This window comes from Embiotoca jacksoni, unplaced genomic scaffold (genome assembly GCF_022577435.1).
Source record: "Embiotoca jacksoni isolate LCO1_2020_lvr unplaced genomic scaffold, fEmbJac1.0.p SCAF_17, whole genome shotgun sequence".
In the NCBI taxonomy this organism is placed as follows: domain Eukaryota; kingdom Metazoa; phylum Chordata; class Actinopteri; family Embiotocidae; genus Embiotoca; species Embiotoca jacksoni.
The window spans coordinates 1,452,086-1,565,886 of record NW_027185307.1 but is presented as its reverse complement, the minus strand read 5'-3'; the positions used below and the strand labels follow the sequence as shown (position 1 = coordinate 1,565,886).

Below are 113,801 nucleotides of genomic sequence, written 5' to 3'. Positions count from 1 at the left end.
TATGTCTGTTCAACAGACTGAATAGAAAAGAGGACGTAGCTTACATGTCTGAAAAACGAGGCAGAAGTGCTTTAAAGTGCAATACTGCTGCTGGCCACTGGGGGCTGGCTCCAAAAAACCTCCGGCTCCATAGTCTCTCATTCAAACGTTCTCATGGAATACAAAGTCAGTACATTTTTTCAGGTGTTTTCAGACTGCAGGAACTATTTCATAGTTGTAAGAACAGTTGGCGGAGTTCCTCTTTTTGTGTGTCCGAACTTAGACCCTTCTGTTCCTATAACTCTGTTTTGTGGTTCTTTTTTAGCCCCTCCCCCTGGGTAGGTACTTTTCCCATTACAAAAGGACCTGCGGTGGTTGAACACAATCAACCGCCATGTTTACAACACCAAACAAACAGTTAGCTGACAGTAAACTACAGTCAGAGGAAAGAGTTTCAAATGGAGGCACACCATACTGAGAAATGAACGGACGACGAGGTCCCGGCTTCATTAAGCCCACAGATCTTATGTGGTGTCTGTTTACTGAGCAGCAGGAGGAAGACTTGATGAGGAGGCAGAGTTGAGATGATGAACTGTGATGACAGCTACTCTCATCACAACAACACACGCTGGAAATGACCTTCATGCTCCACAATACTTTAATAGTTTATTATCAGTTAGGCATTCGTCATATTTATTCCACCTTGTTGGTGTGAATGCTGATTAAGTAATTCCACTTTATGTTGTTCTCGGCTAAAAGATTTGTTATACTTCCAGATTTTTTGACGTGTAAGTAGTTCAACTTTAACCTGTTGCTTTGTGCACAATTTGTTACTTTACAGCCGTATTGTTTTGCATACAAGCATTGGAAAATGTGTCTTATATGATATTAAGCCAGCCCACCACTTTGAAGTATGTTTTTTATATTTATTTCTTTTTAGCTCCCCAGTCGTTCTGATACCGCTGGAGCTGCAGGTGAAAGAATAAGACTAATAAATGTCATCCATGTCATGAGAGGACATCGAAGAATACATTGATTTAATGTAATAAACACATTAATTGAAGTTGGGGAAGGTGAGAGATTAATCCTTTAAATTTAGAGTGCAGATTCACAGTCTGATTGTTTTCCCAGAACATCCTTCCTTCATGGTTGTACACCTGCACATGTCTGTGATTGGTCCGAGGCTGCAACACCTCCTCTTTTAATGTGAACTGCTCTCAGCTGGACTGAGTATCCCTCGGTTGACATGGCAACTGAGTTAACCAGCTTCACGTGACCGCTTCACGTGGCCTCCTTTATGAGGTTTAGGGAAGCCAGACAACAGAAAGATATGCTGAGTACGTCGAACCACCTGCTTCGTAGTGAAGACGTCAGACGTCAGGACGACATGCAGAAGGACACAAATGACAAGTGAAACGAGCTGACAGAAGTAAAGTTCAAAGCTTAAGCAGAAGCCCACAGTGACGTCACCCGTCGGTTTGTGAACTGCTATTATGATTCCTCGAGTTTGAATTTTGGCTGTCGCCATCGTTCTAGTATGATGACCATATTTGGACGAGTTGGGAGGAGCGAACGAGGATCTGACTCGATCTGATTAGGAACCCAATAACAGGTTAAACAGAAAAAAATCCTCAACAATTCTTTAAGCCTCTCTCTGTCATGTCTTGTGACTCTGCTGTTCTGAACATTCAATGAAACACACACCCATTATAAACTGAAACATTTCATACAGGATCATGAGGAAATTAGGATTGTAGAGTAAAAATTGTGCACTGAACAACAAGTTAAAGTTACTTACAGGTCAAGAAACGTGGAACAATAATAAATCCTTCAGCGGAGAAGAACATACAATGAGATTACTTACTCAGCAATCACTCCAGTAAGGTGGAATAAATATGACAAACACTTATAGTGTTCCTTCATCGGCACACTAACGAACTATTAAAGCATTGTGGAGCATGAAGGTCATTTCCATCGTGTGTTGTTGTGATGAGAGTAGCTGTGATCACACAGCCTCTGGTACGGTTCATCATCTCAGCTCTGACTCCTGCTGCTCAGTGAAAAGACACCACATGCACTGGAAGTTCACCTGACTGCTGCTGGAACTGATACACTTGAGGTGATGCTGCCTTCAGGGCACACACTTCGCTCCGACATCTGAAACCTCACCCTGTGTTCAGATTACAGATCATAAACTGTATATAATATATCGTTTTTCCAGTGTATTGTAAATTAACATTTAACTTATTTAATCCATGACTGGAAATTAACAACCCAAAATCCTCTGGTCAGTGGGATGTGAGGATCAAAACGTTCAGAGACTGCTCCTGCTGTGCGTGAACAGTGTGCAGCAGCGGGACGGAGGAGGAGGAGGAAGCTTTAACCTCAGTGAGGAAGTATTCAAAGGTTCATCGCTGATTCAAAATCAGCAGCAAAGTTACACGTTGTACTCAAGAGGCAACCAACGGTGATGTCATCAACCAACGGTGATGTCATCGTCCATCAGTGATGTCATCGTTGGTTTGTGAACGTTATGAATCCTCCAGTTCAGATTCTGTCCGTCACCATCTTGCTAGTTCGGAGCGGTTTGGAGCAGGAAGTGACCATATTTGGACGAGCTGGGGGAGGAGCCAGAGGTGAACCTGACTGATCTGATTGGAAACCTGACGATACTACGTCCCGCATTATCATGTTATTCATTCAAATGAAGGATATACTGTCGTAACCAGTTTGAGTGCTTATAGTATTTATTTTTACCATGTACACCTGTTGCCAGGTAGGACCACCTGTCTAAAACTAATTCAGTCTAAAACAACAGTCCTGTGATACATCCTGACATGATGAAGGTATAATTTTAAGTTTTTAATGAAACTGTGGTTTTCAACAGAACATAGAACTTGTCCATTAAAATGTGTTGTCAATTTTATATATTTAACATAAACTATATTTGTAATTGTTGTGCTTTTTTTTTTTGCAAGTTTATTATAATGGTGTTGCTGTTATTTTGTTTCAAGTGATTTGTATTAAAAAAACAAACATTATACCTCAGTTTCAAATGTATTGTTTCTATCGAATAATTTTTGTATATGCCAAATTACATTTAAATAAGGTAAAAAATAAATAAAAATAAAGCTAGTGTATATCTTTTGATCTTTTCCCGTGTTTCCGACACTTCTTGAAGGTATCATTCACCTGACCCCGTCAGAGACCGACCTGAGCTGCGCATGCGTCGTAGCAGCGGAACCCCCGTGCTTGGACCACAGAGGATCCGACAATTAGAAAAGGAAAACCCGGAAGAGTGCGAGGAGAAGCCGGAGGCTGCCCGCGTGTTGTGACAGCTGCGTACCGGACACCGGACACCGGAGGTCGGTGAACCGGGTCCTGTTGTTACCGCCGACTGAGACTCCACCGGGGCGGTATAAAGTCCGGGAGCTGTCCGAGGTAGGAGTCCTCTCCGTCGGCTGTCCTTCAGCTCTGTGACACCTTCAGGGAGCTTCAGCAAATACACGTGAAGCTTTTCACGTCTGGAACTATCACTGAGTCTCACAAGGTGATCAGCTGTTTTATTGGCATCGTTTCCATGGCAACAGAGACGGACATGTGTCAAGGAAAGTCTCAAAGGTTGTCCAATGCTCCTGTTCTAGTTATATATTACTTACATATATTAAGAGCCTTAAAGAGAAGATGATATATATATAAATAAATATGAATCATTGACCCAGAAGCCCGTGTGTTATCACTCTTTTTAAATTGATAGTTACAACTGTTCAGTGAGTTGTTTGGTGAGGTGAGGAGGTCTGATCAGAGTGAGACAGAAAGTGAGGAAACCTTTTCCTCTTCTCACCTTTAAACACGTGAGAGCGGAAGTGGGCGGAGCCTGTCTGGTTGTTGGACTTTGTTTGTTTGTTTGTTTGTTTGTTGTTGGACCTTCTTTCCTGTGAACTCTGACAATGTTTGCATCTTTTCTGTCTTTTGTGTTTTATAAGCAGATGTTTTATAGTTTCTGGCTTCATGTTCGTGATCTCTTCATTGCTTCTGTTTCATTTATTTCTCCCTCTTAACAAAACACAACTCTCTTAAATAGCTTCTACAAACTGCTGAAATAAAAACCACATTTCACTCAGTCTGTCACTAAAATATGAAAATGAGAAAATGTGTCAGTAAACATGAACACACTTAAGATTTGTAATGATTCTGAAACGTGTCGTGTCAGAGAAGAGCAAGTTTATCTGTGTGTCATGTTCACCAACACTGTGATGTGTGAGACCTTTTCTCAGACTGGAGCTAAAAGTGGGCGAGAAAGACCCAGATATGAGTAGTGATCAATAGATTGATCTTCATGAGTCCTCATTGACAGTTCTGAGGACAGCTGTTCTGAGGACAGCTGTTCTGAGGACAAAAATACCTCTTGAAGGTATGTCTGACTGCTGCGCTGCAGATTGTTTTTATGGTTGCAAATAAAATCTTGTCTTTAACAAGCAGGTTATTGCAGACAGGCTCCATTTACCTCTGGAGTCCTTGAAGATGGACCTTTCAAATCTTCACAGGAATATTGCACCTGTATAATCCACAGCACTTTTTTATGTATTTCTTGCAGCCACTTTTAATCACAAACGTTGATTTATTTAGTCATTGGTTGATTTTTTTTTTTTTTTTTTTTTTTTTTCTTCTTCCTTTGGTCGTCCTTCTGTTCCTGCTTTTTGGCCCACAATCAACTTTTTATTTTATTTTATTTTATTTTATTTTATTTTATTTTATTTTATTTTATTTATCTGTCTTTCAGTTTTTTTTCAATTTGTTTCTGTGTGAGTTGCGAGACATGTTAGTGTGTTAGGATGAATGAAGTGTCTGTCTGTCTGTCTGTCTGTCTGTCTGTCTGTCTGTCTGTTTGTCTGTTTGTTTGTCTGTCTGTGTTTATCTGTCTGTCTGTCTGTCTGTCTGTCTGTGTCTGTCTGTTTGTTTGTCTGTTTGTTTGTCTGTTTGTTTGTCTGTCTGTGTTTATCTGTCTGTCTGTCTGTCTGTCTGTCTGTCTGTCTGTCTGTCTGTGTCTGTCTGTCTGTTTGTCTGTTTGTTTGTCTGTCTGTTTGTGTCTGTCTGTCTGTGTCTGTCTGTCTGTCTGTCTGTCTGTCTTCTCTTCAGCAGGGTACTGTCCAGTACAGCTGGTCTATTATTGACTCCTTTCAGCTGAACCTCTGTATACATGTGATGTTGTTGTGAGTTTCATCTTGATCCATTTAATTTGACCAGATCAACAAAACTGTTGAGATTTATTCAGGTGTTTCTTGAGATTTATTCAGGTGTTTCTTGAGATTTATTCAGGTGTTTCTTGAGATTTATTCAGGTGTTTCTTGAGATTTATTCAGGTGTTTCTTGAGATTTATTCAGGTGTTTCTTGAGATTTATTCAGGTGTTTCTTGAGATTTATTCAGGTGTTTCTTGAGATTTATTCAGGTGTTTCTTGTTCAGGTCGGTTTCATCAGATTCTTTTCTTTCTTCCTATTTTCAACCTTTCGTCTTTACAAGGTTAACGAGTGTTTGACCAAATATACTCTCATTCATTCCAGCACACTTCTTCACCTTTCTGATGAATCACATTCACTCTCCTTCATCTTGTTGTTTCTTTTCTTTTGCAGTTTGTGCAGATAACAACGAGTCAACATGTTTCCAAAACGACTGAGTAGGAAAGAAGGAAGGAAACTGTACGTGTCCCTGGCAGCAGAGGTAAGATGGGCTTCATCACCACATGTGAACATGTTCACACGCTCACATGTTCACACGCTCACATGTTCACACGTTCACACGCTCACATGTTCACACGCTCACACGCTCACATGTTCACACGCTCACACGCTCACATGTTCACACGCTCACATGTTCACACGCTCACATGCTCACACGTTCACATGTTCACACGCTCACATGTTCACACGCTCACACGCTCACATGTTCACACGCTCACATGTTCACACGCTCACACGCTCCCATGTTCACACGCTCACACGCTCACATGTTCACACGCTCACACGCTCACACGTTCACACGCTCACATGTTCACACGCTCACATGTTCGCACGTTCACACGCTCACATGTTCACACGCTCACATGTTCACACGTTCACACGCTCACATGTTCACACGCTCACAGGTTCACATGTTCACACGTTCACACGCTCACATGTTCACACGCTCACATGTTCACACGCTCACATGTTCACACGCTCACACGTTCACACGTTCACACGCTCACATGTTCACACGCTCACATGTTCACATGTTCACACGCTCACATGCTCACACGTTCACATGTTCACACGTTCACATGTTCACATGTTCACACGCTCACATGTTCACATGTTCACACGTTCACACGTTCACATGTTCACACGTTCACACGCTCACACGTTCACATGTTCACACGCTCACATGCTCACACGTTCACACGTTCACACGTTCACACGCTCACATGTTCACACGCTCACATGCTCACACGTTCACATGTTCACACGTTCACATGTTCACATGTTCACACGTTCACACGCTCACACGCTCACATGTTCACACGTTCACATGTTCACACGTTCACACGCTCACACGTTCACACGCTCACATGTTCACACGCTCACATGTTCACACGTTCACATGTTCACATGGTTCATCTTTACAGATGACTTTGACTTTTCTAACTTTGAGAGAAACTTCTTTTCTAAAACTGTCACTGTGTTGTAACACAAGTACATCAGACAGATGATGGGTGGGGGGGGCATGGGGGGTAAAGAGGGGGGGGGGGGTCATCCAGAGCTCTAACTGTGATTTACAAGAATCCACCTGAATCAAGACCGCCAATCAGAGCATCGACGAGTGTCTGACGGACTGTCAATCAATGTTGACTGGACTCCTGAACCTGAAATGAAACGAGGAGAAACAAACACGGGAGAGGAACTACAGCACACTGCTGCTCACAGGTGAAGGACACTGTGTGTGTGTGTGTGTGTGTGTGTGTGTGTGTGTGGTGTGTGTGTGTGGTGTGTGTGTGTGTGTGTGTTACTTGTCTGTGTGTGTGTGTGTTGTGTGTGTGTGTGTGTTGTGTGTGTGTGTGTGTGTGTGTGTGTGTGTGGTGTGGTGTGTGTGTGTGTGTGTGTGTGTGTGTGTGTGTGTGTGTGTGTGTGGTGTGGTGTGTGTGTGTGTGTGTGTGTGTGTGTGTGTGGTGTGTGTGTGTGTGTGTGTGTGTGTGTGTGTGTGTGTGTTACTTGTCTGTGTGTGTGTGTGTTGTGTGTGTGTGTGTGTGTGTTGTGTGTGTGTGTGTGGTGTGGTGTGTGTGTGTGTGTGTGTGTGTGGTGTGGTGTGTGTGTGTGTTGTGTGTGTGTGTGTGTGTGTGTGTGTGTGTGTGTGTGTGTGTGTGTGTGGTGTGGTGTGTGTGTGTGTGTGTGTGTGTGTGTGTGTGTGTGTGTGTGTGGTGTGTGTGTGTGTGTGTGTCTGTGTGTGTGTATGTAAGTGTGTGTGTGTGTGTGTGTGTGTGTGTGTGTGTGTGTGTGTGTGTGGTGTGTGTGTGGTGTGGTGTGTGTGTGTGTGTGTGTGTGTGTGTGTGTGTGTGTGGTGTGGTGTGTGTGTGTGTGTGTGTGTGTGTGTGTGGTGTGTGTGTGTGTGTGTGTGTGTGTGTGTTACTTGTCTGTGTGTGTGTGTGTTGTGTGTGTGTGTGTGTGTGTGTTGTGTGTGTGTGTGTGTGTGTGTGTGTGTGGTGTGTGTGTGTGTGTGTGTGTGTGTGTGTGTGTGTGGTGTGTGTGTGTGTGTGTGTGTGTGTGTGTGTGTTTACAGTAGCACTACACTCTGATGTAGCAGTCAGCTGACGTTAGCTTGTTTACATGCTGAAGCTACTAGTTAGCTTTGTGTTGTTAAAAACATATTTATGTGAACATCTCAGGTTTTATCAGTTGATGTTTGTCCTGATATTTATGTGTCACAGATACATGTTCTCATTCGTGGTTAACTTAAGTAAACCTGTTTGACTTATTTTACAGAATAGATGTTTTCTTTCATGACTTTTCACGTTGAAAAGATTCATTTCTGAAGTGTTGACATTAACAAACAGTCATTTCAGCTCTGGTCACTTTCACAGTGGAAATCACTGCAGCTCCTTCAGATGCAGTCTGTTGTTTTATCATTTGTATTTCTACACTTTTTAAAATGTTGTCATCGCTGGACCTTCATGATGTTCAGACTTTACCTTGAATAGTAGAACTTAAAATAGAACTTACTGATAGAACTTTGAAGTTTGGCTGTCTGAAGAAAATATACTTTCTTGATTGTTGTTGTTCTGGTTTGAACCCTCATGGTTGAAATGAACTTATTGTAAGTCGCTTTGGATAAAAGAGTCAGATAAATGAAATGTAATAATGTAATGTGATGTAATGGTGATGAAGACACTTCAGTAGTGATTTAGGGAGTTGTAATTCCTCATGATCACTACTCAGCAGTGGACCGGTTAAGAACTTATAATTGTACAAATAAAATGTTGCATCACTTGATAAAAATGACCATTATTACCTTTTCCATTGTTAGCGCTTTATATTTTAGACTGTGGTCAGTTGTGGTGCAACTTTCCGGCCACAAGTTGTCTTCATCATCGTTACTGAAAGCTGGAAAAGGCACAACAATCAAATTACAAATCTGACAAGCCTGAATTCTAGTTTTAATTAGGTTTATTCTTAAAACAAATGAGTATCATTATGCTCATTCATGAATGGACTGATCACACCCCCTCATCTGGGTGCTCTCTCCACAGGTCAGACAGCACCACAGAGGAAGAAGAAAACATCCCGTCTTCCTGCACAAATCACAGTTTAAGTTCAATTTAAATACAGTAATTGACACATTCATACCTGTGAATTATTACTCTGCAACCAACTTTGTGTTTTATTCCTGTGAACAATATAGTTTGACAAAATGTCTTCAATGTTATTGAAACTATAATTCTGTTTATTCTGTAATTGCTTCATCTGTTTTCTCCTGTTTTAAATCGGTCAAAAAGGTGTTCTGATTTCATACTATAGTAAAGTCTTGCATTTGTTTTTACGTTTATACACTTAGGAACCAATCACTTTAAAAATCACACTTTATTTAAAAATAAGTAATAAAGTTACATACATATTTTAAAATATAAATATTGGAAAATATGAAAATATAAACCTATTCACAGTATTAAACAGGATTCAAACTGTTTCCAGTATTCAAGAGCATCGTCCCAGAAACTACGTAAATCCAAGTGTTGACTCTGAGTAGTAACAAGGTGCACTGTAAAAAGTGGTGTTTACTGAGGCTCCTCCTCCTGCTCCGTCCTCCCCGGTCCGGTCCGATACACCGCGTCCACGCGTCCGTCCTCCTGCTCCGTCCTCCTCGGTCCGGTCCGGTCCGATACACCTCGCCCACGCGTCCGTCCTCCTGCTCCGTCCTCCTCGGTCCGGTCCGGTCCGATACACCTCGCCCACGCGTCCGTCCTCCTGCTCCGTCCTCCTCGGTCCGGTCCGGTCCGATACACCTCGCCCACGCGTCCGTCCTCCTGCTCCGTCCTCCCCGGTCCGGTCCGATACACCGCGTCCACGCGTCCGTCCTCCTGCTCCGTCCTCCTCGGTCCGGTCCGGTCCGATACACCTCGCCCACGCGTCCGTCCTCCTGCTCCGTCCTCCTCGGTCCGGTCCGGTCCGATACACCTCGCCCACGCGTCCGTCCTCCTGCTCCTCGGAGAAGCAGCTGTTGGCACAAATCATTCGTCTGAGTTGCAAAACTCGATCAAAATATAAAACATTCTACAAAGTGACCATAGTAATAAGCTGCTCCTTTCCTGTTTGGTCATCTGTTATTGCAATAATGTGGAAGCAAACTTTATATTATGTCACGAACTTACTGAAACACTGACATGACTTTATCACAAAGTTTGAGGACTAGTTGTGAAATAAAACACTAAAGAACTGAGGAACGTGTCTCGAGGAGTTTAGTTCATGTTTCTTCCCAGTGTGGCTTCCATGTTGTTTACCTGGCCTCTTCAGTTGCTGTGGTTACCAGCTGTACATGCATGTCGGCCAACTCTGCAGGAAGGTGTTGTCTTTTAAAAAAATGACCTGAAACTGTAACAAAAGTATTCAGAGATTTTGAGAATAGACCTCTTACTTCTTGGTATCCGTGGTCCTGTAGCTGCATGGTTCTAGTTCTGTAGCTGCATGGTTCTGGTTCTGTAGCTGCATGGTTCTGGTCCTGTAGCTGCATGGTTCTAGTTCTGTAGCTGCATGGGTCTGGTCCTGTAACTGCATGGGTCTGGTCCTGGAGCTGCATGGTTCTGGTCCTGCAACTGCATGGTTCTGGTCCTGTAGCTGCATGGTTCTGGTCCTGTAGCTGCATGGGTCCTGTAGCTGCATGATTCTGGTCCTCTAGCTGCATGGTTCCTATAGCTACATGGTTCTGGTCCTGTAACTACATGGTTCTGGTCCTGTAGCTGCATGGGTCCTGTAGCTGCATGATTCTGGTCCTCTAGCTGCATGGTTCCTATAGCTACATGGTTCTGGTCCTGCAACTGCATGGTTCTGGTCCTGTAGCTGCATGGGTCCTGTAGCTGCATGATTCTGGTCCTCTAGCTGCATGGTTCCTATAGGTACATGGTTCTGGTCCTGCAACTGCATGGTTCTGGTCCTGTAGCTGCATGGGTCCTGTAGCTGCATGATTCTGGTCCTCTAGCTGCATGGTTCCTATAGCTACATGGTTCTGGTCCTGTAACTACATGGTTCTGGACCTGTAGCTCAATGGTTCTGGTTTTGTAGCTGCATGGTTCTGGTTCTGTAGCTGCATTGCTCTGGGCCTGTAGCTGCATGGTTCTGGTCCTGCAACTGCATGGTTCTGGTCCTGTAACTGCATAGTTCTGGTCCTGTAGCTGCATGGTTCTGGTCTCGTAGCTGCATGGTTCTGGTTCTGTAGCTGCATGGTTCTGGTCCTGCAACTGCATGGTTCTGGTCCTGTAGCTGCATGGGTCTTGTAGCTGCATGGTTCTGGTCCTCTAGCTGCATGGTTCCTATAGCTACATGATTCTGGTCCTGTAACTACATGGTTCTGGACCTGTAGCTCAATGGTTCTGGTTTTGTAGCTGCATGGTTCTGGTTCTGTAGCTGCATTGCTCTGGGCCTGTAGCTGCATGGTTCTGGTCCTGCAACTGCATGGTTCTGGTCCTGTAACTGCATGGTTCTGGTCCTGTAGCTGCATGGGTCCTGTAGCTGCATGGTTCTGGTTCTGTAGCGACATGGTTCTGGTTCTGTAGCTGCATGGTTCTGGTTCTGGTCCTGTAGCTGCATGGTTCTGGTCCTGTTGCTGCATGGTTCTGGTTCTGTAGCTGCATGGTTCTGGTTCTGTAGCTGCATTGCTCTGGGCCTGTAGCTGCATGGTTCTGGTCCTGCAACTGCATGGTTCTGGTCCTGTAACTGCATAGTTCTGGTCCTGTAGCTGCATGGTTCTGGTCTTGTAGCTGCATGGTTCTGGTTCTGTAGCTGCATGGTTCTGGTCCTGCAACTGCATGGTTCTGGTCCTGTAGCTGCATGGGTCCTGTAGCTGCATGGTTCTGGTCCTCTAGCTGCATGGTTCCTATAGCTACATGGTTCTGGTCCTGTAACTACATGGTTCTGGACCTGTAGCTCAATGGTTCTGATTTTGTAGCTGCATGGTTCTGGTTCTGTAGCTGCATTGCTCTGGGCCTGTAGCTACATGGTTCTGGTCCTGCAACTGCATGGTTCTGGTCCTGTAGCTGCATGGTTCTGGTCCTGTAGCTGCATGGTTCCTGTAGCTGCATGGTTCTGGTTCTGTAGCGACATGGTTCTGGTTCTGTAGCTGCATGGTTCTGGTTCTGGTCCTGTAGCTGCATGGTTCTGGTCCTGTAGCTGCATGGTTCTGGTTCTATTTGAAGGACTATTATTATGTTACATGAGATAACTTGTGTTGTGATTTGGTTCTCTATATAAGTTAACATGATCCATTATTCTGGATCACCTTTGAGACTCAAACCTTCTCTCGTCCACAGCTGGACGTCATTCAGAACTTTCTTTGTCTTAATGGTCCAAAAGTCTCATTTTTTAGAAACATGTTTTACGTGAAATTAATTGAACGTTGAGATCATTGAGTGCAGCAGCGGATCAGCTGATGTCCTTTCTGAAGGTCTTTCAGGCTTCTGTTAGATGTTGGACCTGCAGTGAGGAAGATTATTCTGCGTTTCTTGATCATTTTGAATTACATCAAATGTCTGGAACAGCTGAATTTAAATCCAGATGTGAGTTCTGGTCCATAAACTGTCCTCAGCGCCGTGTGTGTGTTTTAGTGTTTAGTGTATGAAGTGATGCAGAGCTCCTGTTGTTCCAGGTTTCACCACTGGAGGGCGCAGCCTGTACATGCAGTTGAGGGCAGGATGGACGGAGGGTTCTAATCATAGTCTGTATGAGCTTCATCAACGTGGAACATCTCACTGACCTCTTGAACACAGTTCAGAAGGATGAACTCTTTACAACTAACATTTATGTTCTCCATCGCAGGACTACAGTGGATTTATTTTGTTTTTGTGAAGAACAGAAATACGACTTTTCTTTTTGTTCCTATTTTAACGGCCTCTTGCTTCTCCCTTTCATCACTGTGCCTGAGGACCCCCGACCTCACATGGGAGGGAGGAAGGTTTGATATCTGGGCTGATAGAGTTAGAAACCTTGTTGTGAATGTTAAAATTGTATGTTCTCTGTTTGAACTATTGTTTTTTAAATGATACCTCATGTTTGAGCACCACTCCTGATGTTCTCATGTTGTGATAAAGTCGGTAGGGTTTTGAAAGTATTGTAACGCTGCCTTCACCTTGTTCATGCGGTCTGGTTCAGTTTCAGAGGCAAGACAATATTTACCACACAGACAGATCGCTGACTTCACTGGGAAATAGCAATTTAATTAAAACCGCATTTAACATGATCACAAAAAAGTGCAGAAGTCGACTTCAGGTAGGAGCAGGTGGTCACGTGTGATCCTGAAACACACACACACACACACACACACACACACACACACACACACACACACACACACACACACACACACACACCCTGGGAGCAACACTGCACACAGTACCAGCTGCACATCAGTGGTGTTTCTATGTTTCAACACGTACTGCTGTGGACAGGTATGCTACAGGTGTAGCATACCTGTAGCTTTCAAAATAAAAGCATCCTGCCGGTTCATCAGTGGGAGGATTCAACCCAGATGAACATACAAGTTCACAGTATCAGTCTGACTGGACGACATGCTGTGACAGTTTGAAAGGTTGAAATGTGATTGTAGACCTTTGATTACTTTCACTGTTCACAGTTAGCACTGTTTAACAGACATTTAGTGACTCCTAATTTTTGTTCACATTGGTTTGATAAATTATGTACAACACCGTTTCCTAAAAAGTTGGAACACTGTAAAATCTAAATTAAAACTGAATGCCATAATTTGGAGATCACATAAACCCATATTTAATTGAAAATAGACCAAAGACAACATATCAAATGTTGAAAGATGGGGAGAGGTTCACCACTCTGAAAGACTGTTGGGAAAATATTCCAACAATCTAAGAATAATGTTCCTCAACGTAAAACTCCAAAGAATTAGTGGATTTCATCGTCTACGGTTCATAATATCATTAAAAGATTCAGAGAATCTGGAGAAATCTCTGAACACAAGGGACAAGGCTGGAAACCAATATTGGATGGTGGTGATCTTCGGGCCCTCAGGCAGCACTGCATTAAAAACACACTATTCTGGAGTGGAAATCACTGCATGGGCTCAGGAACACACTGTGATGGTACAGGATGCATTAGTGCACATGGCATGGGTAGCTTGAACATCTGGAAGGAAGCATTAATGCTGAATGATATATTCAGGTTTTGGAGCAACATATGCTGCCATCCAGACAACGTCTCTTTCAGGGAAGGTCTTGTTTATTTCAGCAGAACAACGTCCAACCACATTCTGCACGTATTCCAACAGCATGTATTCATGACCATTGGACAGAATCCCATTCATTAAATTTGAACAAATACATGCATGTTAGCATGTTGATGTTTGCATTTAGCACTTAAACCTACTTAAAGCACCGATGTGAAACCTCACAGGGCTGCTGGCTCGGCATACAGACCAGATTCATATCGCTAGAGAGGTGCAGGGATTTAAACATACGTGTAACTTTTCAGAGATCCATTGTGATAATTATGGCCAAACCTGTTGGTCCTGCTGGGATTTAAATTCTCCACAAAGCTTTATCCTTGTAGTTGTATTTACATTTTCCTGCCTTTTATGAGATCACATGGAAGTCAAAAATATTTTGGTAAATTGGATAAAAACGTGTTTTAAACTGACATATTTATGAATCTATGAACCAGTAAAATGACAGAAAGAAGCCATGAGGAGAGATCCACGTTCATCAATGGTTATAATGTCTGTTTAAGTTACTGCTATTCTCTTTAGGCCCCTTATAGGCTGTTTGTTTCCATATGCATGTACAGACAACCATCAATGGATTACTTAGCAGTATTTCTAGATTTATGTACATTTGCTGCTCTTTATTTTGTGTTTTGTAGCTGAATCCTTATCTGTTACAGATCCTATCTTACAATTTTGTGGAATAATCAGTTAAAAACCAGAGTCCATAGAGAATATTTGATCCCCCGCTACCCTGTGATGTTAACTCCATCTGAAAGGAGCTTTAATTTCAAAGCGCACCTCGGTTTAACTTCACAATTTGTATTGCGAATTATAAATGTATTCTTAAATTCGGTGTCACAGGAGATTAACGTCTGTCTAAATCCATCCATCTTGAAATCAGCGGCTGTTGTAACTAAATCTAAATGTAAAAGACTTCCTGCTCCTGGATGTGAGCTGGTGTCTCCGGTGTACGGGGGGAACACAGTGCAGCAGCGCTGCCTCTCCGCAGCCTTCGGACGCGCTGCCTCCCTGCCTCATACTATTATTTTCATTCATGAACACGGTCCTGTAGGAACTGCTGTCACATCTGAGGGTTACGAGAAAGACATTGCATGAATTCCTTATGAACTGGGAGATGGCAGATAAGCAGAGGCTGCTTGAAGCCGGCTACTTTGAAGGTTTGTCCTCTGACACTTGGCCTTTTAATAACAGCTGCTAATTCACAAGATGATGATGAAACCATAATTTGTGTGCTACACTTGACTCGCCTGCAGAAATCAGAGCCATACTTTTTTTTGCTATATTTGTGATAACCCACTTATTATTATAATTTGTTTTAAATCCCTGTCTGGTTCATTGGTTTTTCCTGGATTCTGTGTAGGAAATCTCTGTGTGGTCATTTGAGTGGATGAAGAGAGAGATTGACATACATTTCATATTGGAGCGTGTGCCTGTTAGCGGATGCATTTGTGCATGCCTAGATTTGTTGTGTATTAGCTTTTTCTGGGTCGCACTTCTGCCTGAGGCATGATGGCGTAATGAAACACAATGCAAGCATTTCTCATATCTCATCCACAACTTGCCTATTTTTAGATCCGCAGTCAGTTCGAAGAACGTCGTCTTACATGTCAGTTTATTTTGAGTGGTTTCATGTCACATTGAGATTGAAGGCAGATTTCATTCAACAGTAAAACACATTTCTCTTCTGTACATTATGTCGCCTTATGACTCTTTGAAAGGGCCACTTAATTGTTAATGTTGGATGAATTATTCTCTCATACCAGTTCCTACCTAGAATATATATATTGTTTCAGTATTGTATTGAGTACCAGGACAATACTTGTGTTTCTGTCACCATTAAATTTGCCATGGCGGCTGACTCAGAGCCCAGAGTCACACACCCCACTTCTGTTTCATTTTTTTAAGAATAAATACAATTTTCAACAATTTAACTGATTTTAAATATTTACTGCAGTATTCTGAAAGTAAAAATATCATGCAGTGGGCTGTGCATCATCCTTTTTTCTTGCCCTGGTGGGGCCAGTAATCGCTCAGAGACTTGCAGCTCTGAAGTGATAACTGGAGGAAGATGAAGGGAGCAGGGAGAGAGGACAGAGAGTAAAAAAAGAGAAGACAAAAAGTTCACCGAGTTCAGGATTATGATTTTCTTGTTGCTAGCTGTACAGGATGAAGTCAGGTGCATACTGTGAAGTTCTGTTGCTATGGCATGCATTGTTGTTTTGCATTGCCTATAGTTTCATGGTGGAAAAACAACAAGCAAGGCTGGATAACCAAACCGGGCTAATTGATCAGCTGTCTTTGGGCTCCAAAGGTCCAGGATCACTCCACATTTGTTGGTCCTACAGAATCTGATTAAAAACAAATATACATTGTAGAAAATCATCACATCACATCATAGAAGTTGGCCTGCAAGGCAGAACCAACAATTATTTTCAGTGTCAATGTGCATGACAGTCTTTAAAAGTTATTTAACATATTTAAATTGCCCACATTTAGTAACCCAATGACAAAGTGAAAACAGGTTTTTGAAAATGCTGTTAATTCATTTAGAATTAAGAAGTAAAATCCTTGATTTTCAGAAGCAGGGCTGGACTGGTAATCTGGTGGGTCACCAACAACCAGCCCATAAATTAGAGATGACGGCCTGTCTCTTGCTTGGCCCCCCTCCCCCTTCTGCTCCCCCTCCCACTCTGTTTCTCATGTTAGATGCTTTGGTCGAGAGAGGGAAGGAAAACTCAGCATTAATAAACTGTTCTCTGTGATCTGATCATAACTGGCCAGCTCTCTCACACATGACATTATTATGTGACCCATCTGTGATCAGATTCCCCACTCTGTATACAAATGATCACATATACATCACGAAAAAAATGTACAAGTAAATAATCCATAAACACGTACAGAAATGGGAGGAGTTGAAACAGCAGTACAGAGTCACTGAAGCGTTTCAATACGTCGACTATTAAACATTCAAGACTCATTTCATGTTCGTAAATTTCTGAACACCAGATGAACCGTGCTTTGTGTTCGGAGTGAAATGTTCATTTACAACACCTGCACACAGCCCGCTCTTTAAAATGACAAGAAAGATATGAAAATACAATAAAAATACAGGTGTGTTTATCCAAGGATATTAGGTCTGACAGCAATATTATTTCTGTTTTAGCCACTATTTAAAGATGCTGTAAAGTAGAAATGAAAATGAGTTTTAAGTTCATCACACCACAGAAGTATGGGTTGTTAACTACCCATCCAAATATGAATGAAAAAAAACAGACAAGTTTGTTAAATTAGGGTTTGAAATAGTGAGAAAATCATCAGTCTTCTCTGCTCTGAGACTGGGGGGGGGGGGGCGTGTCCTGAAGGAGCTGAAGCTCCGCCCCCTCGCTGGAAGGTGTTCAGTGTCCTGTAAGACAGTCCTGTGGCTGCAGTTCTTTTCCCCACTAAGCGGTCCGTCTGACATTCAACCTCTCGGTGACTTTATGCATGATGTCCCACTGGTCCTCTGTCTCTCTGGTGGACGGAGCAGCCTGCTTTGGGAAAACAGAATAGAATCAGAATTCATTTGTCCAATGACTGAAACATACAGATGCAATCAAATCCAGCTTGTCCCCCTGATCTGTAACACAGGAGTCAAACTGGACACCAGAGACAGAAGACAGTGAGTCTCCAACTACTTCTAACGACCTGCATTACAATAGTGGAGATAATAAGAGAGGAGGAGTTGATTTAGTTCTGTAACGACTGCAACATGAACAACGTTGCATTACATCACACGTCAATTCATTACATCACATGTCAATTCATTATATCACATGTCAATTCATTACATCACATGTTAATTCATTATATCACATGTCAATTCATTACATCACATGTTAATTCATTACATCACATCAATTCATTACATCACATGTCAATTCATTACATCACATGTTAATTCATTACATCACATCAATTCATTACATCACATGTCAATTCATTACATCACATGCTAATTCATTACATCACCAATTCATTACATCACATGTTAATTCATTACATCACATCAATTCATTACATCACATGTCAATTCATTACATCACGTCAATTCATTATATCACATGTTAATTCATTATATCACATGTCAATTCATTACATCACATGTCAATTCATTACATCACATGTTAATTCATTATATCACATGTCAATTCATTACATCACATGTCAATTCATTACATCACATGTTAATTCATTACATCACATGTCAATTCATTATATCACATGTTAATTCATTATATCACATGTCAATTCATTACATCACATGTCAATTCATTACATCACATGTTAATTCATTATATCACATGCTAATTCATTACATCACATCAATTCATTATATCACATGTTAATTCATTATATCACGTCAATTCATTACATCACATGTCAATGCATTACATCACATGTTAATTCATTACATCACATCAATTCATTACATCACATGTTAATTCATTACATCACATCAATTCATTACATCACATGTTAATTCATTATATCACATCAATTCATTACATCACATGTCAATTCAAACTTTGAACCTGCTCAGGTCGAGCTGACAGTCTTTCTCTTTCACTGATGTCCCTCCACCTCCTCCCTCCATCTCCTCCTTCACCTCCACCTCCTCCACCTCCACCTGCTCTCTGCAGCCTCCTGCACATGTAGTCGGGCTCGTTTATCCGGACCGGTACCGGTACATGTAACCGAGAGGTTCGCTGAATGTAACGTTACACCGGAGTACAAAAACAACAACGCGCATTATGGGCTATCGGTGGGCGGGACGTAGTATCGTCAGGTTTCCAATCAGATCAGTCAGATCTACTGCTGGCTCTTCCAACGGGTGACCTCACTGATGGTTGATGACCTCACTGATGGTTGATGACCTCATTGATGGTTGCTGCTTGCTTCCAACACATATACATCCAAAATGGACTCTTCTTTTGCTACCTAATGTATCCCACCTCTTGGCAGGCGCCACGGTAACAAGATAATCAATGTTCTTCACTTCCTCTGTCAGTGGTTTTAATGTTACGGCTGATCGGTTTATAAAGCTGAACTGTACGAAAGACAGATGATTTTTTAATAAGTATGAAGCAGCAGAGATTTCATTCAATTTGAAATTTTACAAGTCAAAGTTGATTCTCAAGTAGTTGATGTTGTCAACCTCACTGATGACATCACTTTTTTAAAATGAATGTTGTATTTTAGGGTCATATATATATATAAAAACAGATTGAAAGTTAGAGGACAATATAGCGTGTACGACTTCATTTCACCGAAGGCTCCTCCTAGTTTTCTTTTCTAGTTTCCATCATCTGTAATTTCTGACCCACATTGAACCCACAACTGTGAAATATCCCAAAACTGTGAAATATCCCTCAACTTCAGGTTCCTTCACCCACCACAGCGCCGAGCCCGACACCGTCTAACCCTCTAGAATAATTCAATAATTCAAGCCTGAACCGAGATGATTGGATGGAGCCTGACAGGGTTGAGATTTAAAAAAAAACAACTCTCCTGGACTCCTGTTGAGGAAATAAAACTTCAGCAGGGCGGGAAGTCTTCGGGTTCTACAAAACACACCTGTTCAAACAACGTGAGACAAAAAATAGACTGAGGCTGCCAGAGTTCAGTGCAATGTGAGATTTAATGTCTAAAAAGACACAGAAAAGAAGTCTGGGAGCTGTTCAATGGAAAAACACCTCATTCAAAGTCTCATTTGCCTAAACTGGCCCTCCTTCATGCCCACCACGTTTATTTGATTCATAATTTTTGAGAATTCCTCACCGTCATTAATTGATGATGATCTTGTACCTTGAGCGTCCACACGTGATCTGACGTACATAGAGCGTCCACATGTGATCACATCACCCAGGAAAGTCTTTCATGAATTTCCTCAGATTTGGCACAAACATTCACTTTGACTAAAAGGACAATCTGATAAGATTTTGGTGATCAAAGATCAAAGGTCACTGAGTTTTTCACTGTGAATGAGATATCTCAGGAACGCCTTGCCACTTAGAGGTCAAAGGTAACTGTGACTTCACAAAACACCTTTGTTAACATAACTGTAATTCATACATCAATACAATATTCACTCAAATATCTAGGATAAAATATATATTTTTTTCTGTCCACTATTCAGCACCATAACTGAGAAGTAGAAAGAGAGATTGTGACCATATTTCACATTTATGATTTATGATACTGTATTGGTGACATCATCCCGGTGTGTCCATCTCGAAATTGTGGTGTTTTTTTTATAGATCTGTTGTGCTGTCAGGATTGAAGTTTTATGTGAAACATCCACGTCTTATAATTTATATCTTTATTTCAGACATGTAAACTACAACATAAGTGGTCAGCGGAGGCGTGCAACCATCAGGCAGTAATTCTAGTTAGTGGTCAGCGCTTCTGGCAGCCTGATAGCAGCTGAAGGTTGCCTTAGTGTTTTTAAAATTCTCTCTGGGAACATCCAGTAATCCAGAACCACTTGACCTCAGACCTGCAGATCTGTTCGGTACCTTGGACCTAAATCTAGAATTTTGAAGTTTAATCTCAGAAACTGGAAGTCAGTGCAGGAGTTACAGTATATGCTCTCATATTGTACTCCTGTGTATAACCCCGCAGCAGCGTTTTGGATCAGCTGGATTTGTCTGATTGCTGCTTTAAATGTTTCTCTAAGTCCTCTTTTGTGAAAAAGTCTTATAATTGATTTGATTGCAATTTAGTTTGAATCCAGGATACTGCGAAGGATTTCCACTTGATCTGTACTTAGTAACAGTTTAAGGTGGCAGAGACTTTGAGTCTTTTTTCATTGGTCCTAAAGAAAACAACTTAAGTTTAAGTGAAGAAAATTCTGGAGCCTCCAGCTACTGATCGAGTCAATTACAAAGCAAAAAAAAAGAAAAACAGTAGTTGACTGACTGAGTTGAGGTTGTACCACAGTTTATCTAATAAATAACCATTCAACTGTCAGATGAGGGAAGATTAACCCGAAGGATACATTTAAATCTACAAAAATATTAAATAAGAAGGTTATACAAGAATCCTTAAAATATAATGTCGGTAGTTCGAATAGATTAAACAGAGTAAAATACACTTATGTAAAACAAGTGCAGGTTTGGAGATTTAAAATCAAGCTTCAGAAATGTGTAAATGGAATAAGTGAATTGATTTTAAGGTGATGCTGTATTTCGTTTCAGGAGTCACCTGTGCCAAAGTTAAAAGTAGACTTTCCCAGTTGAGTCGTAACACGTGGAACATGTTAAAGCTACACTGGTCCAACAAATAACGGCCACGCAAAACACTGATGTCTTTGGTTGATTTTTATTGGCGCTCTCTCTCTCTTTTGTCACGGCCGACCCCTTGTACACCTTAAACACAGAGAAAACTACCATTAAAAACATAAATGTTTTAGCTCTTTTTGGAGTCTCGAGCAAATGTCTGTCACGAAACAGGCTCACACATGATCATATCAGCAATGTCGTAACACTACAAACTTCAATCAAGCAATATTACACTCTCGTGTAATGTGCATTAGGTGAGCGCCTCGGTCCTGATCACATCACTATTGTACCAATAATGACGTTAAAGCACACACCGAGTGTAAAATTGCGATTATACAACAAGTCACCAACTAAATGTAATCAAAATGTTTTCATATTGTGGGACAATTCACTCTCAAAATATTACACTTTTTGCAATTACCGTTTCCATGGCAACACATGGGTTATGACTAACAACTGGAGAACAATCAGTCACGTCAGTAGACTCTTATGTAACGTACATAATGTTTACTACTCCAAGAAGTAGTCTGACCCTTAGCAACCACCTAGCAACAGAGAGGATTTCTAGTCTCCAACTGAATAAATACAGAACATAGAAACACTAAACTGATCAGCTAGCTCAGTCTGGTTGGAACAAAGATATCTGATGAACAAAGATATCTGATGAACTAAGATATCCATAGACTTGTGTTTTTAACATTTTAGCACCATGTCGTGTGTTAAAATAAAACCGGTCCAGCTGGCCTCCGTTAGGATTTGAAGTGCGTGACTATCCGGGTGCTGTGAGCGACCAAAAAGGACCAAAAGAGACCTGATATTATATAAATTCAATTCTAATTCTATATTCCCATTGAGAAGGTGGAGTGATATTTCTAGTGATGAGCAGGGTGTGTTGTCATGGTGATTTGAGCACGTTTCAAATGTTCAGTTGACCGATCAGATCTCTGGGGCGAAGAGAGAAGTTAGGTGTGTGGAGGAGTGGTTCCCCACAGGAAGCCTGTTTAACCCTCTCAAACGCCCACTGGCACTGCTCCGTCCACTGGACCGGATCTGAGGCACCTTTCCAGGTCAGGTCGGTCAAGGGACTGGTCAGATCAGCATAGCTCGGGATGAACCGTCTATAATAACCCGCCAGCCCCAAAAAACGCCTCACCTCTTTTTTAGTCTTGGAGCAGGTTGCAATAGCAGCAGTCTTGTCCACATGAGTGCGCACCTGCCCGCCGACCAAGTGGTACCCCAGATACGGTACCTCCCTCCGTCCAACTGCACACTTCCCTGGGTTGGCGGTGAGCCCAGCCTGCCTCAGGGACTCCAGCACCGCACCCACCCGCTGCACATGCTCCGTGGGGCTGTGGATGATGACATCATCCAGGTAGGCGGCCGCATATGCAGCGTGCGGATGCAGCACCCGGTCCATGAGGCGTTGGAAAGTGGCCGGGGCACCGAACAACCCAAAGGGAAGTGTGGTAAATTGGTACAATCCAAACGGAGTAGAGAAGGCCGTTTTCTCCTTGGACTCTGGCAAGAGAGGAATCTGCCAGTAGCCCTTGGTTAAATCCAGTGTTGTGAAGAAGCGCGCAGTGCCCAGTCGTTCCAGGAGTTCGTTCCCGGGGGGCATTGGGTACGCATCAAATCGTGACACATCATTCACCCTGTGATAGTCCACACAGAACCGTATAGATCCATCCTTCTTGACAACAAGAACAATGCACCAGGCACTGTTGGACTCTTCTATTACCCACATCTCCAGCATAGCAGCCAATTCCCTCTGAACCACTTTCCTCTTGTGTTCAGGTAGCCTGTAGGGTCGCGACCACACCGTCACACCCGGAGACGTCTCAATGTGATGCACTATGAGGTTCGTGCGTCCTGGCAGGAGGGAGAACACATCAGAAAACTGCTTCTGCAACTGGGCAACGTCTGTTCTCTGAGTCCCGGAGAGATGGGCGTCGAAAGGGAGCGACGCAGGATTGGTGGACTTTGGAACCTCTGGCCCCAGCTCCTCTCTCAGATACCGAGGACACCAGAGAAACAGACTCCGCCTCTCTCCATGCTTTTAAGAGGTTGAGGTGGTAGAGCTGTGTAGCTCCGCCCCTGTCAGACCGCACCACCTCATAGTCGACATCCCCTACTCGCCGTGTGACCACAAAGGGCCCTTGCCACTTGGCGAGGAGTTTCGAGCTGGAAGAAGGAAGCAATACAAGTACCTTTTCTCCCGGTGTGAATTGCCTCAGCTTGGCCCCTCTGTTGTACAGCCGTTGTTGACGTTCCTGGGCCTGAAGCAAATTCTCCCGTGACATCTGACCCAGTGTGTGGAGTTTTGCTCGCAGGTCCAGGACGTATTGAATTTCGTTTTTTCCGGGGCTCGGACCTTCCTCCCAGTTTTCTTTAAGCAGGTCGAAGCCCCCTCGTGGTTTCCTGCCAAACAGCAGTTCAAAGGGAGAAAATCCCATCGAGGCCTGGGGGACCTCCCGCACTGCAAACAACAGAGGATCAAACCATTTATTCCAATTACGTTCATCTTCGTGAATTAACTCTCTGAGTTCTCTGTTCGTGACATGAACGAGGTGCCCTGGTCAGTCAGAATCTCTTTCGGGATTCCGACTCGGGAGATGACCTGAAACAGAGCCTGCGCGACACTCTTTGCAGAAATGCTGCGCAATGGAACTGCCTCGGGATATCGTGTTGCGTAATCCACCAGAACTAACACAAAGTGATATCCGCGTTCACTCCGGTGAAATGACCCGATGAGGTCCATGCAAATCCACTCAAATAGGACCTCCATCAATGGTAGAGGATGTAAAGGCGCCCTCGGAATGGCCGGCTGGTTTACCAGTTGAAACTCCGGGCAGGACGCACACCAACAGCGCACATCCCCCCGGATACCCGGCCAATAAAATCGGGTCATTATCCGGTCCAGTGTCACCGCTGAGCACAGCACACATACCGCATGACCCTGTCTGTCGTAAACACCCCCCCGCACACTGCCCCATTAATTTTTGAAACCCGGGCCAATCTGTTCCCAAGATTGGGGGATGCGTAAGGCGGGAGCTAACCGCAACCTTTACTCTATGTTTTTTCCCATGTATCTAATTTCCACTGACACAATGGGATAATCTTGAACATCCCCATGCACACACCTGATCTTCACCCACAATGCCTCCACCAATGCCCTGGGCCGAACCAGGCTCTGGTGAATCATGACGTCTTGACTGGCAGACCCTTCACAAACTATTCGATCGCCACCTTCTCCAGCAAGGGCTGCTCCCCCACCGAGTTCCTCGGTTGCAACTACCTGGTTGCGATATCCCTCAGCTGCTGGGCATGAGTGGAGGTCCGGTTCTCAGGCTCCAGCCTGGCCTCGCGGAACCTGTTGGTGCTCCTCCGGTGAGAGGCTCAACCGGTCCAAGATGGCATTTCTCACGTCGACGTAGACGTGTCTGGCTGCCGGTGGAAGCCCCAAAGCTGCCGTTTGTGCCTCCCCCGGAGAGGCAAGAGCCGGACCGCCCGCTCCGCCGCGGGCCAACCACACTCCCCCGCCACTGTCTCGTACATTTCGAGGAATGACTGTGGGTCATCCGCTGCAGTCATTTTATGCAGCACCACCGCCGCCAGCGTGGAAGAGGCCGGCAATGGCAGAGCTGCAGCAGACCGCGCCGCCAGCTGCTCGATGACCCGAGCTTGCCTCTCCGCTTGGGCCTGGAGCACCCACGAACTACCTGTTGGATTCAGCGTGATCCAACCGAATGGCCACAATCTCACCCAGCATCTGTCCCAAAGCAATGACCGGCTGTGCCGGGATGTGCTGTTGCTGTGGGTCTCCCTTCGTGCTGAGGTACCTTTGGGCGCCAGTGTAACACTTGTCTGTTACTCTTGTGGGTTCCCTCAGCATAGAGACACATAGAGAGTGTGCTCTCCTGCCGAGCCTCTGAAGCCACCCTGCTGCTCAGCGTCTCCGGGAGCGAGAGACGTCCGGTGTCCTGATAGTGGCTTTTATGGGGAGAGAGAGACAATCAGTGATTCCCTGCAGCTGATGAAGCCTCTTCATAGCACCGTTCTCTGAACCAACCCTCCAATCAGTCCCTCCTGCAGCTGAGCCAAACCATGCACCACTACCACAATCATTTAAACTTATGATATTTCAGTTACATTTTTATCAGTCTTTCCTGTTGAACATGTTATTTATTGCCCTTTTGATAATGACAAACAAAGAATACTTATGAATGTATACCTGAACAGTGGTGCGGTCTGATGAGGCCTGTCTGTGTGTACAAACATTTCAGAGAGGTAACGGGTCAGTTTTCCAATCAGAGCTTTATAGATGAAGAGACGGCAGTGAGCATCACGTCACGCTGAAGAGAGGACCGTATCGCACGGGAGGCAGCGATGGTATTGTAGTCATCACATGTAATACATCTTAAGAGGGAATGGTAGACAGCGTCCAGAGGTTTCAGTGTTGAGGTGTGTCTGTAAATCATAGACTGCCTCAACAAGCCTTTTCAAACATGAGAAACATGGTTTTATTTCTGCAGAGGTATCAATGTGAAATTTGAATGAGTTTTTCATCATTAAAAGGAGGTGACCATGTGATAACTACGTTGGGATAAACTCTCACCGTGTCACTGAGGCTTTGTTGTAGGTCGTGTTTTACTTTAGTGTAGGAGCATGTTAGCTTAGCATACAGTGAATTAGTGAGGCGTTTGGTAGAGGAAGGTAATATAGAGTCAGCTGACGCCTGTGGTGTTATTCTGCATGAATATGACACTTTGTGTGTGTTTTAAAACACGGGGGGATTTGATATATGAGAATTCACCGATGGGGTCTAATCAATGCATTTCCTCATCTACTTTAAGAGGCTGGTTGTGAATTGCTTTGTGAAATACCTGTTGGATGTCCCTTGACCAAAACAGCTATTTCATAAACATATTAAACATGATGTTGCATGTGTTTTTTGTGTTGTCTTTATGCACTTTCTGCTAACAAGAGTGCAAAGACTACTGCTGTGTTCCAGATGACGTTTCACACTTCTTTTTTGGGGCGCTTTGAGTGCATCATCCTGGTACTTGCAGTATATAGTGAGAGTTCGAACCACAGACTGGATATAAAAGAGTTCGTAGCTTCAGGTCTGTAAAATGGTTCTGATCCAGAAGTGTCTTCAGCTGCAATACCAGCGAGTGCCACTAGAGGTCGGCTCCAAAAAGCCTCCGGCTCCATAGACTCCCATTCAACTTCTCTCATCAAATCCAAAGTGAATAAAATGTGTCCATCAGTTATCTCGGTGTTGTTAGCTAAAGTCACTCCTTCTTAGTAGTTTTCTGGAGGTCCATCTGAAAATAATCCCTCATTCATTAGAAACACCTGGAACACATCATATGTCTCCCATTAGCAGGTATCTTCACTCTGAGCGACAACTTTCCTCCTCTTCACACTGAGGCGTCTTCAACACAATCTGTCAGACATCTGCAGGAACAACGAACGATGACGAGCAGAAACTGTTTCGGTGTTCATATAAACACCTGATGGTTGTTTTCAGACACACATCAGTGTGAACATGTGTTACACAGCTCAGAGATACCAGGATGACATGATGTTCTGTGCTCTCCTGTCAATTCAATGTGCACATTTATGTAATATGCAGGAATACTGAACTTCGCCAGCAGCACTGAAAACTACAAAGGGCATCAAACGACTGAAAAATAACATCTCGGAAATGTTTTTTTTCTGTCATCACTGCCTGCAAGCAATGATCTGCAACACGTTAGCTGCCAGGCGTCCCTGTCAGAGGATGCAACATCACTGTTGTGTTTATGGACTCACTTCTGTGATGAAATATGAACTGAATTTAGCAGAAGTGATGATGACATTAAATCCACCTCTCCTGTCTGCCCCTCTATTTCTGCTCCATCTCCTCTTCTTCATTCTGCTCTGCAGCTTGTTAAATATGGCAATGCATATGTCTTGATCCAGTTTACACACACACACACACACACACACACACACACACACACACACACCAAAACGTGGATCACGTGAAGCTAAGCCAAGCCTTCTTATCTCTTTCACGTTTACACACCCACGCACACCCGCGGTCTCTCCCTCTCTTTCCCTTCTCGCTCTCCCACTCCCACACACACACACACACACACACCGATGCAGCAGTGAGCAGCAGCAGAAACCGGGGCGAGCGATCAGACAGCGGCTCGTCGCGTGCAGCCGAGCCGTCATGAGCGCACGCGGCTGCGGGGAAGGAGGAGGCTGGGCAGGAGACACGCGCAAGGATTTGTTCTAATTAAATGTCTCCTGCTCTCCGTCTGCATCATGCTGTACTTCCAGCTGGTGATCATGGCCGGGACCGTCATGCTGGCCTACTACTTCGAGTACACCGATACGTTCACCGTGCACGTGCAGGGCTTCTTCTGCTACGACACCGCCTACACCAAGCCGTACCTGGGACCGGAGGACAGCAGCGCCGTCCCGCCCGTGCTGCTGTACGCCGCCGTGGCCGGGCTGCCCACGCTGCTGGTGAGTCCCTCCTCATCATTAAAGTTCAACCTGCTCTGACACACCTGAGAGCAGACAATCCCACTGGAAGGATGAAACTGCTGCTGTCGGTTTCTACCTGATCAATCTGGACATGGATGAATCTGTTGGTTTTTAAATTCTCTGCTGTTTGGATTGTGAATTAATTATTCAGTCAAAGAAGACCCAGCTTCTGCTACTTTTCCATTTTAAATACTCAAACCAACCATATCTCCATCTGATGCATCCTGATTTGATTTGGCTCCAACTGATCTAATATTAGCTGTGATTATGGAGGGAACTGTTGCAGCAGATTTCTTCTTCTCAGCAGTATGATGGGAGCTGTGGCCCTATCATACTGCGCTGGTTTGGTCCCAGTCATAATGCAAACACTGACAAGATCAAATTCAAAATGTCAGAGACAGACTGCTTCCATAATCCAGATCACAAGAGCCAACGTGAAACCTGCTTCATATGTTTATTGTGATGAATTATTAGCAGTTATTCCAATATTAACCCCAGTTTGATTTTCCTGATATGATTTCTTTCATTAATATTATTTTTGGAGAGACTTTGACCTGATATTCTCTGCTAGAAATAAAGAGATCAATTTAAAGTTGCATATAGAGACTTAACTAAGTCTGTGATGCTAATTAAGCCAGATTAGATGTTGAACTCTCCTTTTTATCTGTGCTGACATCATGTTTTCAAGAATAAAGATAAGTAATAATTAATTTGGAAGATTAAAATCTGTTGTCTCAAAGGGAATAATAATCCTGATTGATTTGAACCATGATGTTTTTTTAATCATTCATCATTTTCTATAGGTTTCATTTTCTTTAAGTTTGATTTTTTTTTTGGCCACTTGGAGGCGTCACACAAGCTGTCAATGCATGCTGTCGTTGGAGCAGCTTGTGTCATTGTTGTTGTTGATGTGTTGTCTTCACTGTGTCCAACAGCTTGTATAGTTATTGATGTGTTGTGTCTCCACTGTGTCCAGCAGCTTGTGTAGTTGTTGTTGTTGATGTGTTGTCTCCACTGTGTCCAACAGCTTGTGTAGTTGTTGTTGTTGATGTCTCCACTGTGTCCAGCAGCTTGTGTAGTTGTTGTTGTGAATGTATTGTGTCTTCACTGTGTCCAACTGCTTGTGTAGTTGTTGTTGTTGATGTGTTGTGTCTCCACTGTGTCCCGCAGCTTGTGTAGTTGTTGTTGATGTTTTGTGTCTCCACTGTGTCCAGCAGCTTGTGTAGTTGTTCTTGTTGATGTGTTGTCTCCACGGTGTCCAGCAGCTTGTGTAGTTGTTCTTGTTGATGTGTTGTCTCCACTGTGTTCAGCAACTTGTGTAGTTGTTGTTGATGTGTTGTGTCTCCACTGTGTCCAGCAGCTTGTGTAGTTGTTGTTGTTGTTGTTGTTGATGTGTTGTCTCCACTGTGTCCAGAAGCTGTGCAGTTGTTGTTGATGTGTTGTGTCTCCACTGTGTCCAGCAGCTTGTGTAGTTGTTGTTGTTGTTGATGTGTTGTCTCCACTGTGTCCAGCAGCTTGTGTAGTTGTTGTTGTTGATGTGTTGTGTCTCCACTGTGTCCAGCAGCTTGTGTAAGTTGTTGTTGTTGTTGTTGTTGATGTGTTGTCTCCACTGTGTCCAGAAGCTGTGTAGTTGTTGTTGATGTGTTCTGTCTCCACTGTGTCCAACTGCTTGTGTAGTTGTTGTTGTTGATATGTTGTGTCTCCACTGTGTCCAGCAGCTTGTGTAGTTGTTGTTGTTGATGTGTTGTGTCTCCACTGTGTCCAGCAGCTTGTGTAGTTGTTGTTGTTGATGTGTTGTGTCTCCACTGTGTCCAGCAGCTTGTGTAGTTGTTGTTGTTGATGTGTTGTGTCTCCGCTGTGTCCAGCAGCTTGTGTAAGTTGTTGTTGTTGTTGTTGATGTGTTGTCTCCACTGTGTCCAGAAGCTGTGTAGTTGTTGTTGATGTGTTGTGTCTCCACTGTGTCCAACTGCTTGTGTAGTTGTTGTTGTTGATGTGTTGTGTCTCCACGGTGTCCAGCAGCTTGTGTAGTTGTTGTTGTTGATGTGTTGTGTCTCCACTGTGTCCAGCAGCTTGTGTAGTTGTTGTTGTTGATATGTTGTGTCTCCACTGTGTCCTGCAGCTTGTGTAGTTGTTGTTGTTGATGTGTTGTGTCTCCACGGTGTCCAGCAGCTTGTGTAGTTGTTGTTGTTGATGTGTTGTGTCTCCACTGTGTCCAGCAGCTTGTGTAGTTGTTGTTGTTGATGTGTTGTGTCTCCACGGTGTCCAGCAGCTTGTGTGGTTGTTGTTGTTGATGTGTTGTGTCTCCACTGTGTCCAGCAGCTTGTGTAGTTGTTGTTGTTGATGTGTTGTGTCTCCACGGTGTCCAGCAGCTTGTGTAGTTGTTGTTGTTGATGTGTTGTGTCTCCACTGTGTCCAGCAGCTTGTGTAGTTGTTGTTGTTGATGTGTTGTGTCTCCACTGTGTCCAGCAGCTTGTGTAGTTGTTGTTGTTGATGTGTTGTGTCTCCACTGTGTCCAGCAGCTTGTGTAGTTGTTGTTGTTGATGTGTTGTGTCTCCACTGTGTCCTGCAGCTTGTGTAGTTGTTGTTGTTGATGTGTTGTGTCTCCACTGTGTCCTGCAGCTTGTGTAGTTGTTGTTGTTGATGTGTTGTGTCTCCACTGTGTCCTGCAGCTTGTGTAGTTGTTGTTGTTGATGTGTTGTGTCTCCACGGTGTCCAGCAGCTTGTGTAGTTGTTGTTGTTGATGTGTTGTGTCTCCACTGTGTCCAGCAGCTCGTTGAACGGTGTGTGTCTGCTGTTTGCTGCTTGGCAGGTTTCATCACAGCGTTGGCACTGAGAACAGTCACAGTTACTAAGAGCTGAGTTTGTGGGCATGAAAACCAAAACAATGAGCTAAAAAAGGCTCATCAGTATGAGCGTCATCTTTAATAGTTTACAGTCATTTAATCTTATGTTGATGTTAAATTATTAATTGGCTTTAGGACGCAGCGTCCTTGTACATTACAGGTGACGTTTGCCGAATCTGTTTCATGCAAGAAAATTGTAGGAATTAGAACAGGGAAAAAAAGTACTACCAGATAAACAATGATATGTAGTCAATTCCTGTGATAATAATCATGAAGCACATCACAGAAATATTTTATCTCAAAAAAAAATTTCCGTAGAGAACCATGAGGCTAAGAGTTCCTAAAACCTCCTAAAACCTCCTGTAATCTCCTAAAAGTTCCTAAAAGATCCTAAAAGGTCCTAAAAGCTGCATATGTTTCCAGAACAGAGCGTCTGTGACTGGAATATAGAAACAAGGACTACATCAGCCTTTCAAAATAAGAGCTTTAGATGCTGTTTAATTCATGTTCATTCACGGGCGGCACGGTGGTGCAGTGGTTAGCACTGTCGCCTCACAGCAAAAAGGTTCTGGGTTCGAATCCGGTCCTGGGCCTTTCTGTGAGGAGTTTGCATGTTCTCCCTGTGCTTGCGTGGGTTCTCTCCGGGTTCTCCGGCTTCCTCCCATCATCCAAAAACATGCACCTCAGGACTGTGCTGACAGGTCATCATTGTAAATGAGAATTGGTTCTCAATTGATATTACCTGGTTAAATAAAGGTCAAATAAATAAAAATTCAACACATAGACCTGCTGGATGAAACAAACAAAGAGACGTCTCTGACAGCTGGACGTGTGGAGAAAACTCATTTAACATCCAGTAATATGGAATCACTTCCTGTGATCACAAACATTTAATCATCATTTTAATGTGAAGACCACATTTCCCACAAACCCCGTCACTTCCTGTTTCTCCTCTCGTTCCTGTTTCTCCGGTGAACAGTTTTATTTGGGGATGAAAACTGAGACATTCAGAATGTAAATGAGGATTTGTTTTTATTAATAAAGTGAGTTTTGTTTAAAAATATTTACTTCATGTTATTAATACTTTCAGCACAGATTCTGATGATGACATTTTTTGCGGAAAAATCACGAGAATTTAAAATAATTGCAACCTCCTGCAAGTATTGCGGAGATGCTTGAAGCTGTGTTAATTATTGCGATTGCAAGATTTCCTGGAGGGACTGATGAACACTGACATAATTTCATAGCTCAGTCAGAGAGATCAAATATGAATCCTGTCTATATTGATTTGTTCTCTTCAAAAGAGCTGAAATGACCTCTGACTGTTTTCATGTGATCAGTCTGATGAGTTTCGTTCCTCTGTTCTCATCCATGGATTATTTGTTTTTTACACCGATGCTTTCATTCTAATCACAAACTACCAGAACCGGACCGACAGCGGACCTCGTTATAACGTTATAACATCTCTGTGCCGATAACAAGCTGATGCAGTGGAGCTGTGAAATGCAGCTCAGATGGTGCAGTGATGCTGCAGTCGTTTACCTCGCCAACCCCACTGCATGCAGGACTGTCTGTCTGAGGCACACACACACACACACACACACTCACACACACACACACACACACACTCACACACACACACACACACACACACACACTCACACACACACACACACACACACACACACACACACTCACACACACACACACACACACACACACACACACACACACACACACACACACACACACACACACCTACCTGCATACTATTTTTTGATGCAGTCGTTAATGTTCAGACAGGCTGGTTTCAGTGTGCAGATAGACGAAAAATTATAGATTCAAATCCTGCAAAACAGACAGCGTGTCTATTTGTTTATTTCTCAGAGAATTCCAGCAGCGCAGGAGAAAATAACAAGGTTTATTGTGAGAGGACATTTTTAATTTTTTTTTCGTTTGAGTTTTATCAATAATGTTTGGAAGTTGTCTATAGATGTATGTACAAGTGTCTCTATGCTGAAAGGCTCCAGCTCAGCTCCTACTCGGATGGATTACAGGTTCCCTCCCTTCTACCCGTTCAGACGGGTCCGTTTGCCCTGAGCAGAGTACTCGTTATGCTGTATTACAAAGTGGAAAGTTTAAAGTTTGAAGTTTAAAGAAATATTACCAAGCAGGATTCTCTGATGAAACCACAAATCTTTCTTAAGGGAAGTAAAAGGTAACTTTTTCTGCAGATTTGAAGCTTTGTTTATTACGTGTTATGATGTGAACTTCAGTTTTGGCATCACAGTTTGGTGCATCCAGAGACTGGATATTAAAGAGTTCGTAGCTTCAGGTCTGTAAAATGGTTCTGATCCAGAAGTGTCTTCAGCTGCAATACCAGCGAGTGCCACTAGAGGTCGGCTCCAAAAAGCCTCCGGCTCCATAGACTCCCATTCAACTTCTCTCATCAAATCCAAAGTGAATAAAATGTGTCCATCAGTTATCTCGGTGTTGTTAGCTAAAGTCACTCCTTCTTCTTAGTTTTCTGGAGGTCCATCTGAAAATAATCCCTCATTCATTAGAAAAGAAGATTCAAGAAGACCTGTTTTTGGGGGCGTGTCTGTTTGATTGACAGGCCTGTGGTGCAGTCAGGTTACAGCTATCGGTGGGCGGGACGTAGTATCGTCAGGTTTCCGATCTCATCATTGCTGGTTGCTGCTTGCTTGCTGTCATCGATGTGTTAATGTGTGTGAATGGGAGGAGAAGTCTGAAGCACGATGAGACTGCTGAAGTAATGAAACGCTTTATAAGTGTTGAAGATGACTATTTCCATAGTAAGATCAAGACCTCACAACGTTACAGAGAGACACCAAACAATTTAACAAGAGGTGGGACGAAAACTCAAATCTAGTTTATTGTCATTTTACCAAACATCTGTGTGTGAGGATAAATGAGAGTTTCTCTGGGATTAAGTGTAATGAAAATACAAAAACATGTAACACAACACAGTCCCTGAGCCTGCATATGTATGGAGGACAGTTACAGGACCAAAATCAACAGTCATGTAAAATCCAAATAAAACAGAATAATGTGAAAGTTCAGTAGCAGCTCTCAGCGTGGGAGGGCTGACTGGGTTGAGATGTGTCTGACGATGGTGGTTATCTTATGAAGGCATCAGCTCTGCTACAGCGGGTCAGAACCTCCAACGGACCTCTCAGCTCCGACACTAACACGACATCCAGCGTGTGCAGAGGCTTCAGCCGCCGGAGCGATGGAACGAGTCTCCCGCAGCCGTCCTCAATGTCCACAGTCTGTTTTTTGAACTGCTTTAACTTCTCCATAATTGAACTGGACTGTAGAGCACATATTACATGGCTGTATGACACAGATGTACTTCAGCAATCTGGTACAAGTAGTCAGTGGGTGACAAAGGAGGACAAAGGGTCCATTTAGAGATCAGATCGGATTGTCTGTGATTTAGCCACATTGAATTATTATTTCCATACGTTTAATAATCACATTTCTGAGACTTACAATAGTATTAATAATGGTTGTACTGGTGAGGCAATGAGTGGTGTCCCTTGTCCTTGCTTTAGGATTCTAAGCCCCACCCCTTCTAGTTCCATTCTGAATGGCCAGTAGAGGGCGCTCCTAAATGAGGGGTAGCGCCACAGGATGGGACATGGGATTGGGCCTGAGTCCTTTTGGGAGGTAGTCCCTGAGTCCTGGATGGATTTGACCTGTTGGATCACCGTCCTGAAAAACAGCCAGAACAGAGTCCAATCAGGGGTTTTTAATCAACACAGGTTCACCCCATTAACACATGCACTGTTTTAGCCTTTTAAAGACTCTGGACATCAACAGCCAAAACTCCAAAAATGAACCATAACCTCATTCAGTTTGGTTTTACTCTGAAGTCACCAGATGAAACCAGTCCTCCACTAATGAAGCTCTCGCAGTCAGAATACGTACAATCATACAGACTTTAATTTGTTTCACAACTACACTGTAGGGCACAAATCTATCATCGTACATTTCATTAGCTACATTTTTTGTAACATTGTTCCCGTCGGCCCTTTAGATGCTTGTTTTTCATACTGACATATTACACTAGTAGTTTAAAGGAACTGCTTTGGGACAATTTATTTTCCTTTTTTAAATCCTAAGATCTAATTTGTCTGTTTCATCTTTGTATAATAGCTGTAAGGCAGTTTTTCAGAGTGGATTCAGGCTCTCTATTCTTCTCTGTATTACAACTGGCAGATTAACAGCATTTAGTTGAGGTAGGATTATTGTAGCTTTCCTTTTTCACCATCCCAAACATCGTTCCTGCAGCACATGCAACAATACCGTTTGAATGACACCATGTCTGATGTTTCCAGCGAAGCAATGTGACATGAAATGAAACTGTTTGTGCGTTTTTCTACAGTTTCTCTGAACCTTTCAGATCCAACATCACAGCTTCTGTTTCTTTCTTCTGTCTCATGTCGCTCTTTCCTGCAGGACTCCACGGTGGCAACAGAGCAGACTGATGTTTATGTCTTAAATCTTTTAGCGTCCTGTCCTGAATTCCTCACTGATTGGCTCTTTGTTTCTGCTTTGGACTGATTACATATATATTCATATATATTTCATTTCAGGATGAGGACACACTCACAACACAGATCTTTGCAGCACCGAGACCTTGAATAAAATAATCTGCTGTCTCAGCACATCTCCTGAAGGAGTGCACCTCCCTGCTTGGTCTTTCCTGTGTTGAACAGAGTTTAAAGCTCCCACTGACACCGATTTACATGATCCAGTTTGGCTTTTAGATCAGTTCTTAACGCCTTCAATTAATCTTGTTCAACCCTGACGATCTGATCCGATTCCCACCTGTTCTGTTGGGTTGGATAGCGCAGCGGGTTTCCACCTCAGAGACGATCTGATGCGAAGCGTTGCAGAGATAATCGAAGGTTAAGTTGCGTCGTTGTTACACTCTGCGAATTGAAGAAATTCTCTTGAGGCCTTCCTGAGATATTTTATTCACGAGAACAAATAGAGGGACGACGTGAAAACATGATGGCCGTCCACAAAGTGATAGAATGAGAGATGCCGCATGTTTTTTAGATTGAAACAAATTTTCGTCTTTGTTCTGCCTGTTCATACAGTCAGTGTTTTTATTTGTTTTCTTAATTTGTTGAACCCACAGTCCAAAAAACAAAACCCAATAGTCTGAAAATTGCAATGACATAATTAAGGAAAGCAGGAATTCCTTCCAAATGAGAAAATATGTGACGGTAACATCCAACAGTACAAAACAGGTGACTGATGGCTTAAAGCGCTCCGATTACTGATCAAAAGTGACATCAAATCAACAGAGATTAGTAGTCATATAATTTAAGTTGGATAGAAATACAGTTTCAGTGTAGAACCTCACCATAATTATTTCTGATCAATCAAATGTATGTTTAATCACTAAAGACGATCCCTGTTGACTGAGAGTTCACTGGACACCTTCGCTGTGGCCTCTCCTTTAATATACGATCTGTAGAGGTTCAGTTTATACACAGCACTGCACTGTTGTCATCAACATTTTATTATTTTATTGTTATTTTGTTTTTGTAATGGCATCTGATTTCTTTATCAGTGTCAGGATGGATTAAGTCCATTGCTTAAATCAGTTAGAAATCGTTTGTAACTTTCACCACTGCTGTTTTTTGTGCTGTGATGTCCTTTTAATCCTGACTGAAAATCTTCAAATAGAGCATTCCTCTGTAAATTGTTGCATAATTGATGTGCAACAGCTTATTCAAGGATTTTAGAAATATAGGGCAGGTTGGAAATGTGTTTGTAGTTTCTGCAAACGGCTGGATCAAAGGTAGACTTTTTAAGTACAGAACCTGTTGAAAGAGATGAATTCATCTGATCTAATGTGGAAGTGCTAATTAAAGGAAAATATCCTTAAGTCTTGTTGGGATGGGATCTAAGAGACAGGTTGATGTTTAGATGAACTAATTATTGCAGATAGTTCAGAGAGATCAACAGGAGAGAAGTGGTCTAAATATAAATCCAGTCCCACGGTTTCTGAGGCCGTTTGCTTGATAACACATGGTGGTAAGAAGGATATCAGTAATTATCTTATTAGTAAAGAAGTTCATGAAGTGATTTCTGCTGAGACATAAAGGAATTAAATACTCTTTGTCAGCCTGCCACAGTGCTGAAAAGAATCCTGGGGTTGTTCTTGTTTTCTCTATTAATACCTGGTTGGATGGTAAAATAGATAGTATAAGATGTCTATTTTGTCCCTCCAATACCTGTTTTTCACTGTCGTTATTACAGACAGTATACAAAAGTGGACGTAGCTTCCAGTCTGATGAATGAGGCTGATGCAGAAGTGTCTTCAGCTGCAATACCAGCGAGTGCCACTAGAGGTCGGCTCCAAAAAGCCTCCGGCTCCATAGACTCCCATTCAACTTCTCTCATCAAATCCAAAGTGAATAAAATGTGTCCATCAGTTATCTCGGTGTTGTTAGCTAAAGTCACTCCTTCTTCTTAGTTTTCTGGAGGTCCATCTGAAAATAATCCCTCATTCATTAGAAAAGAAGATTCAACAAGACCTGTTTTTGGGGGCGTGTCTGTTTGATTGACAGGCCTGTGGTGCAGTCAGGTTACAGCTATCGGTGGGCGGGACGTAGTATCGTCAGGTTTCCGATCTCATCATTGCTGGTTGCTGCTTGCTTGCTGTCATCGATGTGTTAATGTGTGTGAATGGGAGGAGAAGTCTGAAGCACGATGAGACTGCTGAAGTAATGAAACGCTTTATAAGTGTTGAAGATGACTATTTCCATAGTAAGATCAAGACCTCACAACGTTACAGAGAGACACCAAACAATTTAACAAGAGGTGGGACGAAAACTCAAATCTAGTTTATTGTCATTTTACCAAACATCTGTGTGTGAGGATAAATGAGAGTTTCTCTGGGATTAAGTGTAATGAAAATACAAAAACATGTAACACAACACAGTCCCTGAGCCTGCATATGTATGGAGGACAGTTACAGGACCAAAATCAACAGTCATGTAAAATCCAAATAAAACAGAATAATGTGAAAGTTCAGTAGCAGCTCTCAGCGTGGGAGGGCTGACTGGGTTGAGATGTGTCTGACGATGGTGGTTATCTTATGAAGGCATCAGCTCTGCTACAGCGGGTCAGAACCTCCAACGGACCTCTCAGCTCCGACACTAACACGACATCCAGCGTGTGCAGAGGCTTCAGCCGCCGGAGCGATGGAACGAGTCTCCCGCAGCTGGCTCCTCCCCCAGCTCGTCCAAATATGGTCACTTCCTGCTCCAAACCGCTCCGAACTAGCAAAGATGGTGACGGACAGAATCTGAACTGGAGGATTCATAACGTTCACAAACCAACGATGACGTCACTGATGGTTGCTGATTGGTTGCTGTACACTAATCACAGCCTAATAATGGTCAAAATCGTATCTTATTATTTCATTGTACCTTACAAGTTGATCACTCTGGTTTTTATGTAATAAGCATACGAGAAAACAACACAAAATCCACAGTAAAGAGCAACAGTGTGTTTAATTCAGACCAAATGTGCTGAAACAAGTTTGAATTCACCCATGAATCCACTGACTGAACTGATACACATTGATCATTAATTAAACTAGTTTACCAGGAGCCAGTTCCTTAAGAGAAACCTAAGACTATTCAGTGTGTTTGACCAGTTGTCACTTTGCTCTTTGATTAGTCTGACAACAACTAAGTCTAAACCAACAACCCTGTTTTTAAAAACATTGGGATGCTGTTTTAAAATGGAAATAAAAACAGAATGTGATGATTTCTAAACCATGTAAACTCGTATTTAATTAAAAATAGACCAAAACATATCAAATGTTGAAACATAAATTATATTGTTTTATGAATGATTTTTGCTCATTTAAAAATTTGCTGACAGCAACACATAGAGTGGAGTCGTGGCTTCAAAATGATGTTGTTGTTTTTTTTTTTTTTTTACTATTTTTAACCACATAAAGCTGTTTTTAGATTTGCAGCATACAGGTTTTTTCTCTTGTTTCCAGTCAAGCTGTTGGTGCTGCATAACGAAGCTCTGTGGAATAAATTCATGCAACTACAATGGTGAAGGTGTTTTGATAGGAATGTCAGAGTGGTGTGTATGTGTGTATTGAGAAATGTGTGGACTGAACACACACCACCCAGTGGTCCCAACGGGTTTTCACCACTTCACTACACTACATATCTGGATCTTGTATTTATAAAAAAAGAGATCATAATTACGAGATAAGCTGCCTATTTGTTTTGTATGTGAATGCAACGTGCTTCCGTACACTCACCTGTTACTAATTATCATATTTATTTGAGTAATGTTCCATCAGGTGTTTCTTTCAGTGTTACACAACTTTTCTGTCCAATGTTCCTGGCATGAAAAATGTTGTCTTTGTTTTACTTTCAATTAAATATAGGTTTATATGAGTTGGACATCATTGCATTTTGTTTTTATTTCCATTTTAAATGGCATCCCAACTTTTTTGGGAAACGGGGTTGTGTGTAAACTTTTTTTCAAGACAGCATATCTTGTCTTACCATACCTCAGGGTGACCGTGCTCGTACACAACTCCTGTCCATTCATGTCTAACAGGTTATTCGACGTTGCATCGGCGATGTGCTGTGTGAGCCTTTTTTCATGAACCCCAACGCTGCAGTGGAACCTGGATCAGTTGTCATTGAAAAAGAAGCTAAATTTAGAAAAGAAATCTAACAAATGCTCCCGAAACCCTTAAACATCATTTCTAATTTCTCTTTGTTTGTGTTCAGTAAACTTTTGGTCAGGACTTAGCTGTAGATAATCAGGTACTTGTTACTTGTCATCTTTAATAAAGTTAATTTTGTGTCTTGTTCCTTAACACTCAAAACTCAACAATATGCTCCGTGTTTATCTGCTTTCTTAATAAATTGTATAACAAATAAATGTCCACAGCACTAATTCCTTAAGTGTAATTTACTTACAATTCGTCTGCTTCAAACACAAATTAATTCTATGCACTTTGATAATCTTCCACAAAATGCCATGAATAAAACTAAAGTAAAATACAAGCAACCTTTCAAACTGAGAACTCGAATGACGAATAAATACTAAACAGTTGTATGACATTTTTTTTTAATTTTTTGTCATTTTGATTGGTGGAATCATCCGCTGTATCGCCCGATAAGTGAAGCAGGATCTTCTTTGCATTTTGGTTGAGCCGCTTGTTTTTACGAAGTTCATAAGAAGCCTCTGGTATTCAGCAGTGTTGTGTTTATATTGTTTTCTCGATCTGCATCACGGCATCCATAAAGCCTGAATGTTAAACTATTTACATGCAGATGAGATATTTGCAAAGGGAAGGTTGCATAGCTCTGAGTTTTCTGCTGTTTCAGTCCTCTCCTTCCTCGTTTGGCCTTTTCACCAGTCCACCTGAATAAATCACTGTTGCGTTGCCGGAGCGCGCGGCAGCTCGGAGGGTTTCGGCTTCGGGGCCCCAGGACCCATCAGGACCCTTCAGGACCCTTCAGGACCCTTCAGGACCCTTCAGGACCCATCATGACCCATCATGACCCTTCAGGACCCTTCAGGACCCATCAGAACCCATCAGGACCCAAAAGCACTGTTTTACTGCATGAGCAAGCTGAGCACACTCAGACACCCAGTTTTCATTGGTCAGTCCAATGTTCTGGTTCTGAATCAGGTTCATAGTTTCATAGTGCCGTTGTGTACAGATCAGCATGTCGGAGGGCGGAGCAGTAAGACTGCGTTCAGACTGCAGCGCAAATCCGATGTTTGTTATGTCTTGTATCCAGATTGATTTTAAAAGATTTTAGAAAGTCTGAACAGCAAAAAAACACAAGATGTGATGTTGGCAGTCTGGATCCAAACCACATGTGGACGCAGTTAGAAATGGGATTCCAATCAGGTTTCTGCAGATGCATCTCAGCGCTAACAGGAAGTGTCGATGTTCGTACTGTAAAAGACGACGATAACAATCCAGACAGAAGATAAGATACGCCGTCTGGTGACACTTCTGTGTTAGAAAGCCACGTCATCGCTGTAGCAGCGCGTACGTCGTTACCATAGCAACCCACGCAGATAGGTTGGTGATGTCTGGACACACCAAATCTGATCTGTTCACTTGTCTGATTTGCCTTCAGTCTGAACAAAGTCAAAGTTCCCAAACTGCTCCTGTCGCGTAGCAGGAGAAGCTATGATCCTGTTGCGTTATTAAAATCAGAACCCAAGTTGTTCACGTTGGACATGACTAGAAAGGACACTTCAGATTTAGTGTCAAACTCTGGAAATCTGCAACGGAGACCCTTAAAATCCTTCAGGGAGCCTTTGGCAATGAAGACGAGCCTGAAGACGTGTTTTAAGTGACATTGGTGTTTCCGAGGGACCGAACGTTCAAAACGTCACTGTTCAAAACTGAAAGAGGCACATTTAGGTCAGGGGTGCAACCGGGTGGGTTTTCTTTGACCTTTGCGGGGTTGTGTCACCTTGAATTCGTCTCCCAGCGTCAGACTTCCAACACGTGATGTTCTGTAGCATCTGAGGAAAAACATTCATAGAACTGTACGACATACAGAATACGACGGTTACCTCCTGCCCAGTTTTGGTAGTAAGGTTACTTTATTAGAGAAGGTACGCTCTCATCATTACCTGGGTTTGTCATTAATCTGACCTCTTACAGACGCAGGGAAGTTTTATTTTTCACCTGTCTGTGAGGTTTGTGGACCGGTGTTGGTGCTGAGATGAGAGCGAGCCTGATGGCCTCACTGGCCTGTGTGCAGAAAACATCCTGTTTAGCATAGAGAGCTGTGTTTATGTTTTTGCTTTAAATGAGGTTTTTGAGGCTTCGTTCTGTTTGGCAGCGTGGCGGCAGCGTGAGGTTCTGGCCTCGCACACCACAGGCTGGAAATGTCACGTTTAGTTGAGAAGCCTGAATTAAGTCTTGCATGGTTCAGGTCGTCTCCCTCTTCGGTTATTTTGATGTTTGCATGTTATTTAAGTTGCTCTAAATTACAGCAGATTCGTGGCATCCGACACGTTTTGGGCTTCAGGTTCTGTATCCAGTCTACATCAGAAAATCATGGAAGGATCGGACTGGAGTTAAAATCCCATTTTTAATTAAAACATGCCAGTACACACACACACACACACACACACACACACACACACACACACACACACACACACACACCCTCCTTGTCTTGCGGTCCGTGAGCTGTTTTCTTCTCTGCCATATGTTTTTCGGAGTATTTCGCGGCTCCGACTGCTCACTGAGGAAACAGTCCGCTCACTGCCAACAAAATCAGCTCCAGCTCACAAATAAATATCCAACATAACGCTGTTTCCATTATGTTTGTCTCTTGTTTCTACCAGATCACAATAACGGAGACGGTGCTGTTCGTGGTCCACTACACGTCCAAAGAGTTCGACCAATCAGAGCGCACGCTGGCCACCGGGGACTGCTGCTACCTCAACCCGCTGGTGCGCAGGACCTTCCGCTTCCTCGGTGAGTCGCTGCATGCATTTAATAACATGGCAAAGACGACAGCTGATGCTTTCATTATGTTTTTATGAGGGGAAGAGAGGCGGGTGGAGGAGGATGAGGAGGGCGGAGGATGGAGCAGGGCGGAGGCGGGTGGAGGGCGGAGGAGGGCGGATGAGGTTGGAGGATGGAGGAGGGCGGAGGAGGCCGGAGGAGGGCAGAAGAGGGTGGAGGAGGGCGGAGGAGGATGGAAGAGGACGGAGGAGGGTGGAGGAGGGGAGAAACATGGACTGTATATAAAAGTGGACGTATACGGAGGCCATAGACACAAAAACCATTGAAACCATTCGCACCAAACACTAAATCTTGCTCACTAAATAGCATTTCGTTCCCACGTTTTAATGCATTTGTGCATAAGAGATAAATAAAGTTATACGTTTATATAAAGACAGAACAGAACAACAGGCTTTCTCCTCTCAGTCCATAGTATGATCAAAGTTATCAAATATCCAACGATATAACCCACAAACTCCTTCACAGCTTGTGTTACAGCCGTCATCAGTTAGGTGTAGTTAGCGCAGCCACCACAGCCAGACACAAAATATAAAAATCATGCACATGAAGCAACAGATAGAGAACACGACATGCTGACTGGACCCGTCAATCACCACGTTTTAATCAATGTGAGGAACTAAATGCTGGTTCGTACTCACGATTTAGTAATTTGGCCTTTTATGTGAATGAATGAACCCATGAATGTCCACGTCATCACCGCCATCATGCAATCAAAAAATCAAGGTTGTAAGTAAAAATATATAAATTGAGAATATGATTATTGGCATTGCAAATTCATTTTCTCTTCATTTTGGTGACAGAATTAAAACCGTTGCTTTCAAGTTAAAAACCTCTGAGTTGAGTTGGACGTACTGGACTCCTACATCATGTCAGCATATCGTGTCGTTCAGCTCCGACTGATGTTTATTTACAGCCTTCCAACGAGCAAAAGAAAACGAGTCCTTCTGTCCCTGTCCATCAATTCAGCTGTCAAATCTACTTTACAACTCAAGTGCACGTTAGATCACATGCACACGTATCTCTCATGCACACGTGTCCCATGTACACGTATGTCCCATGTACACGTATGTCCCATGCACACGTATGTCCCATGCACACGTATGTCCCATGCAGTGTATGTGGAGGCTGTTTAATGAGAGCAGGATGATTTCTTCCCTCCCTGAGGGGGAATCGGCCGGCTTCACCCTCCCGCTGACACATCCACCGTTCACGCTGCTCGTTAATGTTAGCGGGCTCCTTTTATCTCTGCAGGCTCATTGTAGTTGGTTATTATGTGTTTTACTCGGGTGCAGCGTCGTGTCAGAATAAGTGTCTTCGTGTTAATTGATGTCGGTTTTAAAGAGCGCTTCTCCTTAAAGGCGTCTTTTCCCGGTGAAGCAGCAGAGGAGGACCGACGTCTTCTCCTGAAGAGTTTGATTTTGTATCTCGCACCGAGAATCTCACCACCATGCAGGAAGCATTTATTCAAATAATATATGTTAATATAACCTCAATTTACCCTAAAACATGGGAACAGATTCAGGACGGAGAATTAACCACCACATATTTAATCATGTTGAAAAGCAGTGACACCGAACCCACCAAGTCAAATGAAAGTTGACTTTATTTGTTCTTTGAAGATGTTTCTGGAATCATCTGAATCCTACTGACTGCTGAGTGCTACTCTTTTTGTATGCAAGTTATAAACCTGCAAAAACAATAATTTACAATATACCAAAAATGACTTATAAAGCAGATATTTCTCTTGAACAGTATTTTCAGGGGATTTTGTGTCATGTAGCTAATGCTGTTGCACACTGAACACCTGTTTGTCTTCATGAGGTTGGTTGACTGCAGGTTCCTCATTTATAAAACATTGTGTTGGATTCAATCCAAAGTGAAATGTTCAATCAAAACTGAAAATGGCATACGGAGAAAATAATAGTCCAATTTATAAAACGGTGCTCACGCACACCTTTACGCAATGTTCCCTTTGTAAATCACAATCCAGTTGGAAATGTGTGTTCGTACATCCGCCTCACATTTAACCATGAACGACCAATGTAAAGCCTCTTATGAAGGTTGATGAATATAAAATCAGCACGGGGCTCAGTTTCTTGGTGAATTATGGCAACGAGAGGAAAACCTGGAAATACAATTTTTCTGACAGAAATGGAGTTATTTGTGGAGGATGTGGAGCTCATTTTAGCAGGTGGTCACAAACCCCACGAGATGAGAAGAAATTGAAAACTGACTGCAGTTCTTTAGCCTAATGCTATTTGATGTTAGCGTGTGTAGCCCGTCTACCATCCACATCTGTAGAGAGGCCCTGAGTTCTTTACTTAATTTAATTGTGTTCGGATAACTAATTATCTCTGTATTATTAGTCTTGGATCAATAAATAGTTTCCCACTTTAATTTAAAACAAAATAAATCAAATATAAGAGAAGAAAATAAGTGTGTTCTTCACTTATTGTTACAATATGCAGCTTTAAACCAAACAGCTTGCTTTCCTCACGCCATTCACTGTGACCGTTATACACAAAATTGCACACCAGTAATAATATCCAACTAAACCAAACTAACGAGTAGAAATAAAAACCCCTGCAGGCCTGGTTCGATGCTCGTGGAGACCAAAAACTTCAGTCGCTTCACTCAACTGAGCCAAACCAAATGAGACCGTCTCCTGAAGTCTAGCAGAGGTCCACCGGTCCACAGCCTCAGTCCAGGAGCAGGAGGGTGCCGGGGGGTGTTCACTCAGCGGGGGGGTTATCCAGCGTCCACCGCTCTGCTCATTAACCCCTCTGTCCTCTTCCTATCACACCTTCTCTGCAGGTCCACACAAACATGTGACCATGTACACATCTCACTCAATCAAATCAACTGCTTTCATCAAAAGAGGAAAAACATCAAATACATCAAAGCACTTATAACATTCTGATCCATGAACTTCAGCTGCAGAGCTCCACGACTGACTGACTGACTGATGACTGACTGACTGACTGATGACTGACTGACTGACTGATGACTGACTGATGACTGACTGACTGATGACTGACTGATGACTGATGACTGATGACTGACTGACTGACTGACTGATGACTGACTGACTAATGACTGATGACTGATGACTGACTGATGACTGACTGATGACTGACTGACTGATGACTGACTGACTGACTGATGACTGACTGACTAATGACTGATGACTGACTGACTGACTGACTGATGACTGACTGACTGACTGACTGATGACTGACTGACTAATGACTGATGACTGATGACTGACTGATGACTGACTGATGACTGACTGACTGATGACTGATGACTGACTGACTGACTGATGACTGACTGACTGACTGACTGACTGATGACTGACTGACTGACTGACTGATGACTGACTGACTAATGACTGATGACTGATGACTGACTGATGACTGACTGATGACTGACTGATGACTGACTGACTGATGACTGATGACTGACTGACTGACTGACTGAATGACTGACTGACTGACTGATGACTGACTGACTGACTGACTGACTGATGACTGACTGACTGACTGACTGAATGACTGACTGACTGACTGATGACTGACTGACTGACTGACTGACTGATGACTGACTGACTGACTGACTGAATGACTGACTGACTGATGACTGACTGACTGACTGATGACTGACTGACTGACTGATGACTGACTGACTGACTGACTGACTGATGACTGACTGACTGACTGACTGATGACTGACTGACTGACTGACTGACTGACTGACTGATGACTGACTGACTGACTGATGACTGACTGACTGACTGACTGACTGACTGATGACTGATGACTGACTGACTGATGACTGACTGACTGACTGACTGATGACTGACTGACTGACTGACTGACTGATGACTGACTGACTGATGACTGACTGACTGACTGATGACTGACTGACTGACTGATGACTGACTGACTGACTGATGACTGATGACTGACTGACTGACTGACTGACTGACTGACTGATGACTGATGACTGACTGACTGACTGACTGACTGACTGACTGACTGATGACTGACTGACTGACTGACTGATGACTGACTGACTGACTGATGACTGATGACTGATGACTGACTGACTGACTGATGACTGATGACTGATGACTGACTGACTGATGACTGACTGACTGACTGACTGACTGAGGAACGTGATGGAGAGACAAGACACATGACATATTGAGCAGAATTAGATTTGTTTCTATCATTTACAGCTAAAAGTTGCTTCTTGAGTCGGCTGGTTTGAGTGTTGCTGATCCGTTGGATCTGGGCGAAGTGAAATATTTATATTTGTGTGAGAGGCATCTTTATACGTACATTTAATCCTACAATCTGGCTTCAGTCCTCCGCCTCACCATCTGTGTCGCCATTTTCCCGTCTCCATCACGTGCGTACACGTCGGTCAGTTTGCAGGCAGATGCACATTTTCCCGTCAACTTTGTTCTTATGAATCCCGACGTTTAAAAACGAGGCCGCCGGACTTCGTCATCCTGTCCTTCACTAAGTTTGGTTATGTTTTTTAATTTCTGGAACTCTTTTCATCCGGGAGAGTTTCTGCTGCAGACGTTTGTCTTTTTATTGTTCTGACCAGACTGCATGAAGCTCTTTATCTAAATCCTGAAGGCTCACTGAGGCAAACTGCAACAGCGCTGGGGGGAGCGTCTCTTCACCAGCATCTGCTAACGGCTCTGCGGCGTGCTGTCGGTGTCTCTTTACAGCAGCATTAGCAGCAGCAGTTATTCTAAATTACAAAGCACTATTTAACATACATAATCTGGCAATCCCATTACGCACAGTGTATCTGCCTGTGCGTCTTACGGTGCATTTGATCCGTGGCTGTTGAGAAGTACTCTTGGCAGGCTTGTTGGCACAGCGAGCCCCCGCAGATGAATGAATGCAGCCGAGACTGTTGTGCTGCTGAGCATCTGGGTCTCCCTCCTCTCAGGCCCCCGTCGGGTCTGACTGCTGCCGCCGCTCGCTGAGCTCTGGAACTAAAGGCTCTGCTGAGTTGATTTGTCTTGTATGTGGGGGGATTGTGAGTCCGGGGATCAAAAGGCGTTAGTGCAAAGTTTGAAGGGTTGAAGGATGCTGCAGAAGTACAGTAACTCGGCTGCAGGACTCAAACTGCAGCTGCAGGCGACGCAGTGGAGCGGCAGCCTCCTCTGTTCAGCGGAGGATTGACAGAATGAGGCTGTGACGTGAATGCAAAAAGACAAATTCATTGAGAACTTGTTTCTGCGGGGCTCTCGAAGCTGTGCAGCTTTGGGATAGAGATGGGAGATAACGGACCAACCTGGGTTCATTCATTGAGAAGAAAGTTCTCTGTTCTTTTATTTAGGGTTTAAAATAAATATATACAAGTAATTCTGTGTATCTGTCAACCTGTGTCAACAATGTTTGGTACCATGACTTTCCCTCTTGTTCGATGATCATGTCAAATGTCTCACCTGTTCAGTACAAATACCATTAAAACCAGTGACAGTCCCAGCAGTCCCAGTAGTCCCAGTAGTCCCATCAGTCCCATCAGTCCCAGTAATCCCAATAGTTTCAATAGTCCCAGTGGTCCCAATAGTCCCATTAGTCCCATCAGTCCCAGTAATCCCAGTAGTCCCATCAGTCCCATCAGTCCCAGTAATCCCAATAGTCCCAGTAGTCCCATCAATCCCAGTAATCCCAATAGTCCCAGTAGTCCCAATAGTCCCATCAGTCCTAGTAATCCAAGTAGTCCCAGTAGTCCCATCAGTCCCAGTAATCCCAATAGTCCCAGTAGTCCCATCAATCCCAGTAATCCCAATAGTCCCAGTAGTCCCAATAGTCCCATCAGTCCTAGTAATCCAAGTAGTCCCAGTAGTCCCATCAGTCCCAGTAATCCCAATAGCCCCAGTGGTCCCAGTAGTCCCAATAGTCCCAGTGGTCCCAATAGTCCCAGTAGTCCCATCAGTCCCAGTAATACCAGTAGTCCCAGTAATCCCAATAGTCCCAGTGGTCCCAGTAGTCCCATCAGTCCCATCAGTCCTAGTAATCCCATCAGTCCCATCAGTCCCAGTAATCCCAATAGTCCCAGTAGTCCCAATAGTCCCATCAGTCCCATCAGTCCTAGTAATCCAAGTAGTCCCATTAGTTCCCATCAGTCCCAGCGTGTTTGCATGCAAGTCCTTGTCTCCAAGAAAACCCCCAGAGCCAACGTCTGTTTCAAACAACGGTAGGATGAGTTGTAGAGTGAGCTGAATGACTGAATCACAGTGACGATGACACATCACATCCGAACAGATGGGGAGGCAGATGGAAAGATGAACAGCTGTGTGTCTGCGTGACATCTCAAGCTGAAAGGATGCTGCTCTCTTTGGCTTCATAAGATTTTCATTCATTTTACTCACTCGACCGATTCTCACCCCGATTTACTGGCATGTTCATCAAATTACCTGATTTTAGCTTTAACTTTTCATTTTGTGTGCAATTCAGATTAAGGATAAAGGACTTCTTTGTCACATTAAGATACATACACACATTTGTGTGTGAGTCCTCGCCCTCTGATAGGACCAGGTGTGAGGTCATCCACCCCCTCCAATCAGAGTGCAGGGCTGGAAGGTGTGTGAACCCAGAATAAGTTCTACTAAGTATTTAACTGTTGATAATTCCTGCACATTGGCTTGAAAGAATTTCAGCCCATTTATCTGTACAGAGCAGCTTAAACTCTGGAGGTTAAATTCGATTTGATTTTGTTTATATAGCAATAAAGTTCTTGCAACAATAAAGAAATAACCAAACAACTCAACAACTTCCACATGAGCAACAGCTGGGAGAAAAAACAACTCTCCCATAACAGGAAGAAAACCCTCCAACAGTGGGAAGGAAAGACGTTTTTAACAGGACCAGAGGTTTCAGAGGTTCCAGATGTTTCAGAGGTTTCAGAGGTTGCAGAGGTTGCAGAGGTTCCAGAGGTTGCAGAGGTTCCAGATGTTGCAGAGGTTTCAGAAGTTTCAGAGGTTGCAGAGGTTGGAGAGGTTTCAGAGGTTGCAGAGGTTCCAGAGGTTGCAGAGGTTGCAGAGGTTCCAGAGGTTTCAGAGGTTTCAGAGGTTGCAGAGGTTGCAGAGGTTGCAGAGGTTGCAGAGGTTCCAGAGGTTGCAGAGGTTCCAGAGGTTTCAGAGGTTGCAGAGGTTGCAGAGGTTCCAGAGGTTGCAGAGGTTGCAGAGGTTCCAGAGGTTCCAGAGGTTTCAGAAGTTTCAGAGGTTGCAGAGGTTTCAGAGGTTTCAGAAGTTTCAGAGGTTGCAGAGGTTCCAGAGGTTTCAGAGGTTGCAGAGGTTCCAGAGGTTCCAGAGGTTTCAGAAGTTTCAGAGGTTGCAGAGGTTTCAGAGGTTCCAGAGGTTTCAGAGGTTTCAGAGGTTGCAGAGGTTCCAGAGGTTTTAGAAGTTTCAGAGGTTGCAGAGGTTGCAGAGGTTGCAGAGGTTCCAGAGGTTTCAGAGGTTTCAGAGGTTGCAGAGGTTCCAGAGGTTCCAGAGATTCCAGAGGTTCCAGAGGTTTCAGAGGTTGCAGAGGTTCCAGAGGTTTCAGAGGTTGCAGAGGTTTCAGAGGTTGCAGATGTTGCAGAGGTTGCAGAGGTTCCAGAGGTTTCAGAGGTTTCAGAGGTTCCAGAGGTTTCAGAAGTTTCAGAGGTTGCAGAGGTTGCAGAGGTTCCAGAGGTTTCAGAGGTTCCAGAGGTTCCAGAGCCTCCAGAGATTGCAGAGGTTCCAGAGGTTCCAGAGATTCCAGAGGTTGCAGAGGTTGCAGAGGTTCCAGAGGTTTCAGAGGTTGCAGAGGTTTCAGAGGTTGCAGATGTTGCAGAGGTTGCAGAGGTTCCAGAGGTTCCAGAGGTTTCAGAGGTTCCAGAGGTTCCAGAGCCTCCAGAGATTGCAGAGGTTCCAGAGGTTCCAGAGGTTTCAGGGTGAAGCTGCAGCAGCGTGAACTCACCCACTTCAGCTCCACTCAAGCCAGCTGATGGCCGACAGCTTGTTGAGTCACAAGTTAGAATGTAAAGCTTGATAGTTAGTGTTTTTTCTGAGACGGAATACCTTATAAACTGTGGAAAATAAAACGAAGAGAGAAAAGGAAGAAACGGGGAGATCTCCTGTCTGAAGTTCAGCAGCACTCTCAGTATTTCCTTCAAGCACTCGTGGGCAGCTCCAAACTCTCGGCCCACTTCTTCCTTTCATGTTTTCACTGTTTCATCACTAAAAATGCAACTGCTGCCAGTAAGTCACTGTCCCTGTCCTCTTTCATGTTTGAAGACATTAAGAAGCTACAAAAAAGCCTGAAAAGTTGTCAGTGGCAACAGAAGTACAGAGCGTTGTTTCTGTTGAAATAATAACAGCATCGCATCGAGGTGCTTCGGAGTAAACCGTCAGATTCCTGATTGTTGCAGACGGGCAGTTTGCGAGTAGTTGCAAGAAAGAATCCCTTGAAATATTTCATATCCAATAATTTATTTTTAACTTTTGAAGTTTTTCAAAAACAGTTTTCAATGTGTCAAATTTTCAAAGGGGATGAGAGGAGCTGATCTGATCGGCCATGATTGAAGTCTGCTGTGACACAACTTCTAGTTATGTGTTCTTCCCACAGACTGGATATAAAAGTGTTCGTAAAATAAGACCAATCCAGAAGTGCCTTCAGCTGCAATACCAGCGAGTGCCACTAGAGGTCGGCTCCAAAAAGCCTCCGGCTCCATAGACTCCCATTCAACTTCTCTCATCAAATCCAAAGTGAATAAAATGTGTCCATCAGTTATCTCGGTGTTGTTAGCTAAAGTCACTCCTTCTTCTTAGTTTTCTGGAGGTCCATCTGAAAATAATCCCTCATTCATTAGAAAAGAAGATTCAAGAAGACCTGTTTTTGGGGGCGTGTCTGTTTGATTGACAGGTCTGTGGTGCAGTCAGGTTACAGCTATCGGTGGGCGGGACGTAGTATCGTCAGGTTTCCAATCAGATCGGTCAGATCCACCGCTGGCTCCTCCCCCCCAGCTCGTCCAAATATGGTCACTTCCTGCTCCAAACCGCTCCGAACTAACAAAGATGGTGACGGACAGAATCTGAACTGGAGGATTCATAACGTTCACAAACCAACGGGTGATGTCACTGCTGGCTGCTGATTGGTTCTTCCTAACCACACATGCATCTGCATTTGCTTTCACAAAATTACAAAAAAAGTTGGCCCCACTTAGACTCAGACTTTGTCTTTAACGCTGCGCCGATATTCACAAAAATAGAGAGAGCCCATTATTATTGTTGTTGTTGTCCTGATGAGCGTTTCGATCTCTGTCAGCTACATCTGATCAATGCACAAACATTTTGTGTGAAGGAGAGAAAAACCATCAGCAGGTAGCAATATTTTCATTTGCATGCACAATATCTGAGTATGTCGTTTTGAATGTATCTTCTGTAATGTGAAGTATGAAAGAGCGTCAGCATCCGTGAGGAGCTGTTTCTCTCCGGCAGCCGTCTGAATTCTTTGAGCCTCATTGCTTTTGAGTTTTTTTGGGCCTCTGCGTCTTTTTGCTAATGTCACAGTGTGCCAGTATTCACACGTGGCACGCTCCATGTGCGTGCGTGCACTCTGCATATGTACTTCAGCATGTGTGCCCGAGTGGGTCTATTCATGCGCGTCAGTATGTACGCTCGCACATGTTGTTGCCAGCATTTACATCTGCTTCGGAGCAGCATCCTGTGAGCCCGGCCGTCTCACCGCGCCGGCCCGGAGTAGCTTAACATAATGACTCACAGGGCCGCGCTGTTCTGGAAAGATTAAATTTAGAACACAGCCAAGGGTTGTAGCACTCACAATCACTGAGCTTCAGCAGTGGTTTTACCTTCATGCATTAAGGCTGTGCTTGTTAAACATTATATTTTGGAAGTTCATGCTCACCTCCACTCTGGAGTGTAAAACTGTGACATGTAAAAGATTCCACATAAAATGAATGTTTAAATAGATGTGAAACTTGCTGGTTTTGGAACAAACCGCAGTGTGATTTTATACAGTTTTTAAGTGCACCACTATTATTTATTTTATTATTTATCATTTTAGCAACCGTATGTCTGTACACATCCTCCCAAAAATCATCCCCAAGCTTTCAGACGTTTTACTTAATACCAGCAAGGTCATCAGGGTCTCTGAAGTTCATCCCAGAATCCCGAAGAGTCTCATTCAAACTGGACTAATATTTACCTCAAACATTGTAACATAATCTGGGGTTTTGATGGACTCATCTCATATAAATATTCTTGTCTGGTGACAGGCCAGCATGCTCAAAGGTGTAATTGTCATAATGCTGCTGAGCTCGGAGTGATAGTCATGTGATGCTGTGAGGTCCAAGATGCTGCTTCAACCATTGACTGGATATAAAAGAGTTCGTAGCTTCAGTTCTGTAAAATGGTTCTGATCCAGAAGTGTCTTCAGCTGCAATACCAGCGAGTGCCACTAGAGGTCGGCTCCAAAAAGCCTCCGGCTCCATAGACTCCCATTCAACTTCTCTCATCAAATCCAAAGTGAATAAAATGTGTCCACCAGTTATCTCGGTGTTGTTAGCTAAAGTCACTCCTTCTTATTAGTTTTCTGGAGGTCCATCTGAAAATAATCCCTCATTCATTAGAAAAGAAGATTTAAGAAGACCTGTTTTTGGGGGCGTGTCTGTTTGATTGACAGGCCTGTGGTGCAGTCAGGTTACAGCTATCGGTGGGCGGGACGCAGGTTTCCGATCAGATCAGTCAGATCCACCGCTGGCTCCTCCCCCAGCTCGTCCAAATATGGTCACTTCCTGCTCCAAACCGCTCTGAACTAGCAAAGATGGTGACGGACAGAATCTGAACTGGAGGATTCATAACGTTCACAAACCAACGATGACATCACTGATGGATGATGGTTGGCTTGGCTGACACAATATAGATCAGACCGGTATTACATCATCCAGAGTGGCGCTCATCACCACGCCACTTTCTCTGAGAAAACAATCCCACATCCGGTATCGACAGCAACAGAGAACCGGAGGAATTTAAGAGTTTTCTCTAAAGTTCCATTTTAAATTAACTGGGTTAAATAATAACGTTACGCCGAAGAGTTGCTGTATAGTTAGTTGCACCAACAATCGTGAAAAATACAGATTTTTTTTTGTCCCGTCATGTCCTAAAAAAAAAATCCTGATAGAAGGGCTCTATAGCGCCACCTAATGCAAGAGAAGACTTCAGGACGCTGTTTCTTCTCAAGTCAGATAGCGCAGTGCTAATGTTAGCTACAGTACTATTTGTAGAGCAGGACTGAAAAATACAACATTTCAGTGGTAATTTGCTCACCTGGAGACCCAACAAGGTAGAATTAAATGTCCGTGGAGGACCTCCGACCACTGAGTGTGGTTATAGCAGTATCTTAATGCCCAAGAAGACTGAAGATGGATCAAATTGAACTTTTTCACTTTAACTTTTTAAATTCTATGACCAGCGAACACACAGTACATTGACTTGACATGGTATTTTTGGTCACATATGAGCTAACTTGCCTCGAGTGGTTTGGTTTTGAACCGCTATTTTACAATGAAATGCGGCGAGGGTCACTTGTTGTCCCCCAAAAGGGGGCGGAGCCATGCTGAGAGCCAAAGTTCCCAGATGTTTTCAGGGCTGACGCTCCGTTTTGTTCCTCACACACTTCTGTCTGGTCGGGAATTAACAGGCTGATATTGTGAAATACGTATTTGGAATTATTTCAGTTTAAAGTGAGAACTTGACAAAAATTATAATAATTGAAAGGAGTTCCCGAGACACAGTTGACATGGGGGTTAAGTCCCCGTTCACCGCTACTGACATGATGTTTGACTCCATGTGACAGCATCTCCAGTTGGATTGTTCCCAGCTGACCACGGTGCAGCTATATACTTCTGAACATCTCTGTGATGAGTCACATGGATGTGTTTAACTGGCCAGAAGAAGCAGATGAAAGTTTAAAACATGTTATTACCTGTTGCCAGTAGGTGGCGCTATGACTATGGCTGAATATTGATTCGTAGATGTCTTCAGGCCGAGACTTCTGTACATTAAAGTTACAACTTATAGTTTCATGGCGAAACACGCAAAATGTCGGCCACGCCACGAACACACTGTTCAACGGAAACAAAACCTTTTAACAACTTTTCATCCCAAAGGTCTGAAAATTGCCCAGAACAAATTTCAAGCCGGTCTGTCGTGGTTTCCAACAATAGCTCGTTGAATTGTTTTTATTAAAATGTATTAAAAAAGTGGTTAACTTTCTGAGAAAAGAACTGAACTAAACTAAATCCTGCAGGAAAACACGATCTTCGAACGCAATAATTAACGGGAATTCAAGCAATCTCCGCAATATTTGCAGTAGCTTCCAATTTAAACTTCCTGCGATCCAGATGATCCGATTTTTCCGCAAAAAACATCGTCATCAGAATCTGCTGAAAGTATAAACAATATAAAGTAAATCTTTTAAACAAAACTCACTGTATTACCAACAATAACTCCTCATTTCCAATCAGAAAGTTTCTACTCCTGTTTTTATCACCAAATAAAACTCGAGATGCAGCAAGAGGAGAAACAGGAAGTGACGGGGTTTGTGGGAAATGTGTTCTTCACATTAAAATGATGATTAAATGTTTGTGATCAAAGGAAGTGATTCCATATTACTGGATGTTAAATGAGTTTTCTCCACACGTCCAGTTGTCAGAGACGTCTCTTTGTTTGTTTCATCCAGCAGGTCTATGTGTTGAATGAACATGAATTAAACAGCATCTAAAGCTCTTATTTTGACAGCTGATGTAGTCCTTGTTTCTATATTCCAGTCACAGACGGTCTGTTCTGGAAACATACGCAGCTTTTAGGACCTTTTTTGTGAATTACATTGAAATTTTTGAGAAAACCCACCACAAAAACAAACATTTTTGATCCCAACAATCACAAAGACATTGTGGAGGAACTGGTTTCTGGTGTTGAGCTACAGTTCAAACATGTTAAAGAGAAAAGCCTCAATAAGTCTGATGCTGAATGAATGAATCTCAGCAGTCTCTCTATAAAACTACATTGTTAACAACAAGATTAAACAAATCAGAGATCAGCATGGTTTAAAAATATGTTGATTCTTCATTTAATCACTAATTGCTACAATAATAAAATACAATAAATATTTCTAAAGTAAAATAAACTTATAGGAATTATGATAGTATCCTCAGGATGAATTTGCTTTGTCATGGTCAGACACATGAAATACGAAGGTATGAAATGATAAACGGCATCGGCTGAAGGCCTCGGTCGGGTTGGTCACCGCTGACTGTGCTGTTTTCTGTACCGACGTTGTGACACCAAACCGGACAACCATCAAACATCTGCACGGTTCCTCAAACGGACTTCTGTTTCCAAAGAAATGGATCCAGTACTGACTTCCAGCTGTCGCCCTGCTGCACTCTGCAACTTGATTTTTATGAAGCAAAAGTTGATGGTTTTAATTTCCATTTTTCAGTTTGTACAGAGCAGAATCGATGTATAAAGTCCACAATGAATGAATTTAATGGAAGTTTACATTTTGTACTTCATAACTTTTATTTTAATAGCATTTGATTACCATATTTTCTGCATTTCTATGGTTTCTGCTGGGTGGATTTCTTGTCAAAAGCACCTAAACAAGTGAAAACCTGAACCACAAATATGAACATATTTACTGCTGCTGTTGCGTTTAGTTCACACTGATTGTTCTTGAGTGCTTAACGAGGGAAAAATCCTCTGAATTCAATCTTCGTCAATGAAGACGCTGGCATCGGATCAAAGACGAGCTGCACTGCTGGAACACCGTCAGATACACACCATGAGATACACACCGTCAGATACACACCGTCAGATACACACCATGAGATACACACTGTCAGATACACACAGTCAGATACACACCATGAGATACACACTGTCAGATACACACCGTCAGATACACACCATGAGATACACACTGTCAGATACACACCGTCAGATACACACCGTCAGATACACACCATGAGATACACACTGTCAGATACACACCGTCAGATACACACCGTCAGATACACACCATGAGATACGCACCGTCAGACACACACCGTCAGATACACACCATGAGATACACACCATCAGATACACACTGTCAGATACACACCATGAGATACACACCGTCAGATACACACCGTCAGATACACACCGTCAAGATACACACCGTCAGACACACACTGTCAGATACACACCGTCAGATACACACCGTCAGATACACACTGTCAAGATACACACTGTCAGATACACACCGTCAGATACACACTGTCAGATACACACGGTCAGATACACACCATGAGATACACACCATGAGATACGCACCGTCAGATACACACCGTCAGATACACACCATGAGATACACACCGTCAGATACACACCATGAGATACACACTGTCAGATACACACCGTCAGATACACACCGTCAGATACACACCGTCAGATACACACTGTCAGATACACACCATGAGATACACACCATGAGATACGCACCGTCAGATACACACCGTCAGATACACACCATGAGATACACACCGTCAGATACACACCATGAGATACACACGGTCAGATACACACAGTCAGATACACACGGTCAGATACACACGGTCAGATACACACTGTCAGATACACACCGTCAGATACACACTGTCAGATACACACAGTCAGATACACACCATGAGATACACACTGTCAGATACACATCGTCAGATACACACTGTCAGATACACACCATGAGATACACACAGTCAGATACACACCGTCAGATACACACTGTCAGATACACACTGTCAGATACACACCATGAGATACACACGGTCAGATACACACTGTCAGATACACACCGTCAGATACACACCGTCAGATACACACCATGAGATACACACAGTCAGATACACGCGGTCAGATACACACCGTCAGATACACGGTCAGATACACACGGTCAGATACACACCGTCAGATACACACTGTCAGATACACACGGTCAGATACACACTGTCAGATACACACAGTCAGATACACACTGTCAGATACACACCATGAGATACACACAGTCAGATACACACTGTCAGATACACACGGTCAGATACACACGGTCAGATACACACCGTCAGATACACACGGTCAGATACACACGGTCAGATACACACCGTCAGATACACACCGTCAGATACACACCATGAGATACACACCATCAGATACACACCATGAGATACACACGGTCAGATACACACGGTCAGATACACACCGTCAGATACACACCATGAGATACACACCGTCAGATACACACCATGAGATACACACGGTCAGATACACACCGTCAGATACACACCGTCAGATACACACGGTCAGATACACACGGTCAGATACACACCGTCAGATACACACCGTCAGATACACACGGTCAGATACACACGGTCAGATACACACGGTCAGATACACACAGTCAGATACACACCGTCAGATACACACGGTCAGATACACACAGTCAGATACACACGGTCAGATACACACGGTCAGATACACACCGTCAGATACACACGGTCAGATACACACGGTCAGATACACACAGTCAGATACACACGGTCAGATACACACAGTCAGATACACACCGTCAGATACACACGGTCAGACACACACCGTCAGATACACACTATCAGATACACACGGTCAGATACACACGGTCAGATACACACCGTCAGATACACACTGTCAGATACACACAGTCAGATACACACCATGAGATACACACAGTCAGATATACACCGTCAGATACACACTGTCAGATACACACCATGAGATACACATGGTCAGATACACACTGTCAGATACACACCGTCAGATACACACCGTCAGATACACACCATGAGATACACACAGTCAGATACACACGGTCAGATACACACCGTCAGATACACACGGTCAGATACACACCGTCAGATACACACCGTCAGATACACACGGTCAGATACACACGGTCAGATACACACTGTCAGATACACACCATGAGATACACACGGTCAGATACACACTGTCAGATACACACCGTCAGATACACACGGTCAGATACACACCATGAGATACACACAGTCAGATACACACGGTCAGATACACACCGTCAGATACACACGGTCAGATACACACCGTCAGATACACACCGTCAGATACACACTGTCAGATACACACCGTCAGATACACACCGTCAGATACACACCGTCAGATACACACCATGAGATACACACAGTCAGATACACACGGTCAGATACACACGGTCAGATACACACGGTCAGATACACACGGTCAGATACACACCGTCAGATACACACCGTCAGATACACACCATGAGATACACACCATCAGATACACACCATGAGATACACACGGTCAGATACACACGGTCAGATACACACAGTCAGATACACACCATGAGATACACACCGTCAGATACACACCATGAGATACACACGGTCAGATACACACCGTCAGATACACACCGTCAGATACACACGGTCAGATACACACGGTCAGATACACACGGTCAGATACACACCGTCAGATACACACCGTCAGATACACACGGTCAGATACACACCGTCAGATACACACCGTCAGATACACACTATCAGATACACACCGTCAGATACACACCGTCAGATACACACCGTCAGATACACACCATGAGATACACACAGTCAGATACACACCGTCAGATACACACGGTCAGATACACACGGTCAGATACACACCGTCAGATACACACGGTCAGATACACACCGTCAGATACACACCGTCAGATACACACCGTCAGATACACACCATGAGATACACACCATCAGATACACACCATGAGATACACACGGTCAGATACACACGGTCAGATACACACAGTCAGATACACACCGTCAGATACACACCATGAGATACACACCGTCAGATACACACCATGAGATACACACGGTCAGATACACACCGTCAGATACACACGGTCAGATACACACGGTCAGATACACACGGTCAGATACACACGGTCAGATACACACAGTCAGATACACACGGTCAGATACACACAGTCAGATACACACCGTCAGATACACACAGTCAGATACACACGGTCAGATACACAGTCAGATACACACCGTCAGATACACACGGTCAGATACACACGGTCAGATACACACAGTCAGATACACACGGTCAGATACACACAGTCAGATACACACCGTCAGATACACACGGTCAGATACACACGGTCAGATACACACGGTCAGATACACACCGTCAGATACACACCGTCAGATACACACTATCAGATACACACCGTCAGATACACACCATGAGATACACACGGTCAGATACACACAGTCAGATACACACCGTCAGATACACACCGTCAGATACACACCGTCAGATACACACTATCAGATACACACCGTCAGATACACACCGTCAGATACACACCGTCAGATACACACCGTCAGATACACACCGTCAGATACACACTATCAGATACACACGGTCAGATACACACGGTCAGATACACACCGTCAGATACACACCGTCAGATACACACAGTCAGATACACACGGTCAGATACACAGTCAGATACACACCGTCAGATACACACGGTCAGATACACACGGTCAGATACACACAGTCAGATACACACGGTCAGATACACACAGTCAGATACACACCGTCAGATACACACGGTCAGATACACACGGTCAGATACACACCGTCAGATACACACCATCAGATACACACTATCAGATACACACCGTCAGATACACACCATGAGATACACACGGTCAGATACACACCGTCAGATACACACCGTCAGATACACACTATCAGATACACACCGTCAGATACACACCGTCAGATACACACCGTCAGATACACACCGTCAGATACACACCGTCAGATACACACTATCAGATACACACGGTCAGATACACACGGTCAGATACACACGGTCAGATACACACCGTCAGATACACACCGTCAGATACACACCGTCAGATACACACTATCAGATACACACGGTCAGATACACACGGTCAGATACACACGGTCAGATACACACCGTCAGATACACACCGTCAGATACACACCGTCAGATACACACTGTCAGATACACACCGTCAGATACACACCGTCAGATACACACCGTCAGATACACACCGTCAGATACACACCGTCAGATACACACTGTCAGATACACACTGTCAGATACACACCGTCAGATACACACCGTCAGATACACACCGTCAGATACACACTGTCAGATACACACCGTCAGATACACACTGTCAGATACACACTGTCAGATACACACCGTCAGATACACACTGTCAGATACACACCAGGATGGGGAGATCACATGCAGCCAACGAGCGTCTACACTCACACCTCAACAAACACACAAGTGACCACTCAGCAGCAGATCATGGCTTTGTTTAAAGACAGCAAAATGCATCACACTTCTGCCCTAATAAGCAATTTTGCCAGGCGGGAGGGAGGGGGCTGGAGGGGGGGAGGGGTGCTGTGGGGGTTGGAGGTGGGGAGGTGCTGTGGGGTTTGGAGGAGGAGGGGGGGGTTGGAGGAGGTGGGGAGGTGCTGTGGGGTTTGGAGGAGGAGGGGGGGTTGGAGGAGGTGGGGAGGTGCTGTGGGGTTTGGCTGGTGAGTAGAAGGCGTCCGTAAAACACAGATTGGCCACATTTCCACATCCAAGTCTATGAAAAGTAGGACAGCGTCAAGCTGATTCGCTGCGTGACGACGGCTGACAAAATCCTTTTGATGCTTGTTAAGAAATGGAGCTGTCAGGATGGACAGAGGGGAGGGGGGAGGGGAGAGGAGAGGGAGGAGAGGAGCGGAGGGGAGGAGAGGAGAGGAGAGGGAGGAAAGGAGAGAGAAGAGGGAGGAGAGAGAGGAGAGGAGAGGAGAGGAGAGGAGAGGAGAGGAGAGGAGAGGAGAGGAGAGGAGAGGAGAGGAGAGGAGAGGAGAGGAGAGGAGAGGAGAGGGGAGGAGAGGAGAGGAGAGGACAGGAAAGGGTGGAAAGGAGAGAGAAGAGGGAGGAGAGAGAGGAGAGGAGAGGAGAGGAGAGGAGAGGAGAGGAGAGGAGAGGAGAGGAGAGGAGAGGAGAGGAGAGGAGGGAGGGGAGACTGACATTTAAAAAAAGGAACTCGTGGAATAAGAAGAGATGATTGTTTCTGCCGTCTTCATGTCACCTAAATGTTCCTCAGAGCAGCACAAACACTAACAATGATTGGAAAAGCAGCTGGAAGCATCCTGCAAGTTTGTGTGTGTGTGTGTGTGTGTGTGTGTGTGTGTGTGTCTGTGTTTATGTGTGATGGAGGGTTTTTGTAGGAGGGAAGTAATCATTTCTGTTAAAGCCCTTCACTCACAGACATAAAGCGTGGTGGCTTGTTTCAGAGCAGTTCACTACAGTTACAGTGTAGTTGTGTAGTTGTGTAGTAGTTCTTGTGTAGTTGTGTAGTTGTGTGTGTAAGCAGCAGTGTTGTGTTCCTCATCCTGAGGTGTCTTTGCAGACTTATGGCCTGTTTCATGATTCAATGATCCGTCATGACCACAGACTGGATATAAAAGAGTTCGTAGCTTCAGGTCTGTAAAATGGTTCTGATCCAGAAGTGTCTTCAGCTGCAATACCAGCGAGTGCCACTAGAGGTCGGCTCCAAAAAGCCTCCGGCTCCATAGACTCCCATTCAACTTCTCTCATCAAATCCAAAGTGAATAAAATGTGTCCATCAGTTATCTCGGTGTTGTTAGCTAAAGTCACTCCTTCTTATTAGTTTTCTGGAGGTCCATCTGAAAATAATCCCTCATTCATTAGAAAAGAAGATTCAAGAAGACCTGTTTTGGAGGCGTGTCTGTTTGATGGGATGCTCACAAACCAACGGGTGACATCACTGCTGGTTGCTGCTTGTGAAGACGTTACACAAACAGGCTTCTTCTGGTTTTAGAGGTTATCATCATTCACATTGAAAACACAAGTTATTTGAATGATTTATGTCTCGTCCTTGTTGTTTTATGAAGCACTTTGTCAATCTGTCAACACCACGCGTCTTTTTAAAGGTCAGGACAGACACTATATTTGGACATATAAACTATATTTGGACATTGTTATTATTGCTGTCTCCATGGTAACAGCTTCCTGTTTCTTCCCAGGAGTCTACACCTTCGGCCTCTTCACTGTCGACATCTTCGTCAACGCGGGGCAGATAGTGACGGGGAACCTGGCTCCCTACTTCCTGACGGTCTGTAAGCCCAACTACACGGCGCTGGGCTGCCAGCAGGTGCTTCGCTACATCAGCCACCAGGAGGCGTGCACAGGAAACCAGGACGACATCCTGCGCGCCCGCAAAACCTTCCCCTCCAAGGAGGCGGCGCTCAGCGTGTACGCGGCGCTCTACCTGGCTGTGAGTTCCTCCCCTTAGTTTAGTCCTCTTCGAATATAGACCTCTAGTTTTATTACCACTTGGGTCTTCTTTTCAGAGATTTATCCATTATTAAATAATATACAAAGAAAATATAAAAACAACGATTGTGTTTTCTTTAATAATAATAGATAGATATATACTTTATTAATCGCTCAGAGGGACATTTTTATGTTACAGCAGCATAAAAAAAATTCCCATTCTATACAATAAAATAACATAATTAATATTAATAATAATAATAATAATAATAATATTAATATATAAAGACAAATCATATTAAATAAACTAACCTAAACAAAACCTAAACCTAAACAACAGTGCAATGAATTAGAATACAACAACATACAAAACAAAACAAAACAGCAGTGCAAGGGAGTTATTGTTGTGTGATGGATTTTGTGTGAGTTATTGTACAGTCTTATTGCAGTGGGCAGGAATGATCTCCTGTATCAGGAATGATCTCCTGTATCTGGAATGATCTCCTGTATCAGGGAATGATCTCCTGTATCTGGAATGATCTCCTGTATCTGGAATGATCTCCTGTATCGGGAATGATCTCCTGTATCAGGAATGATCTCCTGTATCGGGAATGATCTCCTGTATCTGGAATGATCTCCTGTATCTGGAATGATCTCCTGTATCAGGAATGATCTCCTGTATCTGGAATGATCTCCTGTATCTGGAATGATCTCCTGTATCAGGAATGATCTCCTATATCTGGAATGATCTCCTGTATCGGGAATGATCTCCTGTATCTGGAATGATCTCCTGTATCTGGAATGATCTCCTGTATCGGGAATGATCTCCTGTATCAGGGAATGATCTCCTGTATCAGGAATGATCTCCTGTATCAGGAATGATCTCCTGTATCAGGAATGATCTCCTGTATCTGGAATGATCTCCTGTATCAGGAATGATCTCCTGTATCTGGAATGATCTCCTGTATCAGGAATGATCTCCTGTATCTGGAATGATCTCCTGTATCAGGAATGATCTCCTGTATCAGGAATGATCTCCTGTATCTGGAATGATCTCCTGTATCAGGAATGATCTCCTGTATCAGGAATGATCTCCTGTATCAGGAATGATCTCCTGTATCTGGAATGATCTCCTGTATCAGGGAATGATCTCCTGTATCAGGAATGATCTCCTGTATCTGTTCCTGTGACAGTGGAGCTGGAGGAGTCTTTAGGAGAACGTCCTCCTCTGTCTCTGCAGCAGGTGGAGATGGTGGTCAGGATTATCCAATATGGATAATAGTTTCCTCAGCGTCCTCCTCTCCACCACCTTTTCCAGACTGTCCAGATTTGCAGCCAATGATGGAGCCGGCCTTCTTAACCCTTGTGTTGTCCTTGGGTCAAAATGACCCGCAGCTGTGTTCAACCAAGTTCTATTTTATATCTATATTTTTACATTTTTTGGGATCATTGGTCATCATTCTTTAAAGAAACCCTCACTACCAATGATCCCAAAATATATGAAAATAAAATAGAAATTGGTTGAACACAGCTGCGGGTCATTTTGACCCAAGGACAACACGAGGGTTAACCAGTTTGTTAAGTCTGTTGGTGTCTCCGGCTCCAATGCTGCTCCCCCAGCAGACCACAGCGAAGTACAATGCACTGGCCACAACAGATGGTAGAACATCTCCAACATCTCGCTGCATACATTAAAGGATCGAAGTTTCCTCAAGAAAAAGAGTCGACTCATCCCCTTCTTGTAGACAGCGTTGATGTTGGTCTTCCAGTTCAGTCTGTTGTCATGGAGACACCAGGTACTTGTACTCCTCCACCATGTCCACCTCCTCTCCCAGAACTCTCAGCGGTTGTGGAGCCGTCGTCTTCCTCCTGAAGTCGACCACCATCTCTCTGGTCTTGGCCACGTTCAGGAGCAGGTGATTTCTACCAGCCCACTCCACAAAGTCCTCCACTACTGTCCTGTACTCATCCTCCCGTCCATCCCTTATACATCCTACCACTGCAGAGTCATCAGAGAACTTCTGCAGATGTCTTGACTCTGAGTTGTTCTGGAAGTCAGTTGTGTAGAAGGTGAACAGAAAGGGGGACAGAACAGTTCCCTGAGGAGCTCCAGTACCACTGACCACCGTATCAGACAGCACACTGCCCAGACGGACAAACTGTGGTCTGGCTGTCAGGTAGTCAGTGATCCAGGAGACGGTGGACGTGTCCACCCCCACCACCCGCAGCTTCTCACTCAGCAGCAGTGGTTGGATGGTGTTAAATGCACTGGAGAAACCAAAGAAAGTGATTCTCACAGAATCACCGGTTCCATCCAGGTGAGACTGAGCTCGTTGCAGCAGGTAGATGATGGCATCGTCCACTCCCACATGAGGCTGGTACGCAAATTGCAGAGGGTCCAGAGAAGATTTCACCAGCGACCTGAGGTGGGCCAAGACCAGCCTCTCCAGCACCTTCATCACATGAGATGTGAGGGCAACCGGTCGGTAGTTGTTGAGGCCAGATGGAGTCGTCTTCTTAGGGACTGGAACCAGGCACAACGTCTTCCACAGCACCGGGACTTCCTCCTGCTTCAGGCTCAGGTTGAAGAGGTGTTGTAGGACCTCAGCCAGCTGGATGGCGCAGGTCTTCAGGAGCCTGAGGCCGATGCCGTCGGGTCTTCAGGACCTCGGGGCCGATGTCGTCGGGTCTTGCAGCCTTGCGCTGGTGGAGTCTCTCCATGCGCTGGTGGAGTCTCTCCAGCTGTCTCCTAACCTGGCCAGTCCTCACAGAGAGAGGGAGGACGGGGGTCAGTGGTGGAAGAGCCCTTTGAAGTTGAGGGCTCTGGGTCCATGCAGCTCACCAGGGGGGGCAGAGGGGGGAGGGGGGAAGGCAGCGGAGGTGTTTGGGAGGTGTGAGGTGTGGAGGAGACAGATGAGGGTGGTGAACTAAACCTGTTGAAGAAACAGTTTAGCTCATTGTTCCTCTCCAGGTTCCCCCTGGTCGTTCCTCTCCAGGTTCCCCCTGGTTGTTCCTCTCCAGGTTCCCCCTGGTTGTCTCTCTCTCCCCTTGAACCCAGTAATCTCCTTCATCCCGGTCATCACCTCCTCAAGTTGTTCTGCTGGAGTTTGGCCTCCAGCTTCCTCCTGTAGGAGTCCTTGCACTCCCTCATCTTCTCCTTCAGGTCGTGCTGAACTCTCCTGAGCTCCTCCCTGTCCCCAGACCTGAAGGCTGCTTTCTTCTGATTAAGAAGCACCTTCAGGTCACTGGTGATCCACGGCTTATCTTTTGGGGAGAATTTGATGTATTCTGTGATACAGTCCGTCCTGCTGTTGATGTCCTCCCCATGTGGTCCACACAGCACATCCCAGTCCGTGGACTCAAAGCAGTCCTGCAGGGCGTCTTTAGCCTCCTGTGTCCACCTCCTCACAGTCCTGGTGGTCACAGGCTGCCTCTGCACCAGGGGGACATACTTGGGAGTCAGCAGGACCAGGTTGTGGTCTGATCTACCAAGGGGGGGAAGGGCAGTAGTACTGAATGCATCCATGGCATTAGCATACAGTAAGTCCAGAGTTTTATTGTTCCGTGTGGGGCAGTTCACATACTGGTGAAAAGTTGGCAGTACTTTATCCAGACTGGTTAAAGTCTCCAGTAACTAACAAAAATGCACCGGGATGCTGAGTCTGAAGTTTAGACACAGTGGAGTGGATGATGTCCACTGCTGCCTCTACGTCAGCTGATGGAGGAACGTACACAGCGATAACAATGGCGGACGTGAACTCCCTCGGTAAATAATAGGGGCGCATCCCCACGGCTAGCAGTTCAATGTCCGGGCTACAGAAACGTTCCTTCACACACACGTGGTCGGGATTACACCACCTCTCGTTCACATAGACTGCAATCCCTCCACCTTTCTTCTTAAAGCTCTGTACAACGTCTCCGTCCCCCCGAACAGTCCTGAAGCCGGTATGGCCGTGCTGTGGTCTGGGAAATGTGAGTGCAGCCATGTCTCGGTGAAACACATGATGCTGCACTCCCGGTATTCCCGCTGGGTCTTTACCAGCGCGCCGAGCTCGTCCGTCTTGTTGACCAACGACCTCACGTTCCCCATTAAGATCTCCGGTACCGATGGTTTGTGTTTCCTCCTCTTCGCCTTAAGCTTAGCTCCAGTTCTGCAACCCCGACGTCTTCTCCGAAGTTCCTCCGGGATTTCAGGCCTCGCTCCGGGCAGCAGCAGTAGAGGTCTACTCAATGCAATCAGCTGATCACGAGAGTAAACAAAGGCACCAGTCCACTGTGTGTGGCTCTCCGTTACAAAGAGGGAAAAAAGTAACAGAAAAGCCACCAAAAAAGAGGAAAAAAAAGTTACGGTCCATTGTCTGACCGTCACTTAAACAAAACGTTAAGAAAACAAAAACAACTCAGAAGAGAGAAAAAGTGAAAAGTCTTAAAACTAAAACGCACAACAGGCTGCCACTAGCACGGCGCCATCTTGTAATAATAATACATTTTCTTTATATAGTGCTTTTCAGGATACTCAAAGATGCTTTACAGGTTAAAATGATCCCAAAAAATGTAATGAAAGTAAAAATCACACAACATTAGTCACAACGTAAAAGCAGCTAACAGGAATAAAAACAACATGAATCGCACATTAAAAACAGCTCATGAGAGTTCAAACATGATGAATCATATTTCTTTCAAATGATCATCCATCCAGCTGACAGCTGGGACCTTTGACTGGTTGAATTAAAAGCTCAAATGTGCACTTTTATCACACTGACACGGATGTGATGAGTTTTGAGAGATCATCCAGCTGAATGAACGTCCACCACAGCGGCTGCCCCGTCACTTGAAGCGTTATTTTATTACCATGAGCCATCTCTGCTGTAATTTCTGAGAATTTGGAGGTCCAACACGACCTCTGACCCCGGTCTCTGACACTGGTCTCTGATTGGTCCGTCCTTCAGAGCAGTAGTTCAAGCGTTGGTACGAGCAGAGTCACCGGACCGCATTCACAGAGAAGAAAACTGAAAACCATATTTGGCGGAATCAGGCCACGTTGTCGCCTCATATTGCAGTGATGATGATGATAATGACGATGATGATAATGATGATGCTGCTGATGCACGACCCCATGTTGAAGGATGGGTACAGGATCACTGGAAGCTGAGAACATCCCGGTTCTCGGTGGCCTGCTGACTCGTCGCCTCCTGAGCATGTTCAGGATGCTCATATCTGCTTATATATGAAAGAGTTGTATGTCCTGCCAACATCCAGCAACTTCCCACAACCAGCGAGGAGGAGGAGGAGGAGGAAGGAACCAGCGAGGAGGAGGAGGGAACCAGCGACCGGCCGGTCAGCAGCCGAACCCTCTCATAGTGGAGGAGATGTGTCACTCTGCATCAGGCAGGAACCAGAACTAACTGTTCTGTCCTCACAAGAATAGAACAAAATCAAATAAGGTTTTGTAGCTATTCATCAAACTGACCCTTCAGCGTTTGGCAGCAGCAGATTTCTGCTGTAAGAACCACAAACAGCTCAAACGTTTCCTCTCCGTCTCGCTGATGCTCCGATTTCTTGGATTTTCAGTTTCTGCCTGTAATTGATGGATTCATGGCTTCGGACCATCAGTGATTCTCTGCACGATGGGGGAGCAGATTTCCTCTGTTATGTGGGTCATTTAGCCGAGGCCTGTGTGTGTGTGTGTGTGTGTGTGTGTGTGTGTGTGTGTGTGTGTGTGTGTGTGTGTGTGTGTGTGTGTGTGTGTGTGTGTGTGTGTGTGTGTGTGTGTGTGTGTGTGTGTGTGTCTGTGTGTGTGTGTGTGTGTGTGTGCCTGCAGCTCTGAGGAGAGGATGATTACCCGTCTCCAAACTCTCATTGTCTTGGTCATTACAGCCACAGATTTCCAGCCTCCTCTGAACCTGAGGATTTATCCAAATGAAGCTGTGAAGCTCTTTCAGTAATCTGGAGGATCTGAATGTGATGTTTTAACTTGTTTTGTGTCATTGAGCTGCTGCCAACAGCATGAACAATTCATCGGGTCCAAAAATATCCCTGCATGGCTGTATTTATTATTAATGATCATCTTATTGTTGCCGATTCTGTTTGATTATGAAAACATGAAACTCCCCAGAAACACCAGATCATAACATTTGCACAGGTTTGAATTGGGTCTAATTAAACCAGGGCAGCAACATTATCAGCCAAACTGTCAACTGTAAATATGAAACGTTTTGGGGAAATACCGTCCGATTCATTGGACCTCAGAAGGATCTCCTCGTTACCAAAATGCAGTTTGTGGGTAAAATAATTAGAGCTTGACTGATTTATCTGTTAGTAGATAAATCAGTTAACCCGGACAGCGAGGGTAAGATGGTGGATGTGGTCACGAGACTTCGTACACACCGCGACAGTTCAAGATGGCGGCGAGACTTGGGGGGTTGAGCAGAGAAGTCCATGGAGGCTGTTACTTCAGACAGAACTGATCAGGACGGAGATGTACAGACATGTTCTCTGAGTGTTGTAGCGATATCATTAATCATCAATATGTGGCATTAATTAAGAGTCAGCTGTTTACGCATCCAGCTCCTTGTGGATCTGTTGCAGATACTACTTCTCCAAAAGATCTTCCTAACATGTGAAACGAGGTCCCTCCTGCAGCAGCTTGCCGTGCAGTGGAAACGGTGTTTGGATCAGTGGGTGCCGGTTCCACATCTCCAAGACATCTCGACTGCGTTACAGGAACGTCCTGAGTTTCGAGTAGAAGAACACCAGGATTTACATTCCTGCTCAAATGAGTTAAAAATCCCTTTGAAATTCCTCTTTGAATTATCTGACATGTTGAGGCAGCTCCGTGTGCTTCTGTCTGAGTGGAACAACACAGGACACCGTTTCAACTGGAGAAAGAGAAGGATGTGTTGATGTGTGAAGCTGCGTCCATCAGAGGACAGCTGCTGATGTCTGACCTTACAAACAGGATGTGTCTGAGACATAGAAAGGTTGGACAGACGGACTTACACAATGAGCGGTATGTCAGTGCCTCACATCCCATCTGAATCTCTGACAGCAGAAATTTATTGGATAAAAGTCGTTTTTATGTCGGTGGAGAAGGAAATCTGCAGTGTTGGATGGATAATTGACTTTATTTTTGTCTTCCAACCTGTTTTCTGCAGAACAACTCATCCATTCAGAGGAGAACGCTGAGAGGTGGATAATACTGCAGCTTTTCTTTAATAAGGAGGATTTAGATGATGGACAGTTGTCATTTAAAGCTGAACTTAATCATTTGTTTTAATGGAAAAACACAAAAGATTATTAATTACGAATAACAAACATTAATTAAATTCACATTCACGTGGTTTTAATTCCTCTGTGTCTGTATGTTTTGATAGTTTGTCACAGCTCAGTAGGTTGGAGATAAATACTGTTTTTCCTTTGAACTGAGAACATCAGATTATTTAGAGACAGCATGTTTCTGCTGAATGAGGTTTTTAAGTTTGACTGATCAGAAGCTCCAGTGTTTGATTTACCAAACGCACACAGTTAATGACAGTTTGCATTAATAACTGGTTCATTTGTCTGTCTTTCACATTATTTACATTTATTTTTTTAAATGGAACACATTTTTGTTTTTATTTCTACACCTCATTAATATTCACCTCTGAGTAAACAGTGCATGCTGCAGCTGTTTTCCTGCAGCGCAGCTTGTATTTCCTCTGGAGGCCTGAGGGAGCAGATCGGCTGGAGGGATGCCAGCACAGTCCGACTCAGACAAACTTCACAGCTCAGCACTTTTCTATTCACTAAATTTTGTCAACTTTATTTGAAGGCTATATATATATATATACCTCTATATACCTATATATACCTATATACTATATATACCTCTCTGAAATCATCTTGATTACCAGACATTCACATCAATCTTGTAGCAGACTTCTATAGTGTCTGTAATGCTGATGACACAAAGAGAGCAGGAAGATGGAGATTTCTCTACTAACGTCCTCAGGACAGTTTCTACCACAGCAGCTCCCTGGAGCTTCACATCATTCACATCATTCCGGTACATGATATCTAGATGCTTGTCTTTGATATGACGCAACATGAGGGACAGACAGTAAAGTGGTTCTAGGAGGACGGGCAGTGTTTCAGTAAAGATCCCAGTGGAGGGTTCTGCCCGGTTCTGTCTGGTTCTTCCCGGTTCTGTCTGGTTCTTCCCGGTTCTGCCCGGTTCTTCCCAGTTCTGTCCGGTTCTGTCTGGTTCTTCCCGGTTCTTCCCCGGTTCTTCCCGGTTCTGTCTGGTTCTTCCCGGTTCTGTCCGGTTCTGTCTGGTTCTGTCCGGTTCTGCCTGGTTCTGCCCGGGACACTGGTGGTCCAGAGGAAATTAGACTTGAAGGGAGGAAGCCGAGAGCAGGTGGAGTTCCCTGTAACCAGAGTAAAGCAGATGGTAGGCTGGTTGTAGCTCGGCTGTAGGAGGCGGAGATGAGGAGGTTTCAGGTGCAGCTTATTCACTCATGACTTTCTCTCCCCGTCTGAAGCAGCAGCATGCTGAGACTCCATAGACACACAACAGGAAGTCAGCAGTCAACTGATGAAACTTTGCAAGACTGAAACCTGAAAATCAAACCTGCCTCGGTGTAAAAATGCATCTAAAACCCAAAAACTGAGATCAGCTGAGAATAACTCCACAAATAACAAATAGAACAAACACGAAGCCAAACATGCAAAAACTAGAGCAGGTTTGAATCACTGTGTCAACGTATGATCGGCTCCCCACTCGTTGAGTTATGAGAATAACGACGTGCACCGGGAAACACCGTTAACACAACTGTTTTTGGAGCAGGTTACTTTTGAGCTATAAAAAATGCAAACAGAGCATCTTTATTCATCTTAATTATGTAGAACTATTTATATTCATGAATAATAGCACGCTGCTGTACAGCCATTTTACACTGGAAGAGGAGAAACATCATATTTCTTAAGTCCTTAATAATCAAAAGAGATGAAATGTAAATCATTTGCAAAATTAAGAATAGAAGCATTTGATCTGTCCGTGGAGGAGAGAGCACACATCTTCATGAAATACAAGTAGTCCCTGAGAGGCTCGGCAGCGTCGACTCCACAGATCACTGATTAAAGCCAACGCAGACGTGTTTCCTCCCGTCTTTATTTATCTGCTTCTCTTTCTCTCTGTTCCTCCTTCCTTTTTTTTTACCCATGTTTGATATGGAAACACTACAATGAGGCCAGATGGGGTGTTGACATGTACAGTGCATCCAGAAAGTATTCACAGCGCTTCACTTTTTCCACATTTTGTTGTTACAGATTTATTCCAAAATGGATTGAATTATTTTTTTTCCTTAGAATTATACACACAATACCCCATAATGATAACGTGAGAAAAGTTTGTTTAATTTTTTTTCAAATCTATTCAAAATAAAAAACGAAAAAAATCACATGTACATAGTAAGTATTCACAGCCTTTGCCATTACACTCAAAATTGAGCTCAGGTGCATCCTGTTTCCACTGATCATCCTTCAGATGTTTCTACAACTTGATTGGAGTCCACCTGGTAAATTCAGTTGATTGGACATGATTTGGAAAGACACACACCGTCTATATAAGGTCCCACAGTTGACATGTCAGAGCACAAACCAAGACATGAAGTCCAAATAATTGTCTGTAGACCTCCGAGACAGGATTGTATCGAGGCTCAGATCTGGGGAAGGGTACAGAAAAATGTCTGCAGCATTGAAGGTCCCAATGAGCACAGTGGCCTCCATCATCTGTAAATGGAAGAAGTTTGAACCACCAGGACTCTTCCTGGAGTCGGCCGCCCGGCCAAACTGAGCGATCGGGGGAGAAGGGCCTTAGTCAGGGAGGTGACCAAGAACCTGATGGTCACTCTGACAGAGATCCAACGTTGCTCTGTGAAGAGAGGAGAACCTTCCAGAAGGACAACCATCTCTGCAGCACTCCACCAAGCAGGCCTGTATGGTAGAGTGACCAGACGGAAGACACTCCTCAGTAAAAAGCTCATGACAGCCCACCTGGAGTTTACCAAAAGGAACCTGAAGGACTGTCAGACCATGAGAAACTAAATTCTCTGGTCTGATGAAACAAAGATTGAACTCTTTGGCCTGAATGCCAAGCGTCATGTTTGGAGGAAACCAGGCAGCGCTCATCACCTGACCAACACCATCTCTACGGTGAAGCATGGTGGTGGCAGCATCATGCTGTGGGGATGTTTTTCAGCAGCAGGAACTGGGAGACTAGTCAGGATGGAGGGAAAGATGAATGCAGCAATGTACAGAGACATCCTTGATGAAAACCTTCTCCAGAGCGCTCTGGACCTCAGACTGGGGTGAAGGTTCATCTTCCAACAGGACAACGACCCGAAGCACACAGCCAAGATAACAAAGGAATGTCTTCAGGACAACTCTGTGAATGTCTTTGAGAGGCCCAGGCAGAGCCCAGACTTGAACCCGATTGAACATCTCTGGAGAGATCTGAAGATGTCTGAGCACCGACGCTCCCCATCCAACCTGATGGAGCTTCAGAGGTCCTGCAAAGAAGAACGGGAGAAACTGCCCAAGAATAGGAGCCAAGCTTATAGCATCATACTCAAAAAGACTTGAGGCTGTAATTTCTGCCAAAGGTGCTTCAACAAAGTATTGAGCAAAGGCTGTGAATAATTATATAGTGTTATATTTTCCTTCTTTATTTTTAATAGATTTGCAAAAATTTTAAACAAACTTTTGTCACTTTGTCATTATGGGATATTGTGTGTAGAATATTAAGGGAAAAAATGAATTTAATCCATTTTGGAATAAGGCTGTAACATAACAAAATGTATAAAAAGTGAAGCGCTGTGAATACTTTCTGGATTTACTGTATGTGTAACATGGTTGTGTAAGTTTGGAGGTGACAGTTCTGCAAAATGCAGTTTCTACTTGTGTTGAGTGCACTTTAATAAGGATTTATTAATAGAAGCTGATCAGATTTGCAAGTGTGTAAAATGTTGCACTGAGTGTCCAGATCACTGAAGGGTTTGTTAACTGTACATTGGGTACCAGAAACCAGACTTATCTGTTATAAAACGGGCGTCATTTTTAAAGATTGCCAATCAGGGAATATTCAATGAAAATGTTGTCAGCTGTGTGAACTTCATCAGCTGCAGCACAGCAAAGACAGAAAAAAACAACAGACCAAAAAATAAAACTCGACCACAACATGAAACCATGATGGAAACACGAACATCACGAGAAGATATGAAAATGTGAAGCTTTTAAAATACGTCTTTACTTTCTTAAGGTTAACAAAAGCTTATTGTGCTCTCTAAACACGACTGAGTTTTGACTATAATGTTTTATATAATGGTCATGTTTAAAATAAATGTTAATAATGCTGGTAGAAGCTGAAATAGTTGCAAACAAAAGAAACATGTTGTCAGTGAAGGCGATGAAGATGCACTCAATATCAAAATGTTACGATTTTGCAGAAACAATATTTGGAAATATCCAATTAAAAAGTCAACAGACACTTTTCTGTAAATGTTTGTGCATGTGTGTCAGTATCAGTTATAGAGATAGTATATATTTGGTCTTTCTTCTGTTTTCATCCTCTGCCCGCCCCCCTCCCCCCCCCCGACACACACACACACACACACACACACACACACACACACACACTCCTCATGTGTCTCTCTCTGAGCTTCATCCTCTCCTTCTACTTCCTGTCCTTATTTTCTCTCATTCCTCGACTGTTTTCTGTCTCTTACTCTCCATCTCTTTCTTTCCCGTTATTTTTTTTCCTCCCATTGACTCACGTCTTTTTTTTCATTTTGTATTTCCGACGGCAGATCTGCCAGCTCGTCTCTAAATACAGGGCAGCAAACAGAAAGTGGCCCCGAGGAGGGACTTAATATATCAGGTCACATTTGCAGAGCGTCACAGCTGTCTGGTAGCATTTCACCACCGAGGTTTTAATAAAACACGAGGACAACATCGGGAGCACAGGATGGAGATTTCTGAATATTTCTGAAAGTCAAACTGAAATAATGTCGATTTTCAGCATTTTCCTGTTTTGAGAATGTAAAAAAGTTTGAATCCTCATCAACATTCAGTATTCAGAGTTGAGTCAAGTTTCCTGACTTCATATTACACATTTTTTTTAAATTTTTTGCAATCATTTGCACACTCACACAACTTCTGAGAAAGTACTGTTTCACTGGTTTTATTAAAAAACACACAACATTTCAATATTTTCTATGTAAATTGAAACCTTATATCCTGGTCTCATCATAAAGTACAATAAATCTAATGTCTAAAGAACACTTGACATGCAAAACTAATTACACCCAGCTTGTAATCACAGCTGTGTGGGCATCATTTCTTGTCTTATATATGAAAGACAGGATTTTTGGTAAAGACCAGACAAACCGTCAGATCTGCTACAAAACTGAGAGGAAGCCAGATATTCAGTATTAAGTTCCAGAATGTACTGGATGTGTTTAATGTTCCTGGAAGTGCTCCTGCTTCATGTTGGCGTTCAAACCGGCAACAGCTATCTGATAAAAAAAAAAAGAAAAAAGACAATCTCTTGTAAGTTCAGACAACTCCTACGAGGGCAGATGGAAAAGTTCAGAGCTCCAACATACTCAAATACACATTGGAGAAATGGTGCTTCACAAACTATTCTGGGATGTTTGTGAAGCATTTGAAAGAGTTTTTCATCCAAACCTTACAAAGAATCCAAAGGTGGAACCATCAGGTCTCCCACTGATGGAAGACAGAAAACATCTTTTACAAAGATTCACAACAGCAGCAACTAGAAGCATCACTACTAAGTGGTTAAAACCTGACATATAATATGTTGGCTGAGATAGAAGAAATAACAAATGCCTTAATACTCCAAAAATACATATTTACTAAAAGATGGAACATGATTATATTAACAAAATGAAGTGGTCTCACAACTGCCCTCCCTGATCCTTTTAGTATGCCTCTTATTATCTGCTCTGTTTTGGTTTGTTTGTTGTTGTTGTTGTTGTTTTACATTTGGACACCTGGTTGTAAAACTTTTCTAAGATTTATCTTTGTTCTATTCAAAGTAACAATATATAAGCTGGAGAGAAATTTTGTTTTCTCTTTTCTGAGATTAGCTGAGAATAATTTCACAAATAACAAATATATATACAGTACCAGTCAAAAGTTTGGACACGCCTTCTCATTCAATGTTTTTTCTTTATTTTAATTTTTTTCTACATTGTAGATTAATATTGAAGACATCTCAACTATAAAGGGGCACATGGTAAACAAAAAAATGCTCAACAAACCAGAATGTTTTATATTTTAGATTCTTCCAAGTAGCCACCTTTTTCCTGGAATGGTTTTCCAACAGTCCTGAAGGAGTTCCCAGAGGTGCTGAGCTCTCGTTGGCTGCTTTGCCTTCACTCTGCGGTCCAACTCATCCCAGACCGTCTCATTGGGTTTAGGTCGGTGATGGTGGAGGCCAGGTCATCTGACGCAGCACTCGTCGCTCTCCTTCTTGGTCAAACAGCCCTTCAGCCTGGAGGTGTGTTTGGGGTCGTCGACCTGTTGAAACACAAATGCTGGTCCCACTAAGCTCAAACCAGATGGGATGGCATGTCGCTGCAGAATGCTGTGGGAGCCATGCTGGTTAAGTATGACTTGAATTCTGAATAAATCACCAACAGTGTCACCAGTAAACCCCCCTCCCCCCCACACCATCACACCTCCTCCTCCGTGCTTCACGGTGGGAACCTCACATGTAGAAACCATCCGCTCAGCTTTTCTGTGTCTTACAAAGACACGGTGGGTGGAACCAAAAATCTCAGATCTGGACTCCTCAGACCAAAGTCCAGATTTCCACTGGTTTGATGTCCATTCCTTGTGTTTCTTGGCCCAATCAAGTCTCTTCTTCTTCTTCTTCTTCCTCAGTAGCGGCTTCTTTGCAGCAATTGGACCATGAAGGCCTGATTCATGCAGTCTCCTCTGAACAGTTGATGTTGAGATGTGTCTGCTACTTGAACTCTGTGAAGCATTTCTGTGGGCTCTAATCTGAGGTGCTGTTAATTTGCATTTTCTGAGGCTGGTAACTCTAATGAATTTATCCTCAGCAGCAGAGGTAACTCTTGGTCTTCCTGTCCTGGGCGGTCCTCATGAGAGACAGTTTCATCAGAGCGTCTGATGGTTTTCACGACTGCACTTGAGGATACATTCAAAGTTCTCTAAATGTTCTGGATTGACTGACCTTCCTGTCTTAAAGTAATGATGGACTGTCGTTTCTCTTTACTTAGTTGAGTGGTTCTTACCACAATATGACAGAACTGTAGTCCAATAGGCCGATTCACTGTAGAGAGCTGTGCACCAACCCTGCCTCTGCACAACACAACTGATGCTCTCAAACACATTAAGAAGGCAAGACATTCCACAAATGAACTCTTGACAAGGCTCACCTGTTAACTGAAAACCACTCCAGGTGACGACCTCATGGAGCAGATTGAAAGAATCCCAAGAGTGTGCAAAGCTGTCATCAAAGCAAAAGGTGGCTACTTAGAAGAATGTAAAATATAAAACATATTCTGGTTTGTTTAACACTTTTGTTTTGTTTACAATATAATTCCATGTGTTCCTTCATAGTTTAGATGTCTTCAATATTAATCTACCATGTAGAAAAAAAAAATAAAGAAAAACCATTGAATGAGAAGGTGTGTCCAAACCTTTGACTGGTACTGTATATTATATATATATATCTGCAACTTCCTCGTGTTCCTCAAAAAAACGTACACAAAGTTTGTGTTCGCTGCTCAAGTAGATATAGTTTGGATGGGTTCTGATGAGGACATGAATAAAGGAACAATTCTGGATGAGTGACTTTGTCTTTGTGTGCATTTAACATGAAGTATTGAGGTGATGTGTCCCGTTCATCTCTCCTCCCTGACAGATGTACGTGACGTGCACCGTGCAGGCGAAGGGAACCCGTCTGGCCAAGCCGGTTCTGTCTCTGGGGCTCATGTGTCTGGCCTTCCTCACCGGGCTGAACCGCGTGGCTGAATACCGGAACCACTGGTCGGACGTCATCGCTGGCTTCATCATCGGCTCGGCCATCGCAACTTTCCTGGTGAGAATAAGAGCCGTGAATGATTTGTGTGTGGGTATAAAAGCTGGAGAGGGATGTGACGTGTGTGTTAGCGTGTGTGTTAGCGTGTGTGTTAGGAAACATACATGTCCAGAGTACAGCGACCCCAGAAACTATTAGTACAGTTCAACTTCCACAAGGTTATTTCATGAATGACATTTGATTGAAAGAAAAACACATCAACCACAATTCTGTTTTGTTCTAAAATAGTTAAATCAGTTGAAAACAATCAGAGAGAAGGTACAACATGGCAAAACAAACTCTCCTCTATTCATCAGATCAGCAAAAAAAACCTAAAAAATCAATAGCGCGCAGCTCCAGGACCACAGATACCAGTTAACAACCAGTAACAGAAGTACAGGAGAGAGAAGGCATGAAGTTAGTGAGATGCAGCTGTGACATGTAAATGTCTGGGGGGTGAAAGAGACGACTGGAGCTCGGTGCATCATCAGAGGTCGCCCTGCAGCCGAGGCCTGCAGCAGCATCACCGAGGGAGGACTCAAGGTCACCTCAACCCGCCTCAAGGAGCTTCAGCTCAACCTTTAAAGGAGACGGCGGCCGCCTCCTGAACCAGAACTGGGAGCTGCTTCCTCCGGAGAGATGAAACTCAAGCAGGCGGCAGTCTGAGAACAAAGTGCTCTGTTAGGTCTATAAGATGGACGTTGGTCATGATGAACTTTGTAAGTCAGCAGGAGAATTTGTCATTCTATTCTTGCTGTTGGCTTTCTTCGTTCTTGTAGCTGGCTAGTTCCCCGATAGGATGTGTTTTCCTTCAGAGAACAAGTTGGACAGCAGGCCGTACTTGTGACATCACACACTCAGAGAAGTCCAAACGGCTCAAACCGTTCTGTCACTGAAAGCGGGCTGTGTGCATTTCTCCTTCAACTGAGTGTTTCCACGGTATTCATCGACCACCGGGAGATGCTTTGTTATCAAAAAACAAATGTAAATGTGGATTTAAACAATATAGGACCTTTAAGTTCATAGAATATTTTAGCAGTTTAAATTTTGAATAAAGTCAAATCCAGCTGCAGAATACCTTTGAGATGATGGTTGAATCAATATTGTTTCATGAACAGTTTCTGTATATAATCAATTAGCTGCAGAGCTCTGAACTTGTGCAGTTTGCACATCAACATACTGAACATGTCTCTTATTGTGAATTTTCTTTGCACAATATCATAATGTGAAAGTCTTCCTGCTTTTAGCCGCCACAGTCCTTTAAATTTAACACCACACGTCCTCAAAACAGCCTTCCTCATGTACATAATATCATCTTTTTTCTTAAAAACAGAATGCAGAACATCTGGAACAAATCACCATGACAACACACCCTGCTCATCACTAGAAATATCCCTCCACCTCCTTAATGGGAATATAGAATTAAAATAGAGTTTCATATAACATGTAATATAATGTAGTTTCTACTTGTTCTAGGTCTATTAAATGACCCATTTGGTGAAGTCGGGTCTCTTTTGGTCCTTTTTGGTCGCTCCGAGCACCCGTACCGTAACACCACGGATAGTCACGCACTTACAATCCTAGAGGAGGCTAGCTGGACCGGTTTGGTTTGAACACATGACACGGTGCTAAAATGTTAAAAACACATGAGAACATGGATATCTTTGTTCATCAGATATCTTTGTTCATCAGATATCTTTGTTCATCAGATATCTTTGTTCCTCAGAGATCTTTGTTCATCAGATATCTTTGTTCCTCAGAGATCTTTGTTCATCAGATATCTTTGTTCACCAGATATCTTTGTTCACCAGATATCTTTGTTCATCAGATATCTTTGTTCACCAGATATCTTTGTTCATCAGATATCTTTGTTCATCAGATATCTTTGTTCACCAGATATCTTTGTTCACCAGATATCTTTGTTCATCAGATATCTTTGTTCACCAGATATCTTTGTTCACCAGATATCTTTGTTCATCAGATATCTTTGTTCATCAGATATCTTTGTTCATCAGATATCTTTGTTCCTCAGAGATCTTTGTTCATCAGATATCTTTGTTCCTCAGAGATCTTTGTTCATCAGATATCTTTGTTCACCAGATATCTTTGTTCACCAGATATCTTTGTTCATCAGATATCTTTGTTCACCAGATATCTTTGTTCATCAGATATCTTTGTTCATCAGATATCTTTGTTCACCAGATATCTTTGTTCACCAGATATCTTTGTTCATCAGATATCTTTGTTCATCAGATATCTTTGTTCCAACCAGACTGAACTAGCTGATCAGTTTAGTGTTTCTATGTTCTGTATTTATTCAGTTGGAGACTAGAAATCCTCTCTGTTGCTAGGTGGTTGCTAAGGGTCGGACTACTTCCTGGAGTAGTAAACATTGCACACATTATATTAGTCTACTGACGCGACTGATTGTTTTCCAGTTGTTTGTCATATCCCATGTGTTGCCATGGAAACGGAGATCACACTAACAAAAAGAGTGAATTGTCCCACAGTATGAACACATTTAGATTACATATTTTATTTAGTTGTTAACTTGTTGTTTAATCCCAGTATTACATGAGTGTATTACTCTGTAATATTGCTTAAGTGTAACTAAATAATGTACATATATCAATAAAACTGGAATAATTTGAAAACTTTTGAGAAGTTGTTTCAGTGTTTAGATAGAAACATTATAAATCAGTTAAAGCTCTCATGGAAGAAATCACAAGAACCGGAGCCCGAATGGATGTTTGACTTTTCTACGGTTTGATATCCTCATAAAGAACGAGGTGATGGAGGAATGTGGATGGTTCTTCAGCTGTTTCACTGTTTGATTGTGTATTTTGTATATTATGTTGTTGTTCTTGGCCCGGTCTCCCTGGTAACAGAGATTTTTCATCTCAATGGGTCTTTCTGCTAAAATAAAGGAATTAAAAACAGTTCTTGTCTTCTGAGTCAACATGCAGTTGGTTATTTAATGTTGAACCTCAGACTGCTGTGACCCGACTGCTGTCGATGGTTTGTGTGTCCACTCGGCTGTCGGTGTGTTTGCATTGAAGAGTGTGTTTGTGCTTGTAGGTGGTGTGTGTGGTCCATAACTTCAAAGGGAAGTTACTGCTGAGCGAAGAGTCGACTGAAGATCTGCAGCCCAACATGACCATGATGCACCTGGGACGAGTGGAGAGTCCTCTGGAGAAGTACATCGCCTCACAGGTAGCTGCAACACAACACAAAGCAACACAACACAATACAACACAACACAACACAATGCAACACAACACAAAGCAACACAACACAATACAACACAACACAACACAATACAACACAACACAACACAGCACAACACAACACAACACAACACAATACAACACAACACAACACAATACAACACAACACAACACAACACAACACAATACAACACAACACAACACAATACAGCACAACATAACACAGCACAACACAACACAGCACAACACAACACAGCACAACACAACACAGCACAACACAACACAACACAACACAACACAACACAACACAACACAACACAACACAATACAACACAACACAACACAACACAACACAATACAACACAACACAACACAATACAGCACAACATAACACAGCACAACACAACACAGCACAACACAACACAGCACAACACAACACAGCACAACACAACACAACACAACACAACACAACACAACACAACACAACACAACACAACACAATACAACACAACACAACACAACACAATACAATGCAACGCAACGCAACGCAATACAGCGCAACACAACGCAAAGCAACACAACACAATACAACACAACACAACACAATACAACACAACACAACACAACACAATACAACACAACACAACACAACACAACACAATACAACACAACACAACACAATACAACACAACACAACACAACACAATACAACACAACACAACACAATACAACACAACACAACACAATACAACACAACACAATACAACACAACACAATACAACACAACACAATACAACACAACACAACACAACACAATACAACACAACACAACACAACACAATACAATACAACACAACACAACACAATACAACACAACACAATACAACACAACACAACACAACACAACACAATACAACACAACACAACACAATACAACACAACACAACACAATACAACACAACACAACACAATACAACACAACACAATACAACACAACACAATACAACACAACACAATACAACACAACACAACACAACACAATACAATACAACACAACACAACACAATACAACACAACACAATACAACACAACACAACACAACACAATACAACACAACACAACACAACACAACACAAAGCAACACAACACAACACAACACAACACAACTCAATACAACGCAACACAACTCAATACAACGCAACACAACTCAGTCCAACGCAACACAACTCAATACAACGCAACACAACTCAGTCCAACGCAACACAACCCAACGCAACACAACTCAATACAACGCAACGCAGCACAGCACAACACAACACAGCACAACACAACACAGCACAACACAACACAACACAATACAACACAACACAACACAATACAACACAACACAACACAACACAACACAACACAATACAACACAACACAACACAGCACAACACAACACAGCACAACACAACACAGCACAACACAACACAGCACAACACAACACAACACAACACAACACAACACAACACAATACAACACAACACAACACAACACAATACAATGCAACGCAACGCAACGCAATACAGCGCAACACAACGCAAAGCAACACAACACAATACAACACAACACAACACAATACAACACAACACAACACAACACAATACAACACAACACAACACAATACAACACAACACAATACAACACAACACAACACAATACAACACAACACAATACAACACAACACAACACAATACAACACAACACAATACAATACAACACAACACAATACAACACAACACAATACAACACAACACAACACAATACAACACAACACAACACAATACAACACAACACAACACAATACAACACAACACAACACAACACAATACAATACAACACAACACAACACAATACAACACAACACAATACAACACAACACAACACAATACAACACAACACAACACAACACAACACAACACAACACAACACAAAGCAACACAACACAACACAACACAACACAACTCAATACAACGCAACACAACTCAATACAACGCAACACAACTCAGTCCAACGCAACACAACCCAACGCAACACAACTCAATACAACGCAACACAACTCAGTCCAACGCAACACAACCCAACGCAACACAACTCAATACAACGCAACGCAGCACAATACAACACAACACAACACAACACAATACAACGCAACGCAACGCAACACAGCGCAACGCAGCGCAACGCAACGCAGCGCAACGCAGCGCAACGCAACGCAGCGCAACGCAGCACAATACAACACAACACAACACAGCACAACGCAACACAACAGAACACAATAACACGCAACACAACTCAATACAATGCAACACAACTCAATACAACGCAACACAACTCAGTCCAATGCAACACAACCCAACGCAACACAACACAACGCAACACAACACAACACAATACAATACAATACAACGCAACGCAACACAACACAATACAATACAATACAACACAACACAACACAACACAGCACAATACAACACAACACAACACAATACAACACAACACAACGCAACACAATGCAACACAATACAGTCCAACGCAACACAATACAACGCAGCACAACTCAATACAATGCAACACAACTCAATACAACGCAACACAACTCAGTCCAACGCAACACAACCCAACGCAACACAACACAATACAATACAATACAATGCAACACAACACAATACAATACAATACAACACAACACAACACAGCACAATACAACACAACACAACACAATACAATGCAACACAATGCAACACAATACAGTCCAACGCAACACAACCCAACGCAGCACAACTCAATACAACGCAACACAACTCAATACAACGCAACACAACACAATACAATTCAATACAACACAACACAACAGAACACAATACAACGCAACACAACTCAATACAACGCAACACAACGCAACACAACACAACACAACAGAACACAATACAACACAACACAACACAATACAACGCAACACAACAGAACACAATACAACGCAACACAACTCAATACAACGCAACACAACGCAACACAACACAACATAACACAACACAATACAACACAACGCAACACAATACAACGCAACACAACACAACGCAACACAATACAACCCAACGCAACACAACACAACACAACACAACACAACACAACACAATACAATACAATACAACGCAACACAATACAACGCAACACAACGCAACACAACACAACGCAAGGGGAATTTTTTTTAAATACAATGCAACACAACACAACGCAACACAACGCAACACAACTCAATACAACACAATACAACGCAACACAATAAAATGCAACACAACAATGCAACACAATGCAACACAACGCAACTCAATACAACACAATGCAACACAACACATTATAATGCAACACAACGCATTATAATGCAACACAGCGCAACACAACGCAACACAACACAACACAACACACCTGCACTCAGGACACACACCTCTTTGTGGCCTGGTTAAAGTGGGTCACCGGTTCATGCTGAGTGTCTCTGAGGAATAAATGTTGATTAATCTTAACAGATAACTTCTGTTATTCTGTTATGGATTCTAGAATCCATCCCGACGTAGAACTGGAGACGAATCAATCAACTTTAATTCTATGAGTGTGTTTGAACTCACCGACCAATCAGGAGGCAGCCTCGCTGTCCAACCCCGCTGCTATAAAACTCTGATGCTCATCTCCTTTTGAAACTCAGCAACTCTACGGAGACGGAGACCAGCTGGTCTTAGAGGACCACGCACGTTCTCACAGAACTGGAGTTATGTCCAGTAACTACTATTGCTGCGCCCTCTAACGGGCTTTACTATTGGCCGTTAGGGATGAATGTTCTCCCAGCTGGACCTGAACCAGACTAACCAGAACAGGCCGAGGAAGACAACTGTCTGGAGAAAACCTTCCATGCAACTGGATGACATCCTCAGCCTCGAGAGAGAAGTTAAAAACAGCTGCATACCTGCAGGATACAGCCTGCAGTGTGGATGTAGGGAACTGAGATGCAGCTGCACAGATTCCATCTACCGACACATGACTTGGGTTCAGATCGAGTCCCGAGGACGCTCGAGACACTGAGTCAGACGCCATATCTCTGAGATACGACTGTACAAACGTGGAGGAGGAGGACCTGGAGGCAGCCAGGCAGATCTCCTCCATCAAAACGCCGCTGGACAGTGCAGCCGAGGTCGCAGCACTCCTGGTGGAGCCTCCGATGGGAAAGTGGCCTCATAATTCAGCCGAATTTCCCAGTGAGCGATAAGCTCAACCAACACAGGCGCCCGCAGGCTGCACGCGTCGCAGCGTCGGAAACTCTCTGAGCAGTTCACGTGAGTGGAAAGCTCGTTCGGGACGTAGAATTAATGAGGAGCCCCACTTTGACCCTGTCATCAGAAAACATCACACATGAAGGATGCACCGACATGACGCAGAGATCCGCCGCTCTCTGCTCTGAGGCAAGAGAAGGTAAAAGGCCCGTCTGGACCGACACCGTCACCAGGTGGCATCTCCTCCACACAGCACAACAATCAGCCGGTGGTTTCATCTCAAATATCCCTCTCTTCAGTGTCTATCTTATTTTCACTGCTTTCTTTATCCTTTCTGGTGGACTAATGTATTCATCCTTTTCATAGTTGAGATGAGTAGACAAAAACAATTACTTATTATTTCCATAACACTTGATAAGATAACAATGGACTCACTGAAGTTTAGTAACAGCTGAGATCAGTGGCATTAGTAACCTGTAAACGTGTCCCTCTGTTTTACCCTGTGTAATTCATTCATGTGTTTTTCACATAAACTTTCCACTCACTGGTTCCTCAACGTATTTATTTTTAACAATGTCAATGACAAATCACCAGGTGGCACCTCCTCCATCCTCGGGGGAGGAGAGTCGCTGGTCTTCAGGGAGAACCAGCAGGCTGCAGAGTGTTTTTCCTGCTCGCCACCAGTTTAGATAAAGCGCTGTCATATCAGTGCGTCTCTCCTTTTATCTGCGAGCGTCACATTGAAGGTTATCGGAACATCGCAGGCCGTCAGAGATCCAAGATGGAGCTCCGCCCTAGTCAGGATCCCTGCAGCCGAACTCTGCCGGTGGAGAAACCTCACACAGCTGTTGAGATGAGCTACGACCGCACTGTTGTCTGACCTCACCGTGACCTGGTTGTGGTGCCGCCGCCGTAAAAAATGATACCGAGCGTTCCACCGCATCCTGTGAGGGACACGAGTGGAACACAGTGAAGGAGACTGGATGAGATCTAGTAGCTGCAACCACAATCTTTGGGATTTATCTTGACATTGGTCCACACGGAGCCCGGTGAACCACTGCTGCATGTGATGCATGTGCTGCATGTGCTGCATGTGCTGCATGTGCTGCATGTGCTGAAGTTGCTTCATGGGCTGCAGGTGCTGCATATGCTGCAGCTGTTGCAGCTGTTGCAGCTGTTGCATGTGCAGGATGCAGCGTAGAGTGAGCGGGTGGAGTTGAGATGCAACACTTCGTAGACGACATCTTGGACATCGGGTGACAGCGTTCGAGGACCGGTCTTATCTCCGGGGTGGCTGAGTGAGAAACGGGGTCTCAGGCTCTTTATGGCGCCCGGGTTGCACCGCAACGCTACCTCCTGATTGGTCAGTGAGACGTGAAGCCTCAAAGGGATTAACCAATAGCAAAGTCCATCAGAGCACATCATGAAATTATAATTAACTAAACATTAATCTCTCGTGAGTTCATCATGTTTGTTGCCTCTGAAATAAATATTTTGATCTTTACTGTGCGTTGTGTGTAACGATGTCATGATGTGCTTTGTGCTGCAGAGTTGAATCCACCATGATCATACTTAATATGTCGTAATTCATGATGATGTACTTCCCTTAATGCTTCAGTGAAAGACTTGGAACTCGTGTTACTTCCTGATGATTCATGAGGTATTAATGTATGAAGTAATGCTGATGTCATGCAGGAATTAATTCATGAACTCATAATAACTTCTGAACTCTCCATGAAGTTACCAACACACTGAATATTGTACTTTTATACATAAAATGCAAAACACTCAGTAAATCTTAGTTACTTGTCAGTATAACTGTGTTACCTGCTTTCTTGAGGCCGCTGGTACATGTGCTTCAACCGTTTCACCACAGGCAGTTAACACCAGAACTAATTGAGAGTACATGTGCCAAACTGTTAACATTGGATGTTGGCGTTTGTTGCACCACACGCTGCTGCTGCAGGAGACGGATGATGAAGATGAAGAGTCATTTTTTATTAAGGAGCGCCTACAGGCCTTCCTGCGCTGGCTGCAGGGTCTCAGCTGGTTCCAGCGTCTCACAAACAAAAGGCAATCAAACCGCTGAGTGGTTTGAAACATGAGATATGTGGACACAAACGCTCTCCTCTTCTTCCACGTCTGTGTTCCACCGGTGAAACTACTGGCTGATGATGTGCTGTAGGGGAAGTGAACAGTTCAAGCATTCGTCAGCAGAACCTTGATGAGGTTTGCACACTGATTAAATAAATCAAACACACAACAACTCTCATCAGGGCTATATAATATTAAAATGGATATTTCTGCCTCTCTGTGATCTCAGTTATAAATTACAACATTAGATGATTTTTTCTTTCGGGACTTCTACTTTCTACCTCAACTCAAACTCAACATTAGATCAAGCTGCTTGTGGATGAAGTGAAGGATAGAAGTGGAGCTTGTGGCTTCAGCAGTGGAAATTTATACCTGACATTTAAAAAGTGCTGCGATCTAAAGATGGAGGTGAAAATATAGAAGAACTGCTTCCCAGCTGAGGTTACGGCTGGAAACTCAAACGGTTTCTCTCCTGGTGAACATGAATGTTTGTTGTCTCTGGGTACCTGACAGTCGCACAGCAACTTTACATACAAAAACTAAATCCTACTTGGTGTTATTGAAATGATTTATGTTGTGTTCTGCATTTCTCTAATTCTTTATGATGTTATCTCGGATTCCCTCAACCCATGAGGATAATTTAATCAAATTAGCCAAATGTACGTGTTACTTGGGATATCGAATATTTGCTGAATGCTGGCTGGCGTGCAGGCAGCAGACAGTCTGACCTTCTCCTCCACTGGGCTGTGATGATGAGCTCAGTTCGTTCTGAGATGGATTATATCTTTTACCATTGATTGGTGCTCGTGGAACAGTCGGGGCTTTGAGAAAGTGGATCTATGAGAGGTATGAAGTGAACTTAAATGTGTGAGAGGCGTCATTTTCACATTTTATTTCTACAATCGGGCTTCAGTTCACCGCCATCTGAGTCTCCAAATGCTTTTAGTGGCAGACAGACTTTAATACCAAAAACAGCACAACAATCAGCCGGTGGTTTCATCTCAAATATCCCTCTCTTCAGTGTCTATCTTATTTTCACTGCTTTCTTTATCCTTTCTGGTGGACTAATGTATTCATCCTTTTCATAGTTGAGATGAGTAGACAAAAACAATTACTTATTATTTCCATAACACTTGATAAGATAACAATGGACTCACTGAAGTTTAGTAACAGCTGAGATCAGTGGCATTAGTAACCTGTAAACGTGTCCCTCTGTTTTACCCTGTGTAATTCATTCATGTGTTTTTCACATAAACTTTCCACTCACTGGTTCCTCAACGTATTTATTTTTAACAATGTCAATGACAAATTTACAACTTAGAAAGCCAGAAGAAGAACATGTACACTCTGCTGGAAAATGTTGCCTTCAGCTGCTCTGGATAAACCCAGAGGAAAGGAAAGTGGTGGCAGAGTTGCAAATCAAAAGAGAACCGACAATTCAACAATTTACATATTCCCAGTTTGGTGTCTATGCAAGATGAGAGAATAACCTGAAATACAATTTTCTACTGACAAATATTCATGAATTTTGAAAACACAAAACCAACAATTTCTTAAAAAGATGACAAAAATATTTTGTTATGGTTGTTTAGAGTCAGTTGGCCGTCTGTTACGTTCTGAAAATGCTACGAGCAATACATTTCTTAATCTGCCTCATACGTTTATGTACTCTTTCAAATCCCCTTTTTGTCTAAGCATTTTTACAGACATCCTAAAGTATAAATAAAATATGAAAATAAAAATGTTCAAAAGGCAAATCAAGGAAATCAGTCAAGCAGTAAATTAACCTGTCTTTTTTTCTTTTATTTACCACAAAAATCTAATACATTTGTGAAAAAAATTAATTAAATTGGGTAAATTATTTTGAGAAATTAGGTGTCTTGTCATTTAACTAACCACAAATCTATTTAAATTTTGTAAATTGTTTTAAATTTAAAAGATTAATGCAATTTAGAAAACTGCGCACTGTCAGTGCAAGTTAACACATTATTAGTTTATATAGTTTATTGTAAGTTTATTCAGCATCATTATGATTTACATGTGATTACACCGTTTCATGGCACAAAGGCCTTTTATGTTTTATAACCTTTTATAGACAGTAGAAGCTTTGTAAAGCGTTCAAACGTTGGAAACATTTTTGACACCAAAAAAGTGAAAATCATAATATTCAAACATAAACTCATGTTATTCAAATGATAATGAGCTGTTATCATAGACTGTATATAAAAGTGTTCGTAGCTTCAGGTCTGTAAAATGGTTCTGATCCAGAAGTGTCTTCAGCTGCAATACCAGCGAGTGCCACTAGAGGTCGGCTCCAAAAAGCCTCCGGCTCCATAGACTCCCATTCAACTTCTCTCATCAAATCCAAAGTGAATAAAATGTGTCCATCAGTTATCTCGGTGTTGTTAGCTAAAGTCACTCCTTCTTATTAGTTTTCTGGAGGTCCATCTGAAAATAATCCCTCATTCATTAGAAAAGAAGATTCAAGAAGACCTGTTTTTGGGGGCGTGTCTGTTTGATTGACAGGCCTATGGTGCAGTCAGGTTACAGCTATCGGTGGGCGGGACGTAGTATGGTCAGGTTTCCGATCAGATCGGTCAGATCCACCTCTGGCTCCTCCCCCAGCTCGTCCAAATATGGTCACTTCCTGCTCCAAACCGCTCCGAACTAGCAAAGATGGTGACGGACAGAATCTGAACTGGAGGATTCATAACGTTCACAAACCAATGATGACATCACTGATGGATGATGGTTGGTTGTTATTCAATAGATCATGTGAACAACTTGTTTTTTTTTAAGTAAATTTGGCAAATTTTGGTTTTAGATGATACACTGAAGTATATTACATTTTCAAATATTTTATTTAAGTCTAATTTTATTTTATTTACAGAATACCACAAAATGTAGTGATTCCCAAAAATGTTTAGTAAAAACAGAATGCCATAATGTGCAAATCACATAAACCAATATTGAACTGAACAAAAAACATCAAATGCTGAAACTGAGAAATTTGATTGTTTCATGAAAAATGTGACAAAAACAGGAGATGGAAAATGAAGAGTTTTATAATTGCAGAAAAATAAATTGGCCTCTGTAGCTGTTGTAAATAAATGTATATGATGAATTTAAAGGTTAATTTTATTGATGTTGCTGTGTTTGTAGAGCTGGTTGTATGTTTTGGTGAGTACATTGTTGTCAAAGACAGAAATGATGAACTGAGCTACAAAAAGAAAAAGACCCAAACAAGGTTTTTCACTGAACAAACAACGTTCGCTGGTTAAAACATGGTCTCCACACGTGTTGGCTGGTATCCATGTGAGTCCACAGTGACCTCACCGGTTTGTGGATGAAGCCAATGAGACGGCGGTTCAGCCAGAGAACTCAGCATGTGTGTCCAAGTGCTTTTCCTTCTTTGTGTGAAATCTCAGATTTTGAAAATACGGGATAATGGTGGTGTGTTTATTTTCACTCTATCCTGCAGAGATTTTTTAAATTTCTGTTTCTCTAATAAGAAACAAATGGAACAGCAGAAAGTAGAACATGCACAGGTCTTATCTGAATCTGATGTTTCAATTCCCAGCTTCCTGCTGAGAGAGCCGACAAAGAGCACAATATCTCACACTCTCAACTCGGCTGCAGCAGGCTCGGTGGAAAATTGCCGGCTCTAAAAATAGCACAGCCTTTAATGCCTGGAAGCTAACAAAGCCACAGTGAACAAAATACCCGGTTGGGAAGCAGCAGAAATGAAGCCCCCGCTTTATTAGTTATTTCTTCTTCTTTGGTGGAAAGACGTAACTTCAAGTCTTTAACGCAGGAAAACACCACGGAGTCATACAGTTTATCATCACTGGCTAAGTGGAGATGAGAGAAATGAGTAAAACACACTAAGAGTTTACACATTACCTGTTGGCTTCTGGAAAAACACCACAAACACACTCGCTCACTTTGAATGATGAGTTATTTGTTTCTTTATTGGGAGACGTTTCCTCCGATGTACAAATACAAACTCCACCAGATATAAAAGCTCCACATTCACAGTACAGCATCTCCTAATCTGTAGGAAAGACTCACTTATTCTGAACTGTAGTTCCTAAAAATATGAAGCGTACACAACCTCCACCTGGACTTTTTGTATTTGAAGCTTTAACAGTTTGTTTTAGTGATGAGAACGGATGGCGTGCTGTTGGGCTTTGCTGTTATAGAGGTCAACGGAAATTCTAGTTTTTCCAGCTGATTTATTTCCCGTTAATACGTTGGTAGCAACCTTAAGTGCACCTCGTCTGTTCCACAGACAAAGACTTGTTCTTAACCGTGTAAGTCAAGGAAAGCTTTTTAGACGTCGAACAAATGTCCAAACAAACAGGATTCTTACATGAATCGTTTCAAACGTTTTGAGTTTGACCTGAAAGTAAATGTGCTAAAAGTAGAACTCCAGAAGAGCCGAGACAGCCAAACATCTACATACAAGTAAACTTCTGCAAGTCAAGTCTTCTCAGATCTCTAAAAGTGAGTTAAAAAATAGAACAAGCAGGAGAAGCACGCTATGCATACCTTCGGGGAACATGTCACACTGAAATGTTTCAGAATTTTCCTTTAAACTTTCTCATTAAAAACTTTATGGATGTGGCTTAGTTTTATTCTGCTGTGGAAATCACCTGAGATGATTCTTTTATTTCGAGTTTTGCCTCACAAATTTGTTTGTGGCTGAACTGAAGAAGTCATGTGACTCTAGAAGAAATAAAATGTGTTTTGGCTTACGAGGCCTGACGTAAGCAATATTACAGGAGAGGGTGTGATTTAACTTGACTGCATCACTGTGCCGCCTATAATGACGTTAAAACACCCTCCGGTGTAATATTGTGATTATACAACAAGTTACCATCTAAATAAAACATGTCATCATAATGTCTTCATATTGTGGAGAAATTCACTCTAAAATATAACAAGTAGAAACTACATTATATTAATATTATAGGAAATTCAATTCTAATTCTATATTCCCATTGAGAAGGTGGAGTGATATTTCCAGTGATGAGCAGGGTGTGTTGTCGTGGTGATTTGTTCCAAACGTTCAGTTGACCAATCAGATCTCTGGGGCGGAGCTACTTGTTGTATAATGGAATTTCATAAAACCTCTTCCTGAGAGTTTAAAATTAATAGTAGGCCAAAATGAAACTCATCTATTGGACTGTTCCTGATGTTTCCTTTGTGCTCTTTTACCTCTCACAGAATCACATCGCCTTCGCGGAGGTCACATGACGTGGAGTCCGCCGTGTGGCAGACCCATTGGACGTCCACCTTCTTCACTGTCCAGTCCAATTAACCGAAGCGCAGCACTAAAAGCGTTGTGTGTGTCCGGTCTGCGGTATGTTGTTCTATGTTGTCTTTATCGGGCCTCTGTTATCGTTCACAGCTTCTTGTATTCAAGGGAAAAAAATAAAGGAGGAGTCGGTAACGTAGTGGGACTGGTTGCTTCTGCTTTCTCCATCTATGCACCTATTCTGAGTTCTGGTCAGATTCTCGCCTCCTGAATGAAGCTTTGCTGTAAAGCAAAGCCCAGATCAGACTAGTGGGAGACCAGAAGAACCAGAAGAAGGAATAAAGAACTGGATGCACCATCTCAAACCTGCGTGGTTCAAACATTATGTTATTGTGTGTGAACACTGTTGTTCCAATAAGATGGCTCCTAGTGAAACTATCCGGTCTATGTCCAAACCTTCTCTTGTTATGTTGTTGTTCTTTACAGATTTCTGATTTTGTTATTCCTGTTATCACGTCACCTTTACAACATGGAGAGCACTGCTGTGAACACCACAATGAGACTGACTGCTGAGCTCAGATTTCATTCAAATCAATCGAGCGGAAATTTTGGACTTGAAAGATAAAACTAAAAACCTAAAAATGAAAGCCATTCTTTTAATTTCCAGATTGAAGAGAGCTCCACAGATCTCTTCATTCTGGGTTGAGACGCCACTATATTTTTATTTTATTAAGATGCTCACTGTGTGAAATTAGATCACAATTAGTCTTAACCTTTTTTGCTGTGACTCGTCCGAGAGACATGACAATCATAAAGACCTGACAGTCGTAGCTTGTAGTTTTTCGTGACCGGCGTGATGTCAGCAGGAAGTAGATGTCAGGGACCAGCTTCCAGGAACAGAGGCTGTAAATGATGGTGTGGAGATAACTGCTGGTATTGTGTTTAGAAAAGCCTGAAATAGAAAAAGACCCTTCTGTCACACCAAGAGAACAGTTTGGCTTGTTTGTAGATCATCTTCCACTTTTCCATGTTTACAGTTCTGTTCTACAGAACGCTGAGCTCTTATTGGTCAACACGTTGTGGAGGGCGAAATATTATTTTTGTCAGAATAACGTAAAGCGTCCAAGATGCAGCAACAGTTGTTGTCCGAAATGAGACATGACGTGAGATAAGCCCATCAGGTGTCAGACGTGTTTGTGGGTGAGCCCTTTAAAGGAAACTTTGATCATCCCAATACTGTGACTAACTGATGAAGTCGTCATTGATGGAGCGTGAAAGCACTTGTTTCAAATTAAGAGCTGTAGTGTTTTTGTACATGTAGAAAAGAAACGGTGAGACGAGCATACAGTCTGTGAAACCCAAAATAATGCAGTTTGATTAATTTCTGTCTTTTCATATAATCTTGGAAAAGCTAAAACATTATTCGTAAAGGTCAGTGATTTACAGCCAGAAACGGAGATTTAAATTGTATGTGATTATTAGACAGCCAGCGTTATGTTTACTTTTCTTATCTCACATCTGATGCTTTCTATTTTGTCAGATCAGTCTACAGGGAATTTAGAAAATTTCAAGTTAAAACTTTCCTTCCTCTCTTCTCAGTGTTTCCTCAGGATGTTTTTACATCATCGGCAAGACTACAAGTTTTGTTGTTGCACTATTTTTTTCTCTTAAACTTCTTTCATGCAGATCAGTGTAACATTATATTCACGAAGAATTTGTTGGTACCCTTCCAGAAAAAAAAGAAGCTCCAAAAATAATTAGCCTCTCTGTCTGTTTAGTGTCAATAAAAATCTGATTTAGATTTTTGATTCAACAGAACTTCAGAACAGTCCGGTTTGGTTCTTTGGTGATTTCAGAAAAGTGTTTTAGATCATTATCCTGTCGGAGGACGATGGCCTGTGACCGAGACGGAGCTTTCTGACACCGGGCAGCACGTTTCACTGCAGGATGCCCTGACAGTTCTGACATTTCCTCGTGCTCTGTGTCGTCTCCCAGCAACAGATGGTGTGATCAGACACTGATGAACTGTAAAGTTCAGCCTGTATCTCTTTGGAAGTTTCTCTTGGTTATTTTTATTACCATTTGCATTATCCTGCTACCACAGACTGTTTATAAAACTGTTCGTAGCTTCCAGGTCTGAAAAATGAGGCCGATACAGAAGAGCCTTAAAATGCAATACCACCGAGTGCCACTAGAATAATAATCCCTCGTTCATTAGAAAAGAAGATTCAAGAAGACCTGTTTTTGGGGGCGTGTCTGTTTGATTGACAGGCCTGTGGTGCAGTCAGGTTACAGCTATCGGTGGGCGGGACGTAGTATCGTCAGGTTTCCAATCAGATCGGTCAGATCCACCGCTGGCTCCTCCCCCAGCTCGTCCAAATATGGTCACTTCCTGCTCCAAACCGCTCCGAACTAGAAAGATGCCGACTGCCAATATCCGTTACTTGATGTTTCATAACGCCGTTCACAAACCAACGGGTGACGTCACTGATGGTTGCTGATTGGTTTAAACTTAATCTGGGGTCGATCTTCCTCTTGCGGTCGCGTCCATGGAGGTTGGCTCGTGGCTACAGTCCAGTGGACCATCAACTTCTTAATATTAGCAGCAGTGATCATAGGAACTCTCTTCTTTTCATCCTTTTCTCTGTCTATTCATTGTTGAATATTTTTGTAAAACCAATATTTTATCTTTTTTTTTTATTATTTATTTTGTTTTACTCTGTTACATACCAAAGAAATACTAATAATCATGAGCAAATTGCATTTAATTTGATCACCTTTCAATGAGCTGCAAAGGGTACCAACAAATGTATCCAGGACTGTGACCATTAAAGTTCCCTGTTATATTATTGGTATGTTAGAACAACAATTACAATTTGGAGAGTTGTTTTCAACTTCCTACAAAACCATTTTTGGGTGAAATTCTCACATTTAATGGAGCATTCTATCGTTTTAGGATGTCTTCTTGTTCGCTGATCCAGTTTAGCTGGGCTTAATACAAAATCGGGAAGCATTTTTTTCTTATTTTTAGATAAATAAATCAAATCTGCAATTATCAATATTTTTGATATTATTGAACGAAAGCACTCTGTGAGGTGAAAGGTTTACTTGTATTTCTAGAAGTCACAAAGAATTATCATCTAATTCCGCAGTGCTGTTTAGCCTGTTAGCCTCTTTTAGCTCCTTTAGTTAGTTTGAAAAGTCGAACTGTTATCAACCCCTTGCAGAAGGCTCTTTTAGGAGAGTACCTACCCAAGTACATGACTATTGTCTATTACCATTATGTCTTAGTCAAACCGAATTTTTTTTCAATACTTTCTGCTGCCCCAAAAGTAATTCCAGAATCTTCGTAGAACCATCTCCTACAAAGATGGAAACCCAGAAATACTGCAGTATAGCTCATTATACATTACATACAGTACATGTACATGTACAATGCAGTGCTGTTCAAAGGTTGTAGGCACTAACTAAAGGATGCTTCAAAAATAATTAAGCTATGAATAGTTAACTTAATACAATGTACAGTCGAGAAAAATCCCAAATCAAATCAATGTTGTCTTGGTAAACTGTCCACATTCTCAGTGTCTTCGGTCTCTTTGTGTAATCTCAGGACTGACTGTGATCATTGCTGTGTTTCATACTGTAGTGGCTGAAGATCTGTCTATATGAAATCTATATGGCTGTATGTGTGGGCTTGTTGTCATGCTTTACAATGAGTTTGGAACCAATCAGACAACACATCTCACTGTTGCACTGATTGGAATAATTCATGCAAGTTCATACAATCTCTGCAGTATTTGTGGGAGTTTGCAATTTTGAAAGTTTCCCTGATTTCTCTGCATTAAAAGTTCTCAAGAGAACCTCTCCGGAGGGCTGTTTCACAAAACCTGGATAAGGGATTAAACCGGGTCTCAGTTACCCCGGCTGAGTTTTGGTTGAGTTTAATTAATCCTGGTGCCTTTCAGTCAGCAGTCACTCGGATCTCAAACCAATTTCTTAAAGTTATTCCATGTTCCAATGGAATTTGGCCATTTTGCTTTAAAATAAGCATTAAAATAAGTCCATGTTTATGAAGACTGATGATTATGATATTATTTAAGGTTTGTTTGTGTGTAAGTCAGCGATGAGAACAATATATAAAGCATATGGAAACACGTGTTTCTCCCTTAACAATCGCACTTTTCACAATAAGTGTTAGCATGAGTGGTCCCATGATTCAGCACCGCCGAGCACGAAGCCGTCACAGTTAATCTGAACTGGGATAAAAACAAATGTTCAAGTGGCATCTTCACTTCATGCAGCAGGAGATGCTATAAATCTGGGCAAAGCCACTATTTACAGCTCCATTAAGGTAGATTTTATTCTCCCCAATACATAAAGGAGCACTTTTACAAAATTGACTCTGTAATCCTGGATTTCTTAATTCTGCTTTTGTAAATCAGCCCCTGAGGACATTATGGCACAAACAAACAAAACTTATTTTATCAAGAAAAATATCTAATTTACAGTCACAAAGCCCTTCAACTTCTCCCAATACCCAGAGTCAGTGGACTCAATAAACAGGAAGTGACAGGATTTATGGAAAATGTGGTCTAATCATGAGAATTAGGCTTCCAATCACCAAACTTCCCACTGTCAGTTCAGTCAGTAATTATCTGAGTTTATACACCTCTCCAATTGTAAGAGACGGCCCTTGGTTTGTGTGCATATGTGTTGAATTATTATTATTATTTAAAAATAATTTGATGGACTCATTCATACAGAAGATGTAGCCTATATATTCTGTTTTGCGTCACATTGTGTTTTGCAAACTTTTGTCATTTTTATGACAGAATTTTTTATTTTACTTTGAGCCAATTATTCCTTAAATTCAGAAACAAATATTAAAATATGTGAATTCAAATATTTGTGTTTTGTCTGTGATGGGCAATATACGTATTACAATCGTGATAATATATGTTTTTTTTATAAGGGCATTAGTTTAAAAAAAACTGCAGTGTTTTTTCCTCAGCTTGCAATTTTGGCAATTCCTCACAACTTTCGAGAAAAAATGCTGCAAAATTTTTAATTGCAACAATCAAATTGAACAGTTTTGCACAGAACTGTCTGTGTACAGTTTATATAATTGTGTAAATACGGTGGATTCAGAAAGTATTTGGACCCCTTCACTGCATTTTGTTGGACAAATGGATAAAATTGTCATTTTTTCCCCAAAACCTGCACCCAAAAATGCCATCACGTCATTGTAAATAAGAATATGTTCTTAATTTCTTGCCTGGTAAAATAAAGGCTAAATAAAGTAGGAAACGCTTAACATTTTTTTGGCAAATTAATTGAAAATCTGAAATCTCTAATTTATAAAAGTACTCAGACCTTAAATTGTAGTTGCCTCTTTGTCAGGAATTACTTCTTTAAGTGTTCATCGTTAGGTCTTTGCAAACTTTGCGTACCTGGATATGGAGAGTTTGTCGCATTGTTCTTGGTATAACCTCTAATCCTCGAATCCTCTAATCCTCTAATCCTCTAATCCGCCGTCAATTTGGATGCGAAGCGTCTGGTAGCTTCTATCTTCAGCAGCTCTTTAACATGTTCTTCATGGGGTTACATGCTGTGTTTAAATGGAACTCAGGAACTCTTGGTTACAACATGGGAAGTCAAGTGCAATGTATGTTTGGCGTTGAAGTGGTTAAATCATAAAAACACCGTTGCCAGGCAACAGCAACATGGACTGGTAAAGTTTTCAATCAAGGAAAATTTAAGCAAACAGGATGAACGAGAGACTTCGAAAAACATGTTTTCACTTTGTCATTATTGGTTATTGAGTTTAAACTGAGGGGCAAAAATAGCAATTTTATCCATTTAGAATGAAATCTGCAACACAGTAAAGTGTGTGAGAGCTGAATGGGTTTGAATACTTTCTGAATCCACTGGGTCTTAATAACAGTGCTGAGGCAGGACGCTCTGTTGGCTATTATTCCCATCTCTCCCTACCTCTTAGTTCCTGTTTTCGGTCCCTATTGTGTCCATCTAATAAAGAAAATGTCCTTAAAATTTGTGAATAACAAAATATGGACATTGTTGTAAATGATTCTTCAGACAAAAACAGATGTTTTCGAATGTAATGGTCGTCTCCTAAACGGACATAAAAACAAAACACTTGTTTTCGCTCCCACTTTTTATGCGTTGATGTAAAAGATTTAAGACTTCTTCTATGCACACAAAAGATTTATTTCTCTCAAATTTTGTTCACAAATTTGTGAAAATCCATTTTATCTTTGTGACGGAGAGGTGATCGCTAATTCATCCACCTGACAGGTGTGGCACGTCAAGATTAAACAGCATGATTATTGCACAGCTGTTCTTTGGACTAGTGATTTACGTTCATTCATGAAGGTGTTTCTGGTGAGCGGTTAGCTCAGTAGTTGGTGGAGAGGCAAAGTTAGCAATTTACTGATGTGTGTAGTAGAGTGGATCGATTTTTTTTTTTTTCCCCTAAAGAGTTGGTGGTGACCAAAGCAGAGATTAAAAGAGACTAAAGATTCAGGTGAACACAAATCAAAACGACAGTGAAGCTCAGTGTCTTCTGTATCGTGTCCCAGTTAAAGTGCCATCCAGCCCTAGTTTGTATTGTAAATTATTCCCCTTTGTAGCAATAACATGTTGAGCTTTCTTTCACATCAGGGGAGGAGATATGAACACATTGGTGGTAGAATTCATTCGCCCCTTCAAATCTCTATTTTTGTAATTACTGATGACTCATCAATAGAGTCCAGACAGGATCACACACTTTAAAAAAAAAAAAAAAACGCTGTAACTCCTCTCATTGCAAATGAAATGGCCTCACGAATAAACATCCACCAAAATATTCAGGACTCGGAAAAATAAAGTTTGGGAAAAAAAAAATGTAAAAATGCAAAAGTTGAAAATATATATATTATATACATATATATATATATATATATATATATTTCCTTTGGGTCATTCTTCATTACTGCTATGTGCTATTTTTCAAAAACTTTGTGTGAGTGTTCACGATAGATGTTTCTTTTATTCCTCTGATAATTCATATCACTTCTTCATGTCATTACAGTAAAATGAATTATGTTTCATGTTATTGTTGAGAATTAGTTAAATTTTTTACATTCTGTTTGGTGAAAACTAACATTCATGTTTGATATGTTCATATTGAAGTTCCTTGTGTATTCCAAATATTTGAGTGATATTCCTGAGATATACAGTAGGTGACAAACTTACACACTTCTTTCTCACTGTTGTGAGTTTTCTTTCTTGCTTCTGGTGGTCTGTTTTGTATGGATGTGTTTCCTCCTCTTCTGACCCAGTTCTTCTTTTATATTATTCATATTTCTTTATGAAATTAACTTTCATTCCAACTTGTGTTCAAATTGTGACCTTTTACACTGTAGAAAATAATAAATTTGCAGCATTTGAATAAAGGAAAGATTTGCAGGACCTTTGTCTCTTTTTCTGTTTGGAAAGCAAAGGAACATGAATTACACGGATCTGTACTTTTAGATTTACAGTGACTGAGTCAAAACAGCCACTCTTGAGAATCTTAAGTCTTTCGATACTTTAAAATATTAAAAGACAATTTAAATGAAGATTTTTCAAACCTCCACAGCTTAAGTTTTGAAGGGCAATTTTTGGAATATTTTGTTTCCAACTATCCTTAATTCCAGTCCTTCACTATGCAACTCAATGTGTTGCTTCCTAGAATCCACAGTAATAACCAAAAAATTCAAAGCAGGTCAGTCATAATATTCTAAATTCAAATGGAGGTGAAGTGAGTTGTGCTCCTTTGAGCTGCGCTGCCTGTGCATCGCAGGTGGGCGTAAAAAGTCATACACAAACTGTGGAACAGGCTTCTTCTGTCTGCTGATCATGCGTTTATGTTTTATTGTGCTTTCAGTTTAGGGTTTTACCAATTTACAATTTAAAATGCGGTCCAACATAAACAAGCTCCTGGGAGGTGCATGTTATGAGGGTGGAACAGTTTTGTTTTTTAATTTATCGGCGCTATGGGTGACATGTTAAATGACACAAACATAACACATAGAACTATTACACATCCATATTGGGAAATAAATGTGTTTATTTGTTTTATTCAAAAAATAGATATTTGGGTAGGTTTAGGGAGTGATTGCAGATTAAAAAAAACCTGCAAAGTAAGCAGCAATGTTTCACTAATACATAGTGGATGATAAATGTTCAAATGAGACTGTCAGTAACACTAAGTGAAGCTTCCAAAAAATTCTGAATTTTCATTTAGTAATACGCTGCCAGAGGCACCAAAAGATGGTGCAATCCTATTAAAACAGTATAAATAATCCAGAAATATAAGCAACATTATTATATTTATACCCCCCATTCTCCAGCAGACTCACTGTTGCTATGAGGTAACCATGGTGATGCTGACAAGGCTCTGCCATCCATAATGAAGGCATGGCAGAACACTCAGTTCATCACTAGCCTGCATCCTCAGAATGATCATTGCCTCATCAATAACAGCAGGAACTGGAGAACACCGGCTTGATTATGTCTGATTATGTGTGGCCGACTGTACCATCAGTCACATAATGAACACAAACAGGTTCAATTCTCTCCTTATTCATTCATTGAATAAACTGAGGGTTGGAAACTGGGTGATTTATGCAGACAGTCTGCATCAAAATATGCATTCAGCCTTATACATATTCTCACTGAAAGCAATCAGCTGAGTGAAGATATCTTAAGGAGGATGGAGCAAACCCACGGAGAAACAGTCACAAGTCGTAACTTGCGACTCGTCCGGTAAGAGCAAAGTTCTTTGAGTAACTCGGCTGAAGATATTTTATACAAACATAATTGAAATTGGCATAAATGAACCAAAAGAGTTGCAAGTTTTTGTTAATTCCTGTGGATGCTGGACATGCGTGTGCGTCTGAGTCTCAAGCTGCAGCAGTCTGTGACAGAGGAGGCGGGGCTCTGTGACGGAGGAGGCGGGGCTCTGTATGACGGAGGAGGCGGGGCTCTTTGTGACGGAGGAGGCGGGGCTCTGTGTGCAGCTGTGTGGAACCAGCTGGTGTCTGTTAAGCAGCTGGAGCTGGTAGTTACCAATCAACACAAATATCCACACGTTTTATTTGACCTTTATTTAACCAGGTAATATCAATTGAGAACCAATTCTCATTTACAATGATGACCTGTCAGCACAGTCCTGAGGTGCATGTTTTTGGATGATGGGAGGAAGCTGGAGAACCCGGAGAGAACCCACGCAAGCACAGGGAGAACATGCAAACTCCTCACAGAAAGGCCCAGGACCGGATTCGAACCCAGAACCTTTTTGCTGTGAGGCGACAGTGCTAACCACTGCACCACCATGCCGTTTACTCGGATGATACTCGTGGTCGTCCGTGCCGGTTACTCCTTTCAGCTGAGTACTCGTCTTCATCCCTACGATTCAGTCCTTTTTCTCTTAACTGCATTTTCTATGAATTCTTGATGAATAAATACTATTCAGGATTTTTTTTGAAGGCATCCTCACTTTACTTGAGCAGTACTTTGATATTCAGTCATTCCATCTTTTGCTATCAATAAATACACATTTTAACTGAGTGGGTTGAACACGTGTCTGACAGACACTGCTGGTAACTGTCATGTCTGAATATTTCTGACATCAATGACAGATTGTTCTGGTATTATAAGATAATATCCAGACACTTCTGGTTCTCTCACTTTGGGACTTTGTCAGTATAAATTATTAAATGATTATTTTATTTTCATCATTTACATATACAACAAAATAATGTGTTAAAAATATATCTAAATACTTTGTGAATCCACTTTGTGTGTGTGGATGTTCAGGAGTCTGAAGTCACCAGAGGTCAGGAGTGTAGGATACCGTATGCTAATCTAAAATAGCATTTACACACCTTTGGAGATAAAAGCTCACTGTGCTGCTCTTACACTTTTCTCTTTCTCTTATTTTGTCTCCGTTGTATCTGGGTACCTCCATGTAAAATTCACACCCTGCGCAGCAGAATGAGTCGTTCTGAGGCGCCGGCCAGCCAGACCTTGATGTCTTTCACCACATTACTCAGACACGGCTGCACATCTGTGGAAAGAGCAGCATGCCTGAGTGATATTTGACAAGCAGAGAGACAGTTTGTACACAGCCAACATCTTCACTAAACAACTGAAAGTCATACATTACACACTGTTTCATAGTTTGTTCAAGTTTTTTTTCATGTATAAAAGATGAAGTTTGAGAAAAAACATTTATTAGACTGCTGTTGGATAAAGTGCAAGATCCACATTTGATCTTCTCTGCATGTTCTCTGCTGCAACCGTTTTTTAGACTTTGACTAAGTTTAAAGTGATACAGAAATTTCACCCAGTTGACTTTCATCTGAAAGAACCAAGGTGCTTATTTGATACGAAACCAAAATGTTAAAAGGGTTTCTTTGGACGCAGGTTAAAAATAAGCCGAGCCACTCAGTGAAAGAAAAACCTTTTGGATGCTTGTATTGTCAGTCTCGGACATCAACCTTCTGAACATACAGGTAGGGACATGTTGAAACATAAATTGTAAGGTGAAATAAACCTGAGGCAGCCGGCATCTGGTTCAGTCATTGATTGAACTGTGTAGAATTTGGACCAGTTAGTTTTGATAACCCGAGTTTTAGGACAGTGAATGAGATTTCTATGTCACAAAGTGAAATGACACTAAAGGACCAGTGCTAAATTCCAGATGACAAACTTCCCTCAGTACACTTACAAATAGTGCTCTTCCATGTCAGGACTCTTACTGTGTACTACAGGAATATTTAACAGAGTGGTGTTGTTTCAATCTGCACAATGACCTCATCATGTGAACATATCACCCTCTAAAACATCTGCTGCTTTCATTATTTTACCCAGAATTCAGTGTGTTTTTGTGTTTTCTGTTTAACACTCAATAAACACTCTGATTCTTCTGTCCAGCAGCAGCAGTGGAAAAGAAACACTTTGTGTTCAGGAACAGCTGCAGCTTCCTCACACGCTTTAATTTGAAAATCCTTTACGTCGGTGGCCCCGCCCCTTCCTGCATGAGCTTCCTCTATGAGCTTCTCTCTTCACTGGATGGTGGCAGTGTTTTTGGAAATGTTCAAAAAGGTTTAAAGACAACAAGATTTCATCAATAAAGTATTTCTTGAAGTGCCACTATTAACCATTTCTCTTCTCCAACATTTGGTTGATTCATGTCAATTCATCTCACATAGATTCATCTATAAAAACAACGTGATGCGTGAACTGGTCCAGGATCAGTTTGAACAAAATATACGCCCTTTGTGATATATAATATTCTTATTCAGTGCTCTCATTTCTTTATTCAAACTCTCCTCCATCCTAATCCTTCATCTTGGTCTTTTGATCTTTAAGTATCTTTCTCCTCCCCTTTCTGCCTTTGTAGTCCTCAGTGTGACTCCTTCATATTGACACCCCCCCCCCCCCCCCCCCACCAACCAACCAAACCACCTCGGTGATATTAAACCCTCCCAGCTGCAGGTGTCTTATTAGATTCTTTTAGTCTCTTGGTGGCGACACCAGCCCACATCTACACCTGAATAACAATATTACAAAGAGTGGTCTCCTCCTTTGGGAACACTTTCAGTGGAAAAGTGGAAGAGTTATTGTTTTCTCCACGCGGGTTGAGACTTTTTCCAGTTCGGTAAACTGCTGTGATTCAAACAAAGAGTCCGTTCATGTGTTTATAGCTGCAATCCCAGAAGCCAGTTGTTTTTTTATCCGCTATGTCATGCTAGCAGAGTTTAGCCTTGTACGCTGGACCGACACTATATAATTTGTATTACACATGTACAATAAGTTGACTCAGCTAAAACCGCCGGGACACAGTGCCTGCATGTGTGGCTGTGATTTCTTGATGTTCATTTAGGTGTCATGTTAACAGTGATGCCGATCATCTGCAGCGCATCATCAAGAGAATAGCCAAGAAGCCTATTTTTCACGTGATGCGTGCGGTTCCCATCAATAGTATACAGGGAAAAGATCTGTGATCACGTGACGGGTTTGATTATATTAAGGCAATAATTTAACAGGTTCCGGTGCTCTCTGTCTCTGTGTGTCGAACTCTGAAGAAGGACAAACAAAAATCACAGTCATTTTTTTCGGTTACAGCTCTTCACTTGTTTAAACCACAGACTGTATATAAAAGAGTTCGTAGTTTCAGGTCTGTAAAATGGTTCCGATGCAGAAGTGTCTTCAGCTGCAATACCAGCGAGTGCCACTAGAGGTCGGCTCCAAAAAGCCTCCGGCTCCATAGACTCCCATTCAACTTCTCTCATCAAATCCAAAGTGAATAAAATGTGTCCATCAGTTATCTCGGTGTTGTTAGCTAAAGTCACTCCTTCTTATTAGTTTTCTGGAGGTCCATCTGAAAATAATCCCTCATTCATTAGAAAAGAAGATTCAAGAAGACCTGTTTTTGGGGGCGTGTCTGTTTGATTGACAGGCCTGTGGTGCAGTCAGGTTACAGCTATCGGTGGGCGGGACGTAGTATCGTCAGGTTTCCGATCAGATCGGTCAGATCCACCGCTGGCTCCTCCCCCAGCTCGTCCAAATATGGTCACTTCCTGCTCCAAACCGCTCCGAACTAGCAAAGATGGTGACGGACAGAATCTGAACTGGAGGATTCATAACGTTCACAAACCAACGATGACGTCACTGATGGATGATGACATCACTGATGGTTGATGGTTGGTTGTGACCGATGTCGGGACAATCACACTTTAGATCAATAACCCTAAACAACTGTTGAAAATCTCTTGTTAACTTTATTTAATTAAAGCATTAGAAATATTGCCTCCAGTATTGACTTGCCACTACAGGAGCAGCGCCCCCATGTGTTCGCACGTATGCTTCAACAAATAGCACGGCCTTTAATATTGTGTTCACGAATAAAATCATGGAAACCAGTCATGTTGCACTAATACAACAAGTTCTTACTTCTTAGTGAGGGCTCAAGTTAAGAACCTCAGATTTATTCATGTTTTTACTTTTGAAACATTTGTAAGTCGTGACTAAATTTAAGCATGGTGGAACACATCTGCAGAAAGCAGCTCCGTCCTCAGTTATCGTCGTATATGTCCGTGGCTGAATCCTTAAATCTGACCCAATCATTGTTTTTACAGCTCCATGTCGAACAAACCTTTTCACTGGCTGCATTAGAAATGCTTTCACATTCAGAGGCTGCGTGCCCTTGGGCTGCTTCCACATCCAGCGTTTCTACACGCACACTGAGACACGTGAACACACTCCACTACTCATTTGTTGCATTGCGTTAGCTTGCTGGAGGGAAACTGCACTGGGTGATGAGTGTTTTTGTCAGGGCTGCTGCAGGGAGAGCCACTGGAGAGAAAACCAAAATATGACAAGGACACACTCACTGTTCGAAGAGAAGTCCGCCCAAAAACATTCGTCTAATGTGTTACTAACAGTGGGAAATGTTAAACAAAGTCTCCTTTCTTTAACACCCTGTTTAGAATATTTATTTTGACCTCTCACAGTATTAAACTAGAAACAAAATGTCTCTATTTTGCATGATGTGGCCAAAATTATGTAGATACCTGAATATTTCAGACCTTGCAATAATAAATGTCTGCACATTTAGCTCTTTTTTTTATCGTAGCAGTTCACGAAGAGCTTCACTATTTTAGCCTCCAATTCATCCATTAGTCATCATCCAATAGCTGTAATCTAACTGCACCTCAGGCCTGTCCATTAAACAGACACGCCCCCAAAAAACTGTTTTTTTTTTTTTTAAACTTATGTTCCAATTAATAACGGGTTTTTTTCAGATGGACCTCCAGAAAACTAATAAGAAGGAATGACTTTAGTTTGCAAAACCGAGATACCTTGCGAAAATAATGTATTGATATTGATGCATTGATATTGAAATGTATTGATATTGAAATGTATTGATATTGAAATGTATTGATATTGAAATGTATTGATATTCCGGTATGTAAGTTAAATGGGAGTTAAATGGGAGTCTATGGAGCATTCGCTGGTAATTCTTCATCGGCCTCATTTTTCAGACCCGGAAGCTACGAACACTTTTATATACAGTCTGTGGAGAAATCACATTTATTATATACACATTTCACATGTCAGTATTTATTTTTCCTGAAAATCCTCAACTGAAAACATTACGGTCCGGTATTGAATCCACTTATCAAATCCAATTAAAATCTCATTAGGTTTTGAAAGTGATTTACCAATAAATACAAGTCAAATACTTCGTTTCCACTTTGCATTAACATGCATGAGATTGAGAGCCGATGTGTTCAGGCTGCATTCAGAGGTGGTCTGGGACTCTTGTGGCCACATTTGTTTAGCAGTGGAAACACAATGTGTCTTGATGACACATTAGAAGGTGGCCTACTCAGCTGATGTCCTCTGAATATCAATAAAAATAAATGCAGCCGACGTTCCTGTGTTGGCATCTGACCCGGTGCTCCGATGTGTTACCGTCATGTTACAGCTGTGGAAGAGCCGCTACGTCCTCATGCTGGAACCTTTAATTCACCCAACTCAAGCTGATCAGGTCCTCACGTTTCAGATTTATGAACTCGAGTTCAGACATTTACAATGGTGAAATATATATACACACTGGAGGTATATTTGTAACAGACGGCACACTAAAATGAGGCCAAGTGAGCACACTTCTTCACGCTGGCCACTTGGGATCCGATCTCACCGGGAGGCATGTTGATGCAAAGTGGAAAAACCCTCAGATTACTTTTAAGGTCTGTGATCAGCAGTTGTAGGCGAGAAGCCAAATAAACTAGTTTTTAGCAGTAGCTACTAAATGAATCAACAATGACATCACTGAATCATCCTAATTCATCTTCTTAACCTGTATCTCCAACAACAAAGACAAGAAATGCTGATTATTGATTATCTTGACTTTAACAGCTGATTTTTTCACAAATTTCTTCATCCTAATTATCCTGAATCACAACTATGAACTTAATGAGCTCAAAATATTTATCAGTATCATTAAGTGTCACGAACAGCAGATCGTATCTCCAGATAAACTCTGTTTAACTATGGGAACACAGTTCCCTTGAGGTTGTAGAAGGATGTCACAGTGATGTGGCAGAGTTCAGTCTGTGGTTTGTAGAGAGCTCATTAACCAACTAAAGACTACAGATTCAGTGCTATATTTTCACGACCTAAGCACTCAGTCTAAAGTGCTTCTAAAGTGCATTTAGGGCATATCCAAATCCACTTTTGATAGTTTAACATTAAATAGCAACAGCTGATATCATCTACTTCTGAGGGTGGTCGTTTAACACAGATGAGATTTGTTAGCATCTGAGGTTTTTGCAGACTGGATCCAAGATTGAACCAGCCATCTGAACCCAGAAGCAGTTAACGTTCACATTTAGTAATTCAGTTTTGTAAAAGTTGAATTTCCTTTGTCTCTCTCTGCTTCCATTGCAACCAAAAAGTCGAATTTGTGTTTTTTGTTTTTTTTAAACATTATTTTTATTAATGTCCAACACTATAAAAGCCCTGAATAGCTTTAAACCACATTCCTAGTGACATACAAGAGCTTTACTCTGTAAAGGTTTATTCTGGAGGAGAAATTTATTTGGAGCGCTGCTGCCCTCTGCTGGCAGACCTTCAGGCAACAGGACCAAAATACATACAAAGCAAATGAAAGCATATTTTAGTAACTGCATAGTTGGACTCTTATGAAGTAAATGATTGCTATGGAAACGGTTTCATTGTTTCTCTTCTCAACATCTAATTCCCTCCAACGTCTGATGGACGCTTGTTTATCTGGATTAAGGATCGTCACTTCTACACTGCAATTTGCAATTCTTCCGGGGTTTAACACTCTTCCTCGCTTTTCTCTTTTGATATATCCATCGTCGTCTCTCAGATTTTAACTTCTTAGGTGACAATCAAAGAAGACATGAGCTCGGTTGTTGGAAGCAGCATTTTGTGCGGATTCTTAAAATCTCCAGTGTGAAATGTCATCAAGAAATAGGAGATAGGAAGAGGTGTGGAAGTCAAGACAAGACTGCATGCGTTATATTCAAGTACTTCAAGAACACGGAGATCATCTGCTGCTGGTTGCCTGACACGAGCAGAGGGATGGGCCGAGTCCGGTGTGTGATGGTCGCCAGCGGGCTGCCATCCAGGGTGCTCACCGACAGAGGGCGCTCCAGAACCTCCACCGGAATCCTGTTGGTGGAGATGAACGTGGAGTCTAAAAAGTTCTGTTCGGCTCCGGAGTTGATAAGGACCGAGATGGGTAGAGGACCTGACGGCAGGCACAGGCTCGCCGGCAACATCAGGCGAGTCTTGGGATGGGGGAAGCGCTTGGATTCACGCGCCAGTATCCCCACCACTACGGGCGAGCGCCCTCTTTTGGCCGGACCGAGCAGGCGGCGATGCGGTGTCCCGGCTCGCTGCGGCAGAGACACTTTCCAGATCTGATGCGCTGCTCCCTTTCATGTTGAGTGAGATGCGACCGCCCCAGCTGCATGGACCGCCCCACCAGCTGCATGGACCCAGCTGCATGGACCGCCCCAGCTGCATGGACCGCCCCAGCTGCATGGACCGCCCCACCAGCTGCATGGACCACCCCAGCTGCATGGGCCGCCCCAGCTGCATGGGCTCCTCCTCAGCTGGAGGCTCCGTAGCGGTGAGGTCCTGTTGCCGTGTAGGAGCCGGGAACGAGAAGCTGGGAATGGGGTTGAACTGGCGGACCGGAGGAGCGGACCGGCGGGTTCTCTTACGCTGTCGCTCCCGCATCCGGTTATCCAGCCGAATGGAGAGAGAGATGAGTTCGTCTGAGGAGTCCGCCTCCTCCCGGACAGCGAGCTCATCCTTAAGTACCTCTGACAGACTGTTCTGGTACACACCCCGCAGAGCCCTCTCGTCCCAGCCGGACTCGGCGGCCAGGATCCGGAACTCCACCGAAAACTCGGCCGCGCTCGGAGAGCCCTGACGTCGGTGGAGGAGACGCTGTACCGCATCACTGGCGTACACCGGGTGATCGAACACCTTCTTAAACTCCTCCACCATCTGCTGGAATGAGGTCGAGTCCATTGGGTTCCGAGACAGCCAGGCCTCAGCCCAGATCAGAGCTCGTCCACGCAGCAACCCCACCATGTATGCTATCTTAGCACTGTCCGAGGCATAGGTGAGAGGCTGCTGCCGGAACACTGACGGTCTGGAGCACAAATCCTCTGCAGCCCCTTGAAGCCCCGTGGAAAGGCTCCGGGGACGGGACGGGACAAACGACTCACGGGGTGGTGGTGAGGCCGCAACGGGCGGTTCTGGGGCGGGCTGGCAAGGCAGAGAGAGGTCCCGCATCAAAGCCCCCATCTCGGCCACCTGGGGTACTGAGGGCTTGTTGAGAGTCCTCAGACCTGGAGCAGGTGGTGCTGCTGTCCGAGGAGAACTCCTTGGTTCACGATCGCCCTCTGCAGGTGGTCCGCAGGGGGTGGTCCTGCTGCGGCCGCTGGGTCCATGTCTGGTCAGTCCGTTCTGTTATGAGGTGTGCTTCAAACGAACCCAAATGCAGACAGCAGTGGAATCTTAGGTGAACCAAGTCCTTTATTTCTCCTCGGAATAGATAACCAACAGGAGGCACACAAAATGTCTGAGTCCAAATGCACGGCGATGCGCTCCTCCACTCCAAGAGGAAGTTGGCTCCTCCGCGAATGCGGCTGGCAGGCTGACGGACAGACAGGCTGACGGACAGACAGGCAGGCTGACGGACAGGCAGGCAGGCTGATGGACAGGCAGGCTGACGGACAGGCAGGCAGGCTGACGGACAGACAGGCAGGCTGACGGACAGGCAGGCTGATGGACAGGCAGGCTGACGGACAGGCAGGCAGGCTGATGGACAGGCAGGCAGGCAGCACACAGTGGGGGCTTGGGCTAGCTAAGGGAATCCCGAGGTCCTCCTCAGCACGTGGCAGGCTGACGTAGCCGGGTGGGTGGAGCTTCGCTGGGGAATCCCGAGGCTTCTCCACAAGCAGCAGGCAGGCAGGATGTGTGATGTCCGCGACTCTACACAGGATGGCCAAACCTTTGACAGCTGATCTCCGAGGAACGAACTGGAAGGTTTCTTCGTACAGGTGATACCGAGGCTCGACACTAGACGGAAAGGCAGGGTCGACTGTGTGAAGCTCCACACAGGATTGCCAAGATTGCAGCAGATGATCTCCGATCTGGAATCTTCGTTCTGATGAACGGCAGGCAGGCAGGAAACAAAACGGGAGTCAGAACCGGAAACTAGTGATGTTACAAGATGTGCCGATGCTTCGAAGTGTGTGTCGAGTAACGGAGGGGGCGTGTCCTCGAAGCGCGTGTCGAGGCTTGCTTCATTTAGGGGAGGAGCCAAAAATGATGACGTCCGAAGCCTCGCTGTACCACGTGACTGCTTCGGGAAGTGGTTCAGATTTTGCCGGGAGGTTTGACAGCAATATAAACCCCTCAGGCTCCATTCAAAATGTGGGTTGTTGGTGGAGAGTTGAGGTCAGTTGAGAGTTTGGATAGTTTGGAGAGTTTAGAGAGAGAGAGATAGTTTGGAGATTTAGGAGAGTGAGGAGAGAAGGAGGTGATAAGATGGAGCCAGCTGGGAAGAGGAGGATTTCCCCTGTGGGAACACTTTGATTTGATAACTCCTAATAAGCTAAATCTAACTCTATTTCAGACACATTAGGTTTGCTTATCAAGAACTGTATTTTTCACAGTTTCTTATTTTATTCAAAGGTGAGGTGTTTATTGTGCTCCAAGGAGTTGGGGTACAATAACAACACCTCATCCATGCTGAGGCGTTACCGTGCCTTGCATGAGAATAAGGAGGAAACTGGAGCTTCACCCAGCCAAGGTAAGTCATTACAATATTACAAATGCACCATCACAATTTTTCCCTGTTCACTTTTGTTTATTGTGCAAATAAAGACAGGTAACAGACACTGTATTTATTCTCTTTTAACCAGCCACCAGAAAACAAGAGCTGGATGAAGCCCTCGTCTCCATGATAGTGAAGGACACACAGCCCTTCAGTATTGTGGATGATGTTGAATTCAGGGCGTTTGTGTCCAAACTGGATCCTAATTATGTTCTCCCTACAAGGCAGGTATGTATGGGTGCATGCATGAAACAAATGAGTACTTTATTGTGTCTCACAGTTCAGCACTATATGTTTTTTCCTTGAGGCTCTGAAGGCCATGGTGGAGGCCAAGTATGAGTCAGCTAAGGAGAAGGAGAAGGCTAAAGTGGAAAAGGTGGCTGCTGTTAGCCTTACTTCTGACATGTGGACATCCACAAAACCAAAAACTGTTGAGAAACTGTTATTTCTGAATAAAAATGAATAAAATGTCCCCTGTCCTGTACATCATTGTCCAAGTTACACAAGCATATTCAGTCCCCTCTTCCTAGTTACACAAACACTTCCACTGTCCTCTGCCTGCTTAAGCCCATGACATTTTCCTAAAGTGACAGAAAAACATTATTACACAACCTGCCATATCATATGATACTACCATTTTGGGAAAATTTACACACACAGAATACATTCAAAAAATATGTTATTATGCACATATATGATAATTTATGTACAGAAATTATTTGGTCATACATTTTTGTAATTCAGTCATTCCCAACAGCCATAACAGACACAAACATTCAATGCATCACATGATGTGGTTCAGATACAGCTGCCTGTCATTATACACTTGGCCAGTAGGTGGTTTCGTGTTCACATGAAGCTTCTAGAAATGAACCCTTTCTAGAACCAATTGGCTGAAGTGGTTCGATGCCTCATGAGGCTTCATCTCACCACCACTACCGGAAACTCTCAATGAAGAGACAGACGGCCTTACGGGACGGGCTACCATGCAGGTAAATGGACGGACTGAGGACAAACAGACGGGAGACCGGGGTATTCATATTCAGCTGGAGATGATCAGTGGAATGCGATCCAGCTGGATCTACTGAGGTGGGCGTGGCAGAGGGTACTGCAGGAGAGACCAAAACAAACAAGCACATGGCAGACAATAACAAACAGAGGGGAATGACAGCACACAGGAGGAGAGGTGATCGGGGTAAAACAGAGGAAAACACACAGGAACCCTAACACATGATTGTACCGATCATTGATGCTGAAGACGGAGCGTTTTAAACGACCTTAAAGTCTTAAAATCGTGATTTATTGTGTCTCAGTTCGAGGATCTGCCCACCTTCCCCAATGGGAGTCGGATGTGGGAGATCGTGGACAAATACGTGGACCAAGTTCTACACAGCTCCAACCGCCATCAGACTGCTCATGAAGTTCAGCAGCGAGCTGGTGAAGAAGTGAGTTGACATCAATGTACATGAAGTCTTTCCTTCATTAACTTTTAATTTGGCGTGGCCACCGGTATATTTGCCGATCCATTTTTTGACGGTTTACAGACTAGTAAAACCAACTAAAAACAGTCCCAAAAAAAATATCTATAAAATTCAATAAAAATAAAAAAAACAATGACTAACAGGATACACAAAGAGCTAAAAACCAACTGAAATGTAAAAATAGACAACAATACATAAATATGTTAACATTTTATTAAGCTTTAAAATAATAAAACAAAAATCACCAAAAAGTAACACCAGCTAAAATCTATAAATAAATAAATAATAAAATAACATAAAAAACATTTGAGTTTAAAATGTCTTCAGCTTGCTTTTAAAAATGAAAAAATGTAATTGGATTTTGGTGATGGCTAATAACTAAGATTTTAGGAGATATGAAAAATCTTATCAATAAAACAATTTTTTTTCAGCTGACATGTAAAAACTCTCTTTTGGAATCAACATCAGAGGATTCTCACCCCAAAATTTTGTCTGCTTAGTTTCTCTTCTGATATTATTAGTTTTGTTTTTAACCAAAACACCGTTAAACACTTGTTTTCCTATATATTTATTAAATGTAGATTATTTATCGTCCGCAGGTACAAGC

At 42.9% G+C, this 113,801-nt stretch overlaps 1 protein-coding gene across 3 annotated transcripts; it reads left to right on the top strand.

The window, feature by feature from the left end:
• Positions 1-3,280: 3,280 nt before the first annotated feature.
• Positions 3,281-100,243, top strand: LOC138199279 (phospholipid phosphatase-related protein type 5-like). Of its 3 annotated transcripts, none has more exons than XM_069151225.1 (8): positions 3,281-3,420; positions 5,613-5,700; positions 27,624-27,812; positions 42,092-42,224; positions 62,530-62,780; positions 77,730-77,906; positions 80,964-81,098; positions 84,713-86,492. In XM_069151225.1, exons 2-8 carry the CDS (start codon positions 5,638-5,640, stop codon positions 84,848-84,850), a joined length of 1,086 nt encoding a protein of 361 aa, XP_069007326.1. In that variant the 5' UTR covers positions 3,281-3,420; positions 5,613-5,637; the 3' UTR covers positions 84,851-86,492. The 3 variants fall into 3 exon arrangements, with proteins under 3 accessions (XP_069007326.1, XP_069007329.1, XP_069007328.1); XM_069151228.1 differs by lacking the exon at positions 84,713-86,492 and adding an exon at positions 92,743-100,243 and having other exon boundaries at positions 3,282-3,420; XM_069151227.1 differs by lacking the exons at positions 3,281-3,420; positions 5,613-5,700 and having other exon boundaries at positions 27,417-27,812.
• The last annotated feature ends 13,558 nt before the right edge of the window (positions 100,244-113,801 follow it).

Excerpts from the sequence above, each read along its gene's own strand:
- LOC138199279 (XM_069151225.1), top strand. The coding sequence starts at position 5,638 with ATGTTTCCAAAACGACTGAGTAGGAAAGAAGGAAGGAAACTGTACGTG. Across the intron at positions 77,907-80,963 it reads CGGCCATCGCAACTTTCCTG|GTGGTGTGTGTGGTCCATAA; the intron begins GTGAGAATAAGA and ends TTGTGCTTGTAG. Across the intron at positions 81,099-84,712 it reads AGAAGTACATCGCCTCACAG|AATCCATCCCGACGTAGAAC; the intron begins GTAGCTGCAACA and ends TATGGATTCTAG.